General features: G+C 34.1%; 16 protein-coding genes, 4 non-coding genes and 1 pseudogene across 28 annotated transcripts in view; 11 read left to right on the top strand and 10 right to left on the bottom strand.

The window, feature by feature from the left end:
- EMB1379 (embryo defective 1379) overlaps positions 1-127 on the bottom strand; it is a 3,579-nt gene extending 3,452 nt beyond the window's left edge. Inside the window, exon 1 of the mRNA XM_048127209.2 lies at positions 1-127. This exon is cut by the window's left edge and continues 109 nt beyond it. Coding sequence (XP_047983166.1) covers positions 1-6 — 6 coding nt within the window. The 5' untranslated portion in view covers positions 7-127.
- On the bottom strand, positions 103-175 carry TRNAA-UGC (transfer RNA alanine (anticodon UGC)). Its single transcript has one exon. It is a non-coding gene; the product is annotated as a tRNA-Ala (tRNA).
- A 278-nt stretch (positions 176-453) lies between these two features.
- On the top strand, positions 454-544 carry LOC125185740 (small nucleolar RNA R30/Z108). Its single transcript, XR_007170242.1, has one exon. It is a non-coding gene; the product is annotated as a small nucleolar RNA R30/Z108 (small nucleolar RNA).
- A 536-nt stretch (positions 545-1,080) lies between these two features.
- Positions 1,081-3,556, bottom strand: LOC125224582 (growth-regulating factor 2-like). The gene is made up of 4 exons (XM_048127998.2): positions 3,161-3,556; positions 1,868-2,062; positions 1,614-1,788; positions 1,081-1,509 (listed from the first exon to the last, which is right to left on the bottom strand). Exons 1-4 carry the CDS (start codon positions 3,363-3,365, stop codon positions 1,272-1,274), a joined length of 813 nt encoding a protein of 270 aa, XP_047983955.1. The 5' UTR covers positions 3,366-3,556; the 3' UTR covers positions 1,081-1,271.
- A 2,236-nt stretch (positions 3,557-5,792) lies between these two features.
- Positions 5,793-5,866, bottom strand: TRNAN-GUU (transfer RNA asparagine (anticodon GUU)). Its single transcript has one exon. It is a non-coding gene; the product is annotated as a tRNA-Asn (tRNA).
- Positions 5,867-12,383: 6,517 nt separating this feature from the next.
- On the bottom strand, positions 12,384-15,578 carry LOC125222000 (uncharacterized). The gene is made up of 4 exons (XM_089067892.1): positions 15,170-15,578; positions 14,453-14,681; positions 12,861-12,985; positions 12,384-12,715 (listed from the first exon to the last, which is right to left on the bottom strand). Exons 1-4 carry the CDS (start codon positions 15,455-15,457, stop codon positions 12,632-12,634), a joined length of 726 nt encoding a protein of 241 aa, XP_088924018.1. The 5' UTR covers positions 15,458-15,578; the 3' UTR covers positions 12,384-12,631.
- A 12,291-nt stretch (positions 15,579-27,869) lies between these two features.
- On the top strand, positions 27,870-34,325 carry TAF4 (TBP-associated factor 4). Of its 4 annotated transcripts, XM_048124369.2 has the most exons (16): positions 27,871-28,199; positions 28,335-28,443; positions 29,356-30,011; positions 30,106-30,201; positions 30,292-30,364; positions 30,469-30,763; positions 30,854-31,193; positions 31,562-31,689; positions 31,782-31,869; positions 32,237-32,372; positions 32,462-32,517; positions 32,716-32,772; positions 32,906-33,046; positions 33,135-33,200; positions 33,278-33,536; positions 33,912-34,325. In XM_048124369.2, exons 1-16 carry the CDS (start codon positions 28,161-28,163, stop codon positions 34,076-34,078), a joined length of 2,706 nt encoding a protein of 901 aa, XP_047980326.1. In that variant the 5' UTR covers positions 27,871-28,160; the 3' UTR covers positions 34,079-34,325. The 4 variants fall into 4 exon arrangements, with proteins under 4 accessions (XP_047980327.1, XP_047980326.1, XP_047980325.1 ...); XM_048124370.2 differs by having other exon boundaries at positions 27,870-28,199; positions 30,469-31,193; positions 33,832-33,970; XM_048124368.2 differs by having other exon boundaries at positions 29,359-30,011; positions 30,469-31,193.
- An 862-nt stretch (positions 34,326-35,187) lies between these two features.
- LOC125220854 (uncharacterized) lies at positions 35,188-37,009 on the top strand (annotated as a pseudogene).
- A 484-nt stretch (positions 37,010-37,493) lies between these two features.
- Positions 37,494-39,900, top strand: LOC125218316 (heterogeneous nuclear ribonucleoprotein 1-like). 5 transcript variants are annotated; one of them, XR_007175939.2, is made up of 4 exons: positions 37,494-37,962; positions 38,334-39,349; positions 39,443-39,490; positions 39,764-39,900. XR_007175939.2 is itself a non-coding variant. In XM_048119962.2 (2 exons), exons 1-2 carry the CDS (start codon positions 37,738-37,740, stop codon positions 39,228-39,230), a joined length of 1,122 nt encoding a protein of 373 aa, XP_047975919.1. In that variant the 5' UTR covers positions 37,494-37,737; the 3' UTR covers positions 39,231-39,437. The 5 variants fall into 5 exon arrangements, 1 of the variants encoding a protein (XP_047975919.1); XR_007175938.2 differs by having other exon boundaries at positions 39,651-39,900; XR_007175937.2 differs by having other exon boundaries at positions 39,466-39,900.
- A 14,509-nt stretch (positions 39,901-54,409) lies between these two features.
- Positions 54,410-57,536, top strand: LOC125218531 (AP2-like ethylene-responsive transcription factor CRL5). 2 transcript variants are annotated; one of them, XM_048120214.2, is made up of 8 exons: positions 54,410-55,136; positions 55,358-55,440; positions 55,589-55,597; positions 55,677-55,765; positions 55,857-55,930; positions 56,014-56,064; positions 56,146-56,222; positions 56,554-57,536. In XM_048120214.2, the coding sequence occupies exons 1-8, from the start codon at positions 54,571-54,573 to the stop codon at positions 57,195-57,197; spliced, it is 1,593 nt and encodes a 530-aa protein (XP_047976171.1). In that variant the 5' UTR covers positions 54,410-54,570; the 3' UTR covers positions 57,198-57,536. The 2 variants fall into 2 exon arrangements, with proteins under 2 accessions (XP_047976171.1, XP_088919420.1); XM_089063294.1 differs by lacking the exon at positions 55,589-55,597.
- A 2,511-nt stretch (positions 57,537-60,047) lies between these two features.
- TRNAN-GUU (transfer RNA asparagine (anticodon GUU)) lies at positions 60,048-60,121 on the bottom strand. Its single transcript has one exon. It is a non-coding gene; the product is annotated as a tRNA-Asn (tRNA).
- A 9,350-nt stretch (positions 60,122-69,471) lies between these two features.
- LOC125217879 (transcription factor bHLH74-like) lies at positions 69,472-72,920 on the top strand. Its single transcript, XM_048119450.2, has 8 exons — positions 69,472-70,802; positions 70,908-71,123; positions 71,219-71,284; positions 71,368-71,436; positions 72,149-72,220; positions 72,293-72,433; positions 72,509-72,587; positions 72,676-72,920. Exons 1-8 carry the CDS (start codon positions 70,305-70,307, stop codon positions 72,696-72,698), a joined length of 1,164 nt encoding a protein of 387 aa, XP_047975407.1. The 5' UTR covers positions 69,472-70,304; the 3' UTR covers positions 72,699-72,920.
- A 636-nt stretch (positions 72,921-73,556) lies between these two features.
- Positions 73,557-77,758, top strand: LOC125219866 (protein SUPPRESSOR OF PHYA-105 1-like). The gene is made up of 8 exons (XM_048121950.2): positions 73,557-73,767; positions 74,131-74,998; positions 75,101-75,258; positions 75,398-76,178; positions 76,253-76,399; positions 76,535-76,855; positions 76,934-76,993; positions 77,392-77,758. Exons 2-8 carry the CDS (start codon positions 74,156-74,158, stop codon positions 77,581-77,583), a joined length of 2,502 nt encoding a protein of 833 aa, XP_047977907.1. The 5' UTR covers positions 73,557-73,767; positions 74,131-74,155; the 3' UTR covers positions 77,584-77,758.
- Positions 77,759-78,352: 594 nt separating this feature from the next.
- On the top strand, positions 78,353-82,284 carry LOC125219584 (amino acid transporter AVT6B-like). Its single transcript, XM_048121602.2, has 5 exons — positions 78,353-78,819; positions 79,341-79,493; positions 80,612-80,815; positions 81,262-81,727; positions 81,848-82,284. The coding sequence occupies exons 1-5, from the start codon at positions 78,432-78,434 to the stop codon at positions 81,984-81,986; spliced, it is 1,350 nt and encodes a 449-aa protein (XP_047977559.1). The 5' UTR covers positions 78,353-78,431; the 3' UTR covers positions 81,987-82,284.
- Positions 82,285-93,354: 11,070 nt separating this feature from the next.
- Positions 93,355-96,634, top strand: CSLC12 (Cellulose-synthase-like C12). The gene is made up of 5 exons (XM_048124757.2): positions 93,355-94,367; positions 94,438-94,746; positions 94,924-95,214; positions 95,308-95,421; positions 95,521-96,634. The coding sequence occupies exons 1-5, from the start codon at positions 93,687-93,689 to the stop codon at positions 96,163-96,165; spliced, it is 2,040 nt and encodes a 679-aa protein (XP_047980714.1). The 5' UTR covers positions 93,355-93,686; the 3' UTR covers positions 96,166-96,634.
- Positions 96,635-104,089: 7,455 nt separating this feature from the next.
- LOC125185153 (uncharacterized) lies at positions 104,090-105,709 on the bottom strand. The gene is made up of 3 exons (XM_048081644.2): positions 105,407-105,709; positions 105,070-105,299; positions 104,090-104,542 (listed from the first exon to the last, which is right to left on the bottom strand). Exons 1-3 carry the CDS (start codon positions 105,651-105,653, stop codon positions 104,102-104,104), a joined length of 918 nt encoding a protein of 305 aa, XP_047937601.2. The 5' UTR covers positions 105,654-105,709; the 3' UTR covers positions 104,090-104,101.
- Positions 105,710-108,712: 3,003 nt separating this feature from the next.
- Positions 108,713-112,555, bottom strand: LOC125218479 (Chaperone DnaJ-domain superfamily protein). The gene is made up of 7 exons (XM_048120154.2): positions 112,236-112,555; positions 110,911-110,952; positions 110,652-110,774; positions 110,166-110,404; positions 109,757-109,793; positions 109,281-109,338; positions 108,713-109,181 (listed from the first exon to the last, which is right to left on the bottom strand). The coding sequence occupies exons 1-7, from the start codon at positions 112,380-112,382 to the stop codon at positions 109,099-109,101; spliced, it is 729 nt and encodes a 242-aa protein (XP_047976111.1). The 5' UTR covers positions 112,383-112,555; the 3' UTR covers positions 108,713-109,098.
- Positions 112,556-121,677: 9,122 nt separating this feature from the next.
- On the top strand, positions 121,678-124,501 carry LOC125223992 (putative pectin methylesterase CGR3). Its single transcript, XM_048127317.2, has 6 exons — positions 121,678-121,976; positions 122,085-122,124; positions 122,691-122,723; positions 123,309-123,683; positions 123,779-123,825; positions 124,107-124,501. The coding sequence occupies exons 1-6, from the start codon at positions 121,848-121,850 to the stop codon at positions 124,257-124,259; spliced, it is 777 nt and encodes a 258-aa protein (XP_047983274.1). The 5' UTR covers positions 121,678-121,847; the 3' UTR covers positions 124,260-124,501.
- Positions 124,429-126,805, bottom strand: LOC125223991 (pentatricopeptide repeat-containing protein At2g13420, mitochondrial-like). The gene has a single exon (XM_048127316.2). The coding sequence runs from the start codon at positions 126,477-126,479 to the stop codon at positions 124,836-124,838; it is 1,644 nt and encodes a 547-aa protein (XP_047983273.1). The 5' UTR covers positions 126,480-126,805; the 3' UTR covers positions 124,429-124,835.
- Positions 126,806-127,890: 1,085 nt separating this feature from the next.
- Positions 127,891-132,580, top strand: LOC125218093 (hyperosmolality-gated Ca2+ permeable channel 2.1-like). The gene is made up of 9 exons (XM_089062376.1): positions 127,891-128,228; positions 128,565-128,711; positions 128,811-128,874; positions 129,176-129,385; positions 129,467-129,646; positions 129,736-130,034; positions 130,526-130,814; positions 130,885-131,394; positions 132,162-132,580. The coding sequence occupies exons 1-9, from the start codon at positions 127,948-127,950 to the stop codon at positions 132,339-132,341; spliced, it is 2,160 nt and encodes a 719-aa protein (XP_088918502.1). The 5' UTR covers positions 127,891-127,947; the 3' UTR covers positions 132,342-132,580.
- Positions 132,581-136,636: 4,056 nt separating this feature from the next.
- LOC125185698 (homeotic protein knotted-1-like) lies at positions 136,637-140,155 on the bottom strand. The gene is made up of 5 exons (XM_048082276.2): positions 139,555-140,155; positions 139,337-139,462; positions 139,139-139,259; positions 137,282-137,535; positions 136,637-137,197 (listed from the first exon to the last, which is right to left on the bottom strand). The coding sequence occupies exons 1-5, from the start codon at positions 139,885-139,887 to the stop codon at positions 136,988-136,990; spliced, it is 1,044 nt and encodes a 347-aa protein (XP_047938233.1). The 5' UTR covers positions 139,888-140,155; the 3' UTR covers positions 136,637-136,987.
- Positions 140,156-141,767: the final 1,612 nt, after the last annotated feature.

Genomic DNA, 141,767 nt, shown 5'->3' with positions numbered 1-141,767 from the left:
CGCCATTTTTCTTCGAATTCTATATCGATTAGCACAGTAAATGGCTTCGTGATTAGCTCAAAATATAAGTTGAGAAATTCACAAAAAGATAAAAAATAAAATTGGAGATGCGGGGGATCGAACCCCGTGCCTCTCGCATGCAAAGCGAGCGCTCTACCATTTGAGCTACATCCCCTTTGGTTTTAAAGGATGTAATTAATTGTTAGAGATCGTTGTTGGGCCAACAAGAATAGTGAAGCCCATTGAAATGAGGAATGAGTAAAGCCCTAGTTGTAATACAAGAGTCATATCACAAATTGATTCCATTTGTAATTGATTTTCCGATTCATTTTTTATTTTCGATTCTTCCCGAATTTTGTAGGTCGATAATCCCGCTGAACTCACCGATTTTGTTTTTTTCTCTTTATCATGCTGAAATTTAATTTGGTATTTTTGAGCAATTTATAGATTTTTTTTTGTGGCGATGAGGATACAAAAGCTCCCTCTTCTGAATTAAAGCTGAGGACGCTTGCTGGCAGAATCGAACCAATTATTAACTTTGCCATATCTGACCACTTTGAATTACTGTAAATAATCATGAAATAACCATATGTGGAATTTTAAATAAAAAGGTAGTATAAAGTTCTCACTTTTCAATGAATTTGTTATGCAAAATTTACCATCTGAAATTATTGGTGTGTTTGATTTTTGTAAATCTCTCTCTATTTTTCAAAATCAATTTTATACGGAGTATTTTATTTTTTGAAAATATTATTTAATCTGTCACTAAATTACTAAAATTTCGTGTCCCATGCAATGCAATTCACATAAGCATAAATTTTCATTCTGAAAAAATAAAAATTACAGTAAGCACTCCTATAAGACAATGTGCCATTTTTTAACTAAATTAATTAAATAATTAGTTTCTTTCTTTCTTTCTTTTATCATCATGACACATAATTATTGTTTGTTAGAATTGAATTTACACGTAAATATCTGTCATTCCACATTTTAAATTGAATAGAAATCAGGAGTCATAGATGGGAGCTACTATTAATTGTCATAAAACACCATCAACTTAGGTAGAAAAATGGTCTTAAATTTAGTGAACTTTGATCAAAATATCATTTCTAGATATATGAATGCATTCATGCAACATTACCACTTTACAGACCATCTACATAAATGGTGGCCGAAACTAAACACAAAGAAGAAAACCACATTTCGATCCCATTTGTGATAGGCGACAAGATTGGAAATCAATGATATGACAAAACCCCAAAAAACAGTTCTCAAGAAAATGGGGTCGACGCTATGAGGTTGAGCGCCTTGCATTGACCCGAGATGTTGCCCGTTGCGTGCAATGCCTCGCCCAACGGCCCACCTCCCCAGCCATTACGTCGTTGGCCCTCTTCACTAGCAACGCCAAGTCCCATTGCGAGCTCAGTCCTCTCTAAGGGGTCGAGCAATGAATAGGCGCGCTGCTTGTCTTTCAAACATGTTTTCCGAGTTTCCTTGTCCATAAGGCATCTGATGATAAGACAAAGGTCGCAGAAATAAATAATCAGTGTCGGATGCAGAAATATAAAATAAACAATTACTTTAAAGAATAATTAATTGGTGAGGGTCCCTACCTATTCCCAGGTCCACCTTCCACAGGCTTTCTTGAACGGTGGCGGCCTCGGTTGACATGGCGCTCGCAGTACTTGTGATCAGCGATCGCGTCCCGTGAGCACCGCCATTTCTTGCCATCTGTCCTCCGACACCTGCCTGGCTCGTGATCGGTCTTGTCGGAACCACCCCATCCCACTGTTTCAAAACCAATTAGTTTAGGATAGAAAGAAAGTTGTGGTTATGAAATAAAGGGATAAGAGAACGAAGAACTCACGAGCATTTGGTCGTAGGAAGGAGAGACACGAAAATCGAGAATGTTCGAGAGCTTTCCTGATTGGATTAAGTAGATAGGAAGGTATGGGAACATTTGCAGTGATGTATTTGTAGATCAATGCTTGGTGTTCTAGCTCCATCCATTGTGAAGTGGTGAAGGGGCCTCTCAAAACATGCATACTTGTACACTCATTGCCTGTTTAATATTTGAAAATTTGTCAATAGAGGAATTTATTCTTATTACTATTAGTATTTTTTAGTTCTTGTATTTAAGACGATGTCGTCCATGTCGTCACATTAATACAAGTTTGCTCTACTATTATCCATATTGCCAAAATTTTATGTTTGTCTATAAAAATGTCATGAAACAATTTGAATTTTTGAAACTTGATTACTTACAATGAAAATTTTGAAATACATGAGATTTGTACCAAATTTGTGTGAATTCACATAGAGCAACAAAGATATAATCACTATAGTTGTATGGTTGTAAGGGCAAGATATAAAAGATGGGGCACCAAATATTTATAAGGCAAGACCATACAACTCTAGAACAGCAAAGCATGACCCCACTCTATCACCAAACAACAATCCCAAAATCACAAGTCTATGCTTCACTTATATTGATTCTCAACTCTACAAAAGTAACTGGTGCAAATGACAAACGTTATTATTACGTTCCTTGTGGAAATTTTGTAAATACATGTCATCAATTTTTCTTTTGGCAATATATGTCATCAATTTGTGCACTAGTATTGCAAGAATTGCAAAATTAACTATTGAGTTCTATCTACATAGTTCAACGATATTTTTAAAGACACAAGTATAAATAATGCTCACTTCGTCCGTCCCCTACTAAAAGTAACTTGTTTTTTTTATTCTACTTTCAATATTCGTCACAGGCCCATATTCTAGTAACTTGTTTTGTCCAAGTAATAGTATTTAAAAGTAGACCAAATTATTTTATTAGTCTTTATATTACATTTTTAAAATTTACATAGAATCAAAGTGAGAAAGTGAACATAACATATTATTAAGACATGACACGAGCCGGTCCATTCCATACATAAAAAATCATTGACCTCAACTGAATCACTACGGATAATTTCGCTGATTTGTTACCGGTCTAGTAATTTTCGAAATAAAATTTATAAAAGCTAGAGTTAGAACAACATATACATTGGTAGCAAATTGCATCATCACTACACACAATTTAATCACATTATCAATTTTCACACACAATTCATGCACACCACATGTTTGAGAAAAAGGTGAAAGGAAGAACGGCACAAACCCGATGAGCTCCTCAGAAACGGGAATGCGGTGGAGAAGCCGAGCATTTGCTGCGTCGCGCCGCCGCTTCTGTTGTATTCCGGCAAGGAAATCCTGGCCAGTTTAGCCGCCGGCAGGTCATGTTCAGCGTCAGTAAATGCAGATCCGGCATTGTTGGAATTAGCTGAGAGTGAACAGATCAAATTATCTACCAACCGAAAATCCATGAAGAAAAAAAGCGGTGGAGATTATGAAGAGATGAAATGGAGAAGTTGGTCGTTGCAGAAGGAGACAGATTTGGGGAGAAGGATCATTGTGTGTGTGTTTGGCTAGGAATTAGGATAGGAATATAGGTGTAAAGGAGAGAGGATGTTTGAAAGGTTTGGTACAAGTACAAGCTATTTTCTAGAAGAGGAATGATACATACATTTGTATGTATGTGCAGAATATATATATACATGTATAAATTTAATATGAATACTGACATCTCATGAATGGAAGCATAGTGTTTTGTCATAATTGGTTGTTTTTTATGGACATTGTTTTAATTGGTTACCTATAATATTTAATTACAAGTTATTGATAGGAGAAACAAGGCAAGAGGGTAATGCAATAGAGTTACGAGTTGAAGTCCGCGTGACAGCGCAGTTGGTTTCCGAGGGGCAGATTTATATGAATTGCCAAGGATTAAATTCCACGATTATCGCGTAGTTGCAACACTTCTCAGGCATAAGTTTGAGGCCTTGGATATGGGCTTCTGTTAGGTAGTGGGTTAGGCCCTCCCCCTTAACGGGTTACTGCGTACCCTGATTTAACACTTCTCACAATATTATCGGACTGGAATGTGAGGGCCCTTAAAGCTGGGGTTTCAACCTTTTTTTTGTTATGAAAGTTACCTGTTGAAATCAAGATAGATGAAATTGGTAAGTGGGATAGTTTTATTTTATTTTTAGTTTTAATTGTCAATATGAAAAAACATTAATTTTGGAGTAATTTTTACAATTTTTTCAATTGTTTCATGATCTTAAATTTGGGAAAATTTATGTCTTGATATGGTAACAAAAAATACACCTAGTCAAAATCATCTTTGATTTTGTAAATTAAAATGATACTAGTATTTAATACACCTTGCTAATTGCGTTTTAGACTTGTACCGTGACGTTAGTTAATACTCCCTCCGTCTCTTAAATATAGAAACATTGAAATGACACGATTTTAATACAAAATTGATAAAGTAAGAGAGAAGTGTGTTAGTGAAAAATGGGTCTCACCTTATTAGAGAGAAAGAAGTTTCCTATGAATGAAAGTTTCTATTTTCAGAGGACGGATCAAAAGAAAAGAATATCTATTTTTAACGGACGGGGGTTGTAAGATAAGTTGAAGGCCAAAATTTGTTACAAAGTGATAATTGAAAAAATATGTAAAATTTATTAATACTCGATGTATTTTCATCCTTATATGCTAGTTTTATTTTTGTCATTTTATTTGTATCTTATATTAGATTGATATGCGCATGCCCAAAATTTGAAAATGTAAAATTGCTTATTTTTGGGATTTTGTAGATAATGTGCTACTATCTTGATATGGACATAACAGTACTGATGGTCCTAGTATTAGAGACACTATCTTAGAGTATTTAATTTTATTCTTGCTTTTTACTACTCCTTTTTGCATTTTTCTAATCGCCTAATGTTAGGTGTCACAAATATTTAGTAATTATATTTTCAACCATAATGATTCTATAACAATCAATCCACTTTTAAGTTTTAAGAAATAAATGTGACTTAACTAACATTCAGCCAAAAAAATAAATAAATAAAATAAACCGCTAGAAGTATTTAATTTTATTAGAGACACTATCTTAGAGTATTAGAGACACTATCTTAAAGCACTCCCAATGGTCCGGCTAAAAACTCCCTTATTTCTCCCTAACTCCTGCCACATCAGCGCCACATCAGCACCAAAATTTATCCCCAGTTTTTAGCCAACTTTTAGCCAACTGCTCCAATGGTTTCTCCCTTATTTCTCCCTAACTCAACATTTCATTTTTACATCATTACTAATTTAATTGTTTTATTTTTGTATATGATAAAGCTAGCTAATTTATAAGACAAGACAAATAATAGTAATAAAGTTCGTTGTATTAAACACGAGTAAAAAATTACAACGACGAAAATTAAAAAAAAAATAGGGGGGAAATTATTTTAAATTAATTATTAAATTTTAAATTTATAGGGGGGAAATTAAAAAAAAAAAAAACTATTTTTATCGCCGGATTATCACCCACAGTGGTCGGCGATAATCCGGCGATAATCCGGCGAATTTTCGGGAGTTGGCGTTAATTCGGTAGAATTATCGCCGAATTATCGCCGAATTCTCCCCAACGCCCGGCGATAATCCGGCGATAATCGGCGATTTTTCGCCGGATTTAACGCCGACCCATTGGGAGTGCTCTTAGAGTATTTAATTTTATTCTTGCTTTTTACTACTCCTTTTTGCATTTTTCTAATCGCCTAATGTTAGGTGTCACAAATATTTAGTAATTATATTTTCAACCATAATGATTCTATAACAATCAATCCACTTTTAAGTTTTAAGAAATAAATGTGACTTAACTAACATTCAGCCAAAAAAATAAATAAAATAAAATAAACCGCTAGAAGGAGGGGTTGAACCTCCGACCTTGTGGTTAACAGCCACACGCTCTAACCAACTGAGCTATTCCAGCTATTTGACATGTAATAACAATATTAAGTCACATTATAACTACTAGAATTTATCTGTATATATTAAGTGCATTCGAATAATTTCACATTCTATACATAGTAACAATGTCTAAAAAGAATAAGAGAAATGTTTTGGAGACATAATGGCAATGCCATAATGGGGTTGAAATGGTAATTGTACATCATATTTTAGTTTCAATTAAATTTTTATTTTATGTATGTACTTTATTACCCTTGCATTAATGTATTTATTAAAGACATCTATTTATGGACATAGATTAGCTTATGCATATTTTATTACGCATTTAATGATATACGTGTGTCGTATAATTTTTTAAAATATGATTAGATATTTTTTTTATCTCTTCTCCTAATATTAACTCATATACATTTAATTAACATTCTAAAGCTATATATTCTTTATATTCTTAATTAATTCATTGATATATGGTACATTAAAATAATCTAAAATGATAAAAGTGGATTCATCCAATTATTTTTGTACTAAATAATAATTTATTGATTTTTAATTTTTGAAATTTTACACTCAAATATCAATAAAAAAATAATCATATATTTCTTAACTTATCTATTTTATATTTAAAAGCTATATAATATATTTTCATTTATAAAAATATTAGAGTTATAAGCTCAATTAAAATAAAAAGAAATTATTAACACAAAAATAAAAAAGATAATGTAAAAGAAAGCTTCATCATAATGACTAGTATAAAATTTAAATCTGAATAAGAAAATTATTTAATTATTTAAATTTTACCATATATTAAATAAATAATTTCATTGCTATTGCATTGATAAAATATTTTAGAATATTTAACAAAAAGAACAAACTATGAAAGAATAGCACAAAGAACAAAGAAAAAACTAAAAATTACACTACAAATTTATTAATAAATGCTATTTATTCGAAAAGTATATATTTTACTATTATATATAATGATTTAGTGAAGCAGTGTGTTAATTAACACTATGATAATTAATTCACTAAATTACTAAGTATTTATTTAAAATAATAGTATTAAATTGACATGACGAACGAAATATATTCCTTTGAAATTTTTGGAAATATGTTACTTTAATGCATGATTCAAGTTTATCTCCAACTAATGATATGCATTTAGATAAGGATATTTAATGTTAGGGTAAATTAGTCACAATATTGATTATATTTATGAAAAAAAAATATAAGGGCATTATGACATGGAGACATTAGGTCTCTAAATCACTACTCAAAGAATAAATACTGTGTACTTTGAGATGCAACTTTATTTCTATTTTTTGAGAGTGATACTTTGAGATGTGTCTGACTAGACAAATTCAATAGTCAACATCATAATAATTATAATGTCGGTGAGCTGATTATTAAAGTTCAGATGCATCATTATTTCTATTTTTGAGAGGGGTACTTAGATATGTAGCTCAACATTATAATAATTTCTAATGTTGATGAACTAATTAGTAAATTCGTTTGTATAAATATATTAATTAGATGCAAAATACAAACACACAAACACAATAAGTGTGTGTGTGGGTTGAAGGGAGTTGGCTTCCCCATTGCCGACAGAGGTTATTGGATTTCTTTGCCCCATTCCTAATTATTTTCTACTTTTAATTATGTACCCATTCTTCTCATCTTATTAGTAGTATTATTTTATTTCTTTATGTACCTATACAAGGAAAGGGGGAAAAGCTACCTGATCATAATACCAGCCACAATTATTTTATAGTGATATATTGACTAAAATAATAAATTTGAGTTAGGGTAGTAATTTTCAGCATATTCTTATTAATTTAGTGAGATAATAGTTTATGATCTCTCATAATTAATATGACTAAATAAAACTATTCAGAGAAAAAATGTATAGGTCATGTTTGGTTGTTAGGATTCTGTCTAGGAAAGTAATTTGATTCCTTACATTTTAAATTCTTATATTTGTTTCGGTTTTTAATAAAATTGGGAAAGTAATCAGAATCCGGGAACAAGGAAAGTTAGTACAACTTTCCAGGATTCAGAATCCTAGCTTTTCTTAGGTATTCTCTTTCCCAGCTTTAGGATTCTTACAAATTTAATGCAATATTATTATTATTATTATTATTATTATTATTATTATTATTATTATTATTATTTAAAATTATAAATCATCCATAATTTCAGTAAAATAAATAACTATAATTAAATTTATCATAATTATAACTATATTATTATAATTGCTATTATCATAATAGTAATTAATAATGTATTAAATAACTAAAATATAATTATAATGTAAATGATATAATAATAATAATAATAAATAATAATTATTATTATTTTATAAATTAGTAATTAATCAATAAAATCGTAGTGAAATTTAAATTATATAATTTATTTAATTATAATATCCATAATTATAATAATATTAATAATTATAATCTATTTATTACTATAACCATTTATGATTATAATACTCCATGTAACTATTATGAAAATTATATTTATATATTATGATGGATGATTCATATTTAAATTATCCATCATAATAATAAATATAATTATTATCATTACTATAATAATACTTTATTAAAAATTTATATTATTATTTTTTTATAAATAAAAAATAATAAGTTGTAGTATATTTTTAGTTTGGTGTTTAAATTAAATATAAAATATAAAATCTTGATACTTTCCAAACACTGGAAAGTAAAGTTGTTAGGAATCATATTCCGATGATTCATTTTCCCAGAAATCATTTTCTTTTCCAACTTTACTTTCTCGTCAACCAAACATGGCCTAAGGTTTTAGTATTGGCAGCAATCTATGAGGAATATCAATGCTTAACGGAAAAAATTGAGACTTAAATATAGTAACTTTTTCAAGTGTTAACTTTATGGGCAAATTTTAAAATTATTCGAAACGTAAATGATTATAATATGCATCATAAGAAAATTGAAAAAAAAAAAAAGAAAATAGGGATGGATTTGATGGAAGCAAGATCACAACGTGTGGGCAAAAATGAAAGAAGAAATTATTCGGTTAGGTAAGTAATAATATTGCCCTATCAACTTTCTAACTTTAAAAGGACATTCCAATTAATTAGAGATCCTTCAAAATATATTGACCGACACATACCAAATAATTGAGCCTTCACGGGAACTACAAGACTATAATTATTGTAGTAGTACATGATTGTTATATATGTACTACTAAATGTGAAGAAAAATTGCCATCAAAAGATTGAGCATTTTTGCAAGACAATAATATCAAATAATCAGATAAATCATGAATAATAAAAATATAATTGTTATTATATTGTCTACCATAACAATATAATTGTCGAAAAAACTGTGCGGTACATTATGGAGTAATATTTTATTCTCAATAATTAAATGATGGATACTGCTCTCTTAATTCCACGATAAAAGTCACATATAAGCACAAATTTTAAGTAAGGTAAAGAATAATGAGTTGAAAAAAATTAATAGAATATGTGGTCCATTTTTTTATATTGGTTTTATAATAACATGTGACTGAAGCGAGTTAGTGAAATGTAGGACCTACTTACCATTATAATAAAAATGCAATATGACTCTTATTATGCAATAAACCGAAATGACAAAATATAACTCTTTTTGTGGAAAGGAATGAGTAATACTTAAAACAATGGGACATTTGGTAAACACACCAATAGGACAAAATTCGCATTTGCCCCGATAAAAAGTCTAATTTAAGATCTATAAAATTAAAATGGCTAAAACGGCGACCGATACAGCCTCTGGAGTAGCTCGACTACCCACCTTTGTCAGTTGGCGCCCCCTTTGCCTGATACCCTTAATCTCAATACTGACGCATCGCTAGAGGGGGGATTTGGACATGCTTTTGATGGTGGTCTCATCCGTAATTCTGCAGAAACTTTGAGGTATGGTTTTGTTACTAATATTGGAGTGTGTTCCATTTTGACTGCCGAAATTTGATGCTTGTTTCATGGGCTAGAGTTGACAAAAAATATGGGTATTCGAAAGCTGGAGGTAGAAAGTAATAGATTCATTGGTGTGTCCATGATTATGGGGATGTTTGAAGTGGCATCAATTGCATATCTATAGTACAGAGAGTGCAAAGTTTGTTACATGAGTTTGACTCAAGGGTGACTTTCGCTGATGACTTTATGGTCAAATTACGCATACCGTTTTATTAAGGTGCTCATGTTTTCGAATCTCCTCCTTTGAATATTAGTATTTGATTGATGCATGATAGATTAGGTATTTTTACATTCGTTAGTTAATTTTATAACTGGGATTTGCCAGCTATTTTTAGTAATTAAGAAAAAAATAAAACATGAACACATTTGGATAGATTTAGAGTGAACTTTAAATTACATGTCCCGGAGAATGGGTATTGCATCTTTTAGTCCTTGAGCTCTTGCCATAGGTCTGACATATCATTAAACATATTTCAATTCGTTTTCAACCTTTCTTTTCCATTTTGCCCATAAACCGAGTATTTTCTAAATTCAAATCAAAAGTTTAAAGTTTACTCGAACTAATATTTTATAAATTTATCACTTGCATTTATTTATATATTTTTAGATGTAAATGCATTTCATTTAAATATTATTATTATTGTTACTCTTATTATTATATAAAATCATGTACTCCACTACCTGATAGTATTAACTAAAATTATATGCTAGTAATATTTTTTTTAAAATGCAATGTGTAGTATTATTTATTATCCGCACACTATATTGTTTTATATGTTAAAAAAATAGGAGTACGTGCTAGATTTGAATTCAGAAAATACAAATGAATTTAGATTAATTATGTTCTTAAAGCTTTGGGGGAAAAAATATGAAAGAAAAAGTTGAAAATGATCTAGTGTGATTAATGATTTTACAAAGATATTGTGATGATATTTTTTCAAATTGAGGAACCTAAAAGGTGCAAATCTCATTCTACAGATACCTAATTCAAAGTTTACTCTATATTTTTTAACATAAAAATTTAGAATATTTCTTATTATGAACTCTTATTTTTTGATGCGTTTATCATAAAAATTTATGAATAAAGCATATCAAATATAAATTGGATGGCTAATTTAATTTTAATCTTTTGTAGTTATTCATTAGATTATTAATCGACCCTATATGGGCCAAGGATTTTTTGAGTGCAAGCTAATTTTATTGAAATTTGTTGGGATACATTTTCCTGTACAAATAGTATATAACTTAACAAAAATTCCATTATTCATGTAATAATAAAGTGCAACGCCGCCTAATTAGTTGATGAGCAATGAATACATACCTGTATTTATTGTGTCCCACAGTTTTAAATTTTTATAATTCTAATCAAATTAAAGCATTCATGTCTTGCTTCAAGGGAACCAAAAATACCACATTATATTTATGCACCATGGTACTATCGCTATATTCGCCCAATATTAATATATTTGGTGAAAGTAGGTATATTTAGATTAATTATCCTTTTTTTAAAAATGATGGCATGCCATGTTTTTTAAATTTTTGTTAATTGGCTAAAGATTAGTTTTCTACTGTCCGATTCTCTATCATGATCCATGAAAGAATCAACAAAGAATGCTAGAAAGGAGTTACATGACACTGACTCAACTATGTTATGTTCATTACATTAAATAAAATAAATTTAACTAAGGTACACAAAATCTTGGAGACAATTAAATAAAATAAATAGAACTAAGATCACAAAATCTCGGAGAGAAAAGTGTAATAAATTGTGAGCACAAAATGCAGTCAAAACTGGCAACCTTCAGGGTAGTAATAATTTTTTCACCTACAAATATTGGATAATAAATTTAGACATGCTATATAAGATCCTTACCTTAGTCATCTATAAATGTCAGTAGATCTTAATTACTCATATATTCACATGTGGAAATTGAGTAATAAATTCTAAATAACTATTCCCTTCGTACAGTGATAATCGACTCATTTTGTCATTTTTATTCATCCTTTAATAAATATATCATTTATTTTTTACTACTTTTAATAGTAGATTTTACATTCCATAAACTTTACCTCACTTATATTTTATTATAAAACTAAGTAAATAAAAGTAAGACCCACTTTACACTATTTTTTTCATTTCATTTTTTAAAATTCGTGTCTAGTCAAATTAGGCCTTGTATTGGTGCACGGATTGCGTATCAAGTACTCCCTCCGTCCAAACTAAGATGACACATTTCTTAGTCAACACGAGATTTTATAAGTTGTTGATTAACGTGGTTAATTGGAGAAAAAAAGAGTGGGTATAATATAAGTATTAAATGAAGAGATAAAGAGAGTTGAATAATTTAATTGGAGAAAGAAAAAAGTAGTTTAATGTATAAATTGGAAAGAGAAAATTACCAAAAATAAAAATATGTCATCTTGGTTGAGACAAACTAAAAAGGAAAGCATGACATCTTAGTTGGGACGGACGGAGTATTTGTTTTGTGGTTGCCTTCCTTTTTCTTATTCAAAATATGTTAACCTTCAATTAATACCAGAATATGCAATAGCTATGGTAGATACCTAGCAAAAATCTTTATCCAAATCTCATCATAGTCTCATGGTTTAGTTTCCAATTATCTCATCCAAACACAAATAGGGAGAAGATATAAGGATTTAGGGACATATCAAGAGACAATACAGATTACTTACAACCACTATATGTGCCTCTTGCTTGAATGATGGAAGTGATGATCTCAACTTCTTTGTAAAATTGAAAGGAGAGTAGCCCTTCTCCAACAATTCAAGTTATGTTGGAATAGCTTTCTCTAAGCTCGCCATGTACGTCAAATATATGCTCCACAAGAACGCGCATGAACTATTCATTAAGGGCTGCACAAATCAGATGAAAAAGCGTCTTAGAGTTTCCCAATACGCGGGGAAGAAAATGTGAGACGAGACCCATTAAACCGAGTATCCTCCACGCCATGTACACGTAACAGAGAATTAACAACCATTTTAAGGAAAGGAGGAGTACCTGTAGATGGACAGGGACGACTCTGTATGTCAAGAAGTCACACAGAGGCCAGTACATAAGACCGTTTAGCAAAGTTGGAATCAGGTCTCGCTTCAATCTCGCAGCAATCTCATCCCCGTTTTCTCCTAAACATGGAAAAACAGTCATATCTCTCAAACATGCAAATTTAGTACACAGAGAAAGTGAGCAAGCAACAACTCAAAAGACACAAAGATTCTCGAGAACAAGGATCCCTGTGAATATGACAAAGTACATGTGAAAATTATAAAGAACCGCATTTGGAAAGATCTACTTAAAACAGTCCAATGAGGTTGATAGGGTGAGTTCATTCTATGATGGATCTGAAACCTGTCACTCATATTTTAATTGACCTTTTAAGCAATCTTATGGATATGAATCCACTCAACACAGCACATTGAACTTTTTCCCATTATCTGTTGCACAAAGAAAAAAAAAGATTGCGTGTGGACTGAAGGATTTAGATGACGGGCTGGAAATCCATTATTGGGATTCCATTAGGTAGCCTGAATGTTCATCCTACAATAACATTGAATCCATTTAAGCCTCAGCTAAAAAGATCTTTGACTGATGGATTCAGCTTGAGGTTTCAATCTTACTACAAAAGTAAAAAAACTAAGCTAGCGAATAAACCTAGGAAGATTTTTAGACTACATAACCAGCATTTGCATCAGTGTTCTGTTCTTCAACTGGAGTCACCAAAGAAAGGAAATCAAACATCAACAAACCCATTATCCGACAAGGTTATGGCATTTAACTGAAGCTTGCAAACAAGTATGACTGCTGCATTTAACTCTATTTTCCTGGGACATAGCACAAAACCTTAGAACATCAAGAAAGCTATCTTGTAAAGCAAAAAAAAGGCTTAAAATTTCCAAATGAAGGAGCCTCAAATCTATGTATGGTTTGGACTTTGGATATTTTTTTTATCCAAGCGAGATGTTAAGATGTTTGCTTATAAACAATGTTATGGCACCATGAAGAAGGGAAGAAATGCCAAGATCTTTGCTCCATCACCTACTTCAAGTGTCCAATTCTTGTTTTGTGATCAATATTACCTGACATTCTTTCTTCATTCTCTTTTCCTTCCATGTCATGTGATGTGTTAATATCAAAACTTGATAAACTTCCAAAATTTTCTAATTTTTGTACCTCACTAAGGAGAAACCATCAAGTATGGCTCAAAATAGAAACATCAACATAACTGTGTGAGGATTAAGAAGTTAAGGACACTATCTCAACTGATAGTGATGTATCAAAATGTGACACTAACTTCAAATATTGATGATTTTGGATAACAACTTTATGGGAAAATAGCATGGTAACATTAGAGTCAGAGAATTAACAGTATATTTCAGTGTCTACTCTTAGATGAAGATTGTATGATATGTGCATGTCTATACACAACAGCTTCTTAGGAATTAGCATTTGATTACTCAGCTATGTATTCCCAAACTCTAACCTCATCAAAGCACTATCATACAATCTTCCTCTAAAGTTCAATAACCATAATTTCAAGCTGCAGATATTGAAGCAAGAGGGTCACAATTCGAAGCATAGAAAGAACAATGTACCTTGAGCAGCTGCATTATAAGAAAAGAAAATGCCATTGATCACCGGCGAATAAAGAAGCTGTCCCATTGCCATTTTCTTCAATGTAGATATCAGATCACGGTTTGGCAATACTCTCGCAACAAAGTTAAACCAATAATGCTGTGACGGACCTAGCATAAACAGCCCGAACCCAGAAATCCTCAGTGTCCTTATTGGATCCCAAGTACCATTGGGATCCATTGTAAATAGCTGATCAAATTCAAAATAAGTAGTTATATAACATAACTCTTACTTATATAACCAACAAAAAATGGCAAACCATCAATTACCAATGTATGACAGGATATGGTAAAGGTAATATTTCAGACATTCTTGTAAGTTTGGAGCTGCAAGAAACATCATTTATATCCCACGAAACAAAATTAGTCCTTCTTCAATCAAGATATTGACATATTTAGTTGTCGAGCTAAAATGTGTAAAATTTAGCTATATCCCTTTTAAAACACACATAGCTAAAGTAAATAGTTCTATCACCACAACTGTTCATTTCAATTGATCCAAAATTAGGGATTTGATTCATTGATTGACTGGATTTACAGTTCCCCTCTCAGACTTAACCAAAAAACCTAGTGATTGTGTTCATATCAAATACACCAATTCCAAAAGCAAGACTTTATCCAATCAAATTCAAAAAACCTCAACGAAATTAAATGAATTACGTAAATGAATATAATTGCCTGTGAAGTAGTGTCAGCCGCCGCATAAATAAGGCCGGAGGAAAGACTCTTGGTCAAAATCGGACGCGACTCCAACATCCCCAAATACCAGCCTAGCAATCCCATACGAGAACCCGAGGATTTGGATGAGCAAAAGCGGCGGAATATCGAGAGGGAAGGGGAAATGCGATTCGGAGGCTCAGGTTTTTTGGTGAGGCGGCGGAATGGAGCGTACGCTCTGCATTGCTGGTTGTACGTTGCAGCAAAACGGCGGGTGCCGGCGAAATCGTTAGCGAAGTGAAATCTCATAATGATTTGGTGCAGGTGCGGAGAAAGAGGAATGGTGGGAGAGTGGGATTATCAGTCGAATAGGCTGCAACAATTTAGGTTGGCAGTTGCAACAGACCAAAATATTTTTGCCTTTTTGGTGAAGACGACGCCTTCGTAATTTACTTTTTTTTTTATTTGCCTTCCGAAAATTTTGCAAAGATTATGTAAAATTATTATCAACTAATCAAAACATGTCAAGCTTAAATAATTTTTTTTTTTTTTTTTACTATCACTTTGTGCGGGTCATATTCTAATACTTATAACACTCTAATCCAAAATTAAGACCAAATCTCCATTCTTAGATTTTAAAATGAGTGGATGAGATTAAATCTTACGAATCTCAATAAATAGTAGATAAAATATCAACAAAAGGGTAATATCGTCATTATGTTATCATATGATAATTTTCGTGAATATTTTTTTTATATCAACATAGTGTATTACAAATATCAACAATATGACCTAAGAATATCAACACTAGTACAAGAAAATATCAACACATATTTATTGAGATTTTTGCATGTTTTTATTGAGATTTTTTGATATATTTGTTGATAAAAATCTGGTTATCAACATTTACGAAAAATAAAATAAAAACACATCAAATTTCATCATCTGAATGTCGTCGGAACATATGCAATTGAGATATCGTTGGAATCCTTATAAAATTATCTTTAATTTGATATATTTTTAGTGAAAAAATAATTTAAATCGAGAAAGTTACGTAAATTTAAAATTTTAAGATGATTCTAATGAGAGAGAATTGACATTAATACCCTCTAATTTTATTTATTAATTTTTTTAATTAAAAATATAATCTATTAGGCATTATTTCAACTACTGGATCTTCTAATCTAATGGCTAATGGCTAAGATTTAGTCTTAATTTAAAATTATTAGTTAGTTAGCAATTGATCACACTCCCCCGTGCTTGTTAACACGATAAATACAATCCAATATAACAATACACTAACTCTATTCCCCCGTGCTTGTTAACACGATAAATACAATCCAATATAACAATACACTAACTCTATTTCAATTATTCTTCTCTCTTATTTTAAAGTTATACTATCTCCAAAATCTTTTACTCCTTTTTAAAGAAACCGAGAGATTATAGTTAAAGATTCTTGTAAGCATATAAATACTTCTAGAGAGACTGGGGGTTAAAGCTTATCATATGAATTGCCAGTGATGAAATTGACACTGAAAGAGGACTGCACCAATAAATGTTATTGAGGCAATATGAGATATTACTCGTTGGAGTTTGCATTATGGTAAGTTGGTAAAATAAAATCATAAAAAAAAATATGTTGATAGGAGTTCTAATTTGTTTATTTCCATATAATATGCGTGGGAGTGCACTATGGTGACAACATAGTTAAAATGACAACCTAACACCATTATAAGCCATCCGATCTCTTAAGTGAATGGATGAGATTGGATTACAGGAATAGAGTCCGGATTGCTTGTCTGTTTGTTAACAGAATATTGCTTATATGGATATTTTAGTCATTTTTTCATATAAGAAACTGATGCAGGATTTGAAAATCCCAGTTATTTTGCACTTTGATTTTGAATTTCTCTCTCCCACTCCGCCATACATACCTCTCTCCCACCTTACTCTTTCCCCTATTATCCAATTAATCATGATGCTCTCCAATCCAGAAACCCTAAAAAGAAATCTCCAATTAATCGGTGCTCTTCTACCAATTCACTGAGCCATAATTCTCGATTCAGCGTCACCAGCGGCTCTCTCTCCATCGATTGTAGCAATTACCAGCCTATTTCTCTAATTGTTTCTCATTGCATCTTGTGAAATGAGGCGATATCTGCTATTCATAGCTCCTCCGACGTTCTTGATTCTTGCTCCGGCTCGACAAATTGAGTAATTCTTTTGATTTGACATTGTTGATGAGTGAAATTGTTGTGTATGCAATTGTTTGCTTTGGTATCTCTGTTAGTTACTATATTGATTTCGAGTTTTGATTTTTGTTTGGGTTCAATTTTGAATAGATTCGAATTGCTTGTTACAAGTTGGATAAATACTCGTGTGTGACCATATATCTGCTTGCCACTAAAATTGCTTGTGTTTTAGTATATATCTGCTTTCTACATATTTGTTGATGCTTGGAATACTCGATAATAAGCCAACTATGTAATATTTTTGGTTACTGAATACGGGACTTAGCTTATTAGAATAGTTAAAAAAATTATCTCGAATTGCTTGACACAAGTTTGAAAAACGCTTGTGTGTTACATAATATTTGTTTGCTACTTCAATTACCTATGTTGTACTGTATATATGCTTACTACATATTTGCTTGCTGCTTGACATACGTAAGATTGAGCTTTTAGTCAAATAGTTTTGGTCGTTAAACATAGGACTTGCTAATTGAAATGATTACAAAAAGGATTTAAGATTGCTTGCCACTAGTATGATAAATGCTTATGTGATTCCATATCTATGCTTGCTGGTTCAATTGCTTGTGTTCTTTCGTATATTTGCTTACTACATATATACTGCTTGAGAACGAGCCAATAGACTAATAATTTTGATCATTCAACACAGTACTCACGCTAATTACGATGGTTAGAAAAAGGAAGGCAAACGAAGATCCTGAAGAAGATGATTGTAGATATCGAGTTATGTTTGTCATTCAACAAATTAAGATTTAGAACATTAATCACACATAAGGGATCAATTATTAATATAAGCAAATGTTAATGCACACACAAGCAAATCATCAAATGTAACAAAGTGAAATTGTAGTTTCAAAATCAATTGCGAATATTACCCGAAATCAATCACAAATCGATGTGCACTATGGTAATCAAGCAAAATGCGATGCAAAATCATTGTTAAATTTTACCCCACAACAAGCACAAATCGATATCTATTACTAATAAGCAATAAAGTATATAAAGGCATGAAATATAACTTCTATTATTATTTTTAGCACAATAATGATAAATAAGGAATCACTAAACACTGATATGCAACTTCGTACTCATAAACAAGCAATATAATATATTTAATCAAGCATTCTTATGAAGTCGGTAATACAAACAACAATTACAATAAATCACAATAAGTCGCTAAATATAAACTCCACCAATAAAATATTACTACAATAATATTAAATAAAGGAAACAATATCATGCATATAAAAAAATTAAGCAAAACGAAAAATAATGATTAAGGAAATCATATTCTCAGACATTATAAGAAAATAACTATATTTTGTACAAAACAAACTGCACACATAATAATAGGATGAATAATAACTTACATTATCTACCACATTAATTGCTTGAAATTAGGGAAGAATAAAAACCATTTAATGGCATACCTTTCATACCCCTCCACGCCTAATCCCATATTTTTTGTATATATTTATGATGCCATGTGGTAGTTTGTGTATCATATAACGGTCATGATTAGTGGTACAGTGTCATCCAAAATAGCATTGTCATTTTAACATTTCCCAATATGCGTATATACATATTTAAAAATATTTTATGATATAAAAGATCAGTAATAATACATTTAGGAGTACAGTGCATTAATCTAACTTATAATTATCGAGTACTTATGTAGTAAGTCATTTTCACCTTTTTCTTTCTATTTGTCATTTTAGCATTTGATTATTCTTTCTATTTCGTAGATACTCATTCCGTTCCACAAAAATATGTGCATATGATATGTTACGAAAATTAAGATAAAATTGGTGAAGTAAGATAGATGAGTGAAATGATAGTTAAAGTGGTTATTATTATTGTTTTAATGGTGGTATAAGTTATAAATAACTTAATGTATAAGGATAATAAATTGGGATAACTTTTCATAAATGGAAATATTCATATTTTTATGAAATGACAAAAAAATGGAAAGTGCACGTATTTATATGGAATGCAGGAGAGTCCCGTGTCTCCTCACGCTGGGATGCAGCAGATTCACGTGTCTCCTCAAGCTGGGATGCAGCAGATTCATGTGTCTCCTCACGCTGGAATGTAGGAGAGTCTCGTGTCTCCTCATGCTGGGATGCAGCAAATTCACGTGTCTCTTCACGCTGGGATGCAGCAGATTCACGTGTCTCCTCACGCTGGGATGCAGCAGATTCACATGTCTCCTCACGCTGGGATACAACAGATTCACGTGTCTCCTCACGCTGGAATGCAGGAGAGTCCCGTGTCTCCTCAAGTTGGGATGCAAGAGAGTCTCGTGTCTCCTCAAGCTGTGATACAGCAGATTCACGTGTCTCCTCAAGTTGGGATACAGTAGAATGCGGGAGAGTCACGTGTCTCCTCACGCAGGGATTGTTCTTATTTTCACCTTTTTCTTTCTATTTTCACCTTTTTCTTTCTGTTTGTCATTTTAGCATTTGATTATTCTTATTTTGAATCAATATTTTGTAGATACTCACTCCATCCCATAAAAATATGGACATATGATATGTCAAGGGAATTAAGATAAAATTGGTGAAGTAAGATAGATGAGCGGAAGGATTGTTAAAACGATGTTAGTCTATACTGAGATCCACATTATTATTAGTGTTTCAATAGTGATATAAGTTGTGTTGGAATCCTATGCCCGATCAAAGGACTTTGACCAATAATACTTCCAATGAGACATTTAATTTTGTGAAATTAAATGATATAGTGTCAATCTACGTTCGGATTAGAGGACCGTGGTATATTCATTTTCTCAAATCCGATACCCGTGAATGAGAAATAATTGATTAATTTTTTACAAAATTGCAAATTAATTAATGAGCTATGAGAGAAGTCATTAGACTAATTAATAGAGTTAAGTATCTCACATTGAAAGTAACAATCTTACTAAACCAGTATTTAATAAGAAGGATTATTACATGTAATTATTATTATAGTGAATTAAGATGGGCTATAGAGCCCACACGCGCGCGCCGCCTGCCCAGCCGCGAGCCCGTGTCCTTGGACTTGGATCTTGGCAATTGGTCTTTGAGCCTGGTCGTGTGGCTCGGTACTTGGGTTCGACCTTAGACTGGTCTAGTTCTTTTTAGACCACCACCGTTTCCACGTCAGCGAGCCAAGAGGGATGACACCTCATCAGTATGACGCGGTAAAACCAACGTGGCTGACACGTGGTAAGTCGTCGTGAACGAACCTAGACAACCTCTCAGCTCTCGTAACGCCTTGTAACGGTCGGCGGTTACAGCCTCGCAATGATGACAACCATCATGGCTGTTGACCCCCTTCAGTGGACTGATCCTATAAATAGGCTAGTCATTCCATGCATTCTACACACCATTCACAAGCATTCTGCATCATAAGCTCTCTCCTTCTCCTGCATTGTTTTTTCTATCGAAAGCTCTGTCCTCTCATCCATCCAGTTCGCCGGAGCTCTGCTGATAGCGATGTTGCTTCACCAGAGACGTAGCCGTTTTATCTTTGAGGACGAAATGCCAACCTGAGAGCACTATCGGAGCGTAACTCGTCTTGCGGAAAGATGACTCCTCGACTCGACTAACAACTGAACACGGTTTACTGTTTCAATTTCTATATTGTACTCCCTCCGTCCCGCTTAAGATGACACGTTTCCTTTTTAGTTTGTCCCAACTAAGATGACACATTTCCTTTTTGGGTAACTTTCTCTCTCCAATTAATACACTCAACCACTTTTTCTCACTCCTATTAAAATATCCATCTTTCTTTATCTCTCTACTTTAATACTTACATTCACCTTCTCTCTCTCCAATTAAACACTTTAACCAATAACTCCTAAAACCCCGTGCCGACTAAGCAATGTGTCATCTTAGCCGGGACGGAGGGAGTAATTTTTTTCAATTTGTTCTTCTGTATTCCTTTTTGGTTTGTATTACGCCGGACTTTTATCTCTTGTACTCTATAAACCAACAAGTTGCAAATAACTTAATATACAAGGATAATAAATTGGGATAACTTTCCATAAATGGAAATGCTCATATCTATCTATAAATATATAAAAGGGGAGTTTTGAGGATATTTTGGGAAATAAGTAGAATTTTGGGGGTATTTAGGTCAATCAATTATAATTCAATTGTAGTCATTTTAAAAGAATTGTTACCTGTATTATTTTGTACGAAGCATTTTCATTATATGGATGTAAATTTGAATTCCATAATTGTAGGGATGGAATTTAACTAATTTATTTTGTTTCCCTATAATTAATCTATGACCATGGTGTTAAATTTAATTAATTATTATAATCTATTCCAACAAAAAATAATCACACGGTATTTTCCATGACCATGGTGTTAAATTTAATTAGTTATTATAATCTATTCTAAATCTATACAATATATAAAATGAGAGTTTTGGAAAAATTTATAAAATTATCATTTAATTTAAAAATTATATTAAATATATAATTAAAGGCCTTAAAACATGGGATTAAGTGGAGAAGTGGGAGGTTTTAATTTGATTTGATTTATTCCACATATTATAAACATGTAACCTTTTTAATTTTTAGTTTCATCATTCTATTTTAACCGCTACCTCTTCCGTAATCTTCAGTCCAATATCACATACACGCGCATCAAGGAATTTAGGGTATCAGCGAAAAATGGTACTAATTCGATTATAATCTCTCATTGTTTTAGTTCTGCTAATAATCTTGAATTGGTGTTGCGAATTGCAGTAATATTAGAGGTTATGCATTGTAAGTATTACTCCTATTTTTTTTATGTATTGTATATGTGTTTAGATTTTTATCTGAGTCAGTGTTTAAATTCAATAATGTGGGTGTTGTTTTATTGATTGTTATTCTGTTTTACTGAGATGGTGCGATCGATTCATGCTTATTGATAATTTTCTACAATTACAATAGTTGTTGAGATGAACTTGTGGTTGCTATTGGAAGATGGATAAGTACTGGTATGGATTTATAGTTTTCTTGATTAGTGTTGTTTTATTTTTATATCAATTGGTTTATCTAATCAGATCATTCAAGGAACAATGAGATGAACTTGCGGTTGCTATTGGAAGATCGATTGGTACTGGTATGAATTTATAGTTTTCTTGATTAGTGTTTTTTATATCAACTAGTTTATCTAATCAGATCATTCAAGGATCAATTCCAACTTTCCTCTGCATATAGCTACATGTGATCTTCATCTTATTGATTGTGTAACTGTCATATGCCATCTCCTTTTTACCTAGAGATATCTTCTAATGTGAATCTTTTTACTTTTTAACAATTATTTGATGTAAGTTATGTAACTGTGAAATTTATAATGGGACTTCTGTATTATAAAATTTGGTTTTTATTTGACTGCTACTATTTATTAAATTTTATATAATATGATTTTTATTTGACTACTACTATTTATTCGTTCAAATAGTTTGCTTTTTTTTCCTTTTGTAAATAGTAGTATTACATTTTTCTTTATTTGTATGTCTTATTCTATTTCATCCACATATCTCCTCTTTTGTTATTTAAAGTATTTTATTGTATACTAATACATTTTAAAATAGCATACAATCATCTGCTAAAATATGAAATGTTTCATTGAGAGTAGGTTGAGAGAAGTATGGATATCTTTTTGTTGTTGTTTATTAATATATTTTTAATTGTTTATAATATTAGAAATACTTATTTTAATTAGTTTTTATCTGTAAATATATTTTTATACTACTTATTTACTCTATATTCTTTATTTTAAGTTAATATATCTTCATTATTTTAAAAATCTTTTGTCCTGTGCATAGCACAAGTGTTAACACTCGTTTTTATAAAAGGATGAATAGATGAAAAGTGCACATATTTTTATGGGACGAATGTGATTTCTTTTTTTATTCTTAACCCTCGTTTGACCGTTGATCTTTACGTGCGTCGGATTAGTAAGGGTGAAAGATGATTTTACACAATTTTAACGATTAACACTACAAAAAAAAAAAGTAAACTAAAAGCGTGGTAGGGGAGCCCCAAACATACGCTATGGGCCACCAATGCCCATGTTTCCCACTATAGTGGACATGACCAAGCCACCAAAAATTTATTTTTTTCCATTTTGTCTATATTTTAATTCTACTACATTTAAAATTGAAAAAATGCATACGAACTAAAATTAAAACAAAATCTTCGTTGTATTATACAAAGGGGTAAAATTATACAACGAAAATTCTTGACTTCTAATAAACTACTTTCCCAACGCATATCACGCTCTACGCCCTCCTCCCCTACGATTCCAAACCTCTTCTACCATATCAGCCTGCAGTGTCGTATGTGATGTTTCCCTCCGCATATCGGCGAACCGTTGGATCAAGTATGCATCACTACGCGGTACACCCATCTGCAGTGGGGCGGTTGCAACACCGTGACTCGTACTTGCACCCTCTTCCGGTGCCCAGTTCTCTGCAGAATATCCTTGTCCTCTATTATCATATTGTGCAATATGATACATGCATACATGATGGAGGCGACATCATTTTCGTGCCATTGTCGAACCGGGCACCGAAGAATGCCCCATCGCGATTGGAGGACACCAAAAGCACGCTCAACGTCCTTCCTAGCACTCTCTTGTTTGGCCGCAAAATAGGATTGTTTCGGCCCAACCAGCTGCCGGATCGTCTTGACAAACACGTGCCAACGAGGGTATATCCCATCGGCTAAGTAGTATGCCCTGTTGTACTGCGTCCCGTTGGCCATGAGTCTGACCGTCGGACCCTCACCCCGACACTCATCATTGAAGAGATGGGACGAATCTAGTACGTTGATGTCGTTGTTCGACCCTGCGACACCAAAATAGGCATGCCAGATTCGCAGTCGGTAGTCAGCAACAGCTTCCAGTATCATTGTTGGGTGTCTTCCTTTGAATCCAGATGTGAACTGCCCCTTCCAAGCAACCGGGCAGTTCCTCCACTCCCAGTGCATGCAATAGATGCTGCCCATCATCCCCGGAAAATTATGCACTCGCCCGTGCATATCTATCAATCTCTGGCACTCATCGGCATTTGGCTTCCGTAGATACTCCGGACCGAAGATGGTCTGGATACAATTACAAAACTGCCTCAGCGCCGTCAGAGCAGTTGTTTCACCCAACTGTAGGTATTCGTCGAACATATCAGCGGGTCCGGCATAGGCAAGCTGCCTAATTGCAGCGGTACACTTCTGATATGTCGACAACCCGGGTCGGCCGGTAGCATCATTGCGCAATGTGAAGCACTTGTACCGCTGCGCCAATGTATTCGCTATATGGATGAATAGCCGTTGCGACATTCTGAAGCGGCGACGGAAAATCTCTGCTGGGTAGCGGGGGTTATCACCAAAGTAGTCTTCTACCAACCGATGGTGTGCCCCGACATGGTCACGCCAGATGGTCCGTCGATGATAGAACGGGCGAACAAACGCCGCCGCCGCCTCCTCCTCTTCTGCTTCCCGTTGCACCTCTTGAACGAGTTCATCGAACTCCCTATCCACCAATTGTTGGAACTCATCGCCGTAACTCATTTTTCAAAAATATAATTGGTGATAAAATGAAAAGAGTGGAGATTGGAATGGTGTAAAAAATTGGGGAATAATGGGTACATTTGTAGAAGAAATTTAAAAAAAAAAAAAAAAATTCGGAAAAGGGGAGCCGCGGCTCGTGGCCGGCACTATAGGGGGGCCGTGGCTCGCGCCCAAGCGCCGCGGCGGCGCGCCCACGTCCACACCCCCCTCCCCACCCCTCTCACTATAGGGAGCCGCGGCTCGCGGCTCTCCCGTGGCCCGGCCGCGGCCCCTGTATAATGGACACTCTAAGTGTTCACCTGTGTTCATAGAGAGCTTAAACTATTGAAGTGTTGAAAATTATAAATTGTTTAGACTTTAGAGTTTTTCTTTTGCATAGATCTTATGAAGCAAAATTTGGAAATCACATATGAACTCACTCAAAGTACTATAAAAACTAAGACCAAGATGCAATTAAGCAATGAATATTGTTTAGGTGGCAAAAATACATTCGCAAGCGATGTTAGAAAAAATGTAAGGAGGTTTTGCTTAGTAAGTTTATAAATTGTGTAACACGTGTGAAATAGATCTGCTTGACATAGAATATAAGAGAACAATATGGGGAAGATGTAGAACTGAGAAACTAAAGAATCTCCATCATTATCGAGTTGGCCTATTTTATCTATAATTAATATGCAAGCACAATAGTTGAATCACCATTTAATAAAGCGAACAGATATTTACTTTTATGCATGACATTTTTTTTTTATCACTGAGATTCATGTTATGTTATTTGATTGAAATAAACTTCTTCGTCTTGCAAATTGTTATCCATCAATTTTTTTTCGAATTTACTATGTTTGAGCTTGAAAGTCCACTAGATACGTACTATTTTATCCTTGATGTGTGCATATAGATGGTTTTTTTTACGAATATTAGGAATTTGAGGTATTTTAATGAGATGATCTTTAGAAAGAAAATATGAAGTTTTTTTCTTCGTTTTTATTGGTTAAATTGTCATTAATTTTATTAGTTGTTAGAGTGTCCACAATAAACTAGCCGCAACGGTCTATTGCAAGCCGGAGGGGTGCCATGGTGCATGGGGGACAGTCGAGTACCCGACGGAGCCGTGTCGGGGCGGGGGGGGGGGGGGGGGGGGGGGGGGCGGGGGACGGCATTGCCGCGGTGGTCTATTGCGAGCCGAGCAACAGCCACGGTGGTATTGTCTTTAATTTAATTTTTTTAATTTTTATCTATAAAATATTTATTCCCAATTCATTTTTTTCATTCCATTTTATTTAATTTATTATTCTCTCTTACTTTACTTTCTCTCCACTTTAATAAGTACTAGTATTTATTATCATTTTTTCAAAACACGTGAAAAAAGAAGTGAGAGAGTAGTATTATCTATACAATATATAAAATGGGAGTTTTGGGGGTGTTTAGGAAAATAAGAGGACATTTAGGGGTATTTAGGGAAATGACTATTTAAAATAGATATTAAATGATCTAAAAATATATAAAACGTGTGATTAAGTAGTTGGTTATTTAATTTCCATATTTAATGGATTAGTGGTATAGTTAGTGTTATAAACTAATGGGTATAAATATCAATAAATTTTTATTTAAAATATAATTTAAAATAATAATTAGAGCTTATTGTTGCGATCGGGAGTTAATATTTCCAATCATAATTTGTTTTGATAAAAATTCTATCAAATTTGTAAACCATTTTTATTTAATTTATGATGTAAATGATAATATAATTATTCCTTTAATTTATTAACTCTCCATATAAGGAGTACTTTATTACTATAATTTTATACAATATATAAAAGGAGAGTTTTGGGGGTGTTTAGGAAAATAAGAGGAAATTTAGGGGTATTTAGGAAAATGACTATTTAAAATAGATATTAAAAGATCTAAAAATATATAAAACGTGTGATTAAGTAGTTGGTTATTTAATTTCCATAGTTAGTGGATTAGTGGTATAGTTAGTGTTATAAACTAATGGGTATAAATATCAATAAATTTTTATTTAAAATATAGTAATTTAAAATAATAATTAGAGCTTATTGTTGCGATCGGGAGTTAATATTTCCAATTATAATTTGTTTTGATAAAAATTCTATCAAATTTGTAAACCATTTTTTATTTAAATTATGATGTAAATGATAATATAATTATTCCTTTAATTTATTAACTCTCCATATAAGGAGTACTTTATTACTACTACAATTTACATTACAAAATATTTTACTATAAAATTTTACAAAGGGAGTTTCAATTATTATTTAAAATAATTTTTAGTGCAATATGATTATACTTCCTCCGTTCCACTTTAGCAGTCCCACTGACTTTTCTGCCCTCTTTTTGTAAAAATGATAAAAAATAGTTAAAGTGGAGAAATGATAAAGTAAGAAAGATAATAATATAGATAAGACTCTTCTCTATATTATTCTCTCTCTTAATTTACCATTTCTCCTATTTAACTATTTTTTATCATTTTTATAAAAAGATGGCAGAAAAGTCAATGAGACTGCTAAAGCGGGACATAGAGAGTTTTATAATTGAAAGTTAATAAATTTAAATTAAAAAATGACTTTCCAAATTTGATGATGTTTTAGTTAAAATGAATTATAACTAGAAATTGGTTACTCTACAACGAATTAGCTATAATTATAGTTTTAAATAAGAATTATTTTGATATTATATTAATTTGTAATAATATTAATAGTTAAATAGGTAAATTATTAAAAAAACTGTTTTATTTCTTGAGGAGGCGGGGTGTGATTGTTTCAATATAAATCGCCTATTTTAATGGATTACTTCTGGTTTGAATAAACTAAAATTTGTGAAAATTGCAACAAAACGCCGTCGTATTATTGGCACAGCTCTTTACTCTTCAACGGAGTACAAAAGTAAGGCAATTAGTTAAAATGCGTTCAGCTTCAAAGCCCGCAGAAGGATACGAGCTCTGAAATTCAGAGACACAGCGAAAGAGGCGTTTTTTGTCGAATTTATACCCGATAATCTCTAATTAGAAGGCCGGATTTTCGAAATCGGAAGCGTTTTTTGATTGAAAATCAGTTTCCAAGATCCTTCTCTTCAAATTTGCAGTCAATTTTGTATTTTGTTTATTGTTGGTCGAGCCTTTTCCTCCTTTCAAATTTCTTCACCAAATTGCGAATCAAAAGGAATTTCTGCAGAGAACAGCTCGGAATCAGGTCTTATGGACCCTAACATCATGAAATTCCTCGAAGAAGACGAGGTTAGTTCCCCGCCATAATGGTACATACTCATACAGGCTTTGCCAATTTGTGCCCTCTGAATTTGGGCATCTTCATTCTATTAACATTTATTTGCGTTTGTTGAGTTTTGATGCAACAACATTTTTATTTGGCAGGATGAAACTATGCATTCGGGCGCAGACGTGGAGGCTTTCACAGCGGAATTGAACAGAGACATTGAAGGGAATACTTCGATGCAGGAGGATCCCTCTGATTCCAGTGCCGGTAATTCTTAGTTTTGAGTCACTTTAATTTTGGTGCCAGACTTCTTTATGCCTTGCTAGCTTAGATATTTTATGGAGTTCCTCCTTTTACTGCTTAGACAAAGCATGAGGGTTTTCGAAAAAAGAAAGGAGAGATGAACTTGTGCATAGACTTCAATTTTATGGTTTAGATGGGTTTGAAGGAATTGAAAAGCTAGGGTCTTTAGCATGGCATTGAAGAGAAAATAGGTTTAGGGTATGTAATTGAGATAAATTGTGAAATTTGAGGTAAGCTTTTCCCAAGAAACCTATTTTATGCCAAACCCAAAATATAAGATTTAGCTGTACATGAAATGCATTGGAGAAAATTTTAGATGGAAAAGAAGGTATGGATAGCATGAAAGTTGAGATGTTTGAACATCCAATCCATGATAACTTTGTGGTCAAAAGCAGTACTCGTATTATTTTTTCTTTCATTCACTTTTGAGGCTTAGGTCTGTGTTCACCTCTGATATCTGACTATGTTCTTTCTTGGATTGAGTGGATTCACAAATTATGTGGAGCACTTCACTAAAATGATTTTCATCCTTTCTGAACAGAACAATGTGTTATGTAACCCATACACCTTTATTAACTTCTTTAATGAGTATTCTGAATGAACCGTATATCACTCATTTCCAAATTTATCATGTGGTTATAGCAAGTTTGTTTTTTATTACCTCACCTATATAAGGTTTTCGCAAGCTACTTCTATCGATTTATAACTAAGCATGAAGGATTATTTTGAATTATGACTGAAGAGATAGTGCCTGTTATCCCAGTTCAAAAATCTGTGGTATGAGACTGTTAGTTTTAGTTACTTATTTTAACACCTTCATTATTGACAACATTAAAATTTATGATTTTCCTCTTCCATGCAATTCAACCATCCCAGCAGCCTTGTCTCAAGGAAGCAGTCACATGACAAGTCAGTTTAATCCTCAGTGGCACACATCCAGTCATGACGGGACTGCTAAATTCCAGAGTGGGCAGGATATTGCAAACGTGGGAGAAAAGGACCAGCATTCTTCTGAAGTGGAGCTGCAAAGACAGGACTCCGGCTCTCAGAACAGAAAAGAGGACGATAACACCTCCCATGAGCCTAATCCCAACCAGCAGGACGAACGGAACACCTTCCCTTTACCCCAACCAGTGGGCGGGCAATCATCCGGAGAACAACCCGTCGATGCACAAGTTCTGGGTCATGAAACAAAGCCAGACAAAGAATTGCAGATGAACAAATTACAAATTGTTACCCATCAACCATCAATGACAGTGGGATCAAATGAGCAACAGACAAGTATGGGAATCAATAATGACCAAGTCTTGCCTTCATTGAGTCAGCAAACTACAGGAATGTCAACTACTAGTCAACAGGCAATATCCCCAGGGATGAGTAATCCACAGACCATGACGAGCAGTAGTCAACAGTCTGTTAGTGCATTAAAATTGAACAAACAAGTTCCTTTTGGCATGTTGCTTCCTATCATACAACCCCAACTTGACAAGGACAGAGCTATGCAACTTCACACTCTTTACTTTAAATTGAAGGTAGACTTATTGCTCTTTACTAGCAAAGAAATGTTTATCCTTCTAGAATGACCAAATCATACTTATTATCTTTATCCTGACAATCTGCTTTCAGAAAAATGAAATCTCTAAAGATGGATTTGTCCGGCATATGAGAAGTATTGTTGGAGACCAGATGTTAAAAATGGCTGTGTACAAACTGCAGACTCAGGTATGTTATGAGCATCATGTCATTTAATGCATTTATGGTTGTTTTGAATCCTTGAAATGCAGTCTGATCAACTGCAAAAATGATATTCAGGCTGCTAGGAACACACAAGCTGCTCCTAATCAATTTCAACCACAGCCTCAGGCCGGACGACAAATGCCTTCAGGTGGTGCAATTCTCTCTCAAAACCTAACCCGTCAAAAAGTTTCTTCAGACACCACATCTAATGCTAAATCTGCTAATTGCTTGTTTGTATCACAATGCCAACAGATTTGAGCAATTCAATAAGTGACAGTAATGCAACTAAATCACGTGAGATGGAGAGGCAAGCAGATTCACATGGAGCACAAGTAGGCCAGTTGTCAACTTCCACTTCAGGTTTAGGTCATGAGATGAAGCATCCTGCATTTCCAGCACAGGGGATTAATAAACAGCAGCATATGCAATTCTCACAGACATCTTTTCCAACATATGGAAGTGCTGGGAGTGGTTACCCGCCTTTCCAGACAACTAGTGCTGCATCTTCTGCACCTATCCGGCCACAACCTCATGATTCTCAGATGAGGCAGGCTCCATCTCATCCTAATATGGCTGTTAATCACTTGGGGCCAGCATCCCGGCCCATGAATGTGACAAACATGTCTACATTTGATAGGTCTCATTCTCTTACTGATCCAAAGAAAATTCCAGCTGGAAGTTTGTCTCACATGAATAGCAAACCAGCGCTGCAACAAAATCAAGTCCAGTGGCCACCATCCACCAGCAAAGAACAGAAAAATTCTATTACGTCATCCATGACTCATGTAAAGCAGGAACCATCGGATCAGTTAAATGAACACCAAAGATTGGGCAGTGCTGCTTCTGGGAATCTGAATTTGAAGGATGAATCTTTTGATATACAATCATCAAGAACGGGTCTCACAGCGCCCGCCACTCTGATGCCATCAAGCTCAGTTTCCTCTCCAAGTCCCAGCCTGATGGAGACCAACATTATGGTATTTGAGACTCTCTAGTTTTTCTGTTCTGTCATCCTCATGATTGGCTTCAGGCTAGACTAATGCAATTCCTATTTTGTGCACATGCTATGTACCAGAAATCGATAAACTTATATACTTGGGAGGCATGAACTTCTGATGTGCATGCTATATGGTTCTAGACCACCCTCACTGCATCTTTTTGGTTTGGTTTGGTTTGGTCTGGTTTGTTTCTTTCTTTTTTTTTGGGGGGGGGGGGGGGGGGGAGTTCCTTGTTCTCTTATTTTGTTTAGCAAACTCTTGTGCTTACATTTCAGGCTTGTTATATGTTTTTTCCTTAAGTTGTCATATATTTTATCTTTTATTTTTTTTCTTTCTCATCTTGTCAGTCAAGCTCTCGGATTCCTTCTCTAACAACTCCTGTTGGTCTTGGAAGTAATTCCAAGGCTCCCCTCAAAAAGCCTATGGCTGGCCAGAAGAAGCCAATGGAAGCCCCTGGCTCTTCACCTCCATCAAGGTGCAATATATTTTCATGGATCTACAAATTTGTTGATTAAAAACATATTGTTCTCAAGTTACTAATGGATTCTCATAAACTTGTTCCAACAGTAAGAAGCAAAAAGTGTCGGGATCCTTTGTTGATCAAAGCATTGAGCATCTCAATGATGTGACTGCAGTGAGCGGAGTCAACCTCAGGGTAACCCTCCTTCAACCTCAACATTATACTTGAAACATGATTATGTTTTTATTCATCACTCTGCCTTGTTTTTGCTTGTATTCCTTGTGCATTAAGTTGGTGGCTAGTATCTAGAACTGAAATTTGGTATGACTAAATCAAAATGAGTTTGGGGATGGAGTGATGGACATGAAGGAAAGGATAAAATGATTCCCATATTTGGTATCTATACAAAATGCAGTATGAATGAAATTATAATTTTTTTTTCTTTTGAGCTCAAACGATTGTAATTTCTTAATTGATTTCGTTACCACAACTGATATTTAGTAAATGTAGATATTGAATAAAATACACTTTGCTACTTACATGACATAAAATACATAAACAGGAGGAGGAGGAACAACTCTTTTCTGGATCCAAGGAAGACAGCCGGGTTTCAGAGGCATCTCGACGGGTTGTTCAAGAAGAAGAAGAGAAGTTGATATTGCAGAAGATACCACTTCAGAAAATGATGGTGGAGATAAGTTAGTATTTCCTAACTGACCATACTTTACTTGTTTTCATGAACTTCGTCCTCATTTTTTTAATTTGTGATCTGTATGCTTCCTGACAGTGGCAAAATGTGGTTTAAAGAATATGAGTAGTGATGTGGAGCGATGCTTGTCCTTGGTAAGATTGTGATAGCTTAAGTTGTGCTGTAAATGTGAATTTCCTATATCTTCTCTACCTATCGTGTGGCACACTAAAAGATACTCCATTTTACTATGTCGAAATATATTTCCTAGGCAGGCTATAACAAAATTTCCTCAATTTTTACACAAGCATCAGTAAACTATCTAATTTATTTTTTTGGCATATTTCCTTTAGTGCACAGAAGAGAGAATGCGTGGAATCCTATCTAACGTGATCAGACTTTCAAAACAGGTTACTTTCTAAGATTCACTTTCTATAATGTGCTCATTTTTCTTCTTATGATATGTCTGGAGCGATCAGCGAAGTATGCATCTTCATATTAATTACTTATGTTTATCTGTCTAATTTCTTGTAAATTTTGCAGCGAGTTGATGTGGAGAAGTCAAGGCACAAGACTGTTATCACCTCTGATGTTCGACAACAGATTATGGCCATAAATTCCAAAGCTCGTGAAGATTGGGAGAAAAAGCAGGCTGAAACTGAAAAGTCGCAGAAACTCAGTGAAGTAATTATCACGTCCTACCATTTTCAGTTCCCATGTGACCTCTGTAGAAACTGTGTGAACTTTGTATCTTGATTTTGTTAATTTGCAGTCGGAAAGTAGTACAGGAGCTGATGGTGATAAGGATAAGGATGACAGTCGTGGAAAGTCGGTGAAGGTATTCATACTAAAATTTCTCCAAAGCTGCATATGATGCGGAAATAGCATTAATGGAAGTCCTTTCTTGTCATGCAGGTTAATAAAGAGGAAGATGATAAAATGCGCGCAACAGCTGCAAACGTTGCTGTTCGAGCTGCTACTGGAGTGGGTGATATCACATCAAGATGGCAATTAATGATTGAGGCCAAGCAGAAACAGGGAGGGTCTGATACGTCATCTACTCCCCAGACTAACAAAGACGTGGGACGAAAGCCTTTAGCAACCTCTACAAGAAACACAAGGGAAAATCAAGAATCCGAAAAGCGGGATCCTTCTGCTGCTCTCACAACTCCTGGTAAGTTGGTAATATTGCTAGCAGAAGTAGTTAAAGCATAATTGCCTGAAAATTGCAAAATGTCAATACTACTCTCGCAGGACCTAGAACGTTAACTATACGCTCCATAATACAGTATATAGATTACACTTCACTCAAGCATTGTCATTTTATTTTAATCTTGTTAAAACGAAGAGACAAGGTTCGGTAGCACTCAGGAAACATATTGTGCGACCTAGATATGTTATCGAACTGGTGTTATTAGGGAAACTGCTTAAGCCTGTTGATCTTATTGTCATTGTCTGTGAAAATTCAGTGTATCAGATACCTCAAGTTGTATTCAACTTGATACCATGCATTACTTGGAGACTTGCTGACTTGTCATAATGCATACAGCGTCAATCAGAAAAGTGGCACGAAATCAAGTTGTTGTACCACGGGTGGCTAGGAGCGTTTCAGTGAAGGACGTGATTGCTGTATTAGAAAGAGAGCCTCAAATGGCAAAATCCACATTGCTCTACCGCCTATATAACAGGGTTAGTGCCGATGCTCCCAGCGAATAACTCAAAGGGCCCGTTTGGTTGTCAAGATAAAGACATAATCAATCTGAGAGTGTCATTTGCGTTAGAGTTGGCGATGATGCTCCTTACTCCATAGATTAGCAGTTGTTGTTTCCGATCAATTTATCTGGATCCTTAATTATATAAATTAGAAAGAATAAATTAGTTTTAGAGACTTGTTTTTGGGTCTTTTAACCATATACTAGTATGTTCAGCTATAGTTATATAATAGGAGTAATTGTTTAAGCCAGTGTTTGTTAAAATGCAAATATTACTCAATTCTTCTTAAAAAATTGTCTCCTTTAGTTATTTTACTCCCAAATTGTCCACGGTCTATTTTTGGAAACATTTTCATCATACATTACACTACATATAAAATGGGCTCAATAAAATGGACTCATTAATCTAGTAACACTCTTTCAATTATTTTTCTCATTCTCTCATATTTTACTAATTTCACCTTAAAATTTATATTGCCCCAAAATTCCCTATTTCTAGTAAAGCACAAAAATTTCTTGTTGCCACATCAAAAACATAATTGTTGATAAAATTTTGCAGCCACAAGGAGACACAATTTATCTATCTATTTTGTGTTTTAACAATACGATGGCAAATTATCAAATAAATTACGGAAGATTATTAAATTATGGTACGTCCCACACTTTTCAAAATCTGAAATATAAATCACGAAAGATTATTTTTTTTGCAATTATCTCATCCTTCCCTTTTCATTTTTCAGCAAGTTATGCATTGATGTAGCAGCCGGTTTAAAACACCTGGACAAAAACATCGTTTTGAACTTAATTAGATGTTTGTTTTGCCCAGCGCCATTTTATTAATTTGTTTTAAACTGGGTGCTACAATAGCGTATAAACGTCGGAAATGATTGCAAAAATTTCGTGATTTAATTTTTAATTATGAAAATTATGAGACTGACTTGAATTTGATCATCTTTTGTAGTTTATTTAGTATTTCACCCAAAATAATGTATATAGATGTATAATAACTGTTAATAAAAAAAATGCAAGAATCAGATAAAAATGTGCGATTATAATAATGATAACTGATAAGCTAATAATAAAATTACAAAAATGATAAATTCTAAAGCTTTCAAGTTTCAACTCATTTTCCCCTTCATTCAAACTCAATAAGAAAGAAAGATGCGCAGAAGCGTTGTTGATCTGATTCGATCAAGAGTTTTTGCTTCTTCAAGATCACACAAATCAGGCCGCATTCTCATTCCCCCACTCTCTCTCCCCTCCTCCTACTTCCACAGCGACAGGCACACTCCCTTCCCGCCAAGGCAGCCTAGAATAGATTTCAGCTGCGTCAGAGAATTAAGCGATGCCATCCGCTTGTTTCACGAGATGCTGCGAATTCGTCCGCACCCTTCAGTCGTCGATTTCACGAAACTGTTGAATTCCATGGTGAAATTGAAGCACTACTCCGTCGCCCTCAACCTGTTCGACGAAATGCGCCTGAGGGGTGCCCCGGTGAATGAGTACACATTGAGCATCGCTATCAATTGCTATTGCCTTCTTCGACGTGTCGACTTCGGTTTTGCTATAATGTGGCAAATGTGGCAACATTCTGCACCCTCATTAAAGGTCTCTTCTTGGATGGTAAGCCCGATGAGGCCATGAAATTGTTCAAGAAGCTTTTGCGTTTCCGAATATGCGAGCCTAATGATGTGATGATTCTGACTTTGATAGATGGGCTTTGCAAAGCTGATGAAATTGGTGCAGCTGGTGATTTGCTTAGTAGACTTGAAAGAACTAGGTGGAGACCTAATGTTAAGGCTTATAACGCGTTGCTTGACGGCTTGTGCCAGGGCGGGATGGTGGATGACGCTCTCCAACTTTTCTCGAGGATGGTTGAAAAGCGTGTTTTGATTGCTGTTTTCAAGTATAATTCGATGATAAAGGGGTTGTGCGATGCTGCTAGGATGAAGGACGCGAGGGATTTGTTGAATGATGTAGCGAATGCTAATGTATCGTTGGATGTTGTTACTTTTGGTATAGTGATAGATGTTTAATGCAGGGAAGGAAAGATGAAAGAGACCGAGGATGAACTTAAAGTTATGTTGGGACGGAATATCCGTCCCAACGTCTTCATTTATAGTGCATTGATAGATGGATATTGTTTGCGAGGGGAAATGAACAGAGCACGAGAGGTTTTTGATTCCATAGTAGAGAAGGGGCTTAAACCCGATATCATATGCTATAGCACCTTAATAAACGGATACTGCAAAATGGGACGAGTGGATGAAGCTTTGCTTCTTTTCCACGACGTGCCTAGTAAAGGTTTGGAGCATAATACGCATACGTACAATTCCATGATACACGGATTATTTAGTAAAGACAGATTTGTTGACGGGTGGGAGCTTTTCAAGGATATGGAAGCTCAGCGAGTGAATCATAGCTTGTATACGTTTAATATCTTGTTGGATGGGTTGTGCAGGAACGGGGAAACTAATAAAGCTCTTATGCTACTACGCATGATGGAAGTGAAAGGAGTTAATCCCGATATAGTCTCGTATGGGGCTTATGTTAATGGATTATGCAAGAATGGAAAATTTGATGTTGCAAGAGAACTTTTCGACAAGCTTCCTTCTAGAGGTTTGCAACCCGATGTTCGTATGTATAATATGATCATTGGTTCATTTTGTCGCGAAGGGTCTGTGGAGGAAGTAAAACGTTTGCTCGTAGAGGTGAAGAACCGTGGTTGTGCGCCCAACACGGTGACGTACAACATTATTGTGCAGAGTTTGTTAAGGAGAAATGAGCTTCACATGATTGAACCTTTCTTGGAAAATATCTCCTCGACAGATTCTTAAAGGAAAATGTATATCATAGTAGTAGTAGTTAATTTCGTATCATATTTTACATTCCTGCCGTCTCAATTTTGATATTCGAATTAAAAAGACGAAATTATATTTTTGTATATAAAAAGTTGGGAACATACAAAAAACAATTCAAATATAGATATGGGCCTGTCCAGAGCAATTCTAAAGTTGGGCCTCCAGTCCTGGGTTATAGTTATATGTTGGCTTTGACGGCAAGCCCATATAAAGTTCCTTAGCATTTGTACAAGGGTGGTTCTAATCTTAGCTTCCCATTTTATACAAAGATTCACTACTGGTATTAGCTTATAAATACATAAGTTTTTGTGAAATCATAAATTGTAAGAATAAAAACTAAATTTGAAGTTGAAGTGGATATGAGATTTGTCTGCCTCAAATCACTATATACTAGTCATAGTATAACACAACTAAACCAAGAAGAAGAAAATATAAAAAAAAATGGTAGTGGACAGAAGGAATATTTAATTAGATTCCTTATAAAAGCAAGGAGAAGAAAATAGAATCCTAGATAGAATATGATAAAAACTCTCCAACGTGTAGCCCTTTGAACACACCCCCAATTCAGATTCACTCTCCTCACTTTTGGGATCCCTTTTTCTCTCTCTCTTACTTCTAACAAACAATTCTCTCTCTCTCTCACACACACACACACTCCCCCGCCTTTCCCTTTCCCTCTTTCCCCCCAATTTTTCCTTCCGCGCTCCACCCCACAAAAAACCCTAGTTTCCTCCCCCGAATTCCCCACCTCCCCCTCTCCCCTGGCTAATTTACCCGCGAAAATTGGAATTCAGGTGAAACCATGGACGATTCGGAGCAGAATAAGCTGTTTGTCGGGGGCATTTCGTGGGACACGACGGACGATGTGCTCAGGGACCATTTCGGCAACTACGGCGTCGTTTTGGGCTCCGTGATTGCTCGGGATCGGGATTCCGGTCGCCCCAGGGGCTTCGCTTTCGTCACCTTTTCCGAATCTTCCGCCGTCGACCGCGCTCTGCAGGATTCCCATCAAATTCTCAGCAGAACGGTCTGCTCCTTCTTAATTATACTTTTTATATTTGCTCTCGTTTGCTTTATTTTGTCGGCTGATTTTATATTCTTTAAAATTCTCTCTTTTTCGCGCTTCTGTGTATGTCAATTAGTATTTTTTTCTCTTTCCTTTTTGTTTTTTTCCAGTGCATGTCTGGATAAATTGGATTCTACTTTCTCGCTGCTCTATTTTCATACTAGTGTTTTGCAAATGGAGGAGTATTTTATGGCTGTTTGCAGGTTTTTGTCATGAGTTTCCTTTTTGATGTTAAAATGTTTTACTTTTCTGGTATATTGAAAACTTGATACTATTGTTCATTGGCTGGAGTTGTTTAACCTTTCAAGCTTTTGTATGACTCATTCTTATAGGTGGAAGTCAAAAGGGCCATTCCCAGAAGCGAACAACAAAGTCAACAACACAATAACAGGGGATTGAGTAGGAATAACAGTAGGGCTAACTGTAGGAGCAACGAGCAGTTTAGGACGAAGAAGATTTTTGTAGGGGGTTTATCGGCTAACTTGACTGAAGAAGAATTCAGAGGTTACTTTGAGAACTTTGGTAGGATTACTGATGTAGTTGTGATGCATGATAATCTGACTCATAGGCCGAGGGGATTTGGTTTTATTACCTTTGACTCAGAGGATTCTGTAGAGGAAGTTATGCAGAAGAATTTCCACGAATTGACTGGAAAGCTTGTTGAGGTTAAAAGGGCTGTGCCAAAGGATGGACTTGGTAGTGGTAGCGTTGGTTATAATGGAAGATTAGGTGGCGGAAGGAGCCCTACTAGCTTCAATTCTTATCAGCAGGGGAGTTACACACCTTATAGTTCTAGATTTGGGTATTTCCCTGGTTACGGTGGTAATGTGGCTGGCTACCCATATGGAGCTGGGATATTTGGTGGTGGATATCCTCCTTCTGGAGGGTATGGTGGAATTAGTTACGGTCTCGCTCCAATTGCTCCGAGGAGTCCTTGGAATCCAGCGATGGTTGGTGTCAGGGGAAGTTTCCTGCCTTATGGAAGTTGTGCTCCTGTCTATCCCTCCTATGTGAATGGCGGGCCTGGAGTGATGGGACTGTCTATTAACGGATATGGTGGGATCTTGGGTGGAGATGCTCAACACACAGCTGAATCAACACCCCCTCAGACTGGTATAAATAATGTAGATGCCAATTCTTTTGGTTCTGGAAGAAACTTTGGAGGTGTGGCTAGCAAACAGAGTCACAGAGTTAGTGATATGTCTTACCAAGCTGCTAACTCAAGCTGACTGCTTGACGTCTTGATTGTGGATATTGACATGTTAGAAGGTTCTCCCACTGGCGGAGTTGGTTATCATTATTCCAATGTCCATGTGCTAGATCTGTTTCAAATTCTTTGAAAGATTTGGTGTGTTTTCCTGTTTTTAATTTTAAAAATCAATGGAATCTGGATTCAGTTATTGTAATATAATTTATTCATAAATTTATTTTTTTCATACAGTGTTTCTGATCTGTTTGACACAGTTTGGTTTGATCAAGCTAGCTGAAGGTATGCCCTGACTCGCTGTTGCTTGGATGATGCTTGTTAGTATGGTTCTCGTTTATTACGTTCAGTCTTGTTTTGAAGTGGGTTTCAGAAATGTGTTGAACTGATTTTCGAGTCAGCTGTGTGATAATCTTTGGTGGTCATATGTATCTACTTTGTGCAGTGCTTATGATAAATCCGAGTTCCTCTGTAAACTGTCAAGTGAAATGAATATCTGCACTCTTGTTGAGTGTAAATCATTTTGTCACCATAAGTTGTCTTTGTGTTTCATATTAGCTATTGAAGAACAGAAGAAGCAGAGGTTGTGGGACTTGTTTTGTGGTGACAAGTGTTGTATAGCAATTTTCAATTGTGAAGGATATGCTTTTACTCCAATGAATTATGAAATACAGATGCATTAATGTTGATGTTCAGTATTTCCCTCAATTATATCATCAAATTATGAACAACTTTGCCACCGGAATACGATTTCAAGCATTGAAGTGAGCTTGAATTATTGGCCACCAAGAATTAATTGCTTTCAAAGATTGAGTTTACTGAGCTATGAATTTAGGTACTTAATTGTTCAAACACGTTTCTTTTACTAGTTACTATGAAAGCCAAACACAGCGCTTGCATCGGCCATTAAATCAACACCTCATCAAACATATAGTACTAACTACTTGTATATTTTCATTAGTGCTAACTAAGTACTTTTAAAATGTTAATTGCATCTCGTAAGCTTTAAAATAACAAATTTATGTGATGTAAGAGTTTTATTGCTTATTTCTGTTGTGTAAAAAATCAATAATAGTTCTAATCCGACTTATTGATTAAAAGAAGAAAGAAAAACCTCTTATCAACAACTATGTTGTCTTGTTTAATTTTTGATTAACGTTAAAAATTGTCTGAAAAATTAAGTAAAGCATAGAATTTCAAAATTTCAAAGAAAAAGAGCAAGAAAAAAAGAGAGGCGTCATTGAGTTGGAGAAGCAACTTGTCGTCTTCTTTAATGATTTCACTAGTTTTTAATGATTTCAGACGCATCACCACTCGATAAACTGGGGATTGTAGTTTCGCAGCGGGTCAGTTTTTTGTCCTATACTTGAGTAGCTCATCGCTTGTGTTTTTGTCTGCTTACTTAGTTTCATCTTCTTTTACTCGCCAGATTAAAACTTCATCTAATAAACATCTACTCTAAAATTACAATTGCTACATCCGGTTCCCACTCTTCCAAATAATCATATCCTCTAGCCTATCCACATACTTACAAAACGTCTAATATATTCCTCCATTCTGTTTATTGCTACCATGATTTTTATAAGATTGATACAACCACCACCAATTTTACTGCCATATATACACTATAGTTGGTGAGAAGATGGTGATGAACACATCAATTCTTTTAGAGTCTAAAATTTAAAACCATTTGTTCATCTAAATTTTTTTCTGAAGGTTCAATCTTAAAATCATTTGAAACCATTTGTTTGTTTCATTTAATTTGCTAACATTTGCACATGACATCAGATATGTTGAACTTGGTTTGAATAATTTATATAGATGACGATTTATGCTTAGGAAACCGGAGTTTGCTATCATCGTAGAATGAGTCCCATGCTTGTTTTGAACGACGGGGAAAGCTTGCAGCCACTACCTGTATCTCAAGGATGAATGGATGCAGGGCCGGGTTGGGTCGGATCACCCTAACGTCATCCCACTAGCACTAGAAAATTCTATTAGAGCACTCCCAATGGAGTTCCCTTATTTCTCCCTTATTTCTCCCTAACTCCTGCCACATCAGCGCCACATCAGCATCACATTTTATCCCCAGTTTTTAGCCAACCCCTACAATGGTTTCTCCCTTATTTCTCCCTTATTTCTCCCTAACTCAACATTTCATTTTTACATCATCACTAATTTAATTGTTTTATTTTTATATATAATAAAGCTAGCTTATTTAATTTATAAAGATAAATCAAATAAATAGTAATAAAGTTCGTTGTATTAAACACGGGTACACATTACAACGAAGAAAATTAAAAAAAAAAAAAGTACACGAATGGAAATAAAAAATCAAAAAAAAAATTCAAAGAAAAAAAAATTCAAGGGCGGTGGGCGCGGTTTCTATTTGCCCACAATTCTTCGATGATATCGTGTTGTAGTGCTTGATGGGCCTCCTTCTGGTGTATGTCCATGAACGCCTGGAACCGTTCATGTTCGTTGTGCGGTACACCCTGGCGGGCGGAAGATATAGTTGTTGATTGGGTTGTTGGCGAAACCCGCTACATCCCATCCGGTGGGAGCGGGAGGTACCTCTTCTTCGGAAGAAGAATGTGATATTTCCTCGTCGGACTGAGCACGAGACGATGAATCAGAACTCATTTAATAAAGATGGAGAGAAAAAAGATTGAAAATTTGTGTGAATGAAGTTTGTGGGTGATGAATGGAGGAAGAGGATGAAATATTTATAGGGGTGGGATAAAATAGCCGTTCGGCCAAAAAAAAAAAAAAAAATTTTAAAAATCGCCGATTATCGCCGAGCGTCGCCCACAGTGGCCGGCGATCGCTCGGCGATAATCCGGCGATAAATCGCCACTCGGCGAAGCAACGGTAACATTATCGCCGAATTATCGCCGACTTCGCCACAATGGCCGGCGATAATTCGGCGATAATCGGCGATTTATCGCCGAGAATTCGCCACCTCCATTGGGAGTGCTCTTAGAGTCATAGTATTTCTGAATTCTATTTCCCGGATCCGTCATTGTATACGCTCTATGAATTAGAAAATTTTGCAGTCGCTACAATTTTCTATCCAAAGCTATACTCCCTCCGTTTCATATTAATAGAGTCATTTTTCTATTTTGGTAAGTTCCAAGTTAATTGTGTTGTTTCTATTTTTGATAAAAAGTAATTCTCTCTTTTATTTATTCTCTCCTACTTTTTTCACCCTCCAACAAACTATTCTTAAACTCCGTGCTAAAAACAAATGTCTTTATTAACATGAAACAGTGGGAGAACATCTCTTTAAAAATACTATTAATAATAGGCGATACATAGATGAGGTCGTTACAATGTTATTAAACGTGTAATGAGGTTTCTGATTCACAGAGAAAAACATGTCCTTTGGAAATCAGAGATGTGCATTAAAGATAAAGGCAGTAAATCTTTCATCTAAATTATGTAATAGCATCACACGAACAGTGTTATTTATTACACACTGACAGCCAAGTCACTCGTGCCCTTGGCTTCTACTACCAACAAATACTACTAATTCTTTTCCATAAAAATACTTTTTCCGTCTCATATAAATAGATCATTTGGGTTATCATGAATAATAAATCTATGTGATCAAATTTTGTACAACCAAAATCTAATTTATTTGACAAAAAAATAGGTTTATTTATGCATTTAATTAAAATATTTAGATACATATATAGTACATGAAAAGTGTATAATATTGTGGTCATATATTTATGATTTTTATATAATTTTTTTATTTTTTTAGAACTATAAATGTAATTAGTACATACTTTAATTCAAATTTTAAAAACAATAGAAAGAAAATTCAAATATACTATCATGAATTTTAATGTGTAATTATTAAGCAAGAGAAAAAGTAGTTAAAATTGTACAGTAGATGGTGGGGTCTATAAAGGATAAAGTAAAAGTGAAGGAGAAAAGAGTTTCCATGGATGAATATGAACTATTACTATGGGACGGACGAAAAAGAAAATAAGATCTATTTCTATGGGACGGGGAGAGTATAATGTAGTATTTAAAATAGCATTAGAATTAATACACAATTGGTAAAGTAAGATGAGAGAAAAGAGAAGAATGATAATTAAAGTAATGTCAATGAATATGGAGTTGGGTCTTTGAAAGAATTACAGTAAGGGCATCCACAATGGATGCCCTAGTGGAAGCCCCAGTGAGAGCCCTAGTGGTTGCCACATCATCATGCCCTATCTTTCTAAAATGGTAGAGCCCTAGTGGATGCCCTATCTCTTATCCATTTCTCATTTCAATTTTAATAAATTTTTTTTATATTTTCACATATTATAAATAAAAAAATTAAATACTAAATTAAATGAAAATCATACATTACTTAATTTTAAAAAAAGAATTTGTAAATTTCATATTTAATTTTAATCAAATAAAAAATAGCAAAATATAAATACACTATTTATAGAACACAATAAATTTAAATAAAACACTTACATTAATCAAATAAAATGAGAAAAGTATAATAAAAAAAAAATATGTTGAGTTTGGGGCTTGAACACACAAACTCTATAATTTAACAAGATACATTTACCATTAGGCTAACCTAGATTATGTAATGAAATCAAACAAATTTTTACATAAAGCAAAAAAAAACTCTCTTTTAAGTGTAAAACTAATTGTCCCACATCGAAATCACAAATAAATTTGGAGTTGAAAACCTATCTATAAAACTATCATTTGTCCCACATCGAAGTCACAATGAAAGTTAGAGTTGAAAACCTATCTATAAAAGGTTTACTCAAGTAATGCAAAACTTGCTCACTAATTCACGGATTCGTCTTTTAGTACGGATCGTTGTGAAATTATAGTTTTTTTATTTCAAGTTAAAAAATGATTTTTTAATTTAAAAATTGGTTTTTTAGAATTAAAAATCGGTTTTTATAATTAAAAATTAATTTTTTTATAATTTTTTTTTAGATCGGGCTCGGGCGCGCCTCTGCAATGGGCGCCCGATCTCAACGCCCGATCGATCGGGCTCGGGATCGGGCGCGACCGAGGGCTGCAATGGATGCCCGATCGCGCCTGAGCCCGATCTCGGCTGATCGGGCGCGCGATCGGGCATCCATTGTGGATGCTCTAATGGTCCTTACCAATATTTTATTTCTAAAATATAATATCAAAATATAACAATTTAAAAAAAAAATTGGCATGTGAATGCACAACACCCTTGTTGCATAGTATGAGATCCAAGTCCTAATGGATAGTGAGATCCATATTATTATTAATATTTAATGAATTGTAACGGTGACATAGTAGGAGATCCAATAGTAGGATCCATATTATTATTAATATTTAATGAATTATAATGGTGGGCTACAGTGGCATAAGTTGTAAATAAATTTATACTCCATCCGTCCCACAAAGATAGTCCCACTTTGACTCGACACGGTTTTAAGAAATGTAATGAAAAGTGAGTTGAAAAAGTCGGTGGAATGTGGGTCCTACTTTTAAAGTATTAGTTTTATAATAAAATGTGAGTAGACATGAGTTGGTGGAATATGGGGTCTACTACAAAAAATGGTAAAAGTGAAACGGGACAAATTTTGTGGGACGGACGGAAATGGAAAAATGGGACAATCTTTATTGGACGGAGGGAGTATATTTGAGTAATGAGTTGTGACAACTTTCCATAAGCGAAAATGCCCTTATTTTTATGCAATAGACGAAAATAGAAAATGTATATATTTTTATGGAACATATAGAGTATTTAATTTTAAAAATTCTCCAATTAATTTCATAAAATGGTTTGGTAGCAATTCACTATTTATACTTCCTTCGTCCCATAATAAATGTCATACTTTCCTTTTCACTTTATCCCATAAAAGATGTCACATTTTTCCTTTTAGGAAAAAATTATTCTCTCACATTAATATGAATATACTATTTTCTCTCTTCACTTAATGCACAAAACAATATCTCCTAAAATTAATTGTCATTACTTAAGTGTGGCATCTATTATGAGGCGTAAAGAGTATAATAAAATCATGTGCGGATTGGAAATTGTTTCCCTTGAATAAGATACTCTCTCCATCTCAACTATGTTGAGTCGTATTTTTTTTTTGACAACTCAATAAAGTTGAGTCATTAATTTTTTTTAAAAAAAAATAAAACATTTAATTAATTAATCTTACATTATTACATTATCTATTTTACTCTCATCTACTTTTTCTATCTCTTATTTTATAGTAGTGTATGCGTATTATTATTATTTAAATCATTTAATATAATTTCTTGATCTCTTTGTTCAAAAGAACTGACTAAATTTAGTTCGGACGAAGGAAATAGAGTTTTAAAATACTCGATCCTTTCGTCCCATGTTATTTGAAGCGTTTTTTTTTCTTTTTACGAGATTTAAGTAAAATAGAGAGAGTAAGTGATTTAGATTTTTTTTTGGATAAAAAAAAAAAGGGACTAAAGTAAGTTGGGAAAACACAAAATTTGTAATACTAAATGTGCGAAAGGACGAAGGGCAGTAGGTCTGATGAATAGAGCCAGTTAGCGCACAGACTGTGTAGTAGTAATTCAGAGATTTTGTCAAGTAGCCCTCAACAAATACATATAGATACGACGGCTTCCTTTCACATTTCAAATTAATCATATTCTTTGATTATTGAATAGAGCAATTAGAGGAGAGAGAGAGAGCCAATCACTCATCTATTGATTGATAGATATTACCAGACCTAATTTTGTCAGATAATTTCTTTTCTAACATATCCATAGTGTTGACTGATCATCCTATTCTCTTCTGATTGTTTGTTATATCAATACCATCATCTTCTCCCTATCTAAACAGCAACACTCACTAAGTCAAAGGTTTTTATCTCTTTAATTTTAATTTGCTACATGCAAATAACCTTTTTTTAGGAAGTTTCAAAATTGGAAGACTGGTGGTACTACTTGTTATGATTAAGAAATAATGTTTCATTTGGTTAATAAATGATGAAGAATTTGAAAATTAGTATTCCTATCTTCGTTTGAAATTTAAATATTGTTGTCGAGGAAATAGTGGACTTTGAAAAACAATCGCCTGTATTAGGTGGACTTGTTTTCTCTTTGTATGATTCTTTTCAAGAGTAGAGGTGATGTGAAATAGAAATAGACAAATAGTATAAGGAGTAATTTTATCACGTGATGTATCAAAAAATACAGTGTAGTATATTGAATTTTCAATATATCGTGCCATTTTCAATATACAGAAAATGCATAATGTTGCACTACTGAAAATCACGGTACAGCAAAAGTTTAATACTACAATACTCCATAGTACTTCATCCGTCCCGGTTTAAGAGGAACATTTAGTTATGGCACGGGTTTTAAAAAATTGTTTGAGTACGCAATAATTGAACTGAGTAGTGATTGTTGGAGTATATAATAGTACTAATTGAAATGAGGTAAAGTGAGACCCTTTTGATTTTTTGTGTGTTTAGAATTTTGTTTTGTTTTATTTTTATATAAATAATGGCATTTGAGTGTAAATTTGATGAATAATGGGGATAAATTTTATGTCAAAATATGGTAGATTCTAAATGCGACTCTTAAACTAGGACGGACTTAAATGACAAAATGTGATTCTTAAACTGGACAGAAGAAGTATTTTTTATACAAAATACAGGTATTATAGGATAGAAAAAGAAATATAGTTTGTGTTGGGTATGAGATTGCAATTACGTTATTATTAGAGGCCTCAATTACTGAGTATATTATCTAGTGGAGACATGTCTGCTCCCAGAATCTCCAAACACAGTATTATGGTAATAAATCTACATAGTTGAAACTATCCATTTATAGCCAAAGGAAAACGTTAAAAGAGGTAATCCCAATTCATATGTCATTATAGTACACATATTTTAGGCAATTGGTAACCTTTTGGTAATCCCAATCCAAACACATTTTGAAACTTTTAATAGCAAAAAACTGAAGGACCAAACGTTAATATCTGATGACATACATTGATAATTTTTCAGGCAAATAAAAACAATAAATTTGGTCAATTTTTAGTGATTCCTGCAAATTTATTAAATGAGTGTTGAGTGACTATATATCATAAATTTGACATTATTTGCTCAATTCTCTCACCGTGAAAAATTATGGTGTATGATGTGTTTGAATTTATTGACAATATGTACGCATGTGAAATAAAGACATGACTGGTTGTGTGTATTAAATGATGTCAATTTAAGTAGCCAAAAGCTTTTTTTTTACATACTCCATATTAATTTTTGTTTGCCAACTCCTACATAGTTTGGTTAATTTTTTTCTTAACGAAAAATGGATGTATTGTGGTGGAGGGAAGATTGGAGTTGAATTTGTTAATGTGTTATGTTGTTACTCTATTTATATTAAAGATGAGGCAGTCAATTTATCTACTTACAGATATAAAGAATGGAGGGAATCTATGGTGATTGTGACCATACAATTAGGCATAGATTGTGACACAACATTGCTAGTTAAAGAGAGAGGGCTGAATTTATTTTGTTTTCTTTAAATTAATGAAGTAGTACTACGAGTTAATGTTTTCCTTCATCTTTTTATCATTTGGTAAAATAAAATCATCAGAAAAGTATTGCTTCTTGATTTATAATAATATATATAAATACATTAATAGGGAATAGTAATACTTATGTTGCGATAATGATTTTATATAGTAGTATAAATATATTTATGGTTATTTGTGTTGTGATAACAATTTTCTATGAATGAAGTGAGACTAATTTCATTAGAAATATTCCAATAATATTATTATTAATTTTATGTATTAAAATTTGTGTTGTTTAATCATTCTCTATCAAGACTATTAATTAATATTGGATAGAATAGAATTTGAGAGTGTAAGAGTAGAGAATAAAGTTAAACAAGCATATCTTCCAAAAATATGTGATATTACAAGAAGGTATCATTCAATATTTTAGCAGTGAGACATGCATGAACCATATTTAATCACCTGACAAACTATTATTGATGTAAAATATATTCAGAATTGAATTTGTTGTGGAACAAAACAAATTTAAAAATGTGAATAGAATAATAAATAATGAAACAGAAAGGTAGTAAGATCAGTGAGACATATAACAGTGTACTATTTGGTGGGGTGGGTTGGAATTGAAGGTTGCAGACTCTTGTCATTCTCAGATACTCATGTTAAGGTATATTAATACAGTATTTTGTAAAATTCCATTTTGCCCCCTCAACTTGTTCAATTTCTTTGCATATCCTTCAACATGGATGATGCTTTAAGATACTCCAATATTTTTGTTTCAGCTATTGAATTTTTCTTTTTGTTTGTCCAAAGTCTTAATCTCGTGCTTTGTCTACAAAATGAACATACATATTTGCATATTTGATCAAAACGGTGGCTCAACAATAAAATTTTAATCCACAAATAATAGTTCTGTTTTTTTTAATGTTTACAAAAATGAGTCGCCTTCTATGCCTTGTAAATTTCAATAGTCCACATTCTCCCCTAATAGTACTCAAACTATTTTTCCTCTCTATTTCTGTCCCTATTATATTTTACTTACTAATTTTATACTATTATTGTTAGTAGATGCAGGAGGCAGTATTTGAGAAGATGGATCGAAATTGGGAATGAGATCCCCTGCTGTGCAAAATGCCACAGCAGGGGGTGTTGTGGTGAATCAAACCCTTCATTAATGGTGATCTTCACCATTAATTAATTTCATATACTTATAATCTTTTTTTTCATTTTACAAATGAAGGGTTTGATTCACCACAGCACCCCCTGCCGTGGCATTTTACACAGCAGGGGATCCCATTCATGCCACTATTTAGATGATGGTGAATAAAAGGTGGTGTCTGCTGTGTTCCTTTCAGCCGAATCAAATGTATTGAGGATTTGATCAATATTAGAAAATGCTGTCATAGTAAACATATGACTTATGTAATATCATGCTCTTATCCCTTGGTCTTGTTTGCTTTTGTGGTTTTGATAGAGTACATTTCTTTTGAGGAAGTGTGTGACCTCATAATATGTTTGTTGGTTTTTTTTTCACACTTGCATCTATAATATACTCCCTCCGTCCATGTTAATTGCACTGTTGCTTTTCAACTCGTCACAAACTCCTTATACTATTTATAATTTAAATTAGAATTAATGCATTTAATTAATATGTTAGATTAAGTTAAGAGGCCCTTTATTAAGTGATTCTCATTATACTTAAAATTCTAATTTAATTGCACTAAAAAATCAATCCCAAATTTACGGCCTAAAATGAAAAGTGCGAGTAACATGAGACGGAGAGAGTAGTAAGTAGTATGTATATAGTTGAGGGTGCAAATTGAAATTGTGAGTTGTACTATAGCCTAACTGGGCTCTTGCTATGATCTCCATAGATTTGGTTTTGGACTCTCTCTCCAATTTCATCCCTATTTCCAACTAGTATATTCCATTCATTTATTATTCTATTTCTATAACAATCTAAATATACCATCTCTTTCTCTCTAGTGTTTTGTGTATGTATATCTGGTTTGTGTGTACGGATACAGCTACCCTCATATAAATACAGTCTGCTCTGATGCACCAATCTTTTTAATTTTACCTCTTGTTATATTCCTATCATTTTTCTTCTATTATCATATTGTTTCCACAATTTTAGTCTCTGCTTCTGTCACTCCGAAAAAATGTTGTAATGTTTGGACAATTAATGTGGAACAAAGTTGACTTAATTAGTGATTTTGTTTCTAAATTTAACAAATTAAAATCTCATTACTAGTACTTTATAAAATGGTTGGGTCATATGTGCATGTGTTAGCTAGTTGTTATTGTCTGATCTCTATCTCAAATTCAAATGCACCGTGACATGTCTTTTAAACATTTATGTTTATTTACCCACAAAAGTAAATTAATTAGACTCAACATGCTTAGTAAAACTCTATGTTGCTCCAATGACAATTTTAAAAATGGAATTCGTGAGGTCGGATTACGGTGCATTGCTCATCGTTGATAATGAGTCACACACGTAACAAAAGCGAACTCCAACCTGAATGCTTAGGGTTGAGAATTGAGATGTTGCACTGTGTGACGACAACAATCCAATTACCGGGTTTAATGTAGTTTTCGACCCTCATATATGCCAACGATCCTACCATAATCTGTCATGCATGGAATGTTACACATGCTAGATCATCTAATGTCACATTTTCTCCTTTTGCAACTTCTTTCATCACTCGATCAGATTGAAAGCAACACTATGCTATGCACTCAAACACAACAATTAATGTGCATTATAAAAATAATATGGAAGAAATAACAACAGTACTAGCTAAGACATCTATCATAGGAAAACAAGGTGTTACATCATCTGATCAAAATATCCAGACACATATTTAATCTAACTCTACCAAAATTCTTTGAAATGAAACCACTAGTATTATTGTGGAAAATTATAGTGAAAGTGTGATGGAAAAAGTTGTTTTGATCAGCTGCTTTTGTGCTGGGGCATATGCTCATAATTTGGTTTTGTAGATAATGGAATATCTTTTTCTTTTTTCCTTTTCTTTTTGGGTGTTTGTATATTGGTGGATTCAGTCATTATTGTCATATAATCAAAAAGAGGCCCTTTTTCTTTAGTACTACGACTGTTGCCACTTCGCATTTTCCCTCCTAAAAAACTACTTATTTTTCATTCAACATCCAAACCAAATCATTTACGTTTGAATATATGTCTCCTTAAAACTCTTTTTCATGTACTTGTCCATGCAAAAAATCCTCCCACGCATCATAATTATTTTTTGAGATTTTATATTTTTACTAGTAACAACGTCCAAGTCTTATGAGTATCGAATTATTGGTGTAACGCATAGTATTTTGGGATATAAAAACAAGATTTATGAAGAGATGTATTATTAATTTTTTTACATTACGATGTTTTAGTAGCAATAAATACTACATAATACAAAAAATATTACTCCTACAAAGATTAAAGGTGTTAGAATTAATAGAGTATACGTTGTATACAATATACTCCCTCCGTCCTATTAGAAATGAAACATTTGCTTTTCGGCACGCGATTTTATGAGGTGTTGTTTTGTGAGTTAACGAGGGGTAATTAGAATGAGAGATATGAAATTAAAGAGTAGAGATTATGTTATTTCTATTTTAATAAATGTTTCATTTTTAATGGGATATATAGAGCGAGTATAAAACAGACATGCCTATTTTGTTTTTCATTTTAATTTAATAAAATTAATAACGGTGTTAAATTGTTAATAACCACATCCATAAGATTAGAAACTATATAGAAATAATATGTAATTCAATATATATGGCCAAAAGCATTGTGATTTTAGAGGGCCCTATGATCATCATTTCGGGAATATTTGAGACACCCACTTTTCCCTTTTGTCATGTTGACTAACATATATACGAACCACTCCCATTTAATTTCCTCAATAGTTTACGTAAAATAATTTTATATCTTGGTTTAACATTTAAAATTGATTGATACCGCGATCAGTTAGGTCGACCTAGTTGTATACTATAAACGACGTTTATTATCTTTGCAGTTAACACATATCTTCATTTTACAAAACGTACTACACATTTAGGGTTACAAATCGAAATAAACAAATATTAATGATATTTAGATGAAAAGAAAATTAGCTGGGAGTACACTACAGTACGAGTTTTTGTATTTTTTAATAATAAGAAGTTGACAAAAATAAAAATACCTCTTATAATTAAAATTAGGAAACGTTTCAAGCGTGTTCATGGAAATATATTGTGGATTAACCACTTTGTTGAATAAATTTACTCCCTCCGTCCCCGATTAAGAGTCACACTTTTCCATTTCGATCCGTCCTCAATTAAGAGTCACACTTCATTTTTACCATAAATAGTAAGTAGGTCCCACATTCCATTAACTCAATTCACTTGCATTTTATTATTAAACCAATATAAAAAAATGGATCTCACATTCCACTAACTTTTTCAACCAACTTTTCTTTACATTTTTTAAAATCCGTGCCCGATCAAAGTGTAACTTCTAATCGGGGACGGAGGGAGTATGATATTGGGTTGGTATCCTATAGGTGGCAAAAATAATTATTTTGAATTCATATGGAGTAACTTTTTCAAGTAAATTCATAAATGTTCCACATGTTCTTAGTTTTTATTTTAGCAAGGGTTGTTGCCTATGTTTTTCATTAATAACAATAAATTGTTGGGAAGAAAATAATTAATGTCAAGCAAATAATAACATTGTAAGGTTGGAATTTTTAGTGTGGAGTATATTTATAAAAATAATCAATGACTCAATGTGAATGGCACAATTTAATAAATGGGTATCTCAAAATAGTAATGTGAAATATTTAATGGACATGTATGGCATTTATTTATATTATTAAAAGAAAGTTATAGGAGTACATAGTAATTTGACAAACCAACCAAAATTGTTACTCTAAAACCCTAATTAGCCCTTCTACCAAAAGTCCAAAACACAGTAACTACATTTGTTACTTAAAAATAAACAATTTTTAATACTAGTGACTAAAATTTTGTTTTTATATTGCAATGAGCTCCTAGATTTGTAATTCTGACAATGTAAAAGCTTTTTACTAGATTTACTAAGGTAATTGCTATCTTAAATAGAAATTACCCAGAGTTTGGAAAATCTAGTTGAAGAGTCTGAAATATATCCATATTTAAACAACAGACATTCAATGAAGGAAGATAGTAACAACAGATCTTACCACCATTGATTTAAAGCTGTCTGCATGAAATGACTTGATGCCCACATCTATAGCCCCCCCATACCCATCAAATCTATCTATTTCTCTCTCTTACTATTGAAATAGTGTAATGAAAATAATTTTTATTTTTAAAATAGGAGTATTAATTAATTAAAAATAAATCTAAATTGGATCTTGCGTGATCTAAAGTGATCATGAAAGAAGAAATAATTTTCTCTTTTTCAAACTAGTAGTATAGACTTTTTTATAAACATGGTACTAGGAGTAGTATTTTACAGCTAGCAAATGTCTAGATTTTAGAAACAATATAAGATGTTTATTAACTCAATTTAATTTATTATGTCTGTTTAAATATGGCTGCACTGCAAGGAATTTTTTGGAACAGCTTTTTCTGTATAATTCTATTTCCAGACCCTAGCAATTCTATTTTCAGACCTTACCCATAGTTTTCAGATCTAGCTAATTCCCAATACTCTGCATTTATTTTATCCTACACCCCCATCCATAAGTTTTATAAATAAATTTATTTTTTCTTAAAAATGATTTCACAGATCTGATAAAAAGGAAAAATTACTTACGCATTATTAATGTAACAGAATTTTCGACTTTGGTACAGAATTTATCCAACTCAAAATGGTGGCATGCGAATAAAATCAGTATACATTTATATATACCGACACTCTACTTATAGAAAGCACTTGGTTTATACAGTACTATGAATTAAAATGTGGAGTACTATTAGTTGCCAAATTCCAAAAGTTTTTATCACTATACTATGTATAAGTCCATAACCAAACAAACACATTCTAATTACAAATTTAAAAAATCAAATACTACCATTTGTTGAAATAGATAAAGTGGTACTCCTTAATTACCGCTTCCATCTCAAATTACTTTAGCCATTTATTTTAGGTACATATTTAACGGGAATTTTGCTTAGAGAAAACTGTCAAATAAATCATGAAATATAATCCATTTTTAATTTGTCCCATCTTTGTCAAAGTCTAAAAAATAAATCACAAAGGTTGAAATTTTATCAATCATCTCATCACTTCATTTTAGCAAATTACATACTGATATGACAACGTAACCGTTTTAAAATACGTGAACATAGAACCTCTTTTCAAACTTAATTAAATAATGTCGTTTTGTCTAATATCGTTTTGTTAGTGTGTTTCAAACGGTCAATCCCATCAACGCATATGTAATTCGCCAGGAAATGGAATGATGTGATGATTGAGAAAAAATTCATCTTTTATGATTTACTAGTCTCCCTATTTAACTATATATCCCTTGGGTAATTACTTATCACTTATGTAGGGTTTTAAGATAGGGTTTAAGAGTTCACCAAGTCATAAAAACAGAATTAAAACTAAAGCAAATGTGACATTCTTGGTAGATATACACCCTCTCTCTTAATCTCTCTATATATACACAGATCCCCATGGAATGCCACCCATTTCCCAGCATACACTTTTCTTCGCTCAACTTCATTCCTTTTGTTTTCTTTCAAACCAACGATTTACATTCACCCACGAGATTTGTTGTTGGTGATTATATAGCAAGAGAAGATTGAAGCAATATCATAAAATGATTACTCCATTTTCTCCCCAATGATTGTGAACCAAAACCCAACAAAAGAAATGAAAGACATGAACGACGACGGCGACATCAACACCTGGCTCGGCTTCTCCCTCTCTCCCCACATGAAAATCGAACACCACTTCTCCTCCCACGCCCCTCCCACCACCACCTCCTACCTCACCATCGACGACGCCGTGATGCCCCTCAAATCCGACGGCTCCCTCTGCCTCATGGAAGCCGTCGCCCCGCAGCCCAAACTCGAGGACTTCCTCGGCGCCGCCTCCAACCCAGCCATGGACTTTTACACCCACCAAAACCACTACTTCTCCACCAACTACACCTTCTACCACCACCATCAAATCCCAGAAGAGGAAACCTTCAAAGCATGGGAGGAGAATGCCATGAGGTCGAATGAAATCCAATCGCTGAGCTTGTCGATGAGCCCGGGCTCGCAGTCCAGCTGCATCACCGCGTCACGGCCGGCTGCGGCCATGGGAAGCAAGAAGAGAGGGCCGGAGAAGCAGAAGCACACTGTTCACCGCAAGTCCATCGACACATTTGGCCAGAGAACTTCTCAGTATAGAGGCGTCACAAGGTTTCTTTTTTTTTTTTTTTTTTTGCAAGCAAACATCATCATTGCTTCCGTGGATTTTTCTTTCTCACTGTTGTGTTCAAGATTTGGTGTGAGTTTTGTCAGGACTCATCATTTTCTTGTTTTGTCCGTTCCATTTTCTTTTTTTTTTGACATATTTGTGTTAAAAAAATGATCTTTTTATATGGGTTTTAACTGATTAATCAATATGTGTTCCCCCACAGACATCGTTGGACGGGTAGGTATGAAGCTCACTTGTGGGATAACAGTTGCAAGAAGGAGGGGCAGACCAGAAAAGGAAGACAAGGTTAGTCCAAAAATAAACACCATTTAATTTTTAACTACTAATCATTTTTATTTTATTTTTTAACCGTGGAGTTCATTTTCATGCTCATTATCTGACGTTTGTGTTATGAATCTCTCTTGTATGTTTGGATTTGGTTTTTGCTGCTCAGTCTATCTTGGTAAGAACTTAACTCACTCACTACATAAGCAAGATCAAGAATTAGTTACCATTGTTAAAAAGATTAAAAAAAAATGCAGGTGGTTATGATATGGAAGACAAAGCTGCCAGAGCTTATGATCTTGCTGCTCTTAAATACTGGGGCCCTTCTACCCACATCAATTTTGGGGTAAACTACATTTTCCCATTTTTATAAACCACATTTTATCTATTTCTAGAGGTAAAGTTTTGATTTTTATGTATGTATCTGTCATCTGCAGCTCGAGAATTACCATCAAGAACTCGAGGATATGAAGAACATGAGCCGACAAGAATATGTCGCCCACTTGAGAAGGTGAATAGTGTTTCTTATCATAATCATACATATTGAAAAACATTATTTTGTCTGAAATCTCACAGCAACCTTTCCATTTTCAGGAAAAGCAGTGGTTTTTCTAGGGGAGCTTCGATATACAGAGGTGTAACAAGGTAGATTTGAGTGATGATGAACTTATTTTATAGCTTTGAGTTGCAAAAATGCTTAAATTAGGGTTTGTTTGTTGTTTTCAGGCATCACCAGCATGGTAGATGGCAGGCGAGGATCGGTCGTGTTGCTGGAAACAAGGATCTCTACCTTGGAACATTCAGTAAGAGTTTGTGTTTGATCATCTCAATCAATTTTGAAATAATGGGATTTTTACAAATTTGTTTGTGTGAAAATTTGTTGCATGTGTCTTTCTTTGCTGCTCTTCCTTTTGAGTAGTGAGTTGTGATTGCTTTTGGTAAGGCTGAATTCACACAGCAACTTTGACTGTATTTTTAGTGGGACTCCACTTTTGTCAAGGCTGTTTTTGGATTAATAGACAAAATGATAAAGAGAGAAAAATGGAAAAAGGTCTTTTGAAATGTGACACATTCTTGATTACTTGTTTTTTTGTAGTAGTAAAATTTGAATTGTTGGTGTGGTGCTATTTGCAGGCACGCAGGAGGAGGCAGCCGAGGCTTACGACATCGCGGCGATCAAGTTCCGGGGTGTGAACGCGGTCACCAACTTCGACATTTCCCGGTACGACGTGGAGAAGATCATGGCCAGCAACACTCTGCCCACCGGGGAGGTGGCCCGGAGGACCAAGGAGGGGAGGTCTTCCGCTGAGGTTGCGTCCGTTGAGGAGCCGCCCCTTGCTGTTGCTGCTCGGGTCGAGCATGTTTCCAACGCGTGTGAATGGAAGATGGTGCCCTACAACGATGCCCCGGGGCAGGGGCAGGGGCATCAAGGGAGCGTTGGCGTTGGCTCGCTTGAGGTGAAGACGTTGAATCTCGGGAGCTATCAAAGCCCTACGTTCTCCACTGGCCTGCACGATTTAATTGGTCTCGACACGAGCCAGAGGGCAGTGCATGAGTCGACCACCACCACCATGGCGCCCCACTTCTCGAACGCATCGTCCTTAGTCACTAGCTTGAGTAGCTCAAGGGAGGCTAGCCCCGATAGGTACGGGGACGGCCCTAGTAGGTTCGTGGGCCCCCCTAGCAACATGGGAGGGTGGATCCCGACTGCTCAGCTCAGGCCGGTGCTGCTCACCACGGCCCAGTTGCCAGCCTTTGCCTCATGGAACGACGCCTGAAGGCTCCTTCGGGTGTCGTTACATGGATTTTCTTGAAGTGGGAAAAAAACAATACCCCCTAAGAAAATGGAGAAAAAAAAATGGATATGTTGGCTATAAGCTTTTTTTGTGTAATGGTGGTAGACATTGGAAATCATGAAAGGGGGACAAGGGTGGGATCCATTTATATCTATTTGCAACTAAGTGTTAGGAGCTTTTTCCAAACTCAAAAATGCTTTTTCTACCTATTGGGATAAAGATTTTGCAAAATGGAGGGAATCTTGATTTGGCTCTCTCATGATTAAATCTTCCTTTGTATTGAAGGTGCTTTATTTATATATATAGCATGTTTCACATTAATTCCATAATAAGTTGTAGTACAAGAAAAGAGAGTAAATGAAGCCAATAATGTAAAAGGGTTTTTTTCTCTTTGACCAAAGCTACCAATGGTTTTCTAAATGCATTGCATGATCATAGCCATGCACCTTTTTCTTTGAGCTTTCCCCAAAGTGAACAGACATTCCCTCCTCCTTTAATTCAAAGAAAAGGAGATTCTTTTCTAGAAGTGATTTTAATTTGCATGCTTTTGGATTTAAGATGCACTAAATGTCATTTGTGGCCTGATATGGGCTTATTTTACCTCTTCTTACATCCATATAGTGCATTTCAACACACATATAAACATGTGTGTATGTGTTTCATGTTTCTTCATTGAGGTGTAGTTTAAAAGGGGTTTGAGGTTTTCAAGATTGCTGCAATAATTGCAATATGTGTGTGTGAGCATTGAGTTTCCATGATTGGTGGGGTGATGTGAACATGTCATTTTCATTTAAAATAGCACAGCAATGCTAAAGACCATGCTATTAGCTAGTCATATTTGATTTGCTTAACTTGCTAGTATGATAAGTTAAGATAATGTGTATTTTTTTTCAAAATTAGGAAACAAACAGACCCTAATACGTACTTATCAAGCCTATAGAATGTGGGAAAAAATCTCAAACTTTCACTATTTTTTCCAAAAGTGTAATTGGATTAGAATTTTGGCAACATTTTTTCTTGTTACTCTAGAGTTGTACATGTAAATCCATTCTAAAATCAAACACACGTCTACATTGGGCTTGTAAATATCAATGAATAAGATCATTGTCAGAGTCACAATGGAGAAAAGGTGTGACCTCGTCGCTGGCTATGGAGGTTGCATTGTGAGGTTGACATTGGCTCCTATGGTCAAATTTAATGGAATTATTCGGGCTTCATGTGCCGATGGTAGGCCATTTGAACCCCGACTTTATTTAGATCTTCTCATCTTCTAAACATGTAAAGAATGCTAAAAGTTATGATTTTTAACATACTCTGAATATACTTTTTTTCATTACATGCCAAAATATATGCTATAAGTCAATAATTTCCAAAACACACCGAAACATTTACCAAAGTTAAGATTAGACATATTATCGAGCATTGTGAGTGTGAATTTGAGTTTATAATTGAACCGTACCAATAGCCTTTTTTGGCATTTTTTCATTTAGTCTTAACGTCTATTATTAAGTACTATGTGACTTCGACGGGGTCTTAGGTCATCCACATTCCAGGCCACAAATCACATCTCAAATCGTACAACCATATGCATACCTCAAATCAAACTTCAAATCACACCACAACTTAATTTTATAAAAGCACAGTTACAAGTTCATAGATTCCGATAGGTGCAATATCTCAGTTCAAAAACTCCATTAAGTTCGCCGACACCAGGGCACGTATTGTCTTGTGAATGATGCCAGAAAAACAGGGAAAATTCTGTGTTTCTATAGGAGGATAGTGGAGGGAATAATGCCGGAAAAGCAGGGGAAATTTTGTGCACATTTAGCCATTTAGGTTTTGGCGTTGTGCAATTTTTTGTCACAACTTACAAGTCTTCGATTAACAGCAAAAAATAAATAAATAAAAATTGAGATCACCAACCTTTTGATAGTGAAGTGCAACACCCATTTTCATATGCATCACAGTAATTTTGGATAAATAGTTGATTGACGTATTCCAAAATTGACATAGACCCATTACAAAAAATAAGTGATCACCATTTAATTTCTTGATATTCTACTGATCTTATAATCATTATGTTAATTGTATGAATCTCTTTTCTTTATTCAATTTGTAAGAATTTTTTTACTATTTGTGGGCAATTGATTTGTCGTACGTAATACATTTGATTATTTTCGGAACTTTAGTAATTTTTCTGGAATTATCAATACTGTATTTCTAATGAACTAAAATTGGGAAACTTAGTTTTTCCAGTACTAACAACAAGAGTAAAGGTCGATTTTGGTCATAAACATATGATCAAAACACGAATTTGGTCCAAAACATTCACTTTTTGAAAAACATGGTACATAACAAATGAAATCTTTGTCGGAATGGACATTTTTTCCGGTTCCGTCAAAAAACTAACGGTCATGCCATTGTGCAATTAGCATTGACCGTTAGTTTTTTGACCGAACCATCAAAAGAATGACTACTTCGTCCACATTTTCAATTGTTATGGCCCCGTTTTACAAAAAAATATTAATGTTTTGGACCAAATTCGTATTTTGATCATATCTTTAGAATTAAAATTGACGTTTACTCTTCAATAATAAAACAAATCTGAATCTGTATATATTATTTGAAATGTGTATAATTGCAAAATGTAAAAGCAGCAATTGGTTGGAGAATATTACAAACAAAAAATATATAAATAACAAACATATACTACTACTAAAATAAATTGCCAAAAAAAATGAAATGTGATTGTTTGCCAAAATAATAGAAGAAAGCTATCGCTAGAAGAAAGGGTAAAAATAAATTGCCAAAATAAAGTAATAAAAAAAGTAACGCTAGAAGGAGGGGTTGAACCTCCGACCTTGTGGTTAACAGCCACACGCTCTAACCAACTGAGCTATTCCAGCTATCTGTTTTGTTTCTGAGATAGAGACAATCTAAAACTAAATGATTCTTTATTTTATTTATCTAAAAGTAGATTTGCATTCTCTTTTCTTCTTGTCATATAAATTTCATTTTATTGATAAAATAATACACTAATTTTGTTGTGGATTAAGATATTTGTATCTGAGATAGATTAATTCGAAGATCATTGTTGATGAGGTTACTAATGTTAAATAGAATCTTAGAAATATTTTATTTTGTATTAAAGGAGCATTTTTTAGCTCATCCCATTAACAAATTTTGGAATTTCCCTGCAACATTAAGCAAAATTATTGGTTAAATAAGTATTACATTGATTAAAGAGTGATGCTAAATGGCCACATTATGGCCGGCCATAATATTAAAAAATTATTAAAATTCTGTGTATTTAATGCTAAATTGATGAAATTTATACATATAGAGAGTAGCAATTTTTTAAAGACTAATATACCCTCGTATTAAATATAGTATGTAGTAGTATGTAGTATGTAGTACTCCCCAATTCACATTTTGACTTATACTGGTACGGATCACTTGCGCTTATATTTTTTTTTATTTCTGCACTCATATTTTCTTTACTTTTTTTGTTTCTGTTAGTTATGTAGAGTAGTATATATTTCTACTGCCATTTTCTTTCCTAGATATTAGATTATATTATAAGTTTTTTTTTCTCGTATTATGCTACTATTTATTTTAATTGCTTTGATTTTTTATATTATACCCTATACTATATTTTATCATTTATGTTATATTATTTGTAGTAAAACTCATACTTCAAATAAAAATATTCTTACTTTTTTTAATTGCTTTTTATTTTTTATATTATATTCTGTTATTTTTATTATTTTATACCTTCGTATGAGACCGGACATGCCAGCGAATCGAATAGCGTAGGAAGTAAACAAGTCTTAATTACGGCTATGCTTGGACAGAAAGAAAGCAGAAATTCGATGAAGACAGAGATAGAGATATAGAAAGTGTGCCGCGAGTTAATATTATTTTTAATAAACTAGTACCTCAAATAAATTTTTCTTGGTATTTACTATTTACAATTATATTTATATCATAATTATTTGTTATATAATTCGTACCCTCAAACCTTAAATCCTGTATCTGACACTGTTTGTATCCAATCAATAATACTTCATTCGTCCACAAAAAATAGAGCACAATTACCATTTTTGGCCGTCCACAAAAAATAGAGCACATTTATTTATGGAAAGTTTTCAACAAATAATAACCCTACACATCATTAATAGATCCAACTCTAAGGCATGATGAAAAAAAATACTTTTTCCTAATTATTTCCCAATGCCTATATTTAGAAAACATTAAACCACACACTTTAGTCACGTAATTTAATTATTTTGATCAATTTTAACTATACTAATTATTTAATTATTATAAAATTGTTTAGCAATCAAACATGCACTTATTTGTAATCAAATACATATTTTATTAATTTAAATTGAGGTACTAAATATTATTCAGATGATTTAATATGTATATTAGTTTTGAAATCATAATAAAATATGCTCATGATATTTCAATTCTATTATTAGTGATTATTTATGTTTAGCTTCACTTACTTAGTTTATATTAATTTAAAATATACTAGTATAACTTATCCTATTATTAAATAACTTGTGAATAAAATACATGTAAATACTATGACAATATATTTATACAAAAACAATTCAACTTTAGTTATACTACAAATTAATTCACTGTTTAATTATAGTGAAATAATTTAATTTTAATGAAAACACATACTCCTAATATTATATAATATTAACAATTTGTCAAAATAATTCGGAGTTAAGTAGTATTTACTAAATTTTAAATTTTATAACTAATTTTATTATAATATATATTTAACCTTGGTGTATATCACAACCTACCCACTAATCTGGAAATGTAATGCCACATATTCACAACTTATTTTGAAATTATAGAGAAAATTGATAAATTAAATCTTGATATGTGAAGATTTAAAAAGTAAAATATATATATATATATATATATATATATATATATATTACGATAGTAGTTGTATAACTTCATCATTACCTTATTGATTATATGTTATGGAGTATTGTAATAACTAAAATTAAAAAAACTATTATTTATATAATGTGGAGTAATAAAAATAAAAACGATTATATGTTATGGAGTATTGTAATAACTAAAATTAAAAAAACTATTATTTATATAATGTGGAGTAATAAAAATAAAAACGAAGTGGTAAAAAAGTTAAGTAACAAATTACTCTAAAAAAGAATGGAATAAATGAAAGAAACTATAATTAAAAACTAAGGGTAATATTGTCAACTGATTAAGCATTAAATGAGTCATTTAAATTATTAATATCCAAAAGTATCTATATTTACTGAAATGCCATTTATGGCCAGCCACATTATGGTCACATAGCTTTACCCTTGATTAAAATAGTAAAAAAAGGTCACAAGTAAGGATACTAAATAAATTATACACTTAATAGTATGTAAAAAAGTTGAAACAAATTGATTGCGAAATTCTTGAAAACTTTAATGATAGTCAAAATTAATGATTACTTATATTTGTTGTGGACAGTTGGAGTTGATTTTTATGCTAATGATGATTAAAGTTAGAGTAAAATAGGTATTATGTGACACTGGTAGTGCACGAGGGGTGCATAGTAGTAAATGATAATCATCAGAAGCTTTAATAAGAATGAGACCAAAGTGAGATTTAGGTAAGTTAAACAAGTGATCATTACTTATTACTTAAGTACATTCGTTGTTACGGCACGTTATTTCTTATTTTATTTATAATTTAAGGTTGAGAAAATTAGCGATTTTCAAAATCAACATTTTTTTTTTCTATTCAACTTTTTTGTGAATGAATTAATACAGAATTGGACTTAAAATGTACTACTAGTATTGATCATTTCAAATTATTTTTTCGTTGATTTTTGTATTCTAAAAGTTAAATAGAATGACTCACGCATGCGCAAGGCACATTACACACATAGTCACTAATTGAGATGTAAATCACGCTATACAACTCTTGTGAGTAGGATTGATTATAACCACATTTTTACAAGAATGTATGTTATTGTTAAATTAAATATATAGTATAATAATATTCTACAAATCATACATGGCAAGACAAGTAAATCACTCTAAGAATCTCACGTGACAGACCAGGCCATATAGAACATAACAAGAAGTTTTCCATAATAATAATAAGTTTAACTTAAGATAAGTGACTATATAAAATGTTGAAATAGTTTAATGAATATAGTAACTAGTAGGGACCTTAAAATGAGGCAGGACCACATATATAAAGGCCCATTTCTAAAGCCCATGACACGCTATTCATCACGCTGTGGGCCTTGTTTTTGTTAAAGGAATATCTATAAAATTTTAGAAATTATTATGATACACAATAAAAATATGGATTTAGTGGATCAATTTAATTCAGATATCAAATTTCTTGTGCCAAATCTAGACCGCCCATTGGTCATATGTTTAAAAAAATTAAATCCTAAATGTGTTGACTAATGATTTAAAAAAATAAAATGAGTTTGAATTATGCGATGTGTCACTAATTATGTACTGTATGATTTTATAAATAATTTAACCTAAACTAATAACCGAACCATAAAAGATTAAAAGCCCAGAAATTTCAAATTATATTCTCAAAGATAATGTGCATATGTAAATATTCACATAACCAACGCTTCATGCTTTAATTTTTATTACTATTCGAAATTTATCCCAATTCCAATATAAGATATTTTGTATTCAACCGTAAAACTTAATTTGTCTTTATTTTCTTAGAATTAAAAATGTCGATTGATTATAATGACTTAGTTGGTAACATGTGATGGTCTCTCAATATGAGATTTGAGTCTTTTTGAATGTTGTATAATTCGATCAATAGACTTACACATTTAATCTTCAAATAATGTTGTGTATGATTAGTGGTGGCTATATAAGTCTCGATCCTTTTGATGTGACAAAATAAATCTCGAGCAACTAGTATAATTTGGAGATAATCTTGGATAATAAAAAGAAAATTTAAGGATTGAAAAATTGAAGCATAAGTATGGAGTGTCTTTTTAGAGAATTTGATATGCATGTAGATTTTGTGGGATGAAAAAGTGTAAAGTCATAAATCAAAACTTAAAAATGAAGAGTGATTGATGGGTTCACACACTCCCAAGTTACGTGTGCCATTTCTATCATCATTCCTCAACCATTAATTAAGTAGATTCGATTTAATGTTTTAGTAATTTCTTTTTAAATAGGAGTACTATAAGGGGCCGTAGCTATGTTTCGCCTAAATAAGAAATTAATCTGGGTTTATTTGTGTGTTTGGTAGTTATGTTACCAAACATAGTAGCCCGCGTTTTATTTCCGGCCCGTACAAAGCCCACTGAAAATCTTATGTTTTAGTCATATTTGTAACTACCCAAAATCCTATGTTATTTATCATGGAAGCCTAGTTAAGTTAGCAAAATACAATTTTACCCATCAAAATTTCTAACCCATCAATTTTACTTAGTTGTTGTATTGAAGGACGTCATTTTCCTATTAAATCATATTAAGAATTTTGTTGATGTCAATTTGTTGTTCTAATTATATTACTTTATTATTTTATTTACATTATATTATATTATAATATTCTCATTATATTACTTTATGTTCTCGTTATATTACTTTACATTAAATCGTATTATATTCTTATTATATTACTTTATTTACATTATATTATATTATACTTATAATTACGTAATACTTGAAGGCAATTGCTTTTGTTTTGAACATAAATATACGATGTTGTTCAATCCACAGACGCTTTAAACTTCAAAAAAATTGAACATATAAAATTTGATACTTGATAAAATATTTTCATATAGAATTTGTCCAAAATAATAATTGATTATTCATAAAATTTGTCCAAAATTATTAATGCTCACAAAAATAGAATACCAAAATAAATATAAGTTTTTTGATATAAAGATGCTAATTTTTGTAAGGAGTTTAGCTTGAAAAGATGTTAATTTTAAACAAAACGATTTTATAGGAATAATTAGGGTAAAATGATGATAGTTTAGTAATTAACTTAAACTAATGAGGATAATTTTGACAATCATAATTTTAATCCTTACTTGTGACTTATTGTACCAAACACTACAATAAGATAACTCACAATTATCTTAATCTACCAAACACCCAATATATGTAAATTAACTAATCAAAACTATGATTACTATCCTAATAGTATCATGTCTAGTCGAAACATGACATAGCTACCAAACGAGCCCTAACAATGTTACTTGAATCTCTTAATTAGAATAGAACGTATAAATTAAATACTCTCTCCGTCCCCAAGTAAGATTACTCATTTCTTAATTAGAATAGAACGTATAAATTAAATACTCCCTCCGTCCCCAACTAAGATTACTCATTTCTTGAGAGATACATGATTTTATGTAGTTTATTTTGTGTGTTAGATTATAGATAATAAAGTAAGAGAGAAAAATTAAAGTAGAAATAAATGAGCTTTTATTTTTAGTAATGTATCATCTCGAGTGTGACAAATTAAAAGGAAAAATCGGTCATCTTCAGTGGGATGGAGGAGTATTTAACAAGAAACTCAAATTACACATTTGCCCAGACACAAGTATTTAAGTACTACTCCTTCCGTTTCATAGTAGTGAAGACGTTTCTTTTCGACACGCAATTTAAGAAAAGTTGTGTCAAATGATTTAAGTAAAGAGAGAATAAAGTAGGGAATGAAAAAGGTAGATAAATGAAGAGGGAATAAAGTAAGAGAGAGTAAAGTAAATGAGAAGAAATGTATTGACTTTTACTAAAAAAATACAGTAAATGACTTTATTATTATGGAACATACCAAAATGACAAAATAACTTTACTACTATGCAATAGAATAGGGGGAGTCTTATTTCATAAAGATTGTCCCCAAACCAGTTTTCAATTTAAGAATTCATAAAAGCAAAAATATATTCGTTTATTTTTTTCAATACTACTCATATGCAAAGTAAGATGGTACTCCTTTCTTTCTTTTTTGGATATCTTATTCATTTAAAAGTAGAAATAGAATTCCTTTTATTTAATTCTCTATCTTTAATAAACTAAATAAAGTTATAATAAATTTTTGTGCCAAAAATATATTTCTTCTGAATGAAATTGTGAGAATGTTATTTTGCAGATACTTCGTTTTGTTAATAACTGGGAATGAAAATAAATGTAGTGTTAGCAATAATTGAAAATTATATTTTGAACGAAGAAAACAGAATATCATGTGATACAAATGTATATGAGGTGATAAACTGCGGATATCATTAGGAGTATAAGAGCATCTAATTAGGCCAGCCATACCCTAGCCAAAAACTCCTCTTGCCATATTATCAGGACAAAATATTCCTCCTGCCACATCATCAGGACAAGAAACTGAACAACTTAGCCATAGGCCAGCAAAATTATAAAAAATAAATAAATTACAATCACGCAAAATACGGAATTAAATTTACGACACAGATACGAGAAAAATGCAATAATTTTATATAAATTAAAAAAAAGGTACATCCTAAAAACAATTACATAATTAAAAAAAATACATTAAAAATGTATAAAAAATACATTAAAAAATACATTAAAAAAATGAAATCGGCTAGCCGAAATTGAGTCTGCTATGGCGGCTAGCGCCCGTGAATCGGCTAGAGCTCGCCGATCGGCTAGCCTAAATTGTCGCAATGGAGGCTAGCGGATCGGCCCGCGAATCGGCTAGCGCCCGCGATCGGTTAGCCTATCCGCTAGCCTCCATTGGAGATGCTCTAATAGTAGTTTCATAAAATTAAGGAAACTGCTCCTAAACTACTTTGCTTGATAGGATTTGATGTTACTGGAAAAATGATACCACTACTATCAGAGAGAACAAATTATTATGGTCAACGTTATAATTTAAAGTGAAGTTTTTTAAACCAAGAAGTTTATTTTTCCTATTTATGGGAATACAGAATACTGTCTGTTCAATTCAAATTGCAGACATAGGTAAGTTAATCTATGTAATAAAGTGACAAGAATTAAATGATTCTGTATTCATAACTATAATTCTCCAGAAGTTATTTTGAAATACAATCTACATTTGACAAAAAGAAAAAATCATCTGACTATATTATTCTGGTATGTTTATGACGAGTTTCAGATTTTTTCTATGTCACATATAAATAGAATGACTTAATGATTCCCAACTATATATACTTGGTACAGAGAAATACTAAGCTCAATTAATTATAATTCCACGTAAATTTTTAATTCTGAATTTCTTAATTTCAATCATGTCACTTTTTAGTTATTATAAAATGCATAAATTTTAATTAAATATATTTTTTTGATTATTCACAATTTGAATAAATATATGATAAATCAAGATTAATAAAAATAACTGTTGACTAATTTGATTCTTCAGTTTCCAAATTATTCTATTCCTGCTCTCCCCTCTGCAATTTCAATTTAAAATATAAAATTATTAAGTATTCTAACACAAATTTTAATTCCATAGAAATCCTAATAAACTCAACAATGATATATTAAAAAAAAATCTAAGAGAGATTTGATTCCAAATTTAGGCACCTATTTGATTTGGGAATGGCTTCAGTATCCAGCAAGATCACAGCCTTACACTAAACAATGACTGGAGAATCAGACTTTGACCATAAAATAGCTGGTATTTTTCTTTATTTTTTTTTTAAAAAAATCCACATTTTCTCTGTGAAGAAGTGAACTTGTAACTAAATTTTAATTAACAAAATACTAAGAGGATGTTTGGTTTGATGAATCGGATAAAAAAAACTTTTATGAATATTATTCTATTGGATAAACAGAATTCGATACTAATCTTAAATTCGATACTTAACGTTCAGACAATATTGTTAAATTTGTCTTGATTTATTAGGATAAGAAAACTTCTTATGAATATTATTTGATTGGATAAACAAAACTCGACATTAATCCTAAACTCGATATTTAATTTTTAAACAATATTATATAGAATTAGTCTTGATTTATAAGTACTTAAGTATTGATCATCTTGATTTATAGTAGGACACCGACAGCTGGAGACTTGTACAAGGACAAAGGAGTAAAATTAGGTGAATGAGATTCCATTATTCTTATCACCAAAGCCTAAAGTAAAAGAAAAAGACTGCTCTGACACTTGGATTAATTTACTAAACTAAAACCTAATTAACATGGGAAACTATACTGTACATCTGCATCACCTGAGGTACAACCTTAACACCCTCAAACGTACAACTCCCACTTCTGCCTACGTGGCACATTCACATATATTAACATTTTTGTTCATCTCCATTCCATAATCCTGTTTTTATTTTTTATTTTTATTTTTATTTTTTATTTTTTATTTTTTAGTGTGTGTAGCAACTAGCAAGTGGTGCACCCTTTGGAGAATGATGATGATGATGGACTCTCTTAAAAGAATTGTAATGGGTTAGTTAGCACTGAGAGAAATGAGTGTGTAACAGCAAAGATAAATTAGCGTGTGTGAGAGAGAAAGAAGGAAATTAGTTGGCAAATGTGTGTGTCAGTTATAAAATGAAAATAGGATAAAGACGAGAGGCAATCTTGATGTGGAAGAGAAGAACATCTTCAAAACCATGATGATGATTTTTTTTGTTTAAAAAAAGAAAAGTAAAGTTATGGAAAATAAAATTAATAAGGAGTAAAGTGTAGGGGAAAAGAGGCAAAAGATTAGGTTGTGTAATAATTTAACCTGCGAGAGCGGTTGGAAGTTGTTAGCCTGTCTTTTAAACTCAAAACCACTACTTAAAATTTCATGTTAATTTCCCATAATTCTCAAACAAAAAATAAAAAACCGGATTGAAATTATTTAAAATTAGCTCTAGATTAATTTTATCACATGTTAATGCCAGTACACTTAGTTAGAGAGTAATTCTATGATACTGTTTCCAAAATAATCTTATTTATCAAATACTCAGCACTCGTAAGACTAAACTTATTTAATCCATCAAATCGAATATCGCCTTTTCAATTCCAAGTTTAGAACTGTGTTTATCGAGAAAAATATTATAGTATATATTAATTCGATCATATTAATAAATGCAAACAGTGAGAGATGATAATTATTAATAAAATTTAAATAATGGACTTAAATAAGTTGTTAAAAAGGAAAAAAAAGAAGTGATAAAGTGGAGGTCTAATGGTATGAAGCACATTTTATTACTATTAATGAACTGTGAATGAAATTATAGAATATATATATGTCTGTCATTATAGAATACTAAAGTGGGAAAACTTGATGCTTCTTCCTTTGCTGTTTCTACAAGTACCCAGTTGGTGAAATTGCTCCTTTTTCTTGTGTGACTTAAGCAAGCATATGATGCTGTTGACAGCAATCATAAGCGCAGTATAAAAATGTACTGCCTCTTTACCTCTGCCCACAAACTGTTTGTTTATATGTCAAAGTGGAATTCCCTGCTTTTCCCTACTCAATTTTAGCTGCGACATTTGAGAATATCACAAAAGGCTCCTTGCAATTTAGCTTTTCTTGGATTCTTGTGGGGTTCTTCACTTCCTCTCGGTCAAATCTTCAGCAATATATTACTATTAGTTTACTCACCTTAATTCAGACTTAACCATTTCTGCAGATTCAGTTTATTTGTTTTGTAAATTCTTGTGAGGGAAAAGAGGAAAGGGAATCTGCTTTTCCCCCAATAGTTTGTGAGCTGTTACTTAGCCAATGCCCACTGTCTTCCTTTAACCTCTGAAAGATTCATTCTTTTTCAGCTTAGAGTAGTTCTTGATCTCGAAAGAAGAGTAATATAGATGGATAGATAGAGAGAGATGGTGAAGTGCTGATATTCTGCCTGCTACATTTGATTTCAACTTTTTTTTTTCCTCTGTGAATTGGATGCTGCAATTAGGTATTGCTTTTGCTTTCTTTATCTCAACACTCAGTGCTGTAAAGCTGCAAAGTTCATTTGTGCCTTGCAAGACATTTTACCACCCATTCTTGGTTAATTAAAACCCTATTTCACCTAAATTGAAACTGCAATTCTTGAATTTGGGGTGTTCCAAATTCTGGGCTTCTCTCTAATTTATTGTTTGATTGATAATGGGGTCTGAGGGGAGTGGGGGTAGAGTGTTCCAACACAGAGGTGGTGGTAGTAGGGATATGAATTCAGGAATAGGGGGCACAAATTCAGCTTCTGACAAAGTTTCAGGAGTGACAATGTGTTCAGAATCCATGTTCTATGGCTCTAATTGGGATCCAATTGTGTCGTTGGGTCAAAGTGGGGATTTTGGGAATTCCAACATTGTTTCTCAGAGTGAGTTTGCCAATAATCCACTCATGTTGGAGAATCAGACAATGTGTGGCTCTTTGGCTCAGTTCCCCTCTGATTCTGGTCTTGTTGATTTGGTGCCGAGAATCCCCGGTTTCGGGAGTGGCAGCTTCTCTGAGATGGCCACTTCCTTCGGCCATAACTCCGATTCGCCAAATTTCAATAAGGGGGTTTCGCAAGATCATTGCCCGAATTCGGATGGTGGGATGTTGGGAGCTTCACCTTACGGGAAGAGGAAGAGGGAGGTGCAGCAACGAGCTTCACCAAAGGTGAACTTCTTGCTACTCCACGCGAGCGTGTTTGTGTGTATGTGTGTGTTGTTTGTCGTTTGGCATATATTTGATGTGTTTTTGGCTCCACTGTGATAAATGTAGAGTGGTGAAGAAGAACAGCACAAGGATCCCTCTGGGGATACATCTAAAGAAGATGATGAAATGAAACAGAAGTTCGAGAAAGGTATTGGTCGCGGTAAGCAAGCTGTGAAGCAAGCCAAGGATGATCAGAGTGGTGCAGAGCCATCTAAAGATGATTACATTCATGTGAGAGCCAAAAGGGGACAGGCAACAAACAGTCACAGCCTTGCAGAAAGGGTAAAATCTTAATTTGAAACCAAGTTTCTTGAGTGAAATGAAAAATCTATTTGGTTGATTGTCGAAAAATAGTTAATTGAACTGCTCAACTGCAGGTGAGAAGAGAGAAGATTAGTGAGAGAATGAGATTGCTTCAGGAACTGGTTCCTGGCTGCAATAAGGTACTGATTTTTGCAGCTTACCTTCAAATTTTGTGATTGAATTGGAAAATTTTTAACTTATTTTGGGAAATTTTGTGTTCAAGATTACTGGGAAAGCGATGATGCTTGATGAGATTATCAACTATGTGCAATCACTCCAACAACAAGTTGAGGTATGCATCGCGGTTTGATAAAATTTCTCATGCCTTTGTTTTCTGTGTGATTTGTTTGTGTCTTGTTCTTTACCATGATATTGCTGCACCGGTATCTGTCAAGAAGCTTAGATGACGGCGTAGTTTTACATCCTGATATACACATAATCTATCTGATTTTGGAAACAGTGCTGCTTTTGTGAGTGTTTGTAAATTGTATATTCAGGGATAAAGTCACCGTCTTTTACCTTAGAATAAGCATTTTGTGAGACTCAGATTAGCTAGGAATATAAACATACAAGAATTATAATACATGTACGAGAAAGAGCAATTGACAGCCTCCTTTTCATGATTCGGACAGATCTATGTGTTTCGTTTAACCAGTATCTGAGATTCAATAGGATAAGTCGATATTTGGGTGAGTATTAGTACACGTAGGAAACGAAAGAACTTATTTTTGGGCGACTCGCTCAAGAGAGAAACTTTGAACTGTATTAATCCTTTCATAATCATGTATGAAAGTGTTGTTTGGGAGACAAATCAACATCTTGTAAAAATGTGCGGCTCAATCATTACTAGATTTAGTTTGAAGTTCTCGAACAACCAAGCTAAGAAACACCATTGTTGCCCTTCTTAATTAGTTCTTTCGAATTAGTATTTGGACATTGTTTGGTAACCTTTGGGAGATCATGTGACTGTAATGTAGTAAATGTATACTCTATTTGCGTTGCAGTTTTTATCGATGAAGCTTGCTACCGTGAATCCAGAGCTCAACATGGACATAGACAGGATTTTGTCCAAAGATGTGAGAGACTCTCACCTTGTCTATAACTCATTTTGTTAACAACCAAATTCATATTTCATTTTTTGTTTTTAGATTCTTCACTTGCGTGGCGGAAATACCACCCCGCTCGGAGTTAATCCAGGGCTGAGTCCGTCCTTCCCGTTCCCTCCATATCCCCAAGGAGCCTTCAACAATGCCCCGGGCACAGGTCCACCATTTCATTCGTTACCCCAGGTAAACACAGGCGCCTCAGTAGTGTTTGTTCGATATATTCTTGTTTAGTGTAGTCTTAAAAGCATTTTACTGCAGCATATATGGAACACTGAGCTCCAAGGTCTTCTCCAAATGGGATTCGATCCCGATCCATCTGGCAGCATGGGGCCAAATGGTAATTACAACCGATCGATCACATTTCTTGATGCGATACAAACTAGTGTTCTCTATCAATTTCGCATAGTGATCATCGTGTTTTTCAGGGTCGTCGAAAATGGAGCTATAGAGGTGAGGGCCTAACCATACATTCGAGAATTTGGAAGTTGAGGCTATAAAAATGTTGAAGGTTCATTTTTTATTTTATTTTTTGTTCAAGTGTTGTATAGGTTCTAACTTTTGGTTCTTCGAATTTTAACAGAAGAAAATGACTGTTTAGATTTACAAAACAATGTATATTCAGAGTTGGAATTTAATTGGTGAAGATGATTGGCTTTTTTTGTTGGTTGTATACTTTGTGTACAAGCTGTTTTTTGAGAGCTAAAATAGAAGGAAATTGTTTAACATAGTGAATTTTTTTGGTTGGAAAAAAGTTGTTGGATTAAAAGGCTATTGACATTTCTACTAGTGACTAGTGTAATTAAATAAAAGTTTTTTAATATGATAAAACATTTCCTTTTGCCATTCCATAAAACACAAGTTTCTTGTTACACAGTTATGCTCCCCATAAATTTTGTACTCCTTTTTGCTAGCTATACAATTAAAAGTGTCAATCTTGGGAATTTGGGATATTAGATTGTCCATTTGACTCAAATTATTACTTATCTCAGTAAGTGATTGATAAAATAAGATCCAAAACCACAATTTATAAACGTTTCTGAAAATATGAATTTAACATGCAACTTAATTTTATAGGCAACAATTATATATAACTCCACTATGATTTATTATTTCAAAATACACCCTTTCAATTTAATCTGCCCTTTCAATTTTCTCAAAAAACACTGCAATAATAAGATAGAACTCAAGTTCTTTCACACTAAGGAAAAATAAAATATTAATAAGAAAAGTCACGTGCATGTTCATGAAGCCATGGGAAGTAATGAAGCTTCATTGGCTAAAAACGGAGAGCCCCACGTGCTGCTATGGGCCACTGACCACCTTCAAATTTACTATGCTAATGTGTCTTCTTCTCTTTCAAAATTCCAGCTTTTCTACTGCTATTAAAATCCTCGAATTTCAAGAAGAAAAAAGTGTTTATTTTAGTAAAAGAATTTGCCTAAATTTCCAGCTTCATACTTTCTCCGCATAGTTGGACATGGCTTCTTTCTTCATTCCCATCACAACCAGCTAAAAATGTAAGTCTTCCAGCTATTTGTTAAAATGTCAAAGAATGTATTTGCAACATAACCCTTTTACCTTTTTATAAATTGCTAATTTATTGTATGATTAAACACAAGAATGTATACAGATTCCAGCATTTTCAATCTCTTTTTTCTGATAATTCTTGTTTATTCTTTCTGTTATTGAAGTTGTGGGTGAGTTTCTCATTTCTTAACTTGATTCTTTAATAATCAAGAATACATGTTAATATTGTGACCTCAACATTGAAAATTATCTCGTGCAAATTGCAAATGAAATTCTTGATTTCTAATAATTAGACATAAGCACTGCAAATAGTACTCACTCTACCAACATATAATCTTGATTTTTACTTGTAGTGAAAGGTGCAATTTTGGGCTTGCTATGGAGGAAAAACAAGATGATATTGCTGCAAATGAGGCTATAGAATTTAGTATGAGAGATTCCAATATTCCTACCAATCCTAGTAATAGTAATAGTAATTGCCCTAGAAGTTCAACTCTCACCCAATTTGATAGTTTAAACAGAGGTGAAACATTTTCAACTGATGTCACACCTATTTTGAGAAGAAGTCCCTGTCTCAGAAATGATGCTGGTGGTTGCTCAAGTTCTAACGAAATAATAAACCATGATCACAAACAAGGGTCTCAATCAATTGGATGGACAGGGCAAAATAGTAGGATAATAGACGAAGAATTTGAATACCGTAGTAAAGATTCATCAAAATCATGCTCAAGGAAAGAGCTAAAGAGGGCATTTATGAGCTTACAAGATGTAGAGTTTTCACCGAATAAGCAAATGAATATGGACTCTAGTATATCTTCTGATGTGATAGACGGCCCAAACATTAATAATATGTCTTCTCCTAGCTTTACTAACTTGAGAGAATGGTTAGAATCTAAGGCTGGTGTTGATGTAAGCAAGAATGACAAAATGCTCGTGTTCAAGCGGATAGTGCAAGTAGTGAATGTGTTGCACGTTCAGGGCATCGCCCTGCTAGAACTCCGACCATCTTCGTTTATCTTATTAGACACCGGGGATGTTGAATACATCGGTTCCACGACAGAGACTGAGCTATGGGGTGTGCAAGATTCTTCTATGGGGAAGAGGTGGTCGAATTATCGGAATGTTCAGCTTGAAGAGAAATGGTATGCTTTTCCTGAAGGTTTCAAAACAAGAGACTTACTTTCACTAAATGTTTACTCTCTGGGACTTCTATTATTTGAGGTCAGTATAAGTTCCATAAATTTTGTTTAAGAATGTGATGTGTTCATAAATTTTGAGGTATGTTGTTCTGTTATTTATTTTACCTGATCGATCTTTCTACAGTTTTTGTGCTACTTTGAATCGATTGAAGCGCACACTGTAGCTATGACAGATTTGCATCATCGTATCTTGCCTCCGAGTTTTCTTTCCAGAAATCACAAGGAAGCTGGATTTTGTCTTTGGCTGCTTCACCCTGAACCTTCTTCTCGCCCTACAACTAGGTACCGTTGTTGCCTTCGTTTAATAATGTAATGAAATGCCAAAGCACTTGCAACTAGAAGTATATCCACTTTAGCATTTCTATTACATCATCATTTGTTTGTACACATCGTTCTTGAATATTTTATGATTGGTGAATAGGGAAATCCTGCAATCTGATTTACTGTCTGGACTTGAAACTGCAAGAAGTCCCGACAATGAGGAAGCATCATGTGTGGAAATGGTTGATGATGTTGAATTCGATATCTTGATTCATTTTCTTGTCAAGCTAAAGGAAGAAAAACTGAACAAGGCCTCCAGTTTGTTGAAAACTTTGAATTTCTTAGATTCTGATATCAAGATGGTCGAGAGATGGCGAAGTTATTCAGCTGCGAAGGATCAGTTCGAGAGCCCATCTAGCTCAGTTTACAGTATGAATATGCTAAAAAACAAGTTGTTGGGAAACATGAAGGAGCTAGAAAATACTTACTTTTCCGTGAGATCTAGCCAGCTAGACAACGAAATGCCACATATGACACGATCAAACAGCGATGTCCTGAGAAGACGCGACCACTTGTCTCAAGGTGGAACTCGACATGAAGAGAAACACGTAGAGCGTATTGGAACCTTCTTCGATGGTGTCTGCAAGTTTGCTCGGTATGACAAATTCGAAGTTTGTGGGATTCTGAGAAACGATGATATTCTTAGCTCAACAAATAAGGTGATTTGCTCTTTGTGTTTCGACCCTGAAGAAGAGTACCTTGCTGTTGCTGGGGTTTCGAAGAAGATCAAAATATTCGAGTTTCATTCACTATTGAATGATTATGTTGATGTTCAGTATCCACTACTTGAGATGTCGAATAAATCGAAGTTCACTTGCATTTGCTGGAATAACCACATCAGAAATCATTTGGCTTCAACTGACTATGATGGTGAGGTGCAGGTATTTATTAACATCATGCGTTAAAATTCGTTTGTGTGATTAATTATCGAGTTACATTGCTTCTTCGGCCGTAGATATGGGATGCGAGCACGGGACAAAGATTCAGGCAGTACAAGGAGCATAACAAGAGAGCTTGGACCATTGATTTCTCTCATGTGGATGCAAAAATATTTGCTAGTGGCAGTGATGATTGTTCTCTTAAAATATGGAGCATCAACCAGGTATCGATATCAGACTAATTTTTGTGAATGTACCAAAATGGCAAAAAATAGGCTATCTTATAGCGACAGAGGGAGTAGTACGTTTTCGATCTAATGGTAATATAAATCGTGATATATTCCACTTTGATTCGACAGAGAAACTCCACGGAAACTATCTGGAATCCTGCAAACGTTTGCTGTGTTCAATTTTCTCCGTGTTCGTCCCATCTTGTAGCTTCTGGATCCGCAGATTATAGAATCTATTGTTACGATCTTCGACATACAAGAATCCCATGGTGCACATTAGCTGGTCACGACAATGCAGTTAGCTATGTAAGGTTTCTAGATGCGGAGACGATAGTGTCGGCTTCCATAGACAACACATTGAAGCTATGGGATCTCAAGGCAACAACCTTAGATGGTGTGTCTCCCCCTCATGCTTCCACTTTGACATTTAGAGGCCATACTAATGATAAGGTTAGCTTTTGCTATTTCACTATCTTTTCTTTTTTGTCAAGTATTTTTCTTGATTATTGTCTATCATTTTTTTTGTAGAACTTTGTTGGGCTTGCAGTGTTGGATGGATACATAGCATGTGGTTCTGAAACAAATGAGGTAAGCTTAGATTTTCGGGATGATTTGTTCACAAATTATAGGGATCGATTGAGTGAAAATGATTTGCATGAAGTGAACGAACGAGGGTAGAAGTTTTTTAAAAAAAAAAAACTCTAATAAGGGGACAACGTAAGTTTTTCAAAAACCAAAACGATGTCATTTGACGCGTTCTTCTATTTAAAAAAAAGAATGTAGAAAAGAATAGCGGTATCATCACATCAGCTTCATTTGATCGATAATTAGGACTCAATACTATTAAGATCGAGTTATATAGACACAAGCTATATTTTTTTCTTTTTTTTGTAAATTTGAGGTAGAAAGACATCATATGATAAAAATATAGGCTTTTAAGAAAATAAAGTAAGATGAGAAGATGAAGGGATTTGTTTATGTTTCAGGTATATGCTTATACCAAATCTCTACCCATGCCCATGTGTTGCCACAAATTTGGAAGCATTGACCCAACATTAGAAGAAGAGAGTATTGGTCATTTTGTAACAAGTGTGTGTTGGAGGAAAAAATTTGAAATGATTGCTGCTGCTAACTCGAGCGGAATAGTAAAGATACTACGACTCGCAAATTCGGAATGATAGATATGCTAGTATGCTACTACATCTACATCTTTAAAAATGAGCGTTGCTCATGTCTAGCTTATTACTGTTACTGATATTATTTTCGCTTTGGGGTCTCCACAATGAAACCCGTTGGTGGAATATAAGAATGCTTTTAATTTAAGTAGAAAAGGCAAAAACACCATATTTTGAACTTGAGCTTTTATTTTACGTATATAAAACATCGTTGCATCTTATAATTTTTTTAATATGGGTGCTGGTGGCATCACATTGGTGTCCACGTTACCGCATTATTACAAATCTCATTCACCAACTTGCCTCTTGTTCTATTATTATTTGGATTCATACACCAAAAACCAATACAGAAACGTCAAATAAAACTAGGCGTGAGCATCAAGATTGAGAATTATTTTTATTTAATACCCCCCTATGTATTGATCTTTTACAAATTACATAAAATTTAAAGCTTAATTAATTTGTCGTGGGATCTACAATGGCTTGAAGTTAATAATAATTTTCAATTTTCATGAATTGACGGTGATGCCGGTCGAGCCCGTGCGATCCGACTGCTCACATGAGACCTTCACATAAATATACTTACTACTTTTCTCATTAATTATAGAAATACATAAGAAAATCATGATTTCCAAAATCAAATAAAACGGACGGACTATTCCAAATCCATTTAGGCACTACACGTGTCCACTTCTCATTGGCCAACACAGCTAAGAGTGGTGCAGTTCCCGCGTAAAATCCCCTGCGACGCACCAATAAATCCATCCGTTTCCGGCAAACGGCACTTCTTCTCCCCCTTTCTCTCTCTCTCTCTAGATTTCCGATTTCTTGCTTTTCGCCATATCCACGGGATGCCATTTTTGGACCGCAAACACCGCCGCAGCCAGAGGGCGGTCCCGCTCATCCCCAGGGACCACCACGGTGGAGGGGAATTCGACGGCGCCTCCTTCTCCGGCGCGGTCTTCAACCTCTCCACCACCATCGTCGGCGCCGGAATCATGGCTCTCCCGGCGACCTTCAAGCAGCTCGGCGTCATTCCCGGGGTCATAATTATCGTTCTCGCCGGATTCCTGACGGAGAAATCGATTGAGATGATCCTCCGCTTCAGCCGCGCCGCAAAGACCAGTTCCTACTCCGGATTGGCCGGCGACACCTTCTCCGGCGCTGGCCGTTATCTCCTGCAGCTCGGCATCGTCATAAATAACGTCGGCATGCTCGTAGTTTATATGATTATCATCGGTAAAAAAAAGCCCCCTTTTCAACCTATTTTAACTAATTATTTAGTTGAAATCTCAAGGGTTTTTGGTAATGTTTGATTATTATGAGTTGTGTGAATTGAATCAATAAGCTATGAATTCTGTAATTTCTGGCTAGTGAGATGAAATTCGTTTAGGGATTAGAGTGGCAATTTTCCAGTTTCTGAATTTTTTAGTGAAAAGAGATTTTCTTGCTCTTTTTGGTTATATCTTTGGATGATTGTAATTCGTAAAGCAATAGCCACGTGTGACAGCTCAGGCAACGCATTAGGAAATGTGGTATAATGCCATATGCTGATAATAATTTGAGTCTTTGAGATTTGGATAGTGTGATCTGATCTGACCTAATAAGTAATCCAGTCATATTAAATTTAATAAGTAGCATTTGTTTTGTTTTTTTGCATTTTTGTGTAATCCAGTTACTATATGGGATTGCTATGGCGTCCGTTAAATTTATTGGTAAAACATGAGATGCTGTTTGTTTTATATGCTCGATTCGTGCAGGTGATGTGCTATCTGAGACATGGTCACAAGGGGTGCACCACACTGGTGTGGTGGAAGAATGGTTTGGGTTACACTGGTGGACTACACGTTTTTCCATACTGCTTCTCACAACCATCTTTGTTTTCGGGCCTCTGGTTTCATTCAAGCGCGTAGGTGAGGCTTTGCCAACTGAATGAAGGAGCATATTGTTTTTAAGTGTGACCATCAAATGTTAATAATTATGCCAAACATGCCTTGTGCCAATGTGAATCAGTCCAAACGAAACATCCTAATTTGCATAGTTTGGTTGATTAAGTTATGAGTTATGACGGCCTAAAAATGATGATTTGTTTCATCCACTGTGTTAGAAATGTGAAGGTATGTGGAACAGTAGGCTGAGTTTACTGCTGAAATTCTCATAGTCAGGGAGATTGTATCGAGTAATTTGACAAAGATAATCATGTTCTTTGGTTCTATATATGCATGTCGTATGTATGGATGTGAGTTGGGGGTTGGTAGATAGTCACACCGACAGGTTCACCCTGTAAGAGCTGTTCCAACTATTTAACTGCATTTTCTGTATATGCCTGATCTTTTATGCCATCAAAAACTGATACCTTTAAAATTTTATGTATGTATTTTATTTAGTTCTTGTGAAAAGAAAGTAACTTGAAAGTAACTAGTTTTAATTAAAAAGAGGAGAAGTTTCCAGAGTTATGTAGGTATTATCCAAGGGTTTATTGCTTAGATTTTAGCTCCTACCACTTCGAGATTACAAGAGGAATGCATATTTTTAGGCTACTGTTCCTCCAGTTTGGGGATTCACTCTGTGACCCCTTCGTTATTTGGTAGCTGTGTTCCTCTAGGCGTAGAATTCATTCTATGACTCCTTTGTTATTTGGATGTGTAGCTGTTTATCCAAATTGGTGGAAGGAAGTAATTAAATCTCCCATAGATGTGTTTGTAGACAATTTACTTTGTCTTGCATCCAGAAATTTGTCTTTTAACTGATTCGTCTTAGATTAAATCCAATGGAGACCATATATATACCTTAATTTCATGAGAGCTGCAATTTCTGCTTCCATTTATGCGAAAGAGTGTTTTTCAGGATATTCTGTTCTCGACCCTGTAATTAAATCTGCTATGCAATAGCCTCTGCCTTCATGGCATGCTTCCAATTGTATAGAATGAGAGTACATTACACTTTTTTAGTTGAAGTGGAATTCCTTTTTTTGTCTTCTTCCTATTGAAAAGTATGATGTAGTAACATGAAGAATCATCCCTTTTCCCAGATTCATTGCGATACACTTCAGCACTGTCGGTTGGATTGGCCATTGTGTTCGTGGTGATCATAGCAGCAGTTGCTATTGTGAAGATGATAAATGGAAGCATTGCAATGCCTCAATTGCTGCCTAATGTTGTTGATCAAGCATCTTTCTGGAAACTTTTCACGACAGTTCCTATATTGGTCACGGCCTATATTTGTCACCATAATAGTAAGTCTGCCTTAATCTCCTAATCATGTTTGTTCGAATATCAATCAAGTTGACTGGAAAGAAGTCTTAAATGTGGTTTTCAAGAAACAGGCTTTATACGCGGTTGATAAAGCTTCACTTGGTATCTATCTGATAAAATTCTGGTCACACAAAAATGATAGTATTTCACAGCTCTAGATCTTGTCATGCTTGAAACGATGCTTATATGATCTCTGTTTACCCAATATTTTTACATGGTTTTAGGAAATTGTGTTACTTGTGTATTTTTATACATAAAGAGACTTCTTATATGCCTTAGGGATCTTCTACAACTATTCTCCCCTTCAATTCATCTTAATGTGAATGCATCAAATTCGTGCCAAGCTTTGTCTACAATATTAGCTATGAAGTATCGAGAAACCTTGTTTCTTACTTATGCTTTTCTCATTGCTAAACTTTCTCTATAGTTCACCCGATAGAGAATGAGCTGGAAGATCCTTCACTGATGAAGCCCATAGTCCGGACATCAATCACGTTGTGTACTTCAGTATACATAGCAACGAGCTTCTTTGGTTTCCTCCTCTTTGGTAACCATACAATGGATGACATTCTTGCCAATTTTGATGGGGATCTCGGCATCCCATTCAGTTCGTTGCTTAATGACATTGTGAGAGTGAGCTACGCCATCCATTTGATGCTTGTGTTCCCAATTGTCTTCTACTCCCTCCGCCTCAATGTTGACGGTCTCCTCTTCCCCTACGCAATCCCCATTGTCTATGATGATCGAAGATTTTTCTCAGTAACAGCAGGTCTCATGGGGTTCATCTTCATGGGGGCAAATTTTGTTCCTAGCATATGGGATGCTTTCCAGTTTACTGGCGCCACAGCTACTGTCGCCGTTGGTTACATATTCCCTGCTGCAATCGCCCTCAGGTGAGTGAATCTTGAGTGCTCAGTGATTCGTTGCTTTAAAGTTTAAACAAATCCAACAATGTCACAACACTTGATTATCATGGCTGTTGATCCTTCCTTCCCACCTTATTGATCATGCAGGGATACACGTTCAATAGCTACAAAACACGACAGAACAATCTCGTGGATTATGATGTTCCTGGCCGTGTCCTCAAGCACTGTCGCCATCTGCAGTGATATGTACAGCATTGTTTATGGCAGTAAAACTGCGGAAGCATAGTTTTGCTTCAGGAAATTCTCTGGCAATCTGAACCACACGACTCAATCTGCGTCTCAGGTATAACTCGACTCAAACAGAATACGAAGTGAACTAACGAATAGAGAACCTGAATGCCTCTAACCACACATTCTTTGCAAGTATTTATGTAAAAAAAAATGCACAAGTTGAGACATGAGGTGAGTATAGTTGAAAATGATCCAGTTTTGGCTTTTTTTCAGTACAGCTTGTGGTAGTGAAATGTACTAACACGTTGTTGTAGATTTTTTTACAATGAATGCCAGTTTTTGTTGTAAAATTTATCAAATGCTGTCTTCTGAGTGCATCCACTATAATTAAATTCTAATTGTGATTAATAAACCATAACTCGGATTTAATACTTGGGAGATTAGGTCATAAGCAACCGATTAAGACGTTTCTTAGCTGGGTTACACACCACTTTTTCCCCATCACCTGCTCATCCTTTAACACCCACAACCACTTTTATGGAGTTCATAATAACAATCACTTATATTTCAAAATAAATGTCACATTTGTTCACAAGAGCTATATCATCTGCGCCACATTAATAACGACTCAAAATGCTATTGATATGAAGATTAAGGGATATGTTTTTGTGAGGTTTAATTAAAAAGGGCAAATTGCCAAAAAAAAAAATAATAATTTGATCAAATTCTAGTCCATTCCTCAATTTGAAAATAAGTTGCAAAAACTATGAAATTTAACATTTTTCTTAATTTTCACATGGAGTCTAATTTAGGTGAAATTGTATCTAATCTGACACCCAAAAAATCAACGTGATTTCTTATACAAATGTAGTCTAGTTCTATTGTAGTCACTATTCCTTATCTTGTTTACAATTACAACTGCAACTCACATGCTCCTTTAATTTTAGTTTTTCCATTGTAGTCACTTTCCTTAAAAGTAGTCAAAATTGTTTGGTGGGCAAATCTTTCCCAGAATATATGTTTTAATTTTGGAATTGGTGGTTCGTTATAAAACCTTTTCATACAGTTTGTCCAATTTAAGGAAATATATAGTACTACTATGTCTCTGTTGTGTATATATTTTCTTGTTGATGAGTATTTGCCATCGGCCTTAAATTTTAGCAAATAACCATTCACTTAGATAGTTTATTGACTTATTCGGTATTTGCTTCTGATACTTTTTTGTTCGCTAGTATATTTTTTTTGGCTTGAGCATTTTATAAATTTATATCACGTCCAAAGTGTAATAAAATGAAGAGTCCATAATAAAAGTGAAAAATAAAAGACGAGAGATCATTAGGGAGTTTTGTTGCTATTCAATCATATACTAATTTTAATTATATTTGCAATAAACGGCTTCAATATTTCAAAAATAAACACTACTCCTAATATTCACAATTCTATTAAAATAAAATAAAAACTAAAATCACTTGTAAGAGCATGGAGATAATTGATTAGCACAACTGTATGTAATCCACATTCACATTTTATATTTTTTTTTCTTGTATATAAAAATCATAATTATAAATTGCATAAACAACAAAACTTAATTATTAATTTACATAAACATGAAAACAACCAAGATTAATTTTACTGAACATAAATATAGAAATAGTTCGAAATCGATATAATAACAAAATGCAATAAAATCAACATTATAGATAAACGCAAATACTCACTCTATAATCACTATAGAGAAAAAGCAATGAACGAATTCTATGAAGCATAAACAAAGAGACATCAATTATTTTGATGTTATTACAGTAACACTCAAGTCAACCGTTCTCATTTGTTTTCTAAATTGATTAATGTCATAAGGTTCTTTTTAGCCCAAGTGTTTCATTAACTTAACTATGAGTCTAATTTATGATATATCTATTCCTCAAATTAATGAAATTTATGCATAGAAAAGTGGACATTCCCATTACACTCTTCTGTATGGACAAAGACCATGATGTTCACTACTTTAGCCATATGAAATTATTGGATGGATTGTTGCAGTCGTTTTGGACATATTCGTCATTAATTTAATTAAATTTGGGAAAAGAAAGATTCCTCGTTAATTTAAATATGCATCGGAATATAAGAACATAGTATAGTATTCAAAGAGCAAGTACAACTGATTTTTATTGATTAAAGCGTATGGTTTCTTGTCTTTATTGTTGACATTGTTAACAGATTACATCATGAAACCTAGAAAATGTACGCTTCACAAGAAAAATAAAATGTAAATATTAGTATGAATTTACTCTTGAAAAATGATGAAGTGAAAAAAAGTGTGATGAATCTACCATATAATAGTATATTTAAAATACTATTGGTTCTCGCTCGAGTGGCTAAGCCCCATAAGAATCTACTTAGCGAGAGATCTTGGGTTGAATCTCGTTTACGTTCAAATATTTGTTATTTTCGCACGTGTTAATGAAATCAAATTATCAAATTACTCGGTAATTGCACCATGTAAAAAAGATTTAATTTCATATGTAAAAACATTATATTGGTTTAAGGAAAAAAAATTGTCGAAGTCGACTTCAACATTGACCTAAAATTTTGGAAGGTCACAACATAACACGTTGAATAATGATGTAGTAGACATCAATATGTTACATCAATTTTACTTGGTGATTGGTCCCAATCACCACTTAATTTATCATCCCAAACCAAATTTCATGCCAAATGCTATATAGTTACAGGTAGAGGTGCCCACGGAACCAGCGGTTACGGTTCGGACCGCCGGTTCCGGTTCGCGATGGTGTTTTGCCGTTACGGTTCCGGTTCCAAAACCGCCGGTTTCGGTTTCGGTTTGGAACCGGCGGTTATCCGGTGGGTTTTTTTACAGTTTTTCACGGTTTCACGGTTCTGAACCGTCGGTTTTTTGCGGTTTCGGCTTGATTTCAAGGTTTTCCGGCGATTTTTTGCGGTTCCGGTTTGGAACCGCCCGGAACCGGCGGTTCCGGCACGGTTTCGGTTTGAAATTTTGAACCTGAACCGAATCACGGTTCAAAAATCAACGATTTCGGTTCGAATAAATTCTCACGATTTCGGTTTCGGTTTTGATTTTAACCGCCGGTTCAGTAAACCTTGAGCAGGTCTAGTTACAGGTGGTTCCCTTACATCTCTATTAATATCGAACCTTTGATTAAAATAAATAAAATACAAATGCTACTTTCTCGATGATTAATCAATCACTAGAAATGGCGTGTGAACATTCATCATCAGTTCCACTCTTTATTGGTCTCAAATAATCGTTTCTCTCTCTCACACACGCATGAAATTAATCATATGGGAGGTATGATTTAAAATGATAAGTAATAAATAGATCACATCTTGATCTTATGATCACACAATCCAACGGTTTAGAATAATTAGGTCATGTTAACATAGAATTTCATACTATCCCTTTCTTATTTTTTACATCATATAATAAAAATCAATTTCTCTCTCATGTAATAATTCAAAATTTTGGATAAATTTTTATTTAAACCATTTTCTGGAAAAATATATCAATTTAAAATAATTTTATGAGAATTCTAACAAAATCCTAATTACATAAGTTTATAAAAAAATTGCATGACCATTGTAAAGATGGTTTTCGTTTATGATATTGTGGCTGTTGATGATATAATTTTATTAATGTGCTAACAATATTGTGACATATGATTGATGATATTGGGTTATTATTGTGTTGTTGTACGTGTTGATGATATTGATATAGAGTTGATGCTATCGTATTATTGGGTTTAAGATATTGTGATGTTGTGTCAATTATATTATGCTGATGTGTAACATAAAGTTGAGACACTATGATGTATGATATTATTTTTTTATAAGGTTGATGATGTTGCTAAACTTTAATGGTATGAAATTGAAATTGTTATAACCGTACTTGTATATTTAATTGTACACTTATCATACACAAATTTGAATAGTGGCCTACTAGTATTATAATCCGCCTTTTCAGTGGTTATTAATTAAAAATTTAAAACCTTTACTGATTTTAATTAATTAAGACCAATGTCATTATGTCGCTCCCAATATTATACTTGCATAATGATTATCTATTCTTTTTCTTTCGAATATTATGAATTATATAAACATTGATGGCTATGGAATCCAGAGAAGATCAATGTAATGGTGTCGAATTATTTGTTAATTATAGTATCACATTCATTATAACCTCAATGGGTCATAGATACTTTTCCTTAATTCATATTCAATAGATATCTACCCAGAGCTACTTATAAAATAGAACAAAGTAATAGTTCAAATACAAATTATAAAAACAAATCAATGATAAACAAATGAGAAAATGCTCTATCTAAAATTAATAATTACTCCGTACTACATATATACGAGTAGAACCATATCGAATAAGAAGTTTTAAACAATATAGTACAGTAGAGAAACAGTTAATACTATAAATAATAATAAATCAACAAAATCAAATGCTCTAATACAAAGCAATATAGAAGTCAAACAACAAAAGAGTTGAAGAAGAGCGAAAGCAAAGAGGTAGCACACATCGTATAAAGTTCCAAACAATATAATTACAAAATCCAAGACAAGCACCTACAATTAAGAATAAGAAAAGAGCACAAAGACAAAATATAAAAATATATGCAAAAAATACTACTCCGTAGTAGTTAGTTAACATAGAAGCAAGTAATAGAAATGACAAGAGAAACGAAAAAAATACTCCATAGTTCTAATAGCATAACATCGAACTATGCTAATCTACCGTTTTCGAGAATTTAAATACATCTTATTATGCGAGAATCGGAAATTATAATATGATGACGATTTGGTCAATATACTGTAACAAGCATTGAGGTTGTGAATTTACTATTTAGTAGAGAATAACATTAATGGCGAGAATATATATTTTATTGTATTAAATTTAAATGTGAAGCCCAAAATTATAAAAATGACAAAACGATAAATGCAAGATAGTAAAATAGAATTTTAGTTATTAGAATCATACATATAATCTGAAGTGGCGACAAACGCCGCTCGCCGGCGGTGGCTGACACTCTGTTGTAGTCTGTACCAAATAATTCGAAACAGATTCATCTTCCACGTGTCACTCCATCCGGCAATCACGCTTCTTTGTTTCACACTATATTCCAAACTTTTATTCACCAAGCAATATTCTATGAAATTAATATAGTACTAGTAATTAGTAACCTTATTTAATTTATTATTTTGAGTTATAAAGTTGGGCTTTTAAGTCTTAACAAAAATAATAAAAATATCACAAATAAATATAATACGCAGTTTACACATAATTATTAGTATTACTTGGGGTGTTTTCTTGAATTTGTGTGTGTGTGTGTTTTTTTTTTTTTGCGATTAATAGATATTTCTGGATGAATGGTGGTAGTATAATGGAGTAACTGGTAGCATGTATTTATGGAAGACGGATATATACAATGAATGTGAAAATATTATAACTTATTTAATTTATTGGTTATTCACAGAATATTAAATAACTACAGAGTACTATCTAGCAAATGCTAGCAACTACTCGTATGCAAATTACACCATAGAAAATAAAAAACTAACATGTGTTTTGGATTATTACTTTAGACTTTTCCTTCTAAAATCTACGCCGTTAGTTTTGGACAAAAATATTCCTTTTTATAGAGTGAATATATGCAAATATAGAGCACGTTAATTCCGGTTTTATTAGTACTTCAGAATATCCACCAAACATTTCTATCCAATTTATCTTCTTAATAAAGTTAAGTATTGGATAATCAAGTTGCATGCCGGAGACAGTTTCTTTATTGAATAACAAATATTTAATTGATCCAAAATTATGACTGTACGAGTTTTTTTTTTTCAAATAAATTGGTCATGAATGATACTCTCCATTTAATTAGTATACTATTATTTGTTGACCTTATTTGTCAAAGCTTTTATTTTATTTGTCTCTTACTTGACATATTTAGCTAGTTTATACATATACGGAGTATGAATTTTTAATTTTATGTATTTTGCAGTTGATTTAGATAGATGAAAATTAAAGTTCAGTTTTATTTCCATTCTCACGTGTTCTTTTGATATTTAATAAAAACAAAATCAATGGAATTTCACTCTCAGCGCATTTTTGTATTTTGTAAACACTTCCATTTTCGGTATTTTGTGAATCCACCAACGAATTAGAAGCTTCAATTCATATAAATGGTAAATAAAATCAATGTCACCTTCACTTCATTGCTACCATATTAGATGTGTAATCATTAATATTCTTAAAGGTGTAATCTGGTAAAAAAAAATTATTGAAAATGGTTATTCTTACACTTTTGAGTTGTATGATGTTGATGCTATAATTAATAGTATTTCCGAATTCGATCCATCATTTCTAAGCCATTATTTTTGGATTTTCCTTTTTAGAATAAATATGTGCAAATATACAGCACGCATATTCTGGTTTTATTACTTAAAAATATATATCCACCAAACATTTCTATCCAATTTATCTTTTTAAATTTGTTCAATATGTTTATATAAAGTATAATTATGTTTCTTCAACAACTATATGTAGCTCTATTTCCGGCAAGTTTTTGATATAGGTAATGGGTTAATTAATTTATTGATTTTGACACAATGCTTTAGTATTCCCGAAGGGAAAGGATAATCGTACATAATTGTACATGTACATAATATTTTAAAAAATTTTAGATTTAAGTGAATTTAATTAAAAATTAGTTTTGTTATTTATTGTAATATATGTAGCAATAACAAAGAAGTGATATAGAAATTTTATGTCGAATCGTAGCATGATTTCGACTATGATTTGAATTAATATACAATATTTAGTAGAAAATATATATTTTATTAAATATACAAATATTTAAGTATAAATTTTTAAATCTTTCTTGAAGTGTTGCAAAATGATTAGTATGAAATTTATTTTAAATCAATTAATGTTTATAAAATGATTTTCAATGTAAAATGGTTAAAAAAGTTCGGTTATGTACATACGTATACGTACGTTTATCACTACTCTTTTCCGAAAATGTCTCACTATTATAATCGCCGAAAATGTCTTGACTTGTGTTTTTCATTTAGCGTTTTACACTTTTACTCGAAAATGTCCCAAATTAAGATATTTTCAACCTAAAAATGTTAATGCGAGATATTTTCAACAATTATGATAACGCGAGATATTTTGTTGGTAAAACCCAAAGTCATCCTTTGATAATTTTCTTGACTCAATAAATTTCGTTAGACAATATTATATATTTGCATTATCCGACCTCAACTCATCAAAAAAGAAGAAAAAATATGTTTCTATGTATAAAATCGAATAATTTCATAACCCGTTTAATAATTCAATTTAATTGGAGTACTATTTATTATTTAATTTAAATTTTATCCAGGAATATATATGCATAACATATTTTAAAGAATAATGTAGTATGCGCACGTGGAATATCATTGATGTGATGGTACTTTTGTTATATTCTTTAGTTTATTCAGCTTCTTTGACCTGACCTTTTATCACTCATGAGTCATGACTTCCATATAGAAAGAATAAAGAAATAAAAATATATATAGGGATTCTGAATATATTATGAAAAAAAATTATCATTTGAATTTTGTCAAACAAGATTGAACCCAACCATATTTTCTAATTTCAATGGATGCGAAATTAAGTACAACTACTAACATACTGACGTTTCTAAACTGTTATTGCAAATTGATTTGTTAAAAAAGAAAAAATAATACCATATCCTTATTGTACCGCACCACACAAAGGCAGGATTCTCAATAAAATAATAAGAATAATAAAAAAAAAAGTTATGTAAAAGTATGCTTTTTTTAGTATTAATTGAATGGAAGAGCGTCGAGTCTATATCCCCTAAACAAAGTCTCCAAAACTACTAGTAGCCGTAGGAGTATTAAAATTCAGTTAAAATTGGAATAATCATTCAAAATAAATATTATAGTGTAATAGTAATTGAAATCATGAATTTTAATAAAATTATGATCAGTCTCGTGAAGGTTTAAAATAGAATATGACATTACCAAGTTTTAATTATGCTTATACAAACCATTGTTATTTGGTGCTACTCGAAATGATATTACTCCATTAAAATAAGAAGAATATAAAAAAAATAAAAAAATAAAAAATGATAAAATATTATTTCGGACATCACCACAAGACATTAACTGATCAATACATGAATGAGTTAATTACACCAAACAACTGAAATTTTGTGATTTAAGTTTTACTACAACGACAAAAACAGCTAAGGACGCTAATTTGTAGTATATCTAATTATACCAACAACACTTTATGTAAGTGTCCTTATTGTTGGTGTCACGGCTAAAATTAATGAACACAAACAGAAGCGTCCTTAAAAAGCAAAATATTAAGATAACTTATCTTCAACTTATGGACAATGTCTTTTGTGTACTTAATTATAGTTATTTTTTAAAAATTTCAAAAGCTAATAATAGCGTCTCAATTTTTGTGTTTTTAAAAAATATATATTTTTTAAATTGTTTTCGGACTTGTAAAACTGATTACAAATTGGCCAAATTTTGTACTCCCCTACTTAAATAGTACTAGTAATTGCATTTATTCCAAAAATAAAAATACTTTTACTTTGAATTAAAAATTAAGAAATTATTATTTGAATTAAAAATCACCTTCATGAATAGTACTAATATATATTAATTATTTAGAAATACTAGTATATGCTCATTCTTTTACCATTTTTTAATTATCAAATCATTTTACACGCATCACAAGCCATTCATTCAAAAAAAAAAATGCATGACATGATTCACATCCAAGTTTAACAATTGTTTGGTGGAAAATCAAACAGGATCTGGATAAAGTGATATTAAATAATAAAAAATATATACATTTCATTATACTGTTTATAATAAAGTCCAAATATTTTATTTGGTGTAAATAATGTTTTAAATATGTAGTTGACGTCTCTTTTCTTTTATCAATGGGCCTTTACTCCCTTTTAGCCCCCATTAACTTGTCGATGTCGCGCCTTTATGTGAATTTACGAAACTGGACATCATAGGTTCAAGCTACCTACTACAAAAACTGTCGGTGCATGAAGCAGACGGGAGGGCTATTTTCGTCATTACATCGATAATTTAATCATTAATAAGATGTCAAATTCATACTACTTCGCTATCGTGCGCGCCCGTTATGAAGCACCGTTATAAATTACATCACCATATACTTTAAAATTATTTTTGAAAATTTTATTTTCCTTTGAATGGATCTTCAAATGGTATATCCTATTTTTCAAATAGCGATGATTTAGAACCTCTACACTATAAGTGCATCATCTACTATAGTGAATGATTTTTTGTTTTACTACATTACATTAAAAAAACTTAATTTTAAAAAATTCTCCACTTTCTTCTCCTATCATGTTAATCATATTCATTATATTTCGATCTTTTCAATATATCAACTGCACGTACTAACACTGAAATGCACAAGTGAGTGTGCCACAGTTAGCACACATTTGCTAATCCGGAGAAAAAAACTCAATCAAAGAAACCAACAACTAATTATTAACAATTTTTGGGGGTTTTAGGCTTTTAAGCTAGCATTTGTAGGCTCTATATTTTTATTTAATATTCAAGGGCTGATCATGATCTAATCAGAATCAAGGTATCTTTATAGCATTTGAGGTATACTAAATCATCCCAATTCTAGCATTTTTAGGCATTTCTATTTACCTATGGATATGTTAATTATTAGGTCAATAATCTTGAAATTTAAACACTAGATTTGTACTGCTAAATTTCAAGTAAAGAGGGAAATTAGGTCATTAAAGACATTAAAATTCGGCAATACTTTAGATTACAATTGTATAATGCTATTTTTAATGCACAAAAAAGTTTATTTTTTTTTAATTAAAAGTAAGGTTGAAATCGTAGAACCCAACTAACTAACTTATTCCATATATTTCTTAATTTAATTGGTTCCGAATTAAATAAAAATCGGGTATTGAAGTGGCAAAATTTTGTTTGCACATTTGTCTTCTGCTGAATAAGTAGATATAATTGCTAAAGTTTTAGTCAAACACACACTTCCATAGACAACATAATATCATAACATATGCAATCAATTTGGAAAAATCCAACTATACCACAAAATATCTGACTAAGTCGTTAAATAAAAAAGTAATTTAATTCCTTCCTAACTAGCTAGAACTTGACAAATAAAAATGCAATATCATTATCCTTTTCACATGCAATAGAAAAGTTGAAAGAAAGTGTTGATATACATATATCCAATATTACTTTTGCTAATATTATAAGTAGTGCGATGATGCGATCTAATCGTCCAATGTTAAATACTCAAGTATTGCTATTCAGAATATTTACCATTAAATTGAATGTATTTATTCTTTTTAGGTAATTAAATTTCACGTTTTATAAATTTATTTTATTATAAAATTAGTATATAAAAATAAAAATATTACTATTAACTTTTTTGACTCATTTTTTTTTATATTTTTCGCGTTACTAAAGTTAGACATTTATAGACGATATCATTTTTTTCATCCCATTTGGTTAGTCAACTAATCAATTTTGTAAGAGATAAAATGATAAATTCAAGTTAGTGAAAAGGAATAAATGGAAAATTGCTTTACTTCCACTCCAAATCAGAAAAATAAACTTTTTAGTTCATACTTTACCTCATAAATCCATTAAATTTTTCTCCCCTTTCTTTCTTTTAAAATTTCTTTATATTTCCAATATACAACTCTTATTGAACATTTTTATGTTTCTGGGCTGCATTCATTTAAAAATTAGGAGTCCCACAGTAGTACTCCCTCCGTCCCAAGATAAGTGACCTACTTCTTTTGGACACGGGATTTAAGAAATGATATTTAAATAAGTTAAAGTGGAGAGAGTAAAGTATGAGTGAGGGAAAAGTAGAGGAGAGAAGAGAGAATAAAGTAAGTGGAGAATAAAGTAAGAGAGATGACTTTTTGCTAAAAATGGAAATAGGTCACTTATAGTGGGACATCCCAAAAAGAAATACAGGTCACTTATCTTGGGACGAAGAAAGTACTATATTTTTACATTATTAATATATTAATAAATCCTTGTTTGCCCACAATATTGTGTCGGTTTTATAATATGATCTATCCTTATTTCATTGATTGGCCTTTTACCTTTGTCCCTTTTTCCAAATCCAAAAAACTCACATTTTCCCAATCCCTTCATTCGCAAAAATCATAAAAAGATAGATTTTGAGATTAAAATATTTATCTTTATTTTTTCCTTGAGGGTTTTTGGTTTTATTTATGGTATTTTCATAATTTACCTTTTATTTTTCCAATTAATACTAGTAGTATAATTTGTTGATGCAAGCTGTAATTTTGTAGTAGTATAGGACTATTGTACTATACTCATGCTCAACAGTCTTTACATTACTCCATCTCTCTCTCTTCTCTCCCTAAATGGATAGTGTTTTCCATCATAATTTAAGCTCCTGCTGCAAATAATTCTCCAAACCAATGTCTCCATTGTTTTGGAGACGTCTAGCTTCATCTCATAACTCCCACGCGTCCTTCTCTCTCTGCACCTCTTCTCCCTCTCACCCAAAATGAAGTTTTTGTAGCATTCCCCCTCTCCAAAACTCTCCCCTTTTCACCTCTCAGCATTACCCCCAATTCAAGAAAAGGGCCACCGAAAAATCCAATCTTGAATCGAAATGTCTCCTCCATCTCTGTGGTGGGCGGCGAAGGAGACACACCGGGGCACGCCGGTGGTGGTGAAGATGGAGAATCCCAACAATTGGTCCATGGTGGAGCTCGAATCCCCCTCCGACGACGACTTCCTCTGCCAAAACGACGCCGTCAAGGGAGGCCGCAACCGCAACGCCAAGCAGCTCACTTGGGTCCTCCTCCTCAGGGCCCACCGCGCCGCCGGCTGCCTCGCCTCCCTCACCTCCGCCGTCCGCCGCCGCGTCGCCTCTGGCCGCACCGACACCCCGGGGAAGTCGAGATTCTTCTCCTGCATCAAGGCCTTCCTGCTTCTGTCGCTCCTCCTTCTCGGTTTTGAGACGGCGGCCTACTTCAAAGGCTGGCATTTCCGGCAGCCGGATCTCCACCTCTACGACGTTAGGGGCGCCTTTGATTGGCTCTACTCCACTTGGGTTTTGATCAGGGTGGAGTATCTCGCTCCGCCGCTGCAGCTCTTGACCACTGTTTGCATAGTCCTCTTCCTTATCCAGAGCTTGGATAGGCTGATTCTCTGCCTGGGTTGCCTCTGGATCAAGCTGAGAAACATTAAACCTCTTGCCAAACATGGCATTGTGGATCTTGAGTCTGGCGATGCTGATGGCTATTTCCCAATGGTGCTAGTTCAGATCCCTATGTGCAATGAGAAAGAGGTATTGCTTTCTTGAATTCTTGAATTTTGGGGGGTTGTTTAGTGAGTTTGGGGTTTTTGGATTGTGATAGGTTTATCAGCAATCTATTGCTGCTGTGTGCAATTTGGAGTGGCCAAAGGGGAGAATGTTGGTTCAAGTATTGGATGATTCGGATGATCCGGTGACGCAGTCGATGATAAAGGAGGATGTGCATAAATGGCAGCAAAATGGTGCCAATATCATATACAGACATAGAGTTATTAGGGATGGGTATAAAGCAGGCAATCTTAAGTCAGCCATGAATTGCAGTTATGTCAAAGATTACGAATTTGTTGCCATTTTCGACGCTGATTTCCAGCCCAATCCCGACTTTCTGATGAGAACCATTCCTCACTTTAAGGTATATTTTGATTTTCCCTACTTTTGAGTGACTAGATTTGGTCTTGATTGAATCTTGAATTGCTTGTGATGTTGAGGGATTTAGTAGTTATTGCATTATGTCATGATGCTTTTGTTTGTAAGTGAAAAGCGTAGTGAATTGTAAGTGAAAAGTGTGGTTTCACTTTGGATTTTGTAGGATAATGAGGAGGTAGGATTGGTTCAGGCAAGGTGGTCATTTGTGAACAGGGAAGAGAATCTGCTTACGCGGTTGCAGCTGATTAATCTGGCTTTTCACTTTGAGGTTGAGCAGCAGGTTAATGGGATTTTCTTGAATTTCTTCGGTTTCAATGGGACTGCTGGTATATGGAGGATAAAGGCGTTGGAGGAGTCGGGCGGGTGGTTGGAGAGGACCACTGTCGAGGATATGGATATTGCTGTTCGCGCTCATCTTCATGGATGGAAGTTCGTTTTCCTCAACGATGTTGAGGTAGTAGCTAATTCAACTGCTGTGGTGATGGTTTTTGGCCCTTTTCTTGCTTTCCTTATGTGTGTTAGTTATGTTGCTTTGTTGAATGTCCAGTGCCAGTGTGAACTGCCCGAGTCGTACGAGGCTTACCGGAAGCAGCAGCACAGATGGCATTCCGGGCCAATGCAGCTCTTCCGCCTCTGTTTGCCTGCCATTATTCGATCAGAGGTATGTCGAAAAGGCTGCCTTTTTATGCAAAAAATGTGTTGGAAGATTTGCTATTGTGAATAGAGGTAATGATATATGTAAGTGAATGTGATTTTGCAGATAAGCATTTTGAAGAAGGCCAATATAATATTCCTATTTTTCCTTCTCAGAAAATTGATACTCCCATTTTACTCATTCACACTTTTCTGCATCATTCTCCCCATGACCATGTTCATCCCAGAGGCGACGCTCCCGTCGTGGGTCGTTTGCTACATACCGGCCACCATGTCGTTTCTCAACATACTCCCGTCTCCAAAGTCGTTCCCATTCATCGTCCCTTACCTCCTCTTCGAGAACACCATGTCCGTGACCAAATTCAATGCCATGATCTCCGGCCTCTTCCAGCTCGGGAGCGCATACGAGTGGGTTGTCACCAAGAAATCGGGGCGCTCCTCCGAGGGCGACCTCATATCCCTTGCCGAGAAGGAGCAGTCCCCCGCACCGCCCCACAGGAACAACTCGGAGCCTAATCTAGACGAGATGCGTGAGGAGATAATGCAGCAGGAGCAGCTCGCGGCTGAAAAGAAGAAAAAGAAGAAGCACAACCGGATTTACACGAAAGAGCTGGCGCTCGCGTTCCTTCTGCTCACAGCTTCGGCGAGAAGCCTTCTGTCGGCTCAAGGTATCCACTTTTACTTCCTGCTCTTCCAAGGGATATCGTTCTTGCTCGTTGGCCTAGATTTGATCGGTGAGCAAGTCGAGTAGGGTGGAAACGTGCCATAGCAATGTAAATCAGTAGGAAAAATCGTCTTTGGATCGGAATGTGGATACTTGAGATTAAGCTTATATTATACGACACGAACTTGGACACGAGAAACCCGTAATTGTGTGGGATGAAAGTCGCCTTCTCCCCTCATCGGGCACGCCTTATAGTAGATGGTGCAGGATGGGATGATCTCTCCTTGAAGGAGAAGTGAAAGGGAAAATAGAGACAGATCACCAGATCCATTGTTAGTTTTCTTGTTTGGATTATTTTGTTTTTTTTCTAGTAGTAAAATTCCTTTGTAAGAAGAATTTGTGTTCACTCACAGCTGAGGGATTTAGGAAAATAGTGATCTGATAAAATATGATTCACTTGTTTAGGTGTGGATGGAGATCCATCTATGTATCTCTCTATCTTACCTCACTTTGTTAGATGGTATATATAATAATAAATCCATTTGTCTTCCAAGAATCTCTCTACCCTTTAACTGTACTCTTTCCACCAAAAAATGTAACTAGTATGTCAGTAGAATAGTTCTCATACATGGGCAAATGGTCGGAAAATTTGTAAGGTTGGTCAAATTGTGGTATGTTGGACCTTCATGGTTTTTTCCGGCAGATATTTTAAATTGTTGGATATATTAAAATTTGACCAAATTTTATGGTTTTCGACAAATTGTCTTAATGAAATGTTAGATATATTTAGTAAATGGAGAAAGTGCCCTATCAAGGATGAGTAGTACTCCCTCCGCCTTCAAAGAATATGCACTTTGGATTGACGGTGTATTAATGCAAAATTGATAGTGGAGAATGAGGCCCACCTCATTAGAGAGAAAAATTTCCGAAATTATAAAGTGCATATTCTTGTGGGACGGACTAAAAAGAAAAAAATGCATATTCTTGTGGGACGAAGAGAGTAGGTTGAAATGGTAATGAAGGGTAAGAAAAGAAAATTTTAAAATATGCATCATGTATTATTTTGAGATTAAGTAATAGCCCTTACTAACAAATCAAACAAGTTTCATAGGTCTCAATCTAACCTAATTTATTAAACGGAACAACACCATGAGAATAATTCTTAACCACTACGATCTACCTTCTGTAACCAGCATTTAATTTGAACATTTGTCGTCATGACAATAAAATTTGGAGTTAAGATGAATAATTAAAGAAGCACCAAAATCAATTAATGCATATTAATGGAAGAAGGGCCTATCCGTTGTGTTGCAGCGAAGCATGGATGAACATTCATTGAACAATATGTTACACTCTGCTGTAATTGTTATGCACCATTAATTATAACCAACCTCTTTTCTTCTTATTTTTTTCCTTTTTAATTCAATTTTCTTTTTTCTAATAGTTGAAATTTATGAATCACGTTGCAAATATCATAGCAAATAAGCACTGTGGAAGTTATTTCACACTCTAGCTATAATAAAGGTATGACAGTAATGTAACATATGTATATACAAGGAAAAAATAAAAAAATTAAATCCTAACTTGTCTCTTATCATATTTGTTGTTTAATGTGTGTGTGTATGAGTCATAGATGAATCAAGTGGTTAATGGAAATGAACGGTTAGCAGATTTAGTGTTGAGACACACATGTGGAAGAATATGACCTTTGTCCTTTAATGAATTTTTTTTTCACAAATAACAACATGCTCCCACATCTATTGACCCTTCAATAGGGACAATCTAACTAACTTTTCCAATTATTTTCTCTTATTCAAAACCTAAACACTAATTTCTTTCATTTTAACAAAAAATAACATGAGAAAAGTTGACTCCTATATACATATATTTATTAAATCATTATTCTACAATTGAATTTGTGTTAATGAGTTGGATCTAGGTGGACTTGGGGTGATTGATCCTACCATCGTCCTACAAGACTGAAAACTCCATTAAATTAGGTCTTTAGACCAGTGCCGATCCAATGGTGTGGTGCTTCACCCCAACCCGTTCACTTACATACTTCGTCCGTCATCTATTGTTATGAACAACCATCGCACTGCATCTACTTTTCAATACCAACAACGACTTTCTTCACTATATCCAACTCCACGAGTTTCATTTTCTAGATCCAACACTGATATCTCATCGCTTAAATGGTCACCCATTGTTCATCTAATTTAAGATAAGTTTCCAAACAGCTAGCTTCACTATATCCAACATGTAAACGTAATAATGTATGTGGATTTTTAAGATTTGTTTGAGTGCAATTTCCCTGTAATTAACAGCTCATACAATACAAGTGAAGCTATGGCTAGGGTATAATTAAGACAATCTTTAAAATCTAGATATAATTGTGACCTCATATGTTTCGTGACCATATTACATATACCTATACCAATAAATAAGGTTGGTGGCGTAACCTACTACTGTCAAAATCATTACTTATTATCACCATCATTAATATAACTGTAATAATTTAAATATTTAAGTTTTATCTTAATTTATTATTGCTGAAATAGTATTTTCTATTCATATACTATATTTTCTTAATTAAGTTGGTTGGCATTGTGAAATTGTTTGGTTTCCATTTTTTTAAAAGGGAATGAGAGCTCAAGAACAACGCGACATATATATAATCATATAAAATCCATAAATTTGATACTATTATTGTCATTATTATTTTTAAATAATATCAAAAAATTTAAAAGTTAGTTGGGTGGATTCAGACATGTTTCAATATTATTATGTGTATTTATTCACTCTTTTCTGCAACTGGGGCGACATGAATGAAGATTTTGTGGAGGTGGACTCTTTAAAAAGCAAGTGTCAAGCAATCAAGACCAAATCAAGAAACGAAAAAAAATCAAGAATTAAATTAATTGGTTTACATGAACTTACATGCCATTATTGTTAGGAATTAGTCCTATAAATAATTGAATGTAAAAGAAGAAAATTATTGAAGTTTAGTATATATATAGTATAAAGTATAATGCAGTCTTAAGATTTTTTCGATGATTTTTGACATTTTAATTCTATATATTTTCTATCACCCAAAAAAAAATAAACCACTAAAATTTCTTATTAGATTAATAAGGGAAATAAGTGAAACGAATATAAATGAAAGCGTAGCTACTAGAAAAATGCAAATTTTGGATCTAGTATATATATAGATCAATAAAATTATTAAAAGGTGCAAATCTCGTGAATCTTTATAATTTGCATGCATGTGACCTAATATTCTAATGAATTAAATAAGGTAGAAAGATTCACATTTTATAGATATCTATATCTATTTTACTAATTAAAGGCATTTTTATACCAATTGATATGGATGTGTCTCTCTCTTTTATCTGCTTTCTTTTGAGGGACTGCTATGTAGCTCTCCATTTTAAAAAGGCCACTTTTTTATCTTAATATTCGATCATGAGAAATCCGCACCATTAATTTCATTACTTTCTTTATTCAAAAAAAACATTGTGAGGCTTGTCTCCTCTTCCAAAGGTCAAAATTAGGATTAATAAATAGTGTGAATTAAAATAGTTAGTATAATGTTAATTCCATTTTTATATAATACTACTATTAATATTAGAATGAAATGAGTTAATGGAATGTGAAATCTATTAGTATCATTTATCATAAAGCGAAACGAGATTGTGTTTGATGGCTCTACTTAGATAAGTTGGTTGAAGGTTAAAATTAATTTAAAAATAAGGTTGCTTCAGAAATTGTGTGGCTTAATGAATCATCAATGTTAGTAGTAATTTTTAGAACGATTCATTAGGCTCACACAGTTTCCCAATCAACAATATTTTAAACGATTTTATTTCAACCAACTTATAAATTTATTTAGAGCCCTTTGATTAGAGTGTCGTATTTAGCCATATGGGCTCATTCCTTTTGATGAAAATTGATGATTGGAAGATGCTATCAAATTAGGGATGACCTCTAATGTCACGCCCGCACTACCTAAGGATAGTATAGTACAGAAATTCGTAATTAAAAGGGAAGGGTTAAGAGAAGTGGGGATGAGAAGTAGAAATGAGCAATAACAAGCACAAACTCAATCTGAAGATTATCAAAATATCACATACTACATCCTGGAATACTTGATTAAAGGTTTATACAGGACCAAAAGATAGAGCTATGATGCAAAATAGGATTAGTAGTTCTAGGTTTCACAGCGGAAGTGAACAACTCAAAAAGAACTTTCTCTCAACACCCTCGCATCACCATTTTTGCAACTCAACCTGCACATTTAGAAATACATACAGGGCTGAGTACAGGAGTACTCAATGAACACAGTGCCGAAAGATACAATTATACATTGAAAGTATTGTCAAGTCATTACAACAACACTCATGGATTTTTACTTAAAAGGCCCGAGCTTGCTAAAATTTTATTTTCCACCGCGGTCTAAGTTCCTTTACCATATCTTAACATTTGTGTACCGAGAAGGTGGCCACCTTCCACGACGGTCACATGACCGGCCAACAGCTCACGGTCCATTTGTGTACACTAGTCTAAGCAAGGTTTGCGGCCTTACTTAAACCCGAATTCGATTATAACATTTTTGGCATAACCAAGGCAGATAGGCATAAATCAATTATGACAGGACAATAACATTTTACGAGCATGAGTTTGGATTTATACCAAAACTCCTCTCGAAATTACTTTGGGATTTTTATCCACATTAGTATGTAGGATAGAAAGCTCACCTTATTCACTTTCCAAGATATTGTGATTTACTCTGTCTCAATGACAATTTCCTTCTGTTTCCTCCCTTTTCAATCAAAATGCAACCCAAGTTTAGCTATGAGGAATATTTTAATCTCAAGATATGCTACTAGTTCTTATCTTTTCATCTTTTATTTTTATATTAATAGTTAAGTTATTAATGCTTTTCGGAAAGAGGCTGGGGCACAACTATTTTTGTAGCAACAAATAAAACTTAAAATGGATTCCTTTAATTCATGCATGCATCTCAACTCTCAATTAAATAGTTGAACGCGCTTAACTATAAAAACTATAAAGGATAGGAATTTTTCATCCCTTCCCGATTTCAGACCCAACGAAGAGAGAGTAGCTCTCTCTCCCGAGAGCCCCTGCTGCCAACCCCCGTTGCCATGGCCGTTGTCGACAACACCTCTCTCTCTCCTAGCAGCCCTATGTTAAGGTTTCACACGTTACAACCGCTGACCCTCTTTTAAATTCTCTGACGCCGCGGAGCATGGACAAGGGACAGTCTCTCCGCCACTCGCCCACGCCTCGCGCCACTGAGCGACGATCAGCCCCAACTGACGCCGTCGCTCCAGCCTCGCCGTCCCACGGTACGCGTGGCGGCTCGGTCGCATCAGAATCTTATCGCCGAAACCTTAACATGGAAGACTTCTATTCTCCGTTCCAGCATCATACTATTATTCTCGATAACTTTCTTTTTTATCAAATTTTAAATGTTTAACATAACAATTAACTCTTTGGATAAGTTGGGAGGTTTCTATCTTTATTAGGGACGAAATTCTCATGGGGTTTGCCTGAGCGGTCATCCGAGGTGTTCCCGGAATCTGAGCCGAAACTACTCTTCAAAATGTCCTCTAATTTATGTTGCTAATTAAAAAATCATGGGTTTATCAAGCATGTTGTAGGTATTATTTACTCTTTCAATTCAATTTCTATCTAAGGAATGAATACAAAACAAGAACTACCTTCTTTAAATAAAAATGAAGTGTTACGAAATATACCTTCTTCTCTTTCTAGATTTCTAGGAGTTATAGTATAGTTTGGAAATTTAGACGATGTCTTTTTGGTTTTATTTTAAAAGTGAGGAGATGAGGGACACATACCTATATATATAAACAAGATTCTAATGTTACACGTAGCTTAGGCCTAGTTGATGTGTATATTATTTGATACCTTAATAAGCATTGCTATAGTTAGATATAATGATGGCTTTTTTTTATTTTTTTATTATCATCATTATCCTAAATTAATATTTAATGGATGTATAAGTTTGTTATTCCTTCCACTTTTATATTTTATGTGTTTTTTTTTTATATTGAATACTAGAGTTTATCTAGATTCCCTATTCATCACATTAATCATATTATTGTTCAATTAAAAATATCGACTACTATATTCAACGCTTAACTTTGGCCAACATAATTTTATTTTTATATTTAGTCAAAGTGTTGGTGTATATATATAAAAATATAGAGGTGTGCATATCTAATTAATTTATATTGAATTTCCGAACATGTATATGCGAGAGTTATATTTTCCTTTTTTGGGGTTATTATTATTTTATTTGAGTTAAGCATTTATTATAATTGGTGGCAACAACTTCGACACTAACAAATTACAACGAAACTTTCTACATGGCTCGCCCTGAACTCACAACTTTATCATACAACTGTATAAGGCTTCAAGTTCATAAAACCAAAATTTAGTTTTCGATTATTATTCATATAGTACATATTTAGCCGTCACTTCTTACATTTATAATATCAAAAGTTCGGGTCATCACATCTAACTCTTTAAGTAAAATGTTTTCTGCTATCTTTTTATAATCTTTATTGCAATTTCATACTGCCTCTACTTATTCTTTCTCTTATTTTACTATTTGATTTTAATTATTTATTATTATCATTTTTTTAAAAATGAGTTACTTATTCTTTCTCTTAGTAGCTATTTATCAACTTTAATTATTTATTATTATCATTTTTATAAAATGTGTGCAGAGAAATAAATATGACAGTTAATGTAGAAGGATGCAGTAACATTTATCAATTATCATCGTGTTTTAATTACCATGAAGGTGCTGCACTTGTGATGAGAGTGAGCAGTTGGGTGGACCTACCACTTGTATCAGTCTATAAGTCTTTGTACACTTTTTATAGTTTGAGCAGAATGAGGACTTGTTGGAAAGTGTCAGCATCAACATGGTTCTATCTTCAAGTTTTATTTTGAGCAACTACTTTTATTGTTAAAGAGAATCATCGATTGAATAAATCATAATGTTGACCATGGAAACAAAGATACTACTATTAAGGATGCTTAGCTATGAATGTGTATCAGAATTCCAAACATACGACACCTAGAAATATAAATATGTATGATTATGAAATGGATCCAAGTTACCCAACAAATATTTGAAGATTTGTACTGAATATTATAATTTATTACTATGAAATTAGAAAGTTTAAATAAGTCATTGTAATCTAGATGGATAGCCAAAGATTTAATTTTAGTGGTCACCTATCAATTTGCGGGTGTGACCGATTTTAAAATTATGAGACTAATATACATTTTTTATATAAAAGAATTTACATTTTAAAATTTGATGACTTTATTTTTTTCAAAGTCAAGTTTCGTTTATAGGGTTGCGATGGTATGCTAATTAAATTCAATTCTGTGTATTAAAATTATCATTACAAAGACATAAGTTTTAATTCTGTGTATTAAAATTATCAACACAAAGACATTATCAACACAAGAAGATTGATAAATTTATTGTCTTTGTGTCATATTTATAACATGCAAAATTGATACTCCATTTGTCTCATGTTATCTGAGGTGTTTCTTTTCGGCACGAGATTTAAGAAAGTTGTGTTTAGTGAGTTAAATAAAGTAGATGAAAGAATAAAGTACAGAAAGAATAGAGAGTAAAGTAAAAAAAAATAAAGTAGGTGAGATTAAGTATTTTGTTTTTGGGCAAAAAAAGAAATGACTCAGGTAATTTGGGACAACCTAAAATAGAATATGACTCAAATAACTTGGGACGGAGAGAATTTAGTTATTAGTTATAACTTACTTAATATTTTATCACACATCTATAGTTACAACTATAGTTTTCTTTTAACCAAGAATATGCACTTTTGGAGTATCATTTTTCATTTAGAATACATTATCAGTTATCACATTAATTTATTCATGACAACACTAGTTTTATTTACGGTACGAACTAGTATTTTTATTGTAACAATAATCATTTACACAATGTTATAATCTGAAACCACACATATTCAATTAAACTGAGTAATAGCAATAAAGATCCATCCACAAGAAAGATTCTGGTAGTAGGAGTAGTAGTTAATATTGGTGAAAAGATTTTATTTAGAATTAAAATGGTACGTCGTATACCATTACCTAAACTATAGAGAGGAGAAGATAGGCGCAAACCAGGCAAGGTGAGTCCATAATCAACTATAAATATATTGCCGGTGATGTATTGAGAGGAGTCATGGTATCGAACCAACAATGTGATTGCTGGATTTGTTTCTCCAAATGTTTTCAATGGTGCTATCTTCATAGCCACATTATTAAGCCACTTCTTTGCCATCAGACCCTCTGTTATTTCAGACTTAAACAATCCCGGAGATATGGAGTTCACTCTTATTTTGTATTGTCCTAATTCCATGGCCATAACCTGCACAAACGTGTAAATATCAAAATCGTTTCAAATGTATAAGTTGGGTTTATGATCCATCCGTTCAACAATAGATGTCTCTTTTTACTCGCTTGAGTTTTAAAAAATTATTTGACTTTGTAAAAGATAATGGTAGAAAGTTATTAGAATGTGTGTCCTGCCTTTTTGTATGCCCTCAGTTTCTTAAAAAAGTGAATTTTTGAAATGGTAAAGATTTTAATGCAAAATTGGTAAAATAACAGAGATGAAGAGAAAAAATGGATAAAGTAAAAGAGAAAATAAGGAAAAGATAGGAAAATCAGTTTTTGTGGATTGTGAGGGAGGTCAATTTCTTAAAATTGAAAAGTTCTATTTTTAAGAACCAGCATTGATTTTATAATAAATATGAGTGGAGTGAGTTAGTGAAACCTGAAGTCCACTTGCTAAAAATGGTAAAAGTGAAATGAAAAATTTGTAGGCGGATGAATAAATGCGGAAAAATAAGACATTTAATAGCAGCTAGAAATTAGAGTATTACTAATAATTACCTTGGTGATGGCATTAAGGGCAGACTTGGAAGCAACATAAGCAAGACCTCCAAGTGCTAGGCCGCGATCAAGGCCGGCTACGGAGGAGATGTTGATGATGGAGCCACCACGTCCGGTGTCGCGCATTCGGCGGCAAACGTACTTGGACACCAGCCATGCTCCCTTCACATTTGTCCTAAATAAATCATTCCATTCAACCTCACTCAACTCTAGTGGGGTATGCAACACTCCTGTTACAAATCCAATTCCATATCTATATTATTTATCGTTTAATAAAACAAAACATGACAAGAACACACGGATTACTGCACTTATAAATTATATAGTACTCTTATACCAGCATTGTTGATCAAAGCATCGATCCTTCCAAACGCATCCCAGGCCTTGTTCACCGCGGCTTCAATGGCGTCCCCGCTAGCTTTCACGTCCAGCTCCACGGCCACGGCTCTCCCCCTGCCGATCTCGTCGCAGAGTGATTTCAAGCGGTCGATTCGCCTCGCGGCAGCTACGACCAAGCAGTACTCGCGTCCCAGTCCGGACGATGCACCCGTCACCAGCACCACTTTGTCTCTCAGCTCCTCCATCCTCACCTCCCTTTCTATCAAATTAATCTTCCACGAATGCGCGTTACACTATCAACTCTTATTCCTTTTATTTTGTAAATTCTAATTAACTATGGCTTTAGTAAATTAAATAAAATAGTACTACTACTTGTAATCAATGCCCGTGTCCCTCCACGTTGAGTATTAATTTATGGTTCAATCAATCGTATATATCAATTTATGGTTCAGTACGGATATTAGCCAGTGTGTATAGTACTCCCCCGTCCCACTCCCTTTTTTCTTACCTTTCACCTTTCTTACTTTACTCACGTCATTTGAAATATAAAATAAAATTGCAAAAGAGATGAGCTTCTGGCAGTCAGTGGGTTAAAACTCCTCTAATGGGCTACTGCGTACCCTGATTGAAAATCCTCACATGATGTCGGGCCGCAGTGTGAGGACCTGCAAAGTGACGGAATCGCCTTTTTTGCTGCAACAAAATAAAATTACATAAAATCTTGTACCGCTCAAGAAAGGGGAACGAAGGGAGTAGTTTTTTTTTAAGCTTTATATAATCTATTTTAAGTTTATAATATGTCAGAAAATACAGTTCCAAGTTATGATGGTTTTAAATATATATCACTCACAATGTCATCCGTTGCTAACTTTCATAAATTGATAACTTTTTTAAATTGCTTACTCATCAACACGTAATTAAAAATGTCAACACAATGACATTGAAATGCCAACATAAAAATAAACTGTGTTGACATTGATATTTAAAATGTCAACACAAATTTGTGTTGACATTTTTAACATTGCGTTGATGAGTTAGCAATTTTAAAAAAAATTCGCATTATAAAGCACCATTACTCACATTGTAAAAATATTACTCACATGCCCTAATTTTTCAACGTCAATAAATTGAGCCAGAAAAGTTGGTCTTACAAATGGATCCAAATTACCTAACAAATATTTGAAGATGTGGACTGAATAATACTTCGATCCCTCCTAAAAAAATAGACAAACTTGTAAATGACACGAATTTTAACGTGTAATTGGTAAAATAGGAGAGATGAGAAAAAACTAAAAAGTGTGTGAGAGAGAAGATATAGTTGGACATAATGTTAGTGGATTGTGGGATCCACATTATTAGTTATGTATAATTGGTTAAAACTTTTTTATATTTAGACTTGGTCTAATTTTGAGGAACGGGCAATATGGTAAATTAGCCTTTTTTTTAAGACGGAGAGAGTATTAATTTATTAGTATGAAATTAGAATTAGTTACTATTCGTTAAATAATTTAATGATGAAAGTTGTATATACAGCTTGGAGGGAGATCTTTCATATCTTTCGAGATCTACCCTACAATAAGCCAAAAGAGTAGTACTCCCTCTGTCTGTCATTAAGAGTCTCATTTGAATTTTGCACGGGTTTTATGAAATATAATGAAAAGTGGATGAAAAAAATAGTGAAATGTGAGACCAATCTTTATGTACTTTCTTCGTCCACGAAAAATAGAGCTATTCCATTTCTATCTCTCATTTTAGAAAAATGATAATACCTCCGTCCCGCTTTAGCAGTCCCATTGACTTTTCTGCCTTCTTTTTGTAAAAATAATAAAAAATAGTTAAAGTAGAGAAATAATAAAGTAAGTGAGACAATAATGTAGATAAGACTCTTCTATATATTATTCTCTCTCTTAATTTACCATTTCTCTTCTTTAACTATTTTTTATCATTTTTATAAAAAGAGGGTAGAAAAGTCAATGGGACTGCTAAAGCGGGACGGAGGGAGTACTAGTTAAAGTGGAGAGAAAGAAAAGTAAGAGAGAGAATAATATAGACAAAAGACTTCTATATATTATTCTCTATCTTACTTTTCTTTCTATCCACTTTAACTATTTATTATCATTTCTCTAAAATGAGTGATAAAAATGGAATAACCCTATTTTTCGCGGACGGAGAGAGAATGTGAATGAGTTAATGAAAAGTGAGATGTACCTATCATTTATAGTAAAAGTGAATCAAGACTCCTAACGACGGACATATGGAGTAGGAGTATAATTTAGATGGAAAGGTAAATATGGTGTCCTACTAATTTACAGGTGTGACCGATTTTAAAAAATTGATGACTAAATTTAAACTTTTTATATAAAAGAACTTACATGTTAAAAATATGATGACTAAATATATGGTCTGTTAGTTTATTTTTGTGAAAATCAAGATTTGTTTTGGAGAATATAGTTATAACTACACTTTTCTCTATACCAATATCATATGGGACATATATATAATGTAGACTTGGTTTCTTAAAATTAGGTGGCCAAATCAATCCAACAGATTAGGCATGGCAAATCAGATACTGGCATATTATGAGAATAAATATACAAATAAATATGCTATAAACAGGCAAAGCCAGGAGCCATTTTATCGATCAATTTCCTAATCAAAAAATGAAATCGAAAAGAGTTGCTACCATCATATTGTTTGCTGTTTATGTTGGACTCATATGCATGTCTCTCATCTCAAGCTCTGAAGGCAAGTGTGTTTATATATCAATATTTTATTTTCTTTTATTATAATGAATTATTTATGCATATATGAACTATTTAACATTTTTTATTTGTGATTTTCAGCTGCAGGACGTGAGAAAGAAACATGGATTCTTCAAGGGCCATGCTCAAAATATCCAAATTGCAATGATCATTGTGTTAAATCAGGATATGCAAAATATGGAGGAAAATGTGTTAGACTTATTCCTGATAAAAGTGATCCCATAGTTTGTGTATGCATAGGGAAAAATTAGATACTGTTAATTCCATTTTAAGTTGGAATACTAGTTTGTATTATGATAATTATAATAATAGATTTTATTTTTTTTTTTGTTTTTTACCCTTTTTCAGTTCAATTTATGGTTTTCAGGCATAAGTATATCTTGAGAGTTGAATAAATGTTAATATCTGTCAAATAGTTCAGATTAGGGAGATCACAATTTGGTTTCCTTCGTTTGTATGATGATGAAAACAAAATAAATGAAACATTGCTTCTAAACAGAAGCAGTTTCACCCAAATATCAAATATCCATAAATGAGAACAATTCACCAAGAAAGCAATGCTCCATAGCCACTTAGAGGAGTCGATTCGTCTACAAAATATTCTCTAATCCTTTCTATAATTCGATTCTAAACTGGCAAAAATTACCAAGCATTCCATCTAAGATATTTGAGTATGCTTATTAATTCCTTTATGATACGATTATTGCCTGCTACAACGAAATGAAGCATGTCGACTATAATTACATTACAAACTCATCGACCAAATTCTTGATCATGGCTCTGCTTAGAAGCGGTTCAAATGGAATATACTGCAGTAGATCTCATCGTGGCGAATCTAATTTACATTGTATATCAAATGTAGAGATGCTTGAATACGTACACATCGGAGAAAACTGCAACGGGAAGCAGTAAGAGTCCTCAAGATCACCTACTGGGGCCGTTGATTTTTTCTTTCGGACTTGATGGCCTCATAAGACACCATAACTTCCTTGAATTTTGTTTCAGCGTAATCTGTGGAAAATGTGCGCATCAGAAAGTTAGTGCAATTGATAGATAGGTAAGAGATACTATTAAAACAATTTGCATGGATATCTGCAGTTGATATACAACCTTTGTTGTCCTGATTCTGGTCTGGATGGAACTCCTTTGCCTTTGTTCTGAAGGCCGACTGCAAATGATGAAGGTATTAGGCAAAGAAGCCGACAACAAAATGACCAGCAGAGAAATGCTTTAATGCCATTCCTAGGTGGACTATAGCAACATCTACGTTACATAGACATCTAAATGACCAGCATAGATATCATCGTATCAACAACAGAGATATGCTGTAATACTGTTCTTAGGTGGACTATAGCAACATCTACGTTACATAGACATCATAGTAGAAGAATTATGGAAATCTACATGGATAAGAATTAGATTCAGCATCTCATTCAAAGCGACACATCTTCCCTTTTTGGAATATCTAACTCAAAATGACATACTATTTCTAAAAATAGAAACAAACTAAACAACACTGTATAAATTCTCATGCAGAAATGTTTCGGTTCGAATGGGACGGAGGGAGAACTAGATACAAGAAATACCTTTATCTCTTCATCTGTGTAGGGCTTGGTCCTCCGCCTGAAAAAAAAAATAAAGACATGAAGGGGTCAATTGCAAGTGTTATTCATCAAATCTCATTCAGCCCCTACTTTTTTAGTACAGAAAGAAAAGCAACAACTGGAATGGGAGAGTCAGACTCGCAAAGAGGACCTCACTTTATTTTCTCATTTCAAACCATGCATATTTAAACAAAGCTTATAAGACAATCAATGTGCGTCACTGATAAAGATGGCACAGAAAACACCATAATCCATGAAAAATTATTTCCTTCATTAAGAAGTGGACCTCCCTTGAGCAGTCACATGGTTTGTAGACATTTCAGGAGTAGGAAAACTATCAATGATACTCTATTTTCTCACTGTTACTAAATGCATGGCTGCAATGTTATACCTGTCAAGGCCAAGGACAGAGTAATGATGTGATAATGAAACATTTGTGCTGGCCCGAGGGTTGTTCTCCCTAAAATTGCTCTGTTGTTCTCTGTACGAAGCTTCTGCTTTCCAGTACCAATCATTCCTCTGAAAATGCTGATGATATGTACCTGAATCATGTTCGTTCCATCTCTCATAACCCCTTCTGAATTTATTTCTCTCTCTATTGAATACGCTTTGCATCCTACGAATACGCTCCTATAAAAATCATCAATACAATAACTATGTCAGATTACACAGAATACTTACTTACACAAGCAAAGTACATATCAAAGAGTAAACCAGCCAGGCAGGAAAATAAAAAGTATCCTTCAGAAAGTTACAATTCACTTAATTGGTTAGACTAAGAACAAGCTATATATATCAGTTGCTATTCAATTCAGCAAAAAGATGTACAACAATGTCTATGGGATGTTCAAAATAGAAAATCAATAGAAAATCTCACCACTCTCTCCATTTCTTCTTCATATTCTTCTTGCATACGACGGTTATATCTTTTCCATGCTTCCTCTTTTAAATTAGATCGAAAAGAACGCCTGTTCTTCCATGCTGATTGAGAACTGCTCAACTTTTCGCAAACCAATAACATTGAATGTTAGTAGATGTTAAGGGCTGTCTTATCCAGAAGGTAATATGCGACTAACTGGAAGAGTATTTCTTATTTACTACAAATAAAATTCGAAATAATGGAAAACAATGACTACCTGACTATAAACCCAATCAGCTGTCCTTCGCAATTGAGTGACCTGCAAGTTTTTTTTATCAGGGAATCATGATATGTTCTGAAGCACATAGATATGCTGACAAAAAAAAATCATAAATTGCCAACTTTCACCATCATATGGGCCTTCTAGAAAACAAAAGCTAATGTTTTTTCTAGACAATGTTCAATAGGAATAACATTTAAAATAATTGCTTCTATTTCATGAAATCTCATATAAAACTGAATTCTACCATGTTCCTTTGAGAATGATATTTCTCAATCATACTATCATAGATTTTCAAGACTTAGTATCATGGTTGCAAGCACAATCTTATAGATCATGGACAAAATAATATAGCCTCAAAGAACCAAGTTTCAGGATATTTGTTGCCTACAGAAGAAACAAGCGTACAAAAGAACTACAATAGCTCCCAGTACCTTGTAAGCAAGCAAGGCAAAGCATAACAAAGTAAGCAAGAAACCAAACAGCATGGATGGTGGGGGATTCTAACTCATCACTATCCCTATCGTTGTTATAAACCGAACAGGTTAGGGGTGTAGCCTGAGTCTACCAGAGAGGAGGTCAGGGGTTAGACTCCTTCACCATCCTTTACCTTCTGAACTCTGTACTTGTCCCTTACCAGTTGTGCTCTTAAAGGATGACACGATATTATTATATTGGTTATTGCATACCAAGAAGGCCATGAGAGATCATTAGTCCATCAAATATCTATTAGCATATCTAGCAGTATGCAGAACTACTAAATCTATCTTCTAACCAAAATCCCATAACAGGGTTCTACTTCTAAGTTCTAACTTTACACGCGTAAACTTAAAACTTTGCAAAGTAGAGTGAGACGTGCCATCACGAATCCCCCAAATTCAATCTTTTTAATAGATATACATTAATCCTAAACCTGTATGCTAGCTCACTAATCAGGTAGTATTTGGTCTACTATCAGAAACCAGTATGCTAGCTCCTTCTATTTCTCCATGTCATACGCCTAACACCATAATCAATGTAGAAGTTGTACACCAAAAAGAGTTCCAATATTTCATAAAATAACAAAATTTTACTAGTGACCTAAAATATTCAACAGCATACATCCAATTCATCGCTACAAACGCATTAAAAAACTTCACCCCATTTGCAATGAAGTAGCGTTCCAACGTCCGTACAGAAAACTAAAATCAAACACCATAGAATCAAACAATCGGATCAAAGTTTCAAAATTTCTAAAAGCCGATAACTAAAGCAACAGCTACCGATGCGATTCTCAAATTAACGAACACAAAAAAAATTTGGAAGAAACGCAATAAACTTACGGCTAATGTGGTGACGGTGGCTCCGATTAATCCAAAAACTACAATCCCCCATAGCTTCATGTCCCCATCTTTATCCTGATAGGCTCTGTTTTGTTGCTGCCAGGGATAATCATCCTTGTTCCGTTTATCCCCCTCCTCTTTGCTCATTTTGCGTCGTAATTATTCGATTTGGATTCGGTAATAGCTCAATGTATAGAAACAATTGAGGGTTTTGAAGCTCCGATTGATTGAATCCACAAAATTACAACCATTTAAACCTTTCCCTTCCTTTTTCAACAAACCGTCTTCGAATTTTTATGAACACGACTTTCTCCTCTCGTATAATTAGAATCTCAATTTTAGTTTAATTTCAGTAAATAACATTTTGATATCTACTTTACACAAAAAAAATTGATATCTATGATTCTATGGGATTTTATAATTTTGATTAATTGAAAATTATTTTTGAAATATTAATTAAACGTCACGAAAAAAATCTAAGATCAATAAACTCTATTAAAATCTAGTATTATTAGTAAGACAGAATGCGTCTTAATATTAATATTATAATTAATATTTAGAAATTCTATAACTTTGGGAGAACTATCACACAAGAACAAGTAGCGAATGGAAAAATGAAAGCTAATAGTAAAAAATACATGAACAATATTAGGTTAATAGTATAAGTTTTTACTATCAATTTTGGAATATTATGAAAACAATACATAAACATACTATGTAGTTAATTCTCTACAACCAAGTAGTATTATGTCAAAACTAAACTATATATGACGTGTCAGTGATAATTTCAAATAACGTGGGGATGGCATAATAATATTAGTATTGAAATGATAGATTAACACTTTAAACGATATCCGTTTTTAGTGATTAACTTATACTCCCTCCGTCCCAAATTTATAGTAACATTTTTCCATAAAAGTTCGTCCCATATTTGGAGTAACATTTAAAATTTACCATATTTGCACATAAAATTTTACCCCATTATTTACTAAAATTACACTCAAATATTATTATCTACATTAAAATAAATCAAAACAAAAATAACAAACCAAATAGTCAAAAAGGGACCTACAAACTCAGTTAATTTATTATACACTCCATCATCTCACTTCATTTATTACACACTTCATCATCTCACTCCACCAACTCACTTCATTTATTACACAATCCACATCTCACTTCATTAATTACACATTACACCAATTCCTTAAAACCCGTGCCATAACTAAATGCTACTACAAATGTGGGACGGAGGGAGTATCACGCATGCTATACACGGATTAATATATTTTTAATATAAAATTTTAAATTAATTAAACAAAATTAGAATTAATATTAACAATGAACAATATGAACAATTTTAGTTATATGAGAATCACAAATCTATACAAACCAACATTAAAGCATAATAAATTTGGCATAATAAATTTGGAACAAATCAGATACTTTTTAATTTTAAATTAATTAAATAATATTAAAATCAATATTAACAATGAACAATATGAGTAACCATTTTTAGTTATATGAGAATAAAAAATCTATACAAATCAACATTGAAGCACATAAAATTGGAATAGGAAGACAAAATTCTATCACAATTCCTTGTATTAGAATTTTTTGGTGGTATGGTAGCACCGTTTTTCATTTCTAGATTTCAGAAGATCGATGTGGCACAAAGACAAGGTAACGAATAACTTCACAATCATGACAAAATAGCTGAGAAACCATGCTATCATGATATTTCTCCTCCTTGCATATAAATTTTGTCATTCCTTCACTCATTCTCATGGTAATATTCTCAATTGCCTCTTGATAATTGTAAATGAGAACAGTAATTACCATCCATGCAACAATATAAGAAGCAAATCTTTTTTACGCAGTTATGTGGAAATTGGTTTCAACTACCAAAATAGTAACATGAGAAATCTATTCTTTTAACATTACATAAAAAATTGCTAGTTAAAAAAAATACCTTTTCCCAAGCTCCAAAAAAGCAACAGAAACATGATGAAACTCATCCATGAGAACTTTGTAATCCTTTGTACCACCTGCCAATGAAAAATCAGATTTGTAACTATATTCACACGTTATAAAAACTTAGGGCTCGTCTGGTAGCCTGAAAATACCGTGAAACCAAAATCTTACACTCCTATTCCACCGTTTGGTACGCTGAACACCAAACGGCCGACCCGGAATAAAGCAGCTGGGTTCAGGCTTATACATACTACAATCAGCGCAAGAGTGTTAACTCTATCAAGGTGAGAAGTGGTATTAGTTTTCGGCTTCCGCCGATTGCACTGAAAGGAAGCGTATTGTACCCAATTTGCCCTTTGAAGCCATTAATTACTTGCGTTTTGTGAACCGTTGCAGGTGAAATTGGGTTGTCGCTGGTGTGCAAGTATAAACTCGGCGGCGTCGGACTCTTTTCAATTCTGGTGTCGGACTCTTTTCTATTCTGGTTCTTTCGCACTAACTTCGTCTGGGTATGCTGAATTGTCGATTTTTGCCTTCGATCTGTTGGTTGTGAATGTGAATTTGGTGTTGATGTTTGAAATTGAATCCGATTTGAACAAATTTTGTCTCTGCATCTGTCGCTTTCCAATTTGCACAGCTGAATTTTAGTGTTTTCAAGCCCGATCTATTGGCGAATGATTTAAATATGCGAATTGTGTGGACTTTTTATGTTGGATTCTTTCTGGATTGCATAGTCTAGATTTTTCCAAGTCTAGATTGCAGAGTTTATCTCGTACAACATCCTCCATTGTTAATCAATTTTAGGATAGGTTTGTTGCCGTTCCGTGCTGTCGTTTTAGTTCGAATTTCTGTGGATTGCTTAGTGTTGGCGATTAGATTAGAAAAATGTTATTTTGGCATAGTTCGTTGCTTATGTTCTTTGAGGAAAGTTTGAAAATTTGTAGTTATTTCTAATTTTTCTATGTGATTTCGCTTTGTAGTTATCCGAGCTTGGGTGGATAATAGTCTGGCATCTCTTGATCAGAACATGAGCTTGGAGCAAAATAGCCGGAGGGAGAAAAGAGAAGGTGGAGAGGAAGCATTTCAGAGACGACAATGGTAGGATGATGAAGGGGGTTAACATATACCACAACTTGTGCAGGAAATCTAGGATAAGCTTTCCAAGGGATCTGTTGAGAGCATTATATGTTATGACATGGTTCGAAGGTCTGCACCCTTATGGTCATGCTTAAGCTACTATTCATTTTTTCACCTGAATTGCATAAAGAAATGGGCAAGAGCTACAACTTCTGTTGATTTGTTGGCTGAGAAAAATCAGGGTACTAATTGGCATTGTCCTGGATGCCAATCAATGCAACTTATGTCGACTAAGGAGATTCGATACATCTGCTTTTGTGGCAAGAGACCAGATCCAACTTCAAATTTATATTTGACTCCATATTCTTGTGGAGAGCCTTGCAGTAAACCACTCAAAAGGGAGCTTCCTGGTAGTGGCATGAGTGATGAGGATATATGTCCTCATGTTTGTGTACTACAGTGCCATCCCTGGGCCTTGCCCTCCATGTAAGGCCTTTGCTCCTCTTCGTAGGTGCCCTTGTGGGAAGCAAGTTATCACCACAAGATGCTTCGATCAAAAGTCTGTTCTCACTTGTGGGAAGAGATGTGAAAAGCTTCTTGACTATGGTCGGCATCGCTGCGAAAGCGTCTGTCATGTAGGGCTATATATGCGATCCTTGCCAGGCCCTTGTTAATGCTTCTTGTTTATGTAGGAAAAGGGTTGAGGTTCTTCTTTGTGGAGATATGGCTGTCAAGGGAGAAATCAATGACCAAGATGGTTTATTCTCATGCAACTTATCTTGTGAGAATAAATTGAATTGTGGAAACCATGTTTGCCAATAAGTCCGTCATCCAGGTCCATGCGGGGAATGTGAGATGCTGTCAGGAAAGATTAAAGCATGCTGCTGTGGTAAGACTAGCTTAAATGAGGAACAAAAAAGTTGTTTGGATCTGATTCCTACTTGTACACATAATTGTGGCAACACATTGCCTTGCAAGCTGTATAACTGTCAGAGTGTGTGCCATTCAGGGATGTGTCCTCCCTGCCTCAACCAAACAACCCAAATTTGGCGGGAGTTAATCACAATTTACCGCCTAATTTTGGCACCAAATTTTGGTTCAGCGCTGCAAATGTGCTTGCTTACGATGGAGAGGGTAGTTTAGTCCATATGAATTTTGTTTCCTACACTCACTGCCTCAACCAAACAACCCATAAAAGCCCAATCAGCCAATTTGGGTTGAACCAAACAATGTAAAAGTCTATTAGCCAATTTAGGAATGCCCACTATCATTGAGATCATGTTAATATTAGTGTGGGCTACCAAACGGGCCCTTATAGTCTGATATTTATTTCGAGCCTAAGATGGTAACTGAAAAAATAGAAAGAAGTTATAAAATGAAAAACTCAAATGAGAAATGTCATTCTGAGTTGTATATGTGAGAATGAAATGCCTTCAAAATAGTTTAACTTCTGATGCTATGCTTGTATCATCCTCTGTCAAATTAACAAAATGCAGAATATAGTAACCTAAAAATACACGACGAGTGGCAATCGACATGGACAAATAAAATTGCATCCTTAAATAGTTAAGATTTGTAAGACCGATATATCCAGAAAGATCAAAAGGGGGCAAATGCATAAAGCTTGCTTAGACCGAATTACTATGGATGATAATCACCCATTAACTCTCTATTAACTTTAAATAACTCTCCACTAACTTCAAATAACCAGAAAGATCAAAAGGAGGCGAATGCATAAAGCTTGCTTAGACCGAATTACTATGGATAATAATCACCCATTAACTCCCTATTAACTCTAAATAACTCTCCACTAACTTCAAATAATTACCCACTAATCTAACCACAAGTAACCGTATTTATTTAAATAATAATATGAATATTTCCCTAAATACCCCCAAAACTCTCCTTTTAAACGCACGAAGAGTGGCAATCGGCATGGACAAATAAAATTGCATTCTTAATAGTTAAGATTTGTAAGACTGGTATATCCAGAAAGATCAAAAGGGGGCAAATGCATAAAGCTTGCTTAGACCGAATTACTATGGATTAGGGGTGGCAAATCGTGCGTGTCGGGTCGTTATCATGTCGACACGATCACGACACGAACACGACCTGTTAAGAAAACCCCGAACACGAACACGACCTGCTACCCTCAGACACGAACACGATACGAACCCATTAACGACATGAACCAATTCGGGTCAACACGACACGATAACAACACGTATTGGAAAGTTAAGTATTGAAAAATGAAAATAATAAGAATTAATAATATTAAAATATTATATGTTAATGGATAACACGAACACGACACGAACACGTATTGTTAACGGATAACACGAACTCGACACGAACACGACACGAATTTTTCGCGTCCTTAACAGGTCGACCCGATAAGGACACAAACCCAATAAACTCTGACCCAAACCCATTAATTTCGTGTCAGTTCGTGTCGTGTCAAAAATTGTCAGCCCTATTATGGATGATAATCACCCATTAACTCTCTATTAACTTTAAATAACTCTCCACTAACTTCAAATAACCAGAAAGATCAAAAGGGGGCAAATTCATAAAGCTTGCTTAGAGCATCCGCAGCGGTTGCATTTTGCCGTCCGTCCGTGCCAGCGGCACGGTGCTGCTCTTAGCTAAGAGCACGTCCGTGACGCTGAGCAGCCATACGTGGCACGCTCTGATTGGCCAACGGCATTGACGTTGGCAAATTCGATTTTTTTTTAAAAAAAATGCATAAATAATTCAAAATAATACCAAAAAATAAAAAAAAATATTTTTGGATTCCCAAAAAAATAGAGCCGTTTATAGACGCTTTTTTGGATTTTTGTGATTTTTGTTTTTTTAATCCCAAAATCATCTATAAATACACACATTCATCATCCACTTTTCACATCAAATTATCTCTCATTCATACTTTTTCATACTAATCATCTACATCTTCCTCTCTCACCCAAACTCTCTCTCAAAAATTCAAAAATTGATTTCACCAATCTCATTGCGGAAGCGGAGCGCGAAGAATAAGAATATTATGAACAATATCGTGCCGCCTATGAAGCCTATGTCGCCGCCAATACCCCCACCCCTCCTCCTCAACCAACTAGAGCAAAACGTCGCTATATCCCTCGTGATCGAGAGGGAGCCCATGAAAGGCTCGTTGCCGACTATTTTTCCGACCAGCCGCGGTATCCAGAAGATTACTTTCGGCGCCGTTTTCGCATGTCAAAACGGTTGTTTATGCGTATTGTCAACACATTGTCCACCCGCGTTGAATATTTTCAAGAAGGTGCAGACGCAACCGGTCGGCAAAGTCTCACGGCGTTGCAAAAGTGTACTTGTGCCATCCGACAACTTGCTACTGGGCAAACGGCTGACCTCTTCGACGAGTATTTGCATGTCGGTGAGTCAACTGGAATCCTATGCCTCAAGAATTTTTGCGATGGCGTTCGTTCTGCTTTCGGCGAGGAATTCCTTCGGGCATCCACCACCGACGATTGTCAACGGTTGCTTCGTCTTCACGAAACAATCCACGGTTTTCCCGGTATGCTAGGCAGCATTGACTGCATGCATTGAAAGTGGAAGAATTGCCCGACTGCTTGGAGGGGGCAACACTTAAGCGGCCACAAAGGTGGCGGCCCAATGCTTATCCTTGAAGCGGTTGCCGACTACCGCCTATGGATTTGGCATGCATATTTCGGTGTTGCCGGATCCAACAACGACTTGAATGTGCTATATTCTTCACCACTCTTCGATGATGTTTTGAATGGTGTAGCACCGGCGATCGACTTCACCGTCAATGGAAATGCATACCACATGGGTTACTATCTCGCCGATGGTATCTACCCAAGGTGGCCGACTTTCGTGAAGTCGTTCAGCAATCCACAAGAGCAAAGACGGATTCTTTTTGCGCAGCGTCAAGAGTCTGCTCGGAAAGACGTCGAAAGAGCTTTTGGTGTCCTTCAAGGCCGATTCAACATTGTGAAGTCCCCTTCTCGGCTTTGGTACGTTAAGAATATCGCCGACATCATGTACACGTGTATTATCTTGCACAACATGATTATAGCTGACGAAGGACCGATGGCGGGTAACTTTTACGACGAGGATGAAGCCGAAAGCTCAACCGCGAGGTCTCCCCAACGCCGGGGTGTGCATACGACGGTGAACGAGAGGATGGAAAGAAGACACACAATGCGCGATACAAGAGCCCACACTGAGCTACAAAAAGATCTAATCAATCACATTTGGGCGAAATTCGGCAACGAGTAGTGTAATTTTTAATTTTTAGGATTTTATTTGTGTAATTTTTAATTTTTAGGATTTTAATTATGTAATTTTTAATTATTTTGTAATTTGTAATAGTATTTCGGATATTTTAATGCATTTTATTATTGTGGAAATATTTTTATTTAAATTGAATAATAGAATAGTGGGACCCTTGAGCTTGTCCTTAGCTAAGAGCACAGATGTGGGTGTTGTGCTCTTAGCTAAGGACAAGCAGTAAAAGTGGGTTCGGGCCCACTTCCGTGCTCTTAGCTAAGAGCACGGATGGGGATGCTCTTAGACCGAATTGCTATGAATAATAATCATCCATTAACTCCCTATTAACTTTAAATAAATCTCCACTAACTTCAAATAATTACCCACTAATCTAACCACAAATAGCCGTATTTATTTAAATAATAATACGAATATTTCCCTAAATACCCCCAAAACTTCTCTTTTATATATTGTATAGATTAGATTAATTTTTTTATATGTAATTTGAATTATATATTTTTTGATGAAACGAGATCATTTTAATCTAGTTAGAGGTCTTGACATACCACATTAGATGACATCGATTTGATTATTTTGGCATGCCAATTTTGATTCAAGTTAGAAAAAATTCAATTTTATGAGATTAGTTAACCACCCAAAATATCATGCAATTTTTCATTACATTTCAAGTATGATAAAGAGTGGAAAATAAGATCATATATTGTCCAATGCAAAGCCGTGATTAATTTCATATAATAATAGGTATTTAATTGCTTCACGGTACACACTATAAATGATTAGGAACATTTAATAATAATCTTAAATACAGTACATAGAGAAAATACTAACACAATTAAAACAAAACAATATAGGAGTACATCTTAGTAAATTAAATCTCCAGTATAAAACACATCTTGGAACATAAATATAGGAGTGTGGATATTAAAATTTCGGATCGAATTTTTACTTAATTTGTATCAATAAAAAAATTCATATTTTAAAATAAGTACTGTATAATTTTGATCTGATCCATATTATCCGACAACCATTTTCTATAACTAAATACGAACTGATAATTCAAAAAATAAAATAAATCTAAATTATTTTTCTGTTTGAATTATATATATAAGGTTATTAATATTATTAGTATTTTATTTAAAAAAATTATTATATGCTGTAAAACAAAAACAAAATTTTAGTTTTTTTCAAATTTAAAAAAACCAATACGAACGCGATCTCCGAAATCCAAGAAATTCAAAGCGAACATCTTGCTCCCCTATTAATTCTTAGGTGAGCAAAATATCTGAAATTTAAAAAATTGATGTAAATAAAATTGAAATTTAAAACAATTTGAATTTGGTTCAATATTTTTGGTTCGAATCGGGTCGTATTTTAAAAAAAGTTTGGATGTTTGAATCAGATATTTTAAATCCAACGTAATCCTAAATATAATCAATAATAAAAATATAGTACAGTAGTAATATTAACACATACATAAAACATAAGTGTTGTTGAACCATTCTGCTGATATTTGGTAGGAGTATTAGATTTGAGTTATAAGCATTGGATTTTCAATTTTTTGATGTTTGATTTTTGAAATTTTATATATATTTTTGTGTAATTTTGAAAATTTCGGATGAAATCGGATTTTATAGTTCAAATATGGAAGGAATATTTTTTGAAACAAAGGAAAAAAATATGAGATGAGGGTTAAATGCGATTCATTTAGGTAGATGGATCATACTCCCTCCGTCCTAGATTAAGAGTCACTTTTTGCCATAAAAGTCCGTCTCACTTTAAGAGTCATTTTTAGAATTTTCCATATTTGGTCATACAATTTTACCCCATTCTTCATCAAAATTACATCAAAATGCCATTATCTAAATTAAAATAAACCAAAACAAAAATCAAAAGTCAAAAAGGACCCACCTTCAACCAACTCTATGATCTCACTTCATTTATTACACACTCTACCATCTCACTTCATTTATTACACACTCCACCATCTCACTTCATTTATTACACACTTCAACTCTTTCTTAAAACCCGAGCCATAACAATAAGTGACTCCAAATGTGGGACGGAGGGAGTAACAATTTATGCTTTCAATCTCTATTCTCTCCACTCCAGTCTCACCAATCAACCAACACAAATCATTATCACAAATTTCAATCACAACGGATCTGTGTTAATTTCATGATCGATTCACCGCCATCACTAGTTCAAATATTTTACAGTGCATGTTGTTGATGCGTCAAAATCTGTAAAATCACTCAAGTTTGGGAGAACGCAACGATGATGGTCTCGCGACGGCCGGTGAATCCTGCTCGGCGCCCCTCTGAAGGCGGCGCACCTGCATTTCCATCTCCCGCCCATTTCAGATCGCGCCCTCCTCCCTACTTATCATTTGCCGCCTTAATTCTGGTATTTTTTCATATGAATTCGCGATTTCGTTTTATAGTGATGTGATTAGGGTTTCCGCGATGAAGCCGTGATTTTGTTTATGCTTTATTTTTTATTTTCACTTTGCAGGGAGCAATCCTTCTCATTGGCTATCTCCGTCTTGGTCAAGGTCTAATGCTTTCCCTTGCTCCGATATATGTTTGGGTGATTTTGCTCTTGATTTCACTACTGAATGATTTGCTAGCATGAAACAGTTTTACTCACCAATTTGCAGTTTGTAGCTCCGCTTCTTCTTGTTTAGAATGATACTAGTTCTTTTATTCGCTAACGCGTAATGAACGAAGAAAGGCATGAGAGGAGAGACGCACTGTCTTGCGTTTCACTTAAACGACATGTCACGTCCTTAAAGACGTGCTGTTTTCGAGGGCTCTTCCTTGGGTTACGTTCGCGATTTATCCATGTTTGCAACTTTTAAAAACAGTCTCTTAGTTCCTATATCATGTTCAACTATCTGAGTTAACTTTAACAGAGATCAAAGTAGAAACCAATGTTATCTTCAAAATCCAAAATGGTTACCTCATTTTGTTTCCAGTATTCTGTGCAGGTTTTCATAATAGTAAAATGTCCTACCTTTCTTGTGGTTAGCAATTGTATTGATTGTTTGTTCGACTTTATGCTTTTAAGCAACAAAGCATTATGTTTTGCTTTGACTGATGACCAATGATTGTGTTGTAGATTCCTTGGGGAGTAAACTCAGTTGGGTTCAAGGTAACTAAATTTGCTTGCTCTCTTTAAGAACATATATACTTTCTCTTCAAAATCTTCTCTTGAACCAAGAAATCATATGGACTTACCTGATTGCCACAGTCATGTTGGTTTAATGAGTGCGGTTTTCTTCTCCTTGAGATAGGTCTTTTGATCTTTTGCTACACGGAGCTTCTTGGATTTTTCTCGTGCAAATCTCGTTGAACTCATTTGACCTGCGAGCTAGGCGGAAACATCTGTCTCAGTTTTGCATGGATCCAAACACTAACAACATTAAAGACAACACCAAGATCTCACATCTGATTTAGCTTTGTACCAGAAACATCCAAGAAACGTTAGCAAAAGATCAAAAGACAATCTCAAGGAGAAGAAAACCACACTCGTTAGTTTGCCGGATGTTGAAATTGATTGCATTTTAGATATCAACCTTCACCAACAAAAAATAGTAGTACTAATTTTGTCTTAGTTTCCGTTAAGATATCAACTATCTAGTACTAGTTGTTATCTCTGTACAATGAACAAAGAGAAAAAAAAAAAACGGATGATTGATATGCTGCATCTCACTAAAAACTCCAAGTCTCTATTCAGGTGAAGTTTCATGCAGCGGAGAAGTTCAACGTGCCATCCCAATTCTGAAAGCGGCATATGGTGATAGCTTGCACAAGGTTCTCCATGTTGGTCCAGATACTTGTTCTACTGTTTCCAGATTATTAAGAGAGGACGAGGCTGATGCTTGGGGCGTGGAGCCATATGATTTAGAGGATGCTGATCGGAGGTGCAAGAGAATGGTGCAAAGTGGCATCGTCCGAGTGGCTGATATAAGGTTTTTACTTCCGTACAGGACAAAGTCGTTTTCTCTCGTGATTGTGTCCGATGCATTGGATTACTTGTCTGCAAAGTACCTGAATAGGACTATTCCTGAATTAGCAAGAATGTCGTCGGACGGCCTTATCATTTTCACTGGTACGAGAAACATCCCACACTCTACTCTAAACTTGCTCTTTTGCACAATTGTGCATTGAACTAGTTACTCAAACTTTAATCTTGTGCATTTGTAGGATACCCACGTAACGTTAAAGCTAAATCTGACCGAAATGGGCGTTCGGTAACTCATCTCTGCCTCATGCTATCATATTTATGTTTTCATTTTACACAACATGGATATTGGATCTTGTTCAAGAAGAGGAAAATAATCTAGAATGATGCACTGGCTATCAGTCACAATGCTATGCAGACAGTTCTTTTGTTTTCATTTTTGTCAAAGTAGCATCATTGGTTTAAATAGGAAAACCAGAGATGTATATGTGTTGCTGCCAAAGACAACATTGAGATAAAACAAAAGAATGATTAAACTTGCCTTATTTTATAAACCTCCCTTCCCAACAGGTTAAATTGAGGAGCGCGAACTGGTGGGCTGAATACTTTGATCATCTGAGCTTAGAGGAGAATGAAGATATGGCTAAGAAGTTCGAACAAGCTTCAGAAAGAATGTCACACATCCCACTTTGCCAAATTTTTCATCTCAAGCCATATAACTGATATGGCACTGGAAGTATGTTTTTGATGTCTCTTCCTTTAATTTATAAAGAAAATCCATAATATCCCTCAAGCCATATTAGTTGATATAGCAGTAGAAGTATGCTTTTGGAGTATGTAGAGGGAATTAGAACATAGTCAATTAGAAAGTTATGTTCATTTTGGCATTGGGTTTCCACAAACAATGTCATATTTATATTTGAACAGTTACAGTTTACACAGTGGTATATTACCACATTTGTCCACTAGCTTATCATTACTACTGACCTACAAAAAAAGAGGCAAAGTTGGCAATCTCACCTCAAGAATGTGTAAACAATCCATCATGGGTATGAGGGGGGAATAAGTGAAATGTATTCCAAGAAAGCATCTGGAGAATTTCAATCATTCAAAAACCTTCAACTCAGTATCAACGTTTACGCAGTGATTGCCTCTTCCAATAGGGCTACAGCACATGCCACTTGATCTGGTCAGAGGTGAGAGTATGCTTCTTCCTTTGTTCATAGCCTTCATCTTGTTTGATGAAGACATAGTGAGATGAAGGAGAGCTTGACTATTGAAGTCCACAAACAACAAAATTCACCTCTTGTAAGGGTTGAGGTGATACTCTTTGAACTCTTCCCCAAATGATATTGACTCTTCCTCAAGCTTCTTCTTCAACATCCTCCAAGTTCTCAACATATCAGCTTGAATCAACCCTCGATACAGTGTCTCAAAAGTGAACTTCTGTGGAAGAAATCCTTTCTCTATCATCTCCACGAATAACTCACACGCTCGTCTCCATTTCCTCTTTTCGCACAATCCATGAACCAAAATCGTGTAAGCATCCAAGTCAGGCCCGATTCCACTCGAGCACAGATCATTCCAAACCTCCCACAGTAGTCCCATTTTATCCAACACCATAAGCATTCTCAGCAGTATATTATACGTATGCATATTGAGAGAATGCAAAGACCCCTCCTTCATCTTCCTATACAACCTCATTGCACCATCCACATCCTTCCTACCTCTATACTCCTTAAAAAAGCAATTGTATGTCTCTGCCGTGGGAGTAACCCCATGCTGTAGCATCTCATCCAACAACTCCTCGGCCTCCTCCATCCTCCCACAAGACGAAAGACACTTCACAACAGAGGTATAAGTAGCCACACTCGGGCAAACCCCCTTCTCCTTCATCATCGCCAGCTTATCCAAACACAGCTGCGGCTTATGTGCCCTGCTATACACGTGTAACAAAATTGAGTAACTCGTGACATCAGGCTCCAACCCCTTCTCACGCATTTCGCCAAGAACACTCTCTGCCTCCCTGATAACCCTCTCAAACCTCCCCTCCGGGTGCAGGCTCGCACGCCTGCAAATCCCGTTTAACAACACGTTGTAAGTAACCACATTCGGCTCAATCCCTCTCTCCAACATCTCCCCAAGAAACCTCTCCGCCATATCGATCCTCCCCACCTTACACCACCCGTATATCAAAACAGTGTACAATTTTGCATCAGCTTCAACTCTATACTTCTCCTTATTGAAAACCTCGACCGCCACCTTCACATATCCATACTTACAGAGCGTATCCAACAGATAACAGAAACAGAAACTAAACTGCGAATCGAAAACCTCATCGCCAATAAAAATACTCATATCGTAAAACGCACGAATCGCACTTCTCGTGAGGCCAGCAGATACAAGCCGCCTGATCAAGACGAAGAAGGTCGTGAAATCCGGCTTTGAAGCGCTGTTCTCACTATCCATCTGCATAATCAGCTGCCACGCGACATCAAATTGGCGAACTCTGCACAAGATGTTGATGATAAGGTTGTAGGCTGCGGTGTCGAGAAGATGAGAAGGGGATGGGGAGTAGGATTGGGTGAATTTGAAGAAGGCGAGTGCGATTTTGGAATGCTGATTCAAGCGGAGTAGGGTTTGGTGGACTAAATGCGGGGATAAGGAAATGCCGTGGAGCTGGATGGAGGACTCCATGTGGTGGAAGGGGTTGTGGTGGCGGATTAAGATTTGGCAGAGAGAGTCCGCCTCCGGGGAGTGTTGAAGCGGCGGGAGAGATGGTTTCGCTACACTGAGCGACGGTGGAGAGCTGTGGTCTTCGGAGTCGGAAAATGAGTGGACGAATTTGAGTTGCGAGGCAGTTTTAACAAAATTAAAGCGGGATAGGAAGAAATCATTGGCAGGAAGCCCCAAGCTGCGAACCCTAACTGAGAAATTCATCATGCCCAATCGATTTCAGGCAAATTATACTGCAATTAAGAGCTGGAGTATTTGCTAAATCTACCGGAATTGCATTTCCCGCAACCAGTGAGAGAAGCTGGGGCGGCTACGGCGGCGGTCAGCCTGGTTAGAGATTGGACAGGGGCGGCGGTTGTGTGAGCTGAACGGTGAGATGGCAGCGAGTGGTTGTACTACTGGCGTTACGACTACAGTTCAGAGATACGACGGCCGCAGAGCGGCGAGACTTGGCCGGATTTATGAGAGGAGAAATTTTTTGCTGTGTTTTGACGGTGAAGGGAGAGAAGAGAAAGGCCAGCCGGCGAGGTGAGAGGGAGATTATTTTATGGGCCTTATTTTTATTTAATTGTTATATTTGGGCCCAAAATCGATAAAATTGGAAAGAGATTTTATTCGTGGCCCCACAAATTGGTAAAACAACGATTTTATACTACTCCATTTATGTTGTAAAATTCTTTTTTAGTCGTCCCAAAAAGGTCATTGTAATATTCATTACGCCTTTAATTTATTATTTCAAAAGTGAACATCATAAATAGACTTTTGCAGTCACGTAGTAGTATTATTTTATAAATTAATTTTTAAAATAGGAAAAGTGATATCTCAAATAGATATATGTCAATTAAATAAGATCCTAGGAAATATTAAAGTATATAAATAAAAATAGGGATATTAAAATTCATAAACATTGGGCAAATTCTAATAATTTCTATCAACTTTGAAAGTCTTTGAAAGTGGTGGTAAAAAATCACAAACTTTAAAATTGGTGTCAGTTTTCCAGTTCCATGATGAATTATTTTCTCAATCCCAACAGATTTATGAAACATAGTTTTTTTTTCCTGTTACACGCATATTATTCAACATCAAATTCAAAAATTAGGGCATCGATTCGATGTCGTTTCATCCATAATTTAGACTATGCCACATAGACTTCACGGCTAGCCACATAAGATCAGAATTTGCCTAAAATTTATATTTAGGCCAAGTTGAAGAAATTTTAAACTTCTAAACAATTGTGATTTTTGAGAATATTTTCAATATTCATGAAAAATACTGGTATTCGCTCAAAATTTATGATTTTTAAGACTAATAAAAAATTTGAAAGTTAAATGATTGAACTAACCATCTATATATATTCTTTACATATGTATTTATACTAAACTTCACAAATATATATTTTCTAATCATACCTCAATTAGTAGTTTTTTTAGAATCTCTAAATCAAGATATACTAATTTCATCTCTTTCCTTTATCTTCTCTTCTCTTCTCTTTCTCCCTCCCTTCCTCGATCCCCCTCTTCGTGCAATTTCCTAATCCTAAACCTAAATACCATTCATTAGCAATTTCAATTTGTTTTCTTCCCCTTTCGTAGCAATTCAACCACATTTTTTCCATTTTGTTTCATTCTAATTTTGCCATGCAAGATTCCATGCATGTTTATTCGGAGAGAGAGAGATGAACGTTGGTGGTCTGTTGGCTTCTGCTGGTGTGAATAGTGTTCTCTGCCTTGGCGTCTTCTCCTTGTATTCTGTGTTGAGAAAACAACCAAGCTTCGTGGCTGTCTACTTTGGGCACAAGATTGCTGCATCCAAATCCAAGCGCCACGATCCCTTCTGGCTCGGGAGGCTCATCCCTTCCGCGAGCTGGGTCGTCAAGGCCTGGGACGCAACCGAGGACGAATTGTACGTCGCCGGGGGCGTCGACGCCGTTGTCTTTATACGTGCAGTCGTCTTCAGGTCAATTTGTGTTCTGTTTGATGGATTAGATAAAATTCAATTTTATAAATATTGCTTTGGTTTGTGAGCCATGACAAAATAAAATTATTCTTGGGGTTATTTTGGGCAAATTGAATCTCGCGACAAGTTAATCTTATAGACTGTGCACTATTATTTATATTATATGCTTGTTCGGTTGGGATCAGTACGGATTAATACTTAATCTCGAGATAATGTCACATAAAATTTGTATTGTCATTTGAGTCTGTCTAATTGAATCTCTCATAATAAGTTAATCTTGAGTAACAGAACACTCGATGTATGTTTTACTATAATAATTTTTAATGATTTGTGCAGTATCAAATTGTGCACCGTTGCATCTATCATATGCCTGGCGTTTGTTCTTCCTCTTAATTATTTTGGGAAAGAAAGACAACACAAACACATTAGAGAAGAGCTTTTAACTGTCTTCACCATTGGCAATGTCCAAAGAGGATCAGAATGGTATAGAAACTTATTTATTTAGTCATATATACATATATATACTCTAATAGTATTATACATGTATCCTAATTGGACATTTGATTTTTCCCTCTTTTTCAGGCTAGGTTTTCATTGTCTTGTATTACATATCATAACTATATGCGCATGTGTCTTTCTTTACTCTGTAAGTACTTTTTTTCCTTTTGGCTTTGTAACTAACCAAATAAAGGTTTAAGCAACATTTTAAAATCGGACCGGATTGCCTTGCTCAACCGGTTTGGGCCTTTGCGAACTGAAAAAACACCTGTTTGCATTTTTTAAAAGATCTCTTATGCCTTATCTAATTCTAGGGATTCCTAACCCCCTATCTTACACTCAATCTCACTCGATCGAACCAACCATGAATCGATAACTTCATTGGTTTAATTTCTTAAAACATTGGGCCTATGTTCATCCAAAAATAATAATGTTTCATTGCTTGCAAGGAATTCAAGTACATCATGAAGATGAGATTAAACCACATAAATGCACCTCTTTACCATCCTAGTCAGTTTACCGTAGTTGTCCGAGCAATCCCATGGATAGACCAAGAATCATATAGTGATACTCTAGCCAGATTCTTCACAGATTTCTATGCATCAAGCTACTTATCACATCAAATGGTTTATGAGAAGAGTGCAATCCAAAAATTGATGGTAAGAATGTTCCAAACATGATTGAATATGTATCTCAACAAATGGTTTATGTTTAATATACACATTATTACATATGTTTAGAGTGATGCTGAGAGGATGTACAAGATACTCAAAAACATCCACATGGAGAGACGATATGTGAAAAGACTATTGAGATGCGGGTTTTGTGGAAACCATAATAACGCTTCACAAGATTTCAGGACACTTTCCGACGAATCTAATAATGTTTCTAATGAGGAAACCTTCCTTGACGATTCCGATGTAAGAAAATGTTTGATTCTGATCAATTTTGTACTTGCGCATGTATATGCATGATCATATAGCTAGATCTCAATATTTCCGTTGTGCAGGAGTGTGGAGCAGCACTAGTTTTCTTCAGGACTCGTTATGCTGCCCTGGTTGCATCGGAGGCTCTTCAATCGCAGAACCCCATGGCATGGGTGACCAATGCTGCTCCTGAACCACGTGACGTGTTTTGGGCTAATCTCTGCGTTTCTTACCAAAGTCTTTGGATTCGGAAGATTATAGTTGTCGTAGCCTCCATTTTCTTCGTCACTTTCTTCCTTTTCCCTGTTGTTTTTACACAGTCTCTTGTCCATCTTGATAAACTAACAAAGTTGCTACCATTCTTGGAGAAGATTGTAAAAAGGTAATTACATGTTCCAAACATTTCTATTTACTCTGTTTATATGTATCCCAACTAGGAACGAGTAGTTATAATTATTTAATTAGAGGTTATTTATATCCCAAACTGTTTAACATACTTACCATAACTATGGATATGTATATATATAATTTATTACTATCAAATTTATTTATTTTAATCTATTCATTACTAAATTCTCCTTGTCAAATTTCACATTTTCTCATATATTCATTTTATCCACGAAATAATAGTCTCATTTTTACTATAAATGGAAGTGTGCAATTAATAGTCTTGTTTGACTATTCTGTAGATCATTACTCACTTCTAGAGAGGTTTATTTAGTTTTTTGCATCATAGGTTTCAGTTTGATTCGGTTACAAATACAATCGACAAGTTGAGTTATTTTTTTGCATCATAGTTTTTCGGTTTGATAACTTTTTCAGTAATCAATCGAACCGACCGCATACTCACCCCTATACGCTACCATTTTGCAGGGTGGTTTTGGAACAGCTGGTGACTGGATATCTACCTAGTGTTATACTAACTTTATTTCTATGCTTGGTTCCGCCAGTGATGTACGTGTTCTCGACGTTGGAGGGCGTGATTTCGCGCAGTGAGAGGAAGAGAAGTGCTTGCATCAAAGTTCTATACTTCGTCATATGGAATGTCTTCTTTGCTAACATCTTGACAGAGGCGGCTATCGACCATTACCAGATCTCAATCCTCAGGCTAGGAGACTACAAAAACATACCTAGTTTGCTTGCCAAAGCCGTCCCTACTACGGTCATTTTTCTCTCTCAAGAAAAAAAAAAAACATTTCTTTATTTTTTACTAAAAAAAATCACTTTTTCAGGCAACCTTCTTCATGACATACTGTCTAACATCAGGGTGGGCCAGCTTGGCCTGTGAGCTGATTCAGCCATTCCCTCTCATCGCCAACTTGTTCACTCGATACGTACTTCGAAGCGATGAAGACTCATCCATTCCATATACATTTCCTTACCACACAGAAGTTCCGAGAGTTCTCTTGTTTGGTCTGCTTGGTATCACATGCTCCACCTTGGCGCCATTGATACTTCCATTTGTGCTTGTCTACTTCATGCTCGCGTTCCTCGTGTACCGCAACCAGATACTTAATGTGTATGTGACAGACTACGACAGCGGCGGTCAGTATTGGCCGATTATCCACAACACCACTATCTTCTCCCTCGTCCTGACGCAGGTCATTGCTCTCGGAGTCTTTGGGATAAAAGACGCGCCAGGGCCTTCCACGTTTACTTTCCCTCTCATCGTCGTGACTCTTCTTTTTAACCAGTTCTGCAGGCAGAGGTTTCTGCCAGTCTTCTTCAGAACTCCGGCTAAGGTAATTGTATTCTTATCATATGGTTAATGTTTCGTGTGTTAAGATATTCACATGTGAGTTGTCCCACCTAGAAATATATGAAATAAAAGATAGTACGCCTATCATTTCCTTTAATAATAAAATCTATTTCTATTTTGGTCTATCCCTTAAAATTTAAAACTTTCCATTAACAATAATTCAATCACTTTTTTTTCTTTCTATATCTCTCTTGCTTACCAATTTTGCATTAAAAACTCATCGTTTCAAAAGACAGGGTTTGTATCAACTTAAATGTACAAAATATCACCGATTGGTTTTGGAAACGAATCAGTATGCTATAATGAATTAGAGATGCCCAAGGTTTTCGATTCAGGCGGTTAACCGTGAAACTGTAACCGGCGGTTCCGGTTCCGAACCGGAACCGTGAGATTTAAACCGAACCGAAACCGTCACATTTAGAACCGTGGTTCGATTCAGGTTCCAAAATTTCGGAACCGAAACCGTGTCGGAACCGCGAAAAATCGCCGGAAAACCATGAAACCGCCTAAAACCGCCGGAAACCGGCGGTTCAAAACCGTAAAAAACGTAAAAAAAAACCGGTGGTTCGAAACCGAAACTGAAACCGTGAAATAGCCTCACGGTTCGGTTCCGGTTCCACATTTCCTAAAACCGGAACCGGCGGTTCATGAACCGTGGCCATGTCTATAATGAATATGATTGTGCCTAGCCCTTGTAAAATCTAACAGTTTGAAATATTTCCTCACTCTCTTTTTTTTTCTTTCGTGTAGAGTGTTATTGAGATGGACCGTAGAGACGAACAAAGTGGGCAAATGCCAGAAATCCATCAGAGCTTGCTAACTGCTTACACTCAGTACACTCCAAAGAGTGGGGACAAGGATAAAGAGATGATTAGTAGAGCTGATGCTGAACTTGATGAAACTGAGAAGGGAGATATATCTCATGCTTAAGATTGACAATGATCATGATGATGAATTTTGAGTTTGGAATTTCTAATCTCGGCTGAAGATCCGTTGCTAATTATGTTGGTATATATTATAGCGATCATTCCACCACTAATCCGCTGCTAATAATGTCTGACTTTACGCGCTTCGTAAAATTTGCCGGTAAAACGTGAGTTTTTTTTGTAGTGAGGGGCTTAAGTCCCACTTTGCTTCTATGTGTGTTAGTCAGTTTGTATATCTGTAATATCTCTACCTAACTCTTTTACTTTAGCACATTAATCCTTTCTCATTTTTTATAAACACATTTTGTAACTTGTCACTTAGAGAACAGTATAAGTATATCATTTTGAATTGAAGGTTTTTTTTGTGTTTGAAGGGTTGAATGACCTTATTTATAAAGCATGTTATGATCAATATACGATGGGATAGTGATCAAATGCATAACTATATCTTAATGCATAACTAAAGATCAAATCTCAACCATTAGATAAAAAAACGGAAGAATGAGATTAGATGAATTTAGAAAACACGGAGTTCCAAGGGCTACTTTTTTGTTAGGACTGGCCTATGTTTTAACCTAAAAAATTAATTTGTCATCTTTGAGAGATTATGAGATGAAATTACTAATCTACTACCTTCGTCCCCCAAATTTTGACACAGTTTACCATTTCGGTCCGTTCCTGAAAATTTGACACACTTCACTTTTATCATTTTTGATAGTGAACTCCATATTCCACTTACTCATTCCTACTCACATTTTATTATAAAACTAATACTTTAAAAGTAGGACCCACATCCCACCAACTTTCTCAACTCACATTCCATTACATATCTTAAAACCCGTGCCGGGTCAAAGTGTGTCAAAATTTGGGTGACGGAGGTAGTATTATTTAGCTTTACTACCCTCAGTTTGTGCAAATATTATGGAGTACTATTCTATTTTTATACTCCCTCCATTCCACTCTAAGTGAACCATTTCCCTTTTTTTGGATGTCCAAGTCAAAATGACACATTTCTAAAAATAGAAACATCACTCTCTCTACTTTTTCCTTTTCTCTTACTCTATTTTCTTCACTTCACTCACAAAACAACACTACTTAAAATCTCGTGCCGAAATAGAAATGCTCCAATTAAAGTGGGATGGGGGGCGTATCAATCATAAATAGTAAATCTTAAATTAAGCTATCAAACACACTAATCAAATACTTTCCCCGTCCCCTAAAATTAGAAAATCTTTCTTTTTTAGTCGGTTGCCTAAAAATAGAAACTTCCGATTTAAGGAAACTTTTTTCTTTTGAATAAAGATGGACATACACCAACACACTTTTCTTTTTATCTTACTTCACTAATTTTGGATTAAAACATGAACTCTTTCAAAAGTTTTTAATTTTAGGGAACAGAGAGAGAGAGTAACAGATATCATACTTCCTCCGTCCCATAAAAATATGTGCACCTTCCATTTTCATCATTCCCACAAAAATATGTGCATTCCATTTTTGAAAAGTTATATCAATTTAATAATGTAGGTCACACTATCCACTAACACTGCTTTAACTATCATTTTTCTCATCTCTCTTACTTTACCATGCCATTATCCTCATTGCTTACTTTATTAATTTTATTTTAATTCTCGTGTCACATCTATTACCCATATTTTTATAGGAACGGGGGGTATTATTCACCACTTTAGCTATAGCCAAAATATGGATTGTGTAGCAAACGATTATTTAGCTAGACAAGATATGGATTGTGCACCAAACGTAGGGTTGTAAATTCGGGTACCTGCGGGTACCCAAACCCGAAAATTAGGGTATCCGAACCCGAAATCTCAAAAATATCATACCCAATACCCGACCCGTATGTGAATTCGGGTACCCTAATACCCGATGCGGGTACCCGAACCCAACTAATCGGGTATCCATAAACCCGAAATTATTATATTTAAAATTTATTCTTTTATATAAATTAAATTGTGATGAGAATAGAAATTATTAAAAATAACACAATACTTATACTATTTATTTATTATAATTCTATATTATATAAAATAGACAATAGACAAATAGACACTACTTAATTTTAAAATAAATTGTTTTTTGGTATAAATTGAAACATAAAAGAGATTAAAATAATTTTTTAAGACATTAAATGAACATGTAATAAAATGGAGAAAGCATAAGTAATTAACTATATATTTTCAAGAGATAACAAGTAAGAACATAAATAATGCAACATGAACCGAACACGAATGTAAAGAAGTATTAAAGTCGAAATAATAGAACAATAAAATGTCAAAGCAACCAAACATAATCCAAATAGTAAACTAAGAACTTTATAACCCAAAATATTTATCACAAATACATAATTAATCGGGTTTAATCGGGTATTATTTGGGTACCCTAATACGGGGTTTCGGGTACCCTAAACCCGAAGAATCCTAACATTAACTACCCAAACCCGTACCCAAACCCATAATTTCGGGTTTCGGGTACCCAAAACCCGTCGGGTATTGGGACTGGGTCGGGAATACCCGAAACCTGCGGATTAAATTTTCAGGCCTAACCAAACGGATGGACTATGGATTGGGCCTTCAAAGGATGTAATAATCGAATTTGGACTTCGATCGACAATAATTCCGCTCAAAATAAACAGGCCCACGCAATTTGGAGAGGCATGACACGAGACATAATTTTAGCAATTTTATGTCATAATTTTAATTTTGATGGTAGTGTATACTCATAAAACACAATAATTTAAATAAATGGAAATATGGAACATTACAGTTTTTGTGCTACTTTCCAGATTACAACAGTACTACCTAATTAGTCATATGTATTTAAAACAAATGAACTCGAATCACACAAATTATAATTATTTATAAAAAGAAAAGGAAAAGAAAAAAAAAAGCGACTCATCAGATCAGAGGATAGTGCAAGAGGCGCCGGAATCTGCGGCCACGGCGGAATCGACGCCGGGCCAAGCCTTGCAGTTGCAGTGTTGACCTTCCGGAATTCGTTTGTGCACCGCCGGCACGTGGCGGCCGCAGCCGCCCCAGCTAGTTTTGCCGCAATTGGAGCACTTGCTTTCGTAACACATCTTTGAATTTTGATCTCTCTCTTCTTCCCTTTTTCCTCTGTCTCCTCTCCCAATTTGTGCGTGTATATTTATATTAGAGTAAATTTCAAATTTTATTCATGAAAAATGGGGTTTACATCTAGATCCTTGAATTCAACAAAATATCGCCACGAGTATCTCAAAAATTATTAATCACATTTCAGGTCATTTTCAACTTTTTTTTTTAATTCCCATTTTAAGCATACTTAGTTTGAATTTATTACCTATTATTTTCTTAATTAAAATTTTCATTTATTACTTTTCTAATAATATTAATTTATAAAAAATATAATGTACATATATATAAATAATAAATAATTAAAATAGTACATGTAAATTTTAAATGTTAGATTTGAAAATGCAAGCTAATGAATTTGGATTAATTATGTTCTAAAGTAATTCAGAGGTATAATTGGAATTGAGAAGGACGTTATTGACGATTTTCTAAAGACTTGTAGTGATATTATTTGAAGATCAAGGTCTAAAGACTTAATTTAAAGTTCATTAAATATATTAGTAATATATTAAATTTTAGCTGTATTAATTGATTGACGAACAAAACGATGGCCGAACGGCTTGCATTTATTATAAATTGAAGATTGTTCGGTTGTGTTGTTGAAACGTAGATTTCAATGAATTAATTCCTTGCTTATGGTTAATACATATATTCCTATTCCTAGACATATATATTAATGCTTACTATGTTTCATAAATATACTAATATTCCTATGGATATCAAAGACTAAATTGTTTGAAATTCGATCACTGTTACAGAATTTTTGAAGTTAAGATTTTCTTTTGCAAATACTCTACGGCAAAAGAATCAAAATCTGATCGTTTAAGTGCAATATATTATTGATCTATTTTCTATGATTTAGCTCGTTAATATTGAAGTTCACATATGATTTTCATACTGTCATATTATAACTGCACCAAAAAAATTGACATGAGATATTACTCCTTTGAAACGAAAACTAAACTACATTAGTAATTTTTAACTTTATTACTTTTTTTTTGGCAAATTTTCCATAAATTACTCAGTAATACAATCGTTTTTATGGGTTTTCAATGTGGTGGAAATGAATATTAATCAAATACGTACTTGTTATTCGGTCGAAATTGTCTTTATCTAGTTACGGCTATACAAAGATACATTAATTTGTAGTATTTGGCTAAAAAATAATGTATTTATATTAAGAAGAATTTTTATAATACTCATAAATATTAGTTCATGAATTACCCATACAATTGAAGAGTGGACTGAATCTGTACTGCTTATCAGGTTAAGATACACAATTATTTCAACATTTAAACACCAAATTACAGATACATTTCACCAAGAAACATCATACAATAAAAAATAAAAAAAAAACACTTAGATTAACACAACTAGCAACAATAACAAGAAGAAATACAAGATTAATGAGCTGTCAAATTGCTACCAATTACCAAACCAGCAGCATCAGCTCCCTTGCAAATTTCCACAGATTTATATAATTAACTAACCACAAGGCAGAGGCAGCAGCACTACGACGTCGTCACGGCCCCAATCTGTAAGGCCCATCACCCATATAATGGCCTTCCATGTAAAGCCCTGCTGCAGCGTGTGGGTGCTGCAGCCCATCCATCACCATGAACTGCATATCTTCAGACGGCTTCCAATGCCGTTTCCTTTGGTTTATGAACCAGTTGTTTATCTGCTTCTGGTCCAACCCTGTCGACTCTGCCAGCGCCAGCTTCTCCGACTCCTGCACCAACATTCACATTCAACACAATTATGATGATGATGACGATGATGATCAAAAGCATTTGCGTATATAATGTATATATACCGAAGGATAAGGCCACTTGTAGTGCAACTCCCACCAGCTGAGGAGCTTTTGCCTCGCGTCTTTGGGGAGTTTCCCTTTCTTCTTCTTCTTCGAGAGCTCCTGCTTGAGGCTGCTCAGGTATCCGCTGTACTTCTTCAAGAGGTGGTTCTTCAGCTCCCGGTCTTCTGCTCTCGGGTCTATCTCCGCAACTTCTGTCTCGATGCCACTGTCCTCGTGCTCTTCTTCAGATGAACCATTGCCCTCGTATTTCTCCTCTTTTGTGTCCAAACCAAAGAAACACATGTTGGGAACATTTCATTGTATTAGAAATAGTATGTGATAAAAAAGTGTGTGCAATGTTACATATATTCTCGTTGTTCACTTAATAGCTTCAGTTAAAATTTCAGCCAATCTGAAGTTGTCAAATCAGCTTTCGACGAAGATCAGATTCAGTTGGATGAACACAAAGCTATATATATAATTTAGAAAGTCTCAATGATGTTAAAGTACGAACTATATACTTGTAAATTCAAATTAAAAAAGTAACCTTGATGTTAAAGTACGAACTAAAAATCACTATTAGATCCAAGTTCAAATTAAGTACTAGTAGTATAATTTAAAAGCAACCTTATATGTATACACAACTGCAGCACAGAATATGCAATAGTATAATAGAGTTTTCGTTATTTGTATTTTGCCAAAATTACTGTTGTTTGTAACGATGAATCAATAGTTTAATAGACATTGTCAGTTAGTAAAAAAAAGATGAAAAAAAGGGGCAATAGTTGTTAATATCAACTAATAAGGTCATTTTACAGGCCTTTTCCGTAAACTTAAAAAGGAATCAATTAAATCACAATTTTTTAGTTTTGTGTAATTTTTCCACTACGGAATTTCTTACATATCCACGTAGATTTATCAGCGTGCCACGTCAGCTAAATTTCACCAGAAAAGAACTGGTCAGGTGAGGTTTGGAAAATTACCAAACACACAAAAGTTATTTATTTAATTGGCTATTTTAAGTTCACGGGGAAAATCAGAAACAACATAGGACACAGACACACAGCTTATCAATGCCAGTGCACTATAAAATAGTATTAATATTTATAGTACTAAAAAAACTTCATTATAAGCTCACAGTAATATTAACATATGTTATACAGTCATAAAATATATGCTATCAAAAATTAATAATGAAATCTGTGTATAGTATCCCAGTAGTTATATAGCCATTTCAGAAAAGAGGAAACTTAGACCATCTCCAAGGGTACACTAAAACTTAAAATGGGATAGGTATTTAGCTCCAATAGTACTCAAAAACCAATCATATTATTGGTTTTTGAAAAAAAAATACATATCTTTAGGTTTACACTAAACCAAAACCTAAAAGTTTTTCAAATTTTGTGAGTAAAAAAGGTATAATATAGAGAATATTCTTTTAAGTTTGAGTTTAGCGTAAATGATTGGAGTAAAATCAATATTTAGTGTGAGATTTAATGGTTGGAGATGGTCTTTTATATACTTTGAATCAAGAAAGTTATGCCCTCGTGATTAGGGTTTTATCTTTTTGTTTTATTTGAAAAGTATGAAAAATATATAAACTCAATATTGGCACTCGTGAACAAAGCGTTGGAAAATGATTGTATCAGTCAATGTTTTTGTGTTCTGGAAAAATAGCAAACAGTCAGTAATTGATGAAAGGTGTGTAATTCCTTGAGAGAGAAAACTGAAAAGAGAGAGTCCAACACACACAATTCGGATAGTAAGCAGTTTCAACTACCAGTTTTGTACTGCACAACAAACATCATCACTGCACATCTGAGCACTAATTAAACTCCACTAATTTGTGTGTGTGTGTGAGAGAGAGAGAGAGAGCACCTGTAGTGTTTTTGGTGAGCAAATTGAGCTGCTTCTCAATGCGTCGCATGAACTCCATAGCTTCATGAATCGGCTTCGTCAGCTCCTCTCTATACTTCACTAGCATATCATAATACGCTTCCTGAAATTCACCATCACAATTAATTACCATCAATTTCAAAAATATAAATCAAATTATGTACATAAAAATAAATTGACCATGAATTGGTCGAGTTCTGGATCCTTCGAGACGTTTCTGCCGGTCACCGCCGCAGCGCGCTGGCTCGCCTCAAACTCCTGCCGCACCGCCGCCAGCCGCGCCACCACATCCGGCGGCGCTCCCACCTAATAAAAAAAAAATAGGTTTAGGATTAAAATTTAAAAACACTATGCATGTATGCATCTCTCTCTAGAGAGAGAAAGAGAGATCTGATTACCTTTTGGCAGTCCATATAAGCATCCAAAAGGCTTGAATACTGAGGATGAGCGATGATTTTCGCTTTAATCGACTCAGCTTCGCCGGAATTGTCCCGATCGTGGCGGTGGCGGTGGTCCTCCACCGCAGCCGGAGTAATCGCGGAGTATTGGAACCTGGAAGCGTGATTTCGCGATTCAATTTTGACGGCCTGCTGCTTGGTCTCCGATTGATCGTAGCAATCGGGCGATTGGAGATGGAAGGAGCTGCTTCTTCCGTAAACAGATGAATCTCCGTACAGGAAATTGCACCTCGAATTCGAGTTCCCGCTCATCTCGTGATTGTACTCCTCCATTTCACTGAACTGCAGATCAGAAACGGTGAAGTCGACAAGGAGATGGAAGAAACCCTAGAAGCTAGCGAGGATTAACAATCTCTACTGCTTTTTCATCAGAAAAAAACTAGTGAATCGGAGATTTTTTAGCGGTGTACTACTGTAGCAGCATGGAGATGAGGAGCGGCGGTGGTTGACGAGGTGGAGATTTTTTCAGTGAAATTGGGAATATTATTGCAAGGCAAACAAGATAGTACCGCTTTGAAAAGCAGCTATTGAGAACTGATGCAGTGTTTTTGTTTTGTTTTTTTTTTTTCCTTTTTCCCTTTTATTTTCACCTAGTTTTTTTATGACATCATAACATTCTCAATTAGCCGTAATTACAATTTTTTATCCAATGATATCAGATTAATTTTAAGTACAAAAACATTTGTGGAATTGTGACTATCAGTCTCATTTATTAATTACACCTAGCTAGATGATTTAATATGATGATTCACAATATATGGAGTACTACAATGTTTTGGTTTATCCAGTGTAGTTTTGAGTTTTTAGTGGACTGATATACTGATTAGGTAGAGGATAAAGTTTTAGTTTTGAGCTACTACTACATTAATTTATTGGATTAGATAAATAAGAATGTTTTGATTATAAAATAAAGCGATATGAGTGCATGACAAAATTTCTGTTGATTAGACATCTGTGTTTATAGTTCCAAAGAATACTAGTAGTAATTCTTCAACCTGCGTACATTCAATTTTCATTTAGTTTAAGATTTTACATAGTTCCAAGATGATTTTCTTACTGTGAAAAGATTAAATCAAGCTTAATGTTATTATCATTTTAATCAATTTTATGTTTCTTTCTTAAATTTGCCTGATTTTTGGGGTTTCATTATTTGAGATTCATATCTTCGTACTAACACGAATGCAGTTCAGAACTCACCACTGTGTGGCTGGAATTAATGTTCGCAACTCCCAAACTATAATTCAGTCAATCGTTAATTTAGACTTCAGCAGTTTGAACATTTTTATGGAAAATTATGAATTGTATCAAATTTACAAATCAACTTGCACGGTGTAAACCTGAACCTGAAGATATTCAATACACATGTAGTGAAGATGACTAGAAGTATTGTGCTTATGGGAAATATTTTGTAACTAAAGTTTGGTTAGTCGTTTAAATTAACATAAAAGGAATATATATAGTGGCGAGTTGCAGTTATTTGGACCCATTGGAACAAGAGGTGACATTTCCCATCATTTCATTGCTCCCTTTTATCAGCTTTATTTTCCATCTCTTCTCTTCTCCATCAATTATACAACGCATTTCCAACTGCTAACCTTTCTTTGAGATGACACCCCCATGTTTTCTTGTCAATCTCTCTCTCACCACACAACCATATTTTTCATGGAGATTAATGCTTTTCAAAAATTATAATACTAGTATATCTTCACATACCATTACCAGAGGTGTGTAATGCAATCAACCCTAATCTCAAAATTAAGTTTAAGTTAGATTTACTATAAGTTCAATTCCAGTTAATTAGTTTTAAAATTTTGATATGTTCTAAGTCACTTAGATAATTAGATTAATTGTACTGCTTATTTACCGCCGCTAAAGGTATAAAATATTAAATTAATTATTTTATATTGAAATTATTGAGCTTTAATTATTTTAAACAACTACCACCAACTATATAAAACAAGACGTTATTTGCTTGTCGGCGCTTAGCATTTCGTTATAGACAGATAGTCAATAATATAAATTATACTCATAAATTCTCTAATAAATATTGTACTTAATTATTAATTAAATTAGTTAGGGTTGTGCAAAATTGTAAACAAAAATATTATTTTAATAGTATTAAAATGATCATTCGAATACAATTTTTTTTGTTA

This window comes from Salvia hispanica, chromosome 1 (assembly GCF_029641045.1).
Source record: "Salvia hispanica isolate PSC_SH4W2 chromosome 1, Shi_PSC_v1, whole genome shotgun sequence".
Taxonomy (NCBI): Eukaryota; Viridiplantae; Streptophyta; class Magnoliopsida; order Lamiales; family Lamiaceae; genus Salvia; species Salvia hispanica.
Note: the sequence above shows the minus strand (reverse complement) of the source record. Positions and strands in the feature narration are given on the sequence as shown.

Bases quoted from the DNA above. Each gene is read 5' to 3' on its own strand.
- LOC125224582 (XM_048127998.2), bottom strand. From the start codon at position 3,365: ATGGATTTTCGGTTGGTAGATAATTTGATCTGTTCACTCTCAGCTAAT. The intron at 2,063-3,160 runs GTTTGTGCCGTT...AATATTAAACAG, and splicing joins GTTTCTGAGGAGCTCATCGG to GCAATGAGTGTACAAGTATG. The intron at 1,789-1,867 runs GTGAGTTCTTCG...GTTTTGAAACAG, and splicing joins CTTCCTACGACCAAATGCTC to TGGGATGGGGTGGTTCCGAC.
- LOC125222000 (XM_089067892.1), bottom strand. From the start codon at position 15,457: ATGAGATTTCACTTCGCTAACGATTTCGCCGGCACCCGCCGTTTTGCT. The intron at 14,682-15,169 runs GCAATTATATTC...GAATTTGATCAG, and splicing joins CGGCTGACACTACTTCACAG to CTATTTACAATGGATCCCAA. The intron at 12,716-12,860 runs GTACTCCTCCTT...TGATTTGTGCAG, and splicing joins TCGTCCCTGTCCATCTACAG to CCCTTAATGAATAGTTCATG.
- TAF4 (XM_048124367.2), top strand. From the start codon at position 28,161: ATGGACCCTAACATCATGAAATTCCTCGAAGAAGACGAG. The intron at 28,200-28,334 runs GTTAGTTCCCCG...TTTATTTGGCAG, and splicing joins AATTCCTCGAAGAAGACGAG to GATGAAACTATGCATTCGGG. The intron at 30,365-30,468 runs GTGGTGCAATTC...CAATGCCAACAG, and splicing joins CGGACGACAAATGCCTTCAG to ATTTGAGCAATTCAATAAGT.
- LOC125218316 (XM_048119962.2), top strand. From the start codon at position 37,738: ATGGACGATTCGGAGCAGAATAAGCTGTTTGTCGGGGGCATTTCGTGG. The intron at 37,963-38,333 runs GTCTGCTCCTTC...TCATTCTTATAG, and splicing joins ATCAAATTCTCAGCAGAACG to GTGGAAGTCAAAAGGGCCAT.
- LOC125218531 (XM_048120214.2), top strand. From the start codon at position 54,571: ATGATTGTGAACCAAAACCCAACAAAAGAAATGAAAGACATGAACGAC. The intron at 55,766-55,856 runs GTAAACTACATT...TGTCATCTGCAG, and splicing joins CTACCCACATCAATTTTGGG to CTCGAGAATTACCATCAAGA. The intron at 56,223-56,553 runs GTAAGAGTTTGT...TGCTATTTGCAG, and splicing joins TCTCTACCTTGGAACATTCA to GCACGCAGGAGGAGGCAGCC.
- LOC125217879 (XM_048119450.2), top strand. From the start codon at position 70,305: ATGGGGTCTGAGGGGAGTGGGGGTAGAGTGTTCCAACACAGAGGTGGT. The intron at 72,221-72,292 runs GTGAGAGACTCT...TTTTGTTTTTAG, and splicing joins ACAGGATTTTGTCCAAAGAT to ATTCTTCACTTGCGTGGCGG. The intron at 72,588-72,675 runs GTAATTACAACC...CGTGTTTTTCAG, and splicing joins TGGCAGCATGGGGCCAAATG to GGTCGTCGAAAATGGAGCTA.
- LOC125219866 (XM_048121950.2), top strand. From the start codon at position 74,156: ATGGAGGAAAAACAAGATGATATTGCTGCAAATGAGGCTATAGAATTT. The intron at 75,259-75,397 runs GTACCGTTGTTG...ATTGGTGAATAG, and splicing joins TCTTCTCGCCCTACAACTAG to GGAAATCCTGCAATCTGATT. The intron at 76,856-76,933 runs GTTAGCTTTTGC...TTTTTTTTGTAG, and splicing joins GAGGCCATACTAATGATAAG to AACTTTGTTGGGCTTGCAGT.
- LOC125219584 (XM_048121602.2), top strand. From the start codon at position 78,432: ATGCCATTTTTGGACCGCAAACACCGCCGCAGCCAGAGGGCGGTCCCG. The intron at 78,820-79,340 runs GTAAAAAAAAGC...CGATTCGTGCAG, and splicing joins AGTTTATATGATTATCATCG to GTGATGTGCTATCTGAGACA. The intron at 81,728-81,847 runs GTGAGTGAATCT...TTGATCATGCAG, and splicing joins CCTGCTGCAATCGCCCTCAG to GGATACACGTTCAATAGCTA.
- CSLC12 (XM_048124757.2), top strand. From the start codon at position 93,687: ATGTCTCCTCCATCTCTGTGGTGGGCGGCGAAGGAGACACACCGGGGC. The intron at 94,747-94,923 runs GTATATTTTGAT...TGGATTTTGTAG, and splicing joins GAACCATTCCTCACTTTAAG to GATAATGAGGAGGTAGGATT. The intron at 95,422-95,520 runs GTATGTCGAAAA...GTGATTTTGCAG, and splicing joins CTGCCATTATTCGATCAGAG to ATAAGCATTTTGAAGAAGGC.
- LOC125185153 (XM_048081644.2), bottom strand. From the start codon at position 105,653: ATGGAGGAGCTGAGAGACAAAGTGGTGCTGGTGACGGGTGCATCGTCC. The intron at 105,300-105,406 runs GTATAAGAGTAC...GATTTGTAACAG, and splicing joins TGCTTTGATCAACAATGCTG to GAGTGTTGCATACCCCACTA. The intron at 104,543-105,069 runs GTAATTATTAGT...ACGTTTGTGCAG, and splicing joins CCCTTAATGCCATCACCAAG to GTTATGGCCATGGAATTAGG.
- LOC125218479 (XM_048120154.2), bottom strand. From the start codon at position 112,382: ATGAGCAAAGAGGAGGGGGATAAACGGAACAAGGATGATTATCCCTGG. The intron at 110,405-110,651 runs GTGAGATTTTCT...TGATTTTTATAG, and splicing joins AAGAAGAAATGGAGAGAGTG to GAGCGTATTCGTAGGATGCA. The intron at 109,182-109,280 runs GTTGTATATCAA...CATTTTCCACAG, and splicing joins CCAGAATCAGGACAACAAAG to ATTACGCTGAAACAAAATTC.
- LOC125223992 (XM_048127317.2), top strand. From the start codon at position 121,848: ATGATGGTCTCGCGACGGCCGGTGAATCCTGCTCGGCGCCCCTCTGAA. The intron at 122,724-123,308 runs GTAACTAAATTT...GTCTCTATTCAG, and splicing joins TAAACTCAGTTGGGTTCAAG to GTGAAGTTTCATGCAGCGGA. The intron at 123,684-123,778 runs GTACGAGAAACA...GTGCATTTGTAG, and splicing joins CGGCCTTATCATTTTCACTG to GATACCCACGTAACGTTAAA.
- LOC125223991 (XM_048127316.2), bottom strand. From the start codon at position 126,479: ATGATGAATTTCTCAGTTAGGGTTCGCAGCTTGGGGCTTCCTGCCAAT.
- LOC125218093 (XM_089062376.1), top strand. From the start codon at position 127,948: ATGAACGTTGGTGGTCTGTTGGCTTCTGCTGGTGTGAATAGTGTTCTC. The intron at 128,875-129,175 runs GTAAGTACTTTT...ATTGCTTGCAAG, and splicing joins CATGTGTCTTTCTTTACTCT to GAATTCAAGTACATCATGAA. The intron at 129,647-129,735 runs GTAAGAAAATGT...TCCGTTGTGCAG, and splicing joins CCTTCCTTGACGATTCCGAT to GAGTGTGGAGCAGCACTAGT.
- LOC125185698 (XM_048082276.2), bottom strand. From the start codon at position 139,887: ATGGAGGAGTACAATCACGAGATGAGCGGGAACTCGAATTCGAGGTGC. The intron at 139,463-139,554 runs GTAATCAGATCT...TTTTTTTATTAG, and splicing joins CTTATATGGACTGCCAAAAG to GTGGGAGCGCCGCCGGATGT. The intron at 137,536-139,138 runs GTGCTCTCTCTC...TGGACACAAAAG, and splicing joins GCTCACCAAAAACACTACAG to AGGAGAAATACGAGGGCAAT.